Genomic DNA, 144,179 nt, shown 5'->3' on the forward strand with positions numbered 1-144,179 from the left:
AAAAAGAAAAGGAGATATCAATACACCTGTGCACTTTACTTATAGTGCTACAGAAATTTTCTGGAGTAGTTAAGGCCCAGCTGCCTTAACTGGAGATACTCACTTTACACTGTGGTTAGCTAACATTGTATGAAACCCTTTTTAATATAAACTCATATTCTAACTGTAGACATTTTACTGTTTAATGCTTACAAGCTAAATTATTTCCTGAGATGGATCTGGTCTACTTATAGGCACATGTGCCAGAGGAAAGGCAGGCCCCAGTGCTGCAGGAGCGTCCAACTCAAGTGAATGGACAGACTATTAAAACACTTCAATTTCTGATTTTTGTTCCTCACTGTATTTTTTTTCTCCCCAATATGTCCTACTTACCTTTCCTGGCAGCTGCCTGTTCAACATCCAGCACATGCACAGTATGGTCCTTGCCAGATGCTGATTGGTGGCCAGGGTTTGTCAGGACTCATCTCCAAGCCATTTGCTCCTAATCAGATAGAATAATCTCATACTGTCTGTGAACTGCTCCCAGACAAAAAAGAAATAAATTCAGAGCAACCCTCCAGGGCTTTGCACTGTGCTGATGTATCCTTTCTGAAGCCTTAGGCTGCATCTCTTACTGTGACATAAAGCTGGGACCATTGTGTGCCGCAGATTGCCAGGCACCTCAAGGTGAAAGGACAAAGGAAGGAAGATGCTGAAATGCAGCTGGAGCATGTGTTGCTTGATGTGGCTTTCTGCTAGCTGCAACTGTGACCCCTCGTGCCAGACAGTGGGTCAGTACAATTCTGTACAAATACAAAAGAAAGAACTTTGTTGCTTTCTTGAAACGGCTGTTGTGTAAGAAAAAGCACGATAAGAGATCCTCGTGCCAGTAATAGCATATTTGATTCAGGGAAATTATATTTCACAATCTAACACCTATCCCAGTGGAGAGATCTGTCAGCACCTCCACCAGAAATTCATACTAGAAATGACACTCAGGTTCTACTAAGTGAAAAGCAGATGCAGCCTTCCTGGGAGCAGGTTTGGACAGACAGGCAGGAATCAAGAGCATGGCTCAGCAGCAGTGGGAACCCAAAAACCAGATGCAGTGCTGTTGCAGTGGTTTAACAAGGAACACTAAACTCTCCTTGCTGTCCAGCTTGTGTTTTCCTGGTGTGCAGGAGCCATGTTTGAGTTTCCCTGGGCTGCACTGCCCTTCCCAACAACCCCAGTTACTCTGCAGGCTGGGTGGCATGGCAGGCATTCTACACCTTCACCTGGGTGCACACCCTGGGCTGTGGTGTCTTATCACAGAATCACAGAATATTCTAATTTGGAAGGGAACCCAAAAGGATCATCAAAGTCCAGCTCCTGGCCCTGCATAGGACACCTCTAAGAATCACACCATGTGCCATGTGGGTGCTTTGTGTACATGATCATCAGTTTCCTACATTTCCATGACTTCAGATGCTTATTTTGAAAAATGTAAAATTACTTCAGGTGTACTGGAAAAGAGGGTCTCAAAAATTATTTTTTTTCCTGGCAGCTGTTCATGAGCTCTTACCTCCCTCCCACACACACTCAGTTCAGGTGTGTCTGCTCTCCAGCACATTAACTACAGCTGCTTCAAAACCACCTGGACGTGGAATAATCCCACATCAGAAAACAGCAGCTCTTCTACTTTTGTTTAATTGGTGTATTTATTCCTTCATCCATCTGGGAGAGCTTGGTAATCTGTCTGCCCAAATCTGATTCCTATTTAGCAGAGCACAGTCAGCCACAAGCACAGTTACACGAAATAGTGTATGCCTTTTGAAGGGAAGCCAACTGGCAAAAATACAAACCAATTATTTTGAACTTCTGCTCATTATCTAACACAGAATGAAAGGGTTGGGTAGTTTTTCACACTCTAGTTTTCTGTTTAGTCCTCACTTTTGAAAGAAGCTCATGGAACAGTTGTAAAGAACTAAAAGGGAGAAATTTCAGGAAAAGACTCCTCTTACTGTCAAACAGTTTTTGTTAAGCACATCACTGAGTGAAGAAACAGGCTTTTCTTCTTAAGCAGGGGTGAAGTATGTGACTAGGTTGTGACCAAATCCTGCTTTACTAAACTGTGAAAATTAAACAATCCAATGATCTCTCCTTTCCTACAAATACTTGATTGTATGTAATTAGATCAGAAAACCCCCAGTATAATCATGTTCATCTGCCTTATGTAATCAAACTAGGATGATGCCAATTCAGTTTAGAATTTTTCTTTTAATTCAGTGCTCATTTGTCATTCAAATGTGCTGTTCAGTCCAGCACAAAAAACCATTTCTGTTCAAGGGAGTGGCACAGAGGGGTGTGTGGGGTGTGCACAGGCTAATAGGACTCATGTGAAACACTGAGGTTTCTTTCACTCTGAAACTGAAATGTATTCAGGGACAATCTAGATCCAGAGAAGCTGAGAGCAAACACAGCATGCAATCTAAATCCAGTCTGTTTGGAATGCTATGCCTGGAGAGAACTACAGCTGATGATCAGGTCAGGCCTGAAGTACTATTCAGGTCAGGCTGCAGGTTAGAGGAAGAAAAGACAAAAAATTAAATGGCTGTTAGTTGAACTGTTTGTTTCTAACAACAAAACCCAGAAGGGATTTTATTACACAACCAGCTTCTAACTGAGACCCATTCTATGTACCTGATCATTTATCTCCCAGAATTGTCCCAGTCTTGCTGACCCAGCTGCCCACATCTCCTGTGCATGCTCCATTCTTGCTTTCTAGCTGCCTGTTATACAAATAATATATGCTTTGCTTTGGGTTACAGCATCTATAACAACCTTCCTTCCAGACCTTCTTCTGGTCCGCTCCACAATTTAATGTTTGGTTGATGCAGTCTTACTGACTGGTGTATGATTTTACTTGACACAGGATGAACCATCCATTCCTGACAAAACCTCAGCCCTTTTCCTTTCCTAATACAATTGATTTACTGATGAATTACAAAGTCACCTTTCTGCTGGCTCTCTATGTTTGAGAGCACAACTTCTTCAGTAGCATTTTTAGCATACACTTGTAGCACATGCAGGTAAAAAACAGTGCAAGTAGCTAGGCAGGTAAAGAACAGTGCAAGTAGCTAGACAAGTAGTTTGGAACACTTACTAGAGGCATTAGTATCATAGCCTGGCCTGAAACCCTCAATGCTAATTTGAGTAGTTTCCCTCCACTAGTTCATTGCCATCACAAACAGGGCTAAGTTATCAACCTTGGACGTATATTCTGAAGCCTGCTTTGAAAGTAGATTTGCTGTGAAGAGTTTCCTTGAGATTAAATATCCCCCTCATTCTTGCTAAGTCATCCTTCTGAGAAACCACATTGTTTACCCAGTCTTTTTTTTTTTTTTTTTGCCCATATGCCCTCTCTTGGTTCGGGTGGATCCTGATCACAAGTCACCTCAGCACCCAGGAGCTGGCATGCAATAACTTGTTGCCAAGTGAGAGAAGTGGTTTAGTTGCCTGCCTGTGAGTTAGTACCTGTTTAAACACAAATATGAAACAACAGCATGAAAGCAAGGAGCACATCATGACACCGAAACAGAAACAGTTGTCTCTCTAGAGCAAGAGAATAAATAGTAACCTCAGCACAGCACTCAGAACTGGTGTAGAACTGGGCATTCCTGGGAGGAGTTTTGTGACCCACAGAGATGCAGCACAGTTCCACTGCAACAGCAATAATGGTTTACCTGCTTGTTCTGAGCTGGATTCCAAGGCCCTGGAACATGACAGTCACAGAAATCAAGGGAAAATGTCATGTTTTCCCCCTGGGTCAAAGAAAAAGCTCTAACACATGTTTTACATTCTCACATCTGCAGTAAGAAACACTAAGGAAGGGGAACTTTGGCATCTTGCAGTTCAGGTGCCAGACACTGTTTGGGATGACCAGCACTCTCTTGAGCTTTTTTTTCATGTTCACCTCTGATTTTCTGTTTTACTTCCAACAGAGTTTTCTTCCCAGTACTTGTGTATTCCTGTATCCTTCTCTCCTCCATGTAATTTCTGCTTCTCAGATTTTGTTAATATTTCCACAGTATATTTTATATATATAATATACACTCTAGAGATATAAAAAGTAGTTTCATACAAACAAAGAGCTCACAAACTATTCTGCAATAGTTTGTTGCTCTTATTGTGTCCTGATTTTTGGTAGTTATATGTGAAAATGTTTGTAGAATTGGATCAATAAAGAAGCATATAGCAAGAGGGTTTGCTCCTTCTTAAAAGTATATCCATATATTTCACACTCTATTTTTCTTCTTTCATTGTAGAATTTTAATTTTTCATAACTTCCACCTGAAAGCCAGCTGGTGGCACTTTCCATTCTGTGGCATACATTAGCCTGAGAAGGACTGTGATGGGGCCATCTGCACTAAAGACATTTGAATAAGTAGCAGATAGTTCTTGGCCAAATCCATGACTTGGGTTTTTTACCAGAATTTTTTAAAAATAAATATGAAATAGCAAAGTTAAGGGAAAGCCCCCACCCCAGCTGCCTTTCCAATTGAAATCTAAGTATCAGGGGGCAGTACAGATCAGGATAAACATCTAGAGTCTTTATCAGGAAGGCAATATTCGAAGAAAGGAAGTATTGAGCCAAATGGTACATGAATTTTTGAAGGTTGTGTGTGCCACTAAACTCTTTTTCCTGCTACCTGCCCTGATTCCATTAGCGGGTCTGACAGCCACCACCGCAGTTCGGAGCCTTGGGACTCAGAGCCCCCGCCCCGCCGGCCTCGGCAGGAGCTTTGTTAGGGGAGTTTCCCTGGTGGCTGCGCCACCTGCTGCAGAAAAGTTTTTTTTTCCATCTACAGCACCCAAAAAAGGCTCTTGGAATTAATGCATAGAAGTCGCACAAACCCATTGATGCCACTGGAAAAGCAGGACACAAACTAAGCTCCGACTGCACGTGATGAGGCCATGCAAAATACTATTCTGTGCTTTGTTTGGTTCCATTGAAGCATTAATACCTTGGTTATCTCTTGTCTCCACAAAAAGCAAGTGCATGGACTTTTTGGTATGCCTTCATTCAGCTGGTTTTGCAATATCCACCCTAACATCTTGGTTTAAATCACCTTTGTACTTTAAAAATTTCTTCTGCATTTGTTTGTATCCTGGGAGAGATATGCAGGCCCTGGGCTTTGACTTCTGACCTACCTTATTTATCTTAACCACATGTTGCTCACCTATGAGCCAAGGCCAAAGGGTAGGACACCTAGAGAGAAACATACCATGTAGTGCTACTCACAAGGAAAAATCCCAAATCCACTGTTGTGGGACTGAAAGGTATTACTGCCTCATGCCTTTGCTGCCAGAGGACAGGCTACAGTTTGCTCACATAAGCAAAACAAACCTCACACAAACACACCCTGAAATGCACTGCAGTGAGACATCTGAGAGCACAGATCTGGTTTTCATGCCAAAATACAGTTTCAAAAAGACTCTCAACTTTTCAAAATAGTTTTTCTCAATTTTCAAAATATTTCAAAAACACTTTCCCCCATATCTTTTGAAGAGAGTCTGTTGGAATACAGACTATCCTTTTTGGCAGGTAATTGCCAATCCTGATCTTTAACTCATTCAATGCAGAGGATATCACAATAGCTAATTTCCTCTTTCTTATTGGATGGTGTATATGTAGAGCTGCAGGGAGTCTTTGACTTGGGCCTGCCTTACCATCTCTCTGATCCTTAATCAGCCACATAATCTGCTCTGCTCAAGAAATAGAGCAATTGTGGGGCTTACTCAGCTGTACAGCCACAGTAAAATGGTTGTGTTTAATGGCAAGATGATGAAGACAGCATGTATCCCTTTGTAAAGGTGTTGGTGGCATGCTACTTCAGAGACATCTGTTCCCAGCCGTTTTTTCCATCCTCTTGCTGCCCCTTGTTATTTGTGCACCTATGGTATACAGTGGATAAAGTGACCTAGCACACCTGAGAAACAATGCAATTTTTTTTCTGTAGATAAGTTCCCTGAGGCAGTCCCAAGCAGCTACACAGCAGCTGGCCCAGGACATCACTGGAATGGCAGCAGACAGGTAGGCAGGGAAAAGGTGGGATCTGCTTCAGCTATTTTATCAGCATTACTAGGAGGAGGAAGATTACATTATGCTTGGCTGATTTCAGGGCACACCACTGCCAGAGGTGCTCCATTCTCCTCCTTGTCTCCTCACTTAAGGCTGCAAACTGATGGGGAGAACTGATGGAAGAAGTGTGGTGTTGGATTGCCTCAGCCTCCTTGTAGTGTCTGGTGATGCAGCTGGGCTCATCAAATACCTCACCAAAAGAATGCCCCAAGCTCATCTAATGCCCCGTTGAAACAATGGCCTTGCCAGGAGCTGTGCATTCCTAGCCAAGTATTTCTTTGAACTGGCTTTGGCTCCTTTGACCACAGATTTATCTGATTCAACAGCAGGATATCTACTTGTATTTGCTGCTAGTATGTCAGCTTGCTTTATCAAGAACACATAAGACATCATAAAGAAAGCAGCAGGGACACACAGCTGGAAACAGAGAAATGGAGATGGAAATGGGAAATAACTCCTTCTGAAGGCAGGGAGCCTCAGTGGTCTTTTCCTTATCATCTAACCATACCTTGAATGTTATCTCCTGTATCAGTCACCTGGGTTGATAAACCAGTTAGAACTGTGACCATATTCCCAGAAGTTTCCCTCAGGTGTTACTCAGGGAGAAGCAAAGAGTGCATGTTGTATCACTGGTAATTACTTTAGCTCCCAAAGCCAGCTTTTCCTGTGCTGCAAAGGAGCCGAAACGTTTGCAAGATGAGTTGTGTTGATACTACCAAAGAAGGCACTTCTGATGGTAATTTGCAGGCCGTTGTGTTTTATAACTCATTTTCTCCGTACTTCAAACTGAAATTGTACTTTCTGTGAGAGCTGATGTAAAAATACAAGACATCACCCCCTTCTGCTGTTGTTGGGCCTTTGTGACAAAAGTTACTGCCTTAGCAACGCAATTTATGTTGGAGAGATTTTTGGAAATGATACAACTTTAACATTTTTAATGTAACTTCAGTCTCTTCGCCTTTGCCCAGGGGGAGGGGAGTTGAAGTTTCACTTCAAAAGATGCCGTTCACCGGGTGGGTCTGATGAACTCAACATCTACAGACTGGGAGTGGCCACAAGATGCACAGGAGAGAAGCGAACATTAACGAGCATGACCCGCCCCGGTGCGGGAGATAGGAGACACCAGGTCAGGGAAAAGATCGCTAAGAGAACCGAAGAATGAGGACCAAATTAGCATCGAAGACAAAGGGATAAATAAGTAACAGGAAACAGAACACTAAGACTTGTGTAATTTAAGACCAATGAACGTGAATTTCTTTGGGATTAGTCTGTATAAATATGTGAAATGTGTGGTGAAAAACCATTTGTGATGGAATGATTTTCACTGCACGACCCAAGTATGTGGGATGAAATAATTTCTATTGCACATCCTGGCCGAAATGACATCCTGGCCAGAATAAAGTACTACCTTGATTCTCTAACAGCACAGAGATGTTGGAGAGTTTCTGTTTTTCCCTGCAGTCTCAGTGACAGGATCACTACCCATATCTCAGTTCTCACTCTGGCATGTTGAACTGATACCGCAAGGATTGTATCCAAGGGAGACCACGGCATGGGCACACATTCCTCTTTGCTGACACAGACAGGAAAAGGACAATCGGCTCTGGAAAAACAGAAGCCTGAAGTAGCTGGGGAGCAGTACTGGTACACACCACCGGCAACCTTCGTACACAGACTGAGTCCTTCCGCTTCATGCAGCCATAAAATTATTTCATTCAACACTAAAACGATGACTGGGCTAAAACTAAGAAAACTGTATCGTTTTATCTATGTTTTATATATGCATATCAGCTGTCCATTTTTACTAGATTGTGGTTCCAGTTTCCAATGCAAACAATCCCTCTTTAGATCCCAATGTCTCTGGCTTCTACTACAATCCAATCCTGCCAAACCCCTTTTGCAGCAAAGTAAGTTTTTCTTAATCTCAGTCATTTCTACCACCCCAAATTTAAATCTCATTAGACAATAAGGACATCACGTCATAAAATAATTTCCTCAGACATCTTTGCATACCCTGATTTACATTAATTTTTAAAAGGAAGCTCTGATGATGAGGGGATTTGCTTATTGTATTTTACACTCAATGAAAATGCTGAGAATACGTAACTTGAAGGCATTTAAATCCTGGCTTGCTTAGAGACAAGTAAACTGATCAGAAAATTAACCAGCCTTTATAAGTAATATCCCAGTGATTTGTGATTTGTGTAACACTCAGTGAATTACTATAAGCTATCCAAGAAGCACAAACAGATGATGTAGCACAGACTGGTTCAGCTAAATAAAGCACACTGAAAAACAGGATCAACATCCAATTTACATTCCAAAGATCCTCCCTTTATACGGGGGACAAGGGGAATAGAGAACTGCCAGTCCACAGGAGGCTGCAGAGCCTGGAAGCAAACTACTGAGGCTCGGAGCAGAGCCTGTCTCCCAGACTTCAAGGCCACTTAAAGGCTCATAAATATGTTGAGTGCTTAAGAACCTCTTTGAGGGCTCCCGTCTGAGAAGCTGGTAGCTGTACATGCAAAAGAGTATTTTCTCACCATTCCGTTTGTGTGTGACACTTCCTCCTTCAAAACCTGTCTTGTGAGGCCGGACGTTCCATCCGGACTGTGGAACGGGGCGCCTCCAGCCCCGCTTCCCTCGATCCTGTTTCCAGCCGTGTGGGGTCACCCTTCCCCCTTCTCCCTGCACGGAAACTCGCCTGCCCGCACAGGAAGGCTCTCAGAATAGCCAGTCGTGGCCATTCTGCCTAGCAGAGGGCCATATAATCCTCCCAATTCAGACAGAACAAGGGGCAGAAGCAAAAGCCCAAGCTGGGTCCAGGGGAGACACGTGCCCTTAAGCAGGAACACGATGTTCCACTGATGCTGCCATCTCATATAATGTGCGCTAGGAGCGTGTCTTGAACTACATCTGCTAATTTCTCTAAGTTTCTGAATTTACATTCCTGTCTTCAGCATCCAAAATGAGGTTTGAATGACATCCAAGTACTGGATGGTATGGTTCTGTAAACTTGCATCTGTTTCTGTAAAACTAACTTGGTGCAGGTGCTCAGCAACCCCAGCTCAGTGCCAACCTCCCACGTGTCCATTCACACTGCTGTCAGGGGTATAGAATGAAGGTTTACATGTCTATCCCAATAGAGAAAAAGTTATTAATGAACTGGAAAATGCTTTGTGGAAAAGTTTTGTTTAGGCTTTGAGAAAAAAAATCTACTGCATCTCTGGGGAACGATACTAGCTGAAAAACATTGGTACATTGTTAATCCTGATCAGAAGGACCACCTTAACAGTCAGAAAAGCAAGACGGTGTTTTCAGAAATGTATCATAATTTCCTGGAGGGCGTATGATCACCACTGTCAGTTTCTGCTCTCAACTGGATTAACAAATAGGAAATGAATTTCTGACAAACCACCACAAGAGATGCACTTAACAAGTAAACCACTTTGGATGCCAGACCTTAATATTGCTTTGGACTCTCTGGAGAGAAGCATGTATTTCACAACAGTTGATGCTGCATAATAGGAGCTGGAGAGGCTTTTTCCATTCAGCTTAAAGACAGAAGCTTGATTAAGAAGATCTTAATCCAAGTTTTAATACACAACTTGGTGTATTGCAAAACAAAACCCATTCAGTCACTCTAGTTAGAAAATAAAGTGCACAGTTTCTTTTCCCCAGAGAGTAAGGAGGATTAAAAACATTGTGAGCAGAGTAAGGAAACAGAACAAGGACTCAGTTTCTTGGTTGAGTAGGATACCAAATTTAGCTGGAGACAAAAAAATTGTCAAACTTGACAACTATGCAGCTTCCTTTCTGGAAGTGCTGAGCGAATGCCATTCTCTATCAAGTTCTCTTGAAAGGGAAGAAGTTCACACTGACAACTCTGGCCCTGTTATTGAGCTGCCTAATTGTGGAGTTAAGCATCTAAACTTAGACCTTATATTTAAAAACCTGCCTGGATGTGTATTTGCTGTTTACTCAGTTGTTTCTTAATCCATTGTCTCACTTTTTTTTTCCTTTAATCACAACCACCTCTATTCTATGATCTCAATATCTATGATTTTTCCATGTTCTTCAGAACACAGCTCCTTTAAATGAGTTTGCTTCTCAGTCTTTGCTTAGCAAGAAAATAAAATACAACATTTTTTTTGTGCCAAGGTAATTAAAAATTACATTCTTATGCTCTGCTTCAACCAGAGATCTCCTCCCTGCACTTCCTGGATGAGACACAGCCATCTATGGTTCTAAAAATAATCCTGCTCTTTTCTGCAGACACACTGCTTAGCCTGCATGTGCATCCTGCATGTGCGCGTTACCCACACAACCGTGCTGGACTTCTTGGAACTCCTTGAATATAACCACATACCTTCAGATGAATGGCTTGTATTCATGTTCCAGTGAAGCCAGAGATCAGAAAACATCTTTGCAATGCCAATCCTCCAAGCAGCCTTTGGATTGTTCCCCCTACTTGCTTCTAAATATGTAATTTACTTTAATTACATTTTGTTTAATCTGCCCATGTCTGTTCCTGCCTATCCATTATAAAGGCAGCACATTGTGCCCGTTTGATACTGAACAAGTGCAGCTGGGAAGGCATGTGCAACTCCTGAGCTGACTAATTACCTCTTAATTCAGGTTAACCTGACTGCTCCTGTATTTTAGGCAAATAAGCTTTTCTGGATTGGAAGGCAGACAAGGGCCCCGATGTAAAAAATCAGCAATAGTGGGGGAGATCAATGTATTTATGTGAGCAATGATACAGTTTCTGTCTCAATTCCAGAATTCCATAAACTGTATCATAACTATATAGAAAGGACAGACTGGAGCAGTAAAGGGAGTTTACTTATGCACCTACTAAAGGGAAATTACAAAGATTAAAACTGGAAAATATTAGAAACTGCGTGGCAACTAAAACAATGAGAAGGGATCAATTTCTTCCTTCTTTAGTCCTTGCACTGTAGATTGTAACTATAACCCCTCGGGCTGGATTCCCTGCTGCTGACTGGACACTGCAGCTACACAAGGCAATGGAGTATGTTCCACTCCCCAGGGCCGCAGAATCACGGAGCAGAATCGTTAGGTCCATTAGACCTTTCAGGTCGTTTTCCACGCAGAAGGAAGACAGGAGAACGATCCACGTCAGCTGGATGTAAGCAGAAACAGCAGCTTCAGTGAGACAAGCCCTACAGGGAGAGGTGATATGTTTTCATTGGACCAGCTGATACAGCTGAAAAAAAGCAGAGCAGCTTTCAGGAACACAAACCCTCCTTCAGCAAGCCCAGCATCATTGGAGCAGGGGAGAAACAACAATATGTCCCTTCTCTCAAGGAAGGTTAATCACTGCTGTGGAACAAGCTTGGCAAAGATCTTATACTGTCTGAATCTACCTTTTTTGTTTTTATGGCACTGATATTTTAAATTTTACATTATTAAAAACTAATTTATACTAAATTTATCAACTACTACAACACAGTAAGAATGCAAGAAATTAACCTCTTGCATTCTCTGCAATACCTGCTTGGAGATGAACCCGCACCTCTCCCTGCTGCTTAGCACAGGCCTGTTTGGTGAGATGTCTCTATGTCTTACAGCAGAATTTCTCATCACCCAAGATTATATCAGCTCCTGCTGATAGTTTTTTCCTTTGTATTCTTAACCCTCTGCAGCTGACATCCCCATCATCTTTGCAACAACTGAGCCGTCAATCAGAAGGCTGACACTGTGATCAGAGGGAGAGCACCTGCAGAAGAAACTGAATTTGTATGAAGCAGAAAAAGCCATTCTTAATGCTTCTTTTTGGCTGCTTGATTATAACAGCAGAAAAACAAAGAACTGCATCTTCAAAATTAGAAGAGTGAAATTCTTTTGCAAAACATATTTCCATTATATATACACAACAGCCTTTAATTTATTAAAATAATTTTCCTTTTTGTTTTCTCATTAAACAGGGAATTTGAGTTTTGAAAGCCTAAAATAAAATTTGAAGAGGGAAAAAACTCACAACACAAACACCTGCAAGTCTTTAATCCAAATTCTGATTCTTTCATAATCTAGGTAAGACATAACTATTTAACTGGATGCAAAACTGACATCTTGTAAGAAAAATCTTAGTATGAAAGGTGATAGGAGGAAGTAAGTCCTGCTCCCCAAATTACCTTAACCTGCAAGCCTTTTGTCAAAAGCACAAACATAAAAAGGAGACATTAAAAAGCTCTCACCAATCAGTGAGTCCTCTTCCTTTCCCAAGTACACTGGCGAATTTCAGGCCAGATGTTCTTAGTCCCTGCCCAACACCTGAACAGTGTGGCAGTGTCCAGTACTGCTCAAGGGCAGGCCTCTCCTCAGCAGCCCAGCTGTACCAAGGTGTACAGCCAGCTATCAAATCCAGCATTTTGGACACATTTTGCAAATCTGACAAACTAGATATGGGTTAGACATTAGCTCAACTCCAAAATGTTAAAAACCACTCTTTTGAAACTCATTATATAAGAAAACATTATAAAAATGAGATTTTACCTTAATATTTATTGTAATATATTTTTAAAGTTTAATAAAATACTGTCTTTTTTTAGGTTAACCTATACAAAGTTTTAATGTTGCTTTAGTCCCAGGCCATTGCTAGGTATTCATTTCATGAAATGAGACAGAGAGAGGATACAGTCCTGCTGAATTGCAGTTCTGTCCTGAGCGCTGTGGACTTCCTGCAAGACAAACCTCCTTTTCATACATGTAACAGCAGCAAACCACACTCCTTCAACCTCAAGCCTGAGAGAGTAGCCATTCACCCATCTAGAGGAAAACTCCTCTGGCACTCTGCCCCAGAGCCTGAGAGAACTTAGCCAGTTGTACAAAATCCCATGCAAAAGCTGTCAAACAAGAGCCAAGTTACCAAAGTTAAAGGCAACACAAAGCTTTACACTGAGTATCTCTTAAATGAAGACATACTTCCTACTGCTTTGGGGAAAATGGGGAAACCTTGTGGATGTTGGCCTAAAGTGTTTTTGGAGACAAGTCTAGATAACTTGCCACCAGTCACCCACATTTTAACCAGAATCATTGCTCTCATTTTTAAATGCCATCTTGGTATCTTCAGTTGCATTTGAACTACATCAATGGTAGCTTTATAAAGTAAAGAACGCTAGTATAGCAGCAAAGCATGGCATTGCAGAAAAGGACCAAAGCCTACCCTGTTACCACAGTTTAATCATATAAAGTATGACTACAAAGTAAAATGAAAAGCAGAAAGCAAACACTAGGGCATGTATGGTACAGCCTCAATTGCAACAACTCACACAGGGAGATGACTACACATTGCTGAAGATGATAAGTCTCTGATTTCTTTTAGAAAAGCCAAAACTGATTGAAACACACATAGTTAGCAGGAAAACACATTCAAGGGATGTAGTGAAAATCAGAGTAAACAAGTAAGTATCAGTAATTTTTGTAAGACTCCAGTTTTACCTCAGGACTTTGTTTGCCTCATTTGTGCCATGAGTCTAAAAAGTTCAAACTCCTTGCTGTATTCATGTGGCCAGAAATCCATGTAGTACTATTCTGTCTTATACACATCTAGACCCCCAAAGTTACGTAATTCCAACAGAAGATGAAAAAAGACAAGAACTCTCTCTTCTGCAATAAGCAGGAATCAGACAAATGATTAAAAATTTATTCCCACCCTACACATGGTATCCAAAGAAACAATACATACAAAGATCTATTTATCCCACAATTACACAAGCATCCTGGATTTAATATTTTGAAACAAATGACAAAGTTCAAGATACTTTATTTATTAGATACAAGAAGTAAATCTCAAAAGAGAGTTCTTGAATGCATGAAAAAAATATCACATCACTTAAGTGACTCATACACACACACACACCTTTCAGCACCAGATTATATTTATAATGTACTTTTTAAATGATGATCTTAACTTTCTCTTGCAGATCTGCTCCTCTCCTTACGGAGTCTTTTGTATTTCCAGGCATGGTTGTTTAGTTCAGTCTACTACTTTATATACATATATTTACATCCATCTCATCTCAAATATTTTTGTCATACAGGCATGTTATTCAGTTGTTTCCTAGCTGTTTCTCTGCAGTCCATCTGCATCTCAAAAGAACTTGTGCACAGCACAAATTAATGGAAATGGCTTTCTCAGTGTACATACTGAAGGATATGCATCCAGAGCTTGACCATCTGAACACATCTTTCAGTAGCCCAGGCTGTATTTTTAAACTAATTATACAGATCTACAAAACTGTACTTAAAAAATTATTCTTGGACCAGTACAATGTCCAAGAAACAGTTGATAAAGATGTAAAATTTTTCAGGTATTTGTAGCTCAGAAATGATATAGAGTATTACCGTATAAACTTAGGTTACACAGAGGAATAACTTTTTCTTAAATCAAGAACTCTGTTACAGAATAAATAAACAAGCTTGAGAAAGGTTGCATTGTTTCCAACGCAAAGACTTCTTGCCTCTATTGTAAAAAACTTAGAGGAACTAAATATTATTTCTGTCAGTGGCTGCACAATTTAAATACTTGGTTTTGTCCACACAATTGCCCTCTTTAAATCTGACAGAGGTAGATGAAGACTAAACAAACCCCAACACGTAAGGATTAAGATACTGCAATTAAATTCTAACCCTGCAAATCTAGTGAGCATATGTTCTCACCGGATTTACAGAAAGCAGTTATTTTTTCTTTCCTTTTTTTAACTAGAACAGCACTGAACTTCTTCCATCCACGTTGTCAAAACAAGCGCTTGATACTGTCATGAAAAAAATTTCAAAGCATTTTTTAATTAGAGCAGCAGGTCCCACCTTGCACTCTTCAGTCATTCGGATACATTTCCCAGGACTGTCTGTTGAGGAAATGCTGCCTCACACCCAGCATTGTCCAGCCAGCCCCTGGGCCTCTCCCCAGATGATGACAAACCTGCAGATCCCACCCAAGGTAACTCTGGGGGAAAGGCGTGGGAGCAAGGGAGGTGGTGCTGAAGGCAAGACAGAGAACTGGGCAACCTTCACACCCATTAAAGACTTTTCCAAAGCCTTCTCAAAAATATTTTTTAGCATGGGTGTCTGTGTGCAAGGGCTGCAAAACATTTGGTTACTACCACAAAACCAGAGATTTTATTGGGCTCACAGGTAGTATTTACAAGATCTTGTGTAAAGTCTTGGTTTTGGCACAGAGAAAATGATAAAGCAATAACAACATTTTCAAAACGTCAATTACTTCATGAATGTCCTGACAAATTAGAAGAAAAAATTAAGATGAACTGTTTAGATCCAATTTCCTACTTTCCCACACCTTGGCCTGTGGCTTCAAGTTTTCTGTTTTTCTCTTCACCTGTAATTTTATCTACTTTCTTCAACTAAAAATCTACCCCTGTGTTGAAGCAATACATAAGAAAGCAAATACAAGAAATAGGAATGAGTCTGGCAGCCTTTTTTTTAAAATGATTGGACAAAGTATGTCTCCCTCTTCATTGTTCATTGGACAAAAATGAGGAAGCATCACGACACACCAGAACATCTGCATAAAAGCGTCTCCAAATTTCTTCACAATGGCAATACTGGCTTGATCACAGAGAAAGGATTCTTTTTCTTTCTCTCTGTACTATAACTGTAGCCATCATGATCTCATTTGGTATGCAAAAAATATAATTACTTCAATACAATTTCCACAGCAATTTGAAGTGTGCCTTTTTCTCTTTCAAGTTAATGTTTTAATTTAATGCAAATGATAGGACAGACTGAGATGGCAAAACCCCAGAATTTTACATCCTTCAGTTTGTTTGGTTTAGTTACAGAATAAGAATCCTGGCACTTAAACTAAAACCATAGATCTAAGTGGATGAGGCAATTTTGTGCATTCTAAAATCAATGCATATTTAAATACTTGTTTTCCTTCACAACAGTCTTCAGAAACTCTTGCTCTATGGACGCTGGGCTAATTTACTCTTATTGCTTTCCTGCTCACTAAGCTTGAAGTGGGTGTAGGCTAAAATGCCAAACAGTGTGCACAGAATCCCAAGGCCTTGGTTAACAGACAATGGATCCTTAAATAAGAGGCACCCTCCCAGGAGGGTGATGCAGAACTTGAAATGTCCAAACATGTTATACCTAGACATCTGTTAAGGATAATAGTCAATAGCAGTATTATTTTTTGTAAAAAGAAACCCTTGGAATTTTCATTAGTTCCACTCAAAGCATGCAATGGTACACACTGTGTTGACTCAACTCAATACAGTTTTCTCATACAGATCTCTGTGGCTGTATTTACCCCCACCTAAAGGCTTTCACCCCTTTTCACTGCAGTCTGATGGACATGCCAACACTTCCCCAAGGCAGCCAAAGCGTGAGTTAATATTCCTTGCAGGTATGAAGGTCAGCGAATGAACCATTACCTATACAAATCCCAAACCAGGAAGGTTATCAAGCAATTTTCCCACATTAATCAGCCCAAATGAATTCCAACATAATTAATCTGGAAACGGGAGAAACCACCAGTGTTACAAAGGATACGTGACAGGTGATGTATTTCCAATGATCCAGTAAATGGACAAGTTTACCATAAAGGCTATTATTCCAGACAGCAGTACCATTATCTGTGGATTAATGGACACAGTCAGTAATCTGACCTGCTTTTGGCAGTTTGTAGATACGTTCCAGGTTATTTATTCAGTTTCATTTACTTTCAAATGCAAAATATCAGGCAAGAAAAACATATGGAGAACAAAAATAGAAACAGTTTCAAACCAGTACAGACACTGGTGAGGTGTATAAGCAGCTCAGTAACATGTATATTTATGACATCCATAAATATACACTGACAGAGCCACAGGCCTTTTCTCCTTTACTCTTGGTGAACATTAAAGAGTGATTTGGAAAATCTGGATACTCATTCACATAGAGGTTGTATACTTTAACTTTGAGATAAAGTCTAATTTATGGTCACAACAAAAACTATTTTAGTAAAATATCTGATTTTATTACTGTGAATACTTGCTATTCATAAAATACAATGCTACAAGAGATGACCCATCACTGAGGGGCACAATCAGCAGTAGTAAGAATATGTCACTGGCTCTTTTTTGGACAGAAGGATATTGAGAGAAACTATAGTCTCCTTGGTGAAAATAAACTACTAATTCTAGAGAACAATCAATGTTGGCATCCTTCCACAGAAGAGAAGTTGAGAGTGTCCTTCTCTGAGTGGACAGTGAGAGCTAGACATAGAGCACTTCATACACTAGGGGAAGCTTCTGGATTTTGATAGATTTTCCTGTTGTTCAGATGCCCTCTAAATAGAAACAAGAATAAGGAGATAAATCAATTGACAGACTCGCTCCTCTCAGAGGAAGCAGGGCAGACTCAGCAAGGGGCTTTTTGTCCTGCACATGTCCCTCTCATCTCACCATGGACAACAGCTGGACAAAAATCTTTCTGCTCCACAAAGAAACAGATCTTACTATCAAATTTAACTATATCAGTGATAATTATTTAAATAAAGTCAACAAAAGCCTTACCACAGCAGAAAGTGTCCAGGGCCCAAATATTCCCCCCTCTCCAAAGACTGGCTCGAAGAAGGGTATGATGAACAACAACATGGCTGAGGACATCGGTGCCTGATAGTACAGCAGCTGCATAGAGTTTACCTGCAACTCGTGCTGCTTAGCACCTACCCACTAAAACCAAAAGAGAAAGCTGTTAAATATGAGAAAAAAAACCCATAAACTGAAAAACCTGAGCAAAAGCAAACTGGCCACTAACGCAGAGGGAGTCTCACGTGGACAATACTACTTAAACAGGCTGTTGAGCCTCACCTTTGCCTCAGTGGAGGCCCCATGTGTTTGTCTCTTTCAAGTGAAAAGGCCATGAGAAAACTGTATGCAGGGGCAGTGAAAAGAATGCCTCAACTTTCCTTTTCACATAGCCTGGGGGTAAATTACCATACTTGACAAAAAACAAGTAGATTGAAGAGCTGGGAAGAAAATAGCAGCTCCCCTTTATTTTATAAATTCCAGATCCTGCCTGTGTTGGACCTGAGTATCCTTTCCTAAGCAGGCACTGGATTCTGCTCCTTTCTTCCTCATTTTCCTGTACATACAAGCTAACAAAACCAGTACACATTTGTCTTTTGTCAGTTTATCCAGATTTAACAGATTTCATTTCAATATTGATTATACTTGACTCGAAGTTCAATTTTTAAGGTTGCATGCTTACAGAAATATTACTTATCTATGGCCATGAAGACAGATGTTACAGCCAAAAAGACACATCTTTCTCTTATGCTGAAAACTGACATTTAATACTTAAATCACATAAACTGGAAACATGGATTCTGGCATATAAACTTGCTCACAGTTTTTAATCTAGATAATTTTACCCAAGTACCATTATTTCTCCAGTACACAAATCATCACTTAATGTCATTATGCAGCACCTCTTTCCTCCTCCTGCCCCAAAACAGGTCAAGAGACCATTATTTATCATCTTACACACACACGAAGAGTCAAAGAGCCTCACTTTTTTTTTTTTTTTTTGAGGCACACTATGCCTCCTAAAAGAAATTCACGTTTAAATCTATCACATTGACACGACAAGAGTTTCTAATCTAGGAGGCTCTTACAGTCATGGTTAATAGCAAATCGGGTGAGCTATTAGCACAATGTTACAGCAGAAAGGGCTGAGGCAGTCCTTGGACATATCAATTTTTAAAATCATGATTATCCAGGACGGTTGTATTGTGCGTTTATGTACTAATCCATCCTCTACAAAAACACTTTAGAATGTATATAGTTGAAACTGAAGAAGGATACTGATAAAATGCAAATAGCTCACGGACAAACCATGGGATTGAAGGACTGGAAAACATCCTTTCTAGGGAAAAAGCTCAAACGCAAGGCACTTGCTTCAGCAAGGAGAACATCTGTTCCCTCTAGAAAAAAAGGAGTTTTACCGCTAAAGCAATCTTCGCCCCTTGAAAATAACGCTCACGTTAAAGATGACGCCCCAATTTTTAGCAGCAAGGACGATCAGGAGTTTGTCTCCTAATTTATCAGGAGTTATGGTGCACTATCATAATTTGGTGGGGGTTATAAAAAAGAAATAACGGAGCAGGGAAGGTTTCCTGCGGGGCTGGGTGCTACTTAAAGGCTACCGAAGCGAGGGGCAGCATCCCAAGGGAGCCAGCCCCCGCAGGCTCCCGCGGCCGCCGTTACCCACCACTTGGTACAGCGAGGTCACCAGCACGCCCAGGGTGGCGAACGCCATCCCCAGAACATTGAACTTCACGTCGTAGTAGGAGTTGAGGAAAACACCCAGCGTGATGGGGACCTGTGGAGGGGACACGGCGGTTTTAGGCGGGGTCGTCGCCCTCAGCGCTGCCCCTCCCCACTCCCCTGGGCCCCGCCGCCTCCTCACCAGGGTCAGCTTGATCCGCAGAGGGAAAGTCTTGCCGTAAGCCACGCTCTGGATGACCACGATGACCGGCGTGGTCATGGCCTTGGCCAGCTGGTAGGTACCGATGGTGTTGCTCTGCAGGGAGAGGTTGGTGAAGACGACGAAGCCGCAGAAGCTGAGGGCCAGCGGCAGCACCTGCGCGGGCTGGAGGCTCTTGGGGGAGAAGGCGCCGAGCGCCTGGCACAGGTAGAGGCCGAGCCAGGTGATGGCGAAGTGCACCAGGGTGAGGCTGAGGTTGGGGAAGCCCAGCCGCACGTACAGCCATTTGTTCAGGAAGACGATGCAGATGGAGGCGGCCAGATTGACCAGCAGCCCCGCCGCCAGCCGGCCCTGCGCCGGCAGCCAGCCCATGGCTGAGGCAGCCCGGCGGCCGCCCGCGCACCGGCCGGGCCCGCCGCCGCCTGCCCGCCCGCTCCGCTCCGCCCGCCCGCCGGGACACGTGGGCTCGCGCCTTCCGGTGGCCCCGCCCGCTGCGAACGGCTCCGCCCGCCCGGCCCGGGCGGCAGGGGCGGCCCTGCGTGTGTGTGTGCGTGTGAGTGTGGGTGCGCCCCCTCAGCCTGCCCAACAGACACGCTCCCGGCTCCAAGCCGCGAGCACCGCTCCACAACGGGACCGGGCACTTCCACAACACGGCACTGAACGCACGGATGTACAGCACGAAGTACGTTCCTTGCCAGGGGTCAAGAGACACCGACTCGCGTGAAGGAGCCAAAGTCCTTGCCTAACTGCACTACGTGTCCGCTGCACTCTGTCTTGTTAAGGGAAAGGCAGCTGAAAGTGTGTGCACAGATAAACGGGGGCAGAACAAGCTTTCAAAATAAACTATGAAATCTCAAATGGGGGGGTTTCAACCTAATATCATCTTTCCTCTGGTTCAGGATTTCATCAGCATTTTAGCAACTCCTTCATGTACAGCAGAACAGGACAAGGCTGCCTTCTCTTCTGAAGGGCTGGAAGTAACCCCTCACTTTTGCTTTTTGGTTTTCCTTTCCTCCAGTGTGTCCCTTTTCCTTCTCCCCTACTTTCTCCATACACCTTCTGGCAGTCTCACTTTCCTTCCCCCTCTATTCATGCAGTCTTACGGGCAGCCTTTGTGGCATGTAGCAAATAAATTAAGGAGGTTCATACAATCACCAAATTTATATAATGCCATTTTAGATTAGAATGAACAAACATTTTCTCTTTTTCAAGCATTTTTATTAGGAAAAAAAATATGAAAAAGGTTGTGTAACAAATAACATTCTGAAGTTGGTCATACTTTTTCAAGTTTAAATTGAAATCTGAAAGTTGGGGTTTTTCACCCCACGCGAAGACAACACTTTGTCCAAGTAATGATTCTGTTGGGGTCTTTTGTTTGTTTTTGTTAATAACCAGAATGTCCATGCTCAGAAGTTTTTGAAAGTATCTGCATGAAAACTTATGACTGAATTTCATATCCCAAAGGATCAAGATCCTGGTCCAGAAGTATCAGAGAAGATTCCCTCAGCTTCTGTAGAAGCTTTCGGAGTTCTTCTTTTGAAAACACCTGAGAATAAATAATTAAAAAAACAGACATCATAAAGTTATATTTATTTGCAATGAATAGCACTGATAAAAAAAGTGGTGGTTAATTAAGTTGCTATTTTTCTATTTGATTATTCATTTCTATTTAAGATCATGTGATCATCAGGCATTTCAGAAGGACATTAAATAAGGCATGGGAGGTTAGACACAGCATCCAAAACCTGAACAAAGGCTCAAGATAGCTCTGTCTCATTCTGGGGGTGTTTTTAGGCATTTGGAGGCAAAGATGGTCATGACTAAACCAAATGCTCTAAAGCAAAACCTGCATATATAGTGTTTGAAATGTAATGGAAATAAAGAAATCAATTACAATACTAGAGGTAAATTTAGAATCACAGAATCATTTAGACTGGTAAAGACCTTTAAGATCATGAAGTTAAAATTCAATAGCCCCCATCCAAAAACTAGTAATTGCACTACTCAGAACTGGTTGTAAGAACACTGGTCATTACCCCCAATATTTCAAAGTTAACTCAGATTCCTACAGTCATAACACAAGGAAACCTTTTACTACTGCAGTGAATGGGAAGCGATCAAGAAACTTATGATGCTAAGGAACATATGGTGTCTTCCTCCCTACATAGAAGCTTTTTCCACAGGCAGCCCACAGAGCTTTCAGTGTAGGCCAGGCTGCTGCAGCCCTGCCCAGCTCACCGTGTAGAGCTTGTGGCGCTCGGAGGCGACCATGTCGGCGAGGCGCAGGCACTCCTGGTGCTGCCCCGTGCTGTGCAGCACCGTGTGCAGCAGGAAGCACATCATGGGCAGGCACAGCTTCCGCAGCAGGCTCATCTGGTGCGCGCGCTCCGGGTCCTCCTCGGCGTCCTTACCAGGGCAAAGTGACATGTCAGCGGTAGGAAAATGGACCTTTCACAGGCAGCTCAGCATCACCACGCAGTTGGTACTGTCAGAGGCAGACAATGGCCTCAGCAGCCTGGAGGGGACTGTCAAGTGTGATCTGCATGGTTACTCAGGGAGCAAGCTCTAAATGCTCACAGCAAGGCCAGAGCCAATTGAACAGGAGCACATGAAACTAAACGTCACAAAGGTACAACTACATGTGATCTGTGCTTTGTGGTCTGCGTCATGACATAAAAATTCATTTTACCTCTCTGACGTCAACCATCCATCCTCCATCGACAAACAGCAACACATTGTACATTTTCTCCTTAACATCAGCTGTAAGAGCATCCAAGAGGCCTTTCCAAATGCCATAATCCATCTGGCAAAGAAACAAAAAATAAACTACTGCAGAACAGGATAATTTCCAAGGCTATTTTAAAACAGACTGCAACAGGCAGTGCAGCTCCAATTCAAATTAGAATCTTCAGTCAGTGGCTAAAACTTAAAGCCTGCTGCTCGCAACTATTTCCATCCTTTCTTAATGCCCTGTCCACAGTTAGACAGGTTGTTCAGAAACAAAGTCACGAGAGGAAGATAATTTTAAACAACCTATTCTGCCATGCTTATAAAACAAATGTTTATGTTAACTGAATAGGGTATATTTTTACTGACCAGACCTGCAAAAAAAACTTTAATCAAAACAGAACTGCAGCATCTTTTAGAAAACAGAAGGTGATAATACTTAATAGAGTTAATAGCAAAATCAAGCTCTCACATTCATTAATAACACTGACAATCAACACACGATAATATTTACTATTACAATATTTTATGTAAAGCTGAGTTATTAAAAAACCAGAATTTATTGTGCAGTTGCCTTATAATTCTGTTGTCTCATACTCTCTCAACATAAAAATAGTTTATAATAGAGTCCTTAAATAATATGAAATGGCAGTCTTCTACTTGCTTTCATTGAACTAGACTGCCTCTAAAGCAAGAACATAAAAGTTTACAGTAAATAAGGTGGACTTCCACCTACCTCATACTTCTTTTCTTTATGTTCATGGGCCACTTTTTCAGTGAAACTTGCTTGTGGTAACAAAGACGGCTTCTGTGGAGCTGAGTTCATGTGTTTAAACCATTCATTAAAGGTTTCATGGGCTTCCTGGATTGCAGTGGAAACAGTGTTTGGGTATTTTTGACTCATCTAATAACCAGAATGTCATTGCATGCACAGGTTTAATGAATCAGAGAATCAGAAGTTAAATCAAATGGACAAAGCTAAAGTTTCACCACCAAGGCAAAGCCACCAGTACTTCTAAACAATAACTTGGAATATTGCATATTTGAAACTCACCAAATATGCACGAATACATAAGTGTTCCCGGATAGCATTGTCATCTTCAGCTGGAAGCGGAGTATCCATTCCCTGTTCCTCCCACTGGTTATATATTTCTGCTATGGAGTCTTGGGGAATCTTCACAAACACATCTTTTGCAGCTTCATGTTTCTTGGATGCTATGAGAATGTGAACTGGGTATCAGAGCTTTGCAATTTCCATACCTTATCTTCTTAAGCTGGCAAACCCATGCTTTTTAATAGACTAGATCCAGTTATATCAAATGTACTGCCAAGAGCCAATGAGAACAAAACCAACATTTAAAAATAAGTCTACAATATTTGTGAAGCTTAGTACCCAAGAACTTCCTCATGATTGCATTGCTTTGTTTAAGTGCTTCTGCCCTCTGTGCAGGATCGAATACGAGCCAGTCAATTACATCTATTTTCAGCTGATCTGCCTGTAAAAAACAACACAGAGATTCATCACTATTTCAAGCACACAGCTGACGCAACACACATTACATCTGGTCAGGGAAATACACAAGTTTGGAAAGCATTGCAACACAATAACAAGGATCACTTTATTCAAAAGGCTAGAAAACCTCTGCCATCTGGAATAATTTTAAAAAATTAATTTCTAAGTATTCTCAAGATATTCAGAGCATCATCTCTCAACATTTTTTATGGATTATGATGCGTTTTTCTCAATTTTTAATATAAATACACTGTGCCAATATGGCACATTTATGGAGCTCTTGCTATAATCTTCAGGGGCGCCATCAGCCTGCAACCACAGTTTTCCAACTCCTGTTAGATAAACTACCTTTTTGTCTTAGGGAGCTTAAACTTTGTACTGAACAGCAAAAACATTACCACAGTTTTGCAAACGATCAGTTCCTTTCTAAGCAGTACTTTGAATAGAGCCTATTAACATTACCTTGCTGTCCCTAAAGCATTGAGTTGGATCCAACCAATGCTGAAGAGCAGTGACAAGGAAACTGTCAGCAAAAGCAGTGTTTGCTGTAGCTAGAAATGCCACTTCGGCATTTTAAAAGGTACATCTGAGATTCAAAGTACTAATCTTCATAAACTGCAGAGGCCACAACAACACCCTACTCCCAGCTACAGCATAGGGTGCTGCAGTCGTTTCAAGGGTCTTATCTTCACCTAATGTTTGTATACAGGTAAGCACACACCCAAAGAGCAAGGAAAAGCAGAAACAGAGTTATATATTTGTGCACTGCCCTCACTTGGTCACATGGAAAGTGCATTTCCCTCACAGGCTATTTCAAGGCAATTTTCACCATTGTTGAAAGAAAAAGATGGCTCATAGATGGTCAGAGCCTCCACAGCTGATTGCAAACTGCACTATGTGCTCTGTAAAGCACTCACCTCTGTTGTGCCCGTGTCCAGCACGTGGTCGTGGTGGCTGAACTCCCCGGCATCCTTCTTGCGGATGTTTTCAACAACGGTTTTGGTTATGGTTGCAACGTCCAGACCTGAGTTAAAAGTGAACTGTGTAAGAACTATCATGAATTCAAACTTAACACAAATTGAATTTCAGATTCCAGTTGTTCATCTTATTCCTTACTACTGGTAATTCTTATCAGTCTGTTCAAACACATACTGTCAGAATAAATTACGAGCTTTTGCGCTATCTCATTTATTGCAGATATTTTACAAGAATGAGATTTGATATAACACAGAATACCAAATATAAGACAACCTATAAGTTCTTCAATCTGTGCTGAAGACAGCATATAGATATATCTGCTAAGATCACTGATTCCTACAATTCTGACAGCAAGACTATGTTTGACAAGAATGTACCAGGAAAAGCTCAGAATAGTTCTTTTACAGATGCTTAAGCAGGATGTGTTATTTTTGAAACCTTAGCTGAGTTTAAAAGAAAATGATTGAAAAATGACTGAAGAGAAGTTAAGACATCAAATCTGCAGGAAATCTGCTTCTTTGTACATTCTGAGTTAGCACAGAGGCATTATCAAGCAATGGACAGTGTGCTGCTTCATTGTAATCCCCTTCTAGTTTCATGTAGAGGCCCTGAAGGAAGTTTACAATTAATGCAAGAAAGTTACCATGGCTAAGAACAAGCACTATAAATTGGACAAAAATTTAAGATACTCATAACCTTCCTAAAGCCACAAAAAAAGTGTGTATTTTTATAATTAGTTCTCTGAAATAATATTAACATGTCAAGTTTCAGAGCATATATTTGAGATAGACAGCTGACTTTTACTTCCTGGTGTATTTGGACATAACCCTGAAGCAGTGATATTTAGTTTAATTCCAGGTTAATGAAAACACATCTATACACCTACTTGAAAAAGTGATCAGAAATTAATTTTATTTATCTGAAAAAAAATAATAGGGGACGGAAAGAGTGTCATATTCATAGCTAGGTTTTAGAGCAAAAACTACTGAAAGACAAAATAACCCAGGATATAAAATGATAATTGGACCATCAGAGTCTCTCACCTGCTTGTTTTGCTAACTCCAGGCAGTGGTGGCGTTGATCGCTCTCAGTAACATCTTCAAGGAATAATGCATACTGAGCCACAGCGAGCTCTGGGGGCAGGTGGCTGACATAAAAGGCTATTAAATCTGTGTGCTTCTCAGACACCAACCTCTGCACAGTATGAACCAAACACACAGAATGAGAAGCACATATGTAAGAAGCAAATATACAGAAGACATCCACTGATATATAAATATATTTACAGATATGCATACTATATTCCTTGGTGTAAACACCAAAGTGCTTACACTTAGGCAAAAACATGTACTGGGTACACCCAAAAATGTGTAATCAGTTTCTGATTAATTTATTCTGACACAGGAAGATTCCACTCAACTTCTAAACAAGGATCAATACAATTGTCTCATTTAAGAACTGCAGACAGAGAATTTGTGTATTAGGCAAACTTCCATGTATCTCCTGAGAAAAGAGCATTAGCTGCATCATAGCTCTTATCATCCTGTAACCTTAAGTCTGCTTTTCTTCCTCCTTTACATCTAAATCACATCAGAGAAAACAAACAATATTTCTGAAAGCTTACCTGAATGTACGTCTTCAGGACTTCAACAGAAACTTCCTCCTTATTGCAAACAAATACAAATTCAATTTTAAATCAGATAATGTGGAAAATAAAATAAAAGATACTTGACAGGCTATCACTATTAGAACAGCCACAAGGTTATTTGCCTATTCCTGCTTCAGTAATCTACACAAACAGGCTCAACTGGAAGAACTGTTTCTCTTGGAGCATGATTAAAAAAGCATGTCTTCTGATTCAAAGATTTAGTGTTCCAAGGATTTTCTTTTTCGGCAACTGGATAATACAGCCTTTGATCTAAGTGGAATGTTAGTTTTTACAGGATTTAAAAAACTTTCTATTTTACCGTGTATTTTAAATTAATAATCAAAATGTCAGGTACACAGATTACTACCACAGTGTAATACATGCTCTGTTTTATTATGGAAAATGATAATGTAACAGGGTATAAATATCACCTGACTCATCTGGAATAGCCTATACTAAACAACCACTATAGGCTGAGCACCTGAAACTGCTTTAGCCAAGACTCAAGTGTTTGTTGCTGTCATGAATTATAATTTTAATTTTATATGTGTAAATTGAAGACCTTCATCTAAGAATTTATCTATATGAGCTGTATACAATCAATATATAATAAACATCATAAAAGCTTGCATTTCTGCCTCCTCCTCATGAAGTCTACTGAGGGTTGATTGAGTAATCATACAATAAATTCATCTACTCTAAAACTGTAAAGGCAGAATCAATTGTTACAAATTCCCACAATGGAATTAATGTTAGAAATTACATGTTTTTTGTCCCCTCTGTCAAACACATGCTAATGGCTAGTTCTACTGCACTTCAGCTTAAACACCTACTCCATAAAATTTTGAGTCTGGCTAAAAAATTAATATGCATACATGTACATACATACACACACACATTCCCACATTCCTCTTATTTAGCTAAATGTTAACTGACCTCAAAACAGATTTCCATAAGGGATTCAAGCAATGATTGCAAGTATGAATAAACAGTAACTCAGAGCTGTATTTAAATCATCTAATGAAAACACATATTTGTGTTTTCCCAGAAGAGGTTACATTCAGAAACTTACTTGACACATAACAGCTTCTAAATTTTAAAATAGAAAAGGAGAGCCCCAAATTACTTGTGACATTGTCCAAAATGAGTAACTACAGCTATGTGACCCCTCTGTGTATTTAGCATAAATAGGCCAAATAGGTAGTAGGCTATGCTTTCTTTATACTTGGAGATAATAAGAAAGTTGCAGCTGGTACTAATTACCTCAAGCAGAAGCATTTATGAGCTTACAGCAGCAATAGGTACTGTTCCAGCAACTGTCTATAAGAACAGGTTATATTTAAGACATCTTGGCTGCTGTGAATAAGCCTAACATGAAGTTTGACCAAGGACCTTCTCAACAAAGGGTTTCTGAGTAAAATCCACCATCCTTAAAACCCAGTTTATAAGCTCAGCTGGAAGGGAGGAGGATGCTCTTTTCTCCTTTAGGCTCCAAGATCAACAAATATACTATTGAAGCATGCAGCTCCTCCTCAGCCTGGCAGTAATTTACCATCATTCTATGTTGTCCTTGTACTTGCACAAAAGAATTTCTACTTCCAAGACTGGCCACTGCTTGTGACAACAAATCAAGTACAAGTGAACTGACCTTGGTCTGCATACCCAAAGTGCGGAAAAACAGAATAAGATGTGTCATGAAACGAAGGAGGTGTCCTGGGAGCACACTTCTGTCCTTGGAAAGCCACCTGCTGACTTCCTCCATCAAACCTATAACCACCAAGGAAATGTCTGCATTAGCCATATCATGGAGAAAAGGAAAAAAACACCCAAGAAATATTTCCAAATTATGCATTTATTCAACAAATGTAATTTAGTCTCAGAAGTCCAACAAAACAGAACAGCAACAATTGTGAAAAGATGCAGCTGTTTGGCTTAAAAATGTACCGCATGTATCCCATCATTTCTCAGAAGAAGTTATAGCTACAGTCTGGCACGTATCCTGACACATCCACACGATTTCATTACTTCTTTGAAAACTACCTTGTAGGTCAAACTGCTCCTACAGTTCTTGATTAGAGTACAGCTTTAAGGCAGAGCTTGCCTACTGTGTGCTTCTAAAAATCCATTCATATAGAAGTTTCTGGAAAGGTTCCTCAAAATAATGTAGTCAGTTAACAATAAAAAAAAAAAAATCACTTAAGAGAAATGCTTACCATCCACATCTCCAAGTATAATGAATTTCTGAATCACATGATAGTGTTCTTGATTCTCCTCTATAACCCTCTGGAGACAAAAAAAGAAAATTCAAACTTTGAATAAATCTTCTAGTATAATGTATGAAGAAAACAAACTTATAAATAAAGCAAAGGTTCCTCAGGGGAAAAAAGCTATCTTATTTCAAAGGGTATCCTTCATAAAGAGCAAGAGAAAAGGCAATTGCTGTCTCTGCATCAAATTACAAGAACACTGACAAACTAAAAGAAAGAACTGGAATATAGATCTGTGCAGTTAATACTTTCATGGAAAACTGCCAACTCCAAGGGCTTTTTGCTCTGAAGAGGAGAACAAACAATGATGTTACAGATCAGATTCACAAAAATCACAGAAGAAGCAACAATGTGTATAAATCCTTAAAGAAAAGGCCTGTGAAAGTTACTTCAGGAAGAAATTCCACCCTCTCCCCAGAGGAATCAACACATTAATGCATGAAATGCAATCCAAATCTAAATTTGCTTTATGGTGAGGATTGCACTATGTTGCAAAGGCAAATACAGCTGGGTGTATCTGTAGCTGACTGCATGTCTTTGTCTTAGCAATATGATAAATGCTATGTGCCCATTCCATCATATAAATGTAACTGTAATTTCAATTTAATCACTGCAAAATAACCTTTAAGTTTTGTATCCCCATGTTACACGAACTGAGTATTTTGGGTGCTAAAAATAACAAAGAATCACAGTCTAAGCAAATATGCTTTTAAATTTTGAAAGGCCTGTTCTGAAATATGCACACAAATCTCCTATGAAGAAAATAGAATGAAATCGATTTGGAACATTTTACTGAAGTGTTGATTTGTCTGTCTGCTTTGTATGTCTGACAACATTTGACAGCCACCTATTTCTTTAGCACACCCAGCTAGTTTGGCAGATACAGGGCAGGGCAACATAAAACCTGCATCACTTTCACTCTTAAGAGGGTGTAGCATGAAGAAAAATCTATTTGAATTTGGAAATCACACTATTTTGGGGATAGAAAACATTAAACAAATTAGTCATTGTGCATATTTGAGCATTTCACTAAAGAGTGAAGTAAAAAGTAGAACCCAGTGAATAACTAAAAATGGTAAGCAGTGAGGAGAAACATGGCAATTATTACATACCCTTTTGTCTGTTGCCTGAAGTTCTTCAAAAACTTTTTCTGAAGTCCAGCTTCAAAGCAAGGGAGAAAAGACAAAAAATGTTACCTTGAATAATTCCACAGAGATTCCATACAGGATACTTTGTTGAGTGTAGCAGCAGCATCATTTCACTTGAAACTTACTTTGTTTCTAAGTAATCTCTAGGGAGCTCTTCCATCTCCTCTGCAGTTACTACTGAGGTTCGTATTTCCTGCTCGACTAGAGTGTCCACCATGACCCTGAAGTATGCCCAAACAGTATCTTCCCAGGTATCACAAACTGGAAGAAGCTACATACGAAAAAAAGAGTAAAACTTATCAAGAGATGGAGAAACACCAGAACCCAAACAGAGCAACTATAATTTAGGATCAGATTTTCAGGCATCATAGCAGTGTAGTAACCACCTTAAACAGCAGCCTTTCCTTGACTGAGAAGTCTGTAATATATTTAATTAAGACATGTCAGTACTACAAAGAGCATGTCTACTAAAGCAATGTTTGTTATTGTTCTGTTTACTAGATCTTTAAAAGTACAGAAACCAGTAACTGCAATATTTCTGATGATATCACTGTCATATGAGAATAGAAATGCACAGCTACCAAACACTTTATTTAGGATGCTTGACATACCTGTTTGAGGTTTCCACTCAGGGCTGCATAGATTGCTCTTTCATATCTATTAAACTGCTCCTAAGAGAAACAGTAAAAACACCCAAACTTTAAATTACAAAGCAATTAAGTTTTCTAGTCACTTTACATTTTATTAGAGATTAATCCATTGCAAAATGTTCCATCTAACAGATTTCAAGTAAAGTTGGAAAATCCAAAATAAGAATAGCAAGCGACACTCCCTTCACTAGCATCCTCTTGTAACTTAACTGAAAAATTTACATTGACCTGGAAAGAAAGCAACATTTTCTTTCCCATTCAATTAAGTCAAGATGAAAGTCAGTGTCAGTGGTTTTACTTTCAACCAGAAAAAAGGCAGACGCTTCCTGAAAAAGTGATGTTGATTATGTAGACTTCTCATAATGCATAAATATGGTATTTCAGAAATCCTCTTAGAAGCATTAATTGTGAATCCTCTGAGCAGCAAACACAGAGCAGCTGTGTTTACTTAAAATCCCATTTCAGAGTTCAGAAAAGTTCAAATTTATGTATTAATAGAAAACATAGCAGCATTGTCTTACCTCTTCAGCCATGCGCCAACAACTAATTTTCCAAATGCACCTGTATGGATTGCCTTCAACAGGCTCCAGCTCTTTTCCTACATGCAAAGAGTAATTAAAACAAAAAGAAAAAAAGACAGGGAAAGGAAAAAGAGAGAAAATGTTATTAAAAAAGGAAAATCCAGTAACGTCTAAAAAACGATAAAGTCTATTTTCGTTTCATAGCTCAACTTCAATCCCTTTAGAACTCTTCCTAAAGCATTTTGATGCTTTTGACTGGACTGCAAGATGGCTTTTCTGGCTAGTTGGGTGAATTGCATCTATAAGTTACAGTAATTTAAAAACTTGGCTGCTATCTAGCTTTTTAAAAAAAATGGTTTTGGCTGTAACATAGCTACAGTGTCTACATATGAAAAACAGCAAAGTTAAGGGGAAAAAAATTATATCTTAATCAAAGCTTCTTAAAAATGTCACTGCTTCAGTGCTGCTATTTTGCATGTATCACCATGGGCATTTATACTCGTGTAACAACAGCTTAGGTAGGCAGACTTAAAAAAAAGCTAGGACAGTGGTGTGGCATGCAGATAAAAGCTACAGGCTATCAGGATTTGAAAAGAAAGAAATGATTAAGCCTTCCACACCCAGCTATAAACAACATTTAGACTCATTCTTGAATTCCTTGCTAAATCCTGCAATGTACTGAACACAAGAGAAGCAAGGTACTGTGTTATAAATGGGGAACCATGCGCAAGGAACCAAGGAGAAAGGTACTTTACAATTTACAAATATTTTCAAAGCATCTCTTTCTCCTGCATTTACATTTGCTGAACTCTAGTCCTACTACACCTTTCTGAAGCTGGGTATATCATCCAATTTGAGTCTGTATGCAACAAAATGTGTGCTAGGTGGCATAAGCCAGACGTTAAAAAAATACAAGACTCAATTTATTGTATGGAGGTGGAGAAGATCTGTACAGACCTCTGAGACATCTACTTCCTAACAATTATGTCTGACTTTAAGAAAGGAAGTGGCTTTAACATGTGTAGATGGATACAATGAATTCACTTTCAACTAAAATAATTTCATGTTAGTTTTCACATGTTCAACAGATATGGTAAAAAATTCCAGACATCAAGAAAGGCTCATCTGGTGAAAATAAAGAGCTATTTCTCTTTGCCACAAATAGATACTATGAGATCTTAGTATTTTTATATCTGTCTCAAATGCACTTTGGAGCGGATACCTCCATTTATGTTAGGATCATGATACAATTTCCAGCCTTCCAAAGTTGCAGCTCTCCAGGCCTGACCACATCGTTTGCATAAGCGCTGTGCCTGAAAAATAACACATTTTCTCAGCAACACACTTCAAGGTAAGAAAACCTCCAGCTGCTTCTTTAAAAATGAGAATATTATTAAAACAGTTAATTTTATAAAGATACTTCTACGTGAAAAATAAGCACAGAGGATCTTAAAACAACTGAAAGATTTCAAAGCAAATGTCATCCTTTTTTCACCTTCAGTCAGTATTTACAGCAATGTAAGAAATGTGCTGCAGCCTTGTCTTTGTTAGCTAAACAGCTGTTATGCATCATTCTGGTAAGTCTCAGAGCACAGTCCTTTTGCTTATATGCTTAATTGTTGTCTTCATGTTGTCTACTTTCCCAGTTCACTCAGCCTTTCCAATCCCAACTGGAGCTGCAAATCTGTACTCACAATGCCCTGCAGCAGTATGCTCATGTTCCATACCATCAGAAAATGAATATATGTGCACCATATTGAACAGAATATGAGCAAACACCCATAGTTCTCACTTAAGGTCTTTGGCACGAGAATCTCAAATCCCCTTTCCTTCCCATTACTCAAATGTCATTATGTATACACACCTGATAATCCATTGATGATTAGGGACACAATTAGGAAGCCCTTTAAAGCATTCTGTCTGTTTGTCTTGGCAGTATTTAGTATCAAAACACAACAGTGAAAAAACATCATCAAACAACCCAAACACCCAAAACTACATTTTTTCCATAACACCTATGCTACACCCAAAATTATTTAACGAGAAGCAAGTTTGATTACAATGCTAATTTGGCAGTCAGTATTGACAACAAATTGAAAACTGAATCACTACAAGACAAATTTAAACAGACATTTTAGTACACAGCTTATTTGCTTTTACTTCATTAAAGCTTACACTACCTCATCTGTCATTCCTGCTCTGATGAGAGTGAAGAGATACTTCAACAACCTTGCATCATCTTCTTGGTCCAAATCATCAAGTGGCAGTTTCTGTCGAATAGGAGCATCTGGATCCTGCAAGGAAAAAAGGCATCACTCAACCTACACAACAGATGTCATCACATCTACACAATACCCATATGTCTCTTCCATTAACATCCTGCCCTGTTTTATAATTTGGAGTCACTTTTTCACGTTGGCACAATAATCTGTACAACTCATGTAATATTGAGCATGATACTTCTGTTTTTCCTCTAATTTCTCTTATTCCTCTTCTGTCACTGTCCCTATCAAGAGTCAATGGAAATAATTTACTCCACTGCCTTGTTTTTTGCCCCAAATTTCTTATCTTCCACCTCTTTGCACCTTCAAACATCCTTTGTTCTTCTATCTGCCTACCAGACTGTTTCTCCTCCTTCACCTTCTATCTGAGGATTTTCACAACAGTTGCACTTGCTTCTATGTAATCCAAAGAGATTTTCCAAAGCCAATCAATACCTCAGATCACTCCCCAATTGAATTAACCTTCTATGGCTGCTTTACTGTCATTGAGGCAGCTTATCACCTTGCTCTAATGGACAGCCCTTTCTTTCCTAGACTTCTCTCCTACTAGCTTTTATTACAGAGCTCTCCAAGTACTGCACTAGGACTTGGTTTTATTGTACTTGTTACTGCATAAAGACAACACTCCCTTATCTGCAAGGGCTCCCCAAAGAGTTTTATAAGCTTTTCTGCTTAGGAACACAGGTTTGTTGTAGTCATAACAAAGTCATTACTTTGCCAAACAGATCACAAGTACTTGTGTGGGTGGTGGGGTTACGGAAGTGACTGCTGAAAGAAAACACAAGTCCACAGTGATCCATAAAAGAATTTTTGAGGTGCCCTGCCTCACAATTTCTACAGCCATTTTTAGATACTACAACTACTTTTAGAAAGCACAACTATCTAAGAATTGGTGGCAATCTGTGAAGATAGCATATTTCTCTAGCCCATTTTGAAGCCAAGCCTTATTTTCATATAATACTTACCAACTCTGTCACCAGAGGACGAGAACTTCCCATGTATGTACTTGACTGTCGCTGCTTCAGGGCGTGTAGTGTGTTATCCCTGAAAGCAGCGAAATGTTTTACAGAAAAATTACTTTTTTAGCAAGCATCTTTGAGTAACACAAATATAAAAAGACATATTTTGTTACATAGAGTATGTTTAGAGAACAGACACTTGGTTTAGCTGATATATCCATGGACTCTGCTAGTGTTGTGAAAACATAACATTTCACAAGTACAATATTAGAATTTATGCACATATATTTGATTTCTTTCAAAAGCATCCATTATTTCAATCATTCATAAATTCCACTAGTAACTGACTTCTGCAGAAGCAGATTTTCCCATTGTCATTACTATAAAGTCAGTCTAGGGCAGAAATTTAACTGAGGATAAAAACATAATTCCAAAAGCCTGTATTCACCAGCTATTAAAAGCAGGTTAACTCTAGGCATCTAGCATGGAAGGTAATCTTTGGTCCATTCTGCCATAAAACCCATCAGTGATAATACAGGTGACAATAATGGCTTCTGGTGAAGGGTACATGACACCAAGTGATTAAGAACTTGGGCAAAAACTAAAGCCAAACAAAGATTAAATTACAATGGTTTGATGGTTTTTCCTTTCATTTTTGCCACCCAAAAGGCATTAACTGACTTGTGAGATTTACTTCAGTGGATGGGTAAGAAGTCTCAATGTAAGAATTAAAAGAAACATGTAAGAATTAAAAGAAAAGAAGTGAATGAAATGAACAACCTAAAAGACCACTTCTTTTCAAGAGTGATTCTGTGACTGTGAATTTATGCTTGATGGGAAATGTATATAATCAAAGAAAGTCTGAACTCACCAATATACTGTTTTTGCATAAAATTCAATATTATCGGAGAAGTCCCCAATTTCATCCTTAGCAATGCTCTCTAGCCAATCCACCACCAGCTGGAATAAAATTAAATTGCATTTTTAAAACAAACATGTAACAAATGTATTATTTTCTACTTTCCTTTCGTCTCTGGATCCACTTGTTTTCTAAGCAGCAACCAAAAGGCTGACAGATCCAGAAGACTATTCCACTTGCATTCTAAGTATCCAAAATGAAGGTGGTTGGCACTTTTATGACTGTTTCTCAGTGGATACTGCAGTTTAATACAGTGCTACTTAACAGCTTATCAATCACCATCAACAGTAACAGATGCTGCAAATGGGAACAGCTCCCAGCCTTTCATCCTCTGCAGAACAGCCAGAAAAATCCTTCTCATTTCAGCAACTAAGGAGCACCATTTTTATGCATACAATTCACACACACTTGAGTGAATGTTAAAAAAAATATCAGAAACAATCCCCAAAAGTGCACAGAGCATTAGTATTATCAACATTTAATCTATTTTCATTCCCATATTAAAAACTTTCCATCATACCTGACTTTGTCGAACAAGAGAATCTTTCTGAAACAAGTTGTCTACAGTAGTTTTTTCACTAGCAGTTAAAGCCTATGTAAGAAAAAGCTGATTATTACTTCATGGAAAATAAAATTTCCACAGAAGCAGAAATACCAACTCGAACACATACTAATTCAGAAATCTGCTACAAGTTCAGTATGCTGTATTTCCCCTCCCCTCCCAATGTATAAATGCCTTATACATTATTTTATTTGATCATTTACAGCCAGTTCCACTGAAACCATAAAAATGTGACTTAGAATATAATTCACAAATTATATTCTAAGACCACAAGTAGAAAGATTCCACACAGTAGATAGATTGATGACTGCCAGCATATTATCTTAAATCCCATTTGCTACCTCAAATTAAAAGAAAAAATAACTTTTAAATGTCATACACACATTTAACATCAAAAAGTGTGAAAAACAAAAAAATACCAACCCCAGACCCCTGATCCTTCTATTTGATCTCCTGCATTAATTTAGCTTTCATTAGACTTTCAATAAAAAGAGAACAGAAGATGTGCCTTCCTAAAAAACAGAGGTAGGAGGAAACTGGGTATTTTTGGCACAACAGTGATTAACACTGACAACTTAGCAGTGGGAATTGTAGAGGAAGCTATTTTGTGACTGAGAAGAAAGATCTGCAATCATAAATTTTACAAAGGCAGAGTCACTTTACTTATTGTTTTGTTTTCCTAAGCATATTCTGGCAGCAAAGGCTGGAAGCACTGTATTGACATAGACAAGATGACTACAGCTCTAACAGGAATGCTAAAAAATTTGGATTTCTCTTCAGGTAAATTGGAATCAGGACTGCAAAGGCTAGACAGCTAGAGACCACATTCTTCTTTTAAGCAAAGCAAAACTATCTCTGATCTATGGGAATGTCACAGCTACTGATGCAGCTTTTAAAAATAAACAAATAGTTATTTCTAGTAAGTTTAGGGTTGCCTTGTGTAGAGCCAGGAGCAAGACTCAATGATCCTTGTGCATCCCTTCCAACTCAGGATATTTAAGGAAACAAAACAAAGAATAGTTTGCAATAATTTTTACACTAGCAATCTCTCTTTAGAATGAAACATTTAGATGTACTTTTCACAATAGATGGAATAATTTAGTAATTGTCTTGATAAAAATCAGTCTCAGTTTTCACTTTTGAATTTTAAGTGACTGCCACTTTGAGATTTTAAAAGTAAAATACAAGCATGGAGCCTATATTTTGCTTATTTAGCTTCTTATATCATTTAAAAAAAATGCCAAAAGAGTCCATGCTTACAGTGATATCAAATGCAGTTTCATCTTCCAGTGCAGACTGTATTCTGTCTCTAGAAATAAAAATGCAAACCACTAAAGATTAAAACAAAAGCTGAGAAAATTTAGCAAAATGTCTACGCATAAGTGCTTAAAAAACTTTACAAAAATGTTCTTAAAAATGCTAAAAGTTGCAAAGGTAATAAGAACACTCCTATTTATAACTTTAATTTCTGTAAACAGATAACGAATAGACATATATATCAGAGCCTACTTCAATAAACAGCTCTTAAACTTAATAACAACTTAATAAACAGCTAATTAAGCTTAATTGCTTGACTCCATATTTATAAACTCCTAAAAAATTTGTCCAAGACAGTTATCTCAGTACAAAAATGCAGTAGTGTGCTTTTCTAAGGAATTACCTATAAAGTGAGGACAGCAGTCTCCATGTTACCATCTCCTGCTTGAGAAGCCACAAGACACTGGCAGTTTTGGAAAACTTCTGCTGTCCAGGAGTTGCCCGATAAACTATTTTCCCTAATATATTCACCTGAGAGAAATAAATTTATACGGAGTTAATATTGCCAGAGTTAATTTTTTTGAATTTTTCTATTTTTTTCCCAAGCCATTACAGCAATCTTTTTACTATCCTGAATGTTTTCCAACAAATGGGTTTGATTACCCATTCAAACGATGATTTTATTTATAAAATAATATGATTATTTAATTTATTTACATATGAGAGAAATAAGTACATTTTAATCCATCTTATTAATAAAAACATTTATATATCTGCTAATGTTTATTGCCACTTGACACTTTCAGTGGAACAGCAACCAGATGACAATTTTAGTATTCAGCAAGCCACACCATGGGTACTCCCATGCCAAAGCAGTGTTTGAGGAAAGTGAGATGCTACTCCATGCTAGTGTTCAGCAACTCATAAGCTGGAGTATGTATGTTAAGCACTGTGACTTCCCAGCAACACTGCCTGGGGAAGGGAATGTAAAATAAAGTAAATAAAAACTAAGTAGTTACTTACCTGACTGTTACAAATATTTTCATACTCATCCACAAGATCAAAAATGGTAGTTGATGTATGCTTCAGAAAGGAATGCAGAAAGTCAGAGTACATGCTCATAGTAGCTAGGACAAATATAAGAAGAAAGAGCCATATTAGTGAGTCACAACTTGGTAAAAAAGCCCCCACTGAACTACAAAAACATCCTTCTGATGACATCTCAGTTTTGCAAATTTAAATGAGTACAATGATGATAGAACTATCTCATGAAGTCAGAAGCATTTTTCAGCTAAGACAGTAAGATCTACAGAAGCTATGGGCTTTCTCAGTTATAAAACTTTAGTTGTAAATATGCCATCTGCAAGAATTTCAACAGTAAACTCATTTGTGTATCTCCACAAAACTAATCTAGTTTGCTTCCCACATCACTAGAGCATCACCTTTATTCCATCAGAACAGGCTGCATAGAAAGCACAAACTCACAAAACTCCAATAAACTGGAACAGAGTAATTTTCTGAACTTTTAAAAATAGACTGTTTTTGACTAAGAAATACCAGCAAAATAATACCGATTTTTTTTAAAAGGATACATATATTTATACCCACAAATCAGAACTGGGATCAATTAATAATAAAACTCCAGATTGTCTCACCAGCTTCGCCAGGATCATCCTCACGTAATAAGACAGCACTCATAGTGACATCTTCTGTCAGATTGGACATGTCTGCACTTACAAACATCCCTCTCTGCTGAGGCGAGAGTGCCATTGTCCAGTTACTTTCATCCAACTGAAAGCACAAGAACATACTGAAAATAAATTTTTGCCTTCTATATGAATGGTATGTAAACAGAGAATCATAAAAAACTAATATTGAAATAACTGCCTTTAGATAACGTACAACTATGCCATAAAAGTTACCAGTGTGTCTGGTTTAGGGCAAATTTAGTCACCCCAGGACACAGTGAGAGCTCTGTATACACACTGATCAACACAGAAGCTGAAAACTTATGAAGAAACAAATGGCCTGTATCAAACCACAGAAACTAAAAAGGAGAATGAATTAAAATGTAGACAGAGAAAAACACCTTAACTTCTTTAGAGTTAATTTAAAAATAAATGGAGATAATTCAGAGGTCCCTACTGATAACTTTTCCAATCAGTATTTTTCCAAAGACATTGAAGTAGAAGATAGTCAATGTCCTCTAAGAAGTCACCAGAAGGGCTTGTTCTTTGAAGTCTAAACTTCAACACTCTAGTGAAGCCTAATACTGGAGAATGCTAAAATAAGAAAAATCCCAAAGTTTTAACTTGCTAACATAAAACAATTATCTTTGAAGAATTTGTAAACAAGCACAGTCAGGATTTTTGTAGTCACAAACCGATGTTGTGAGGACTAGCTTAACACACATGGTGTATTTGGAAAGTCCTTGAAAACCTCTATTACTCCTCACTGCATCATCTCAAAGAAGAACACAGTAATAATTAACACCAGCAGTAAACAGCAACAGCAGTACTAGCAAGATTGTACCACTCACAGTTTGTCTTTGGAGCAAACAACACAGAAACTCTGAACTTGGGAGTTTCCTATGTTTCACAGAAACAAAAGAGAAAAAGATGCTCTAACCATCTTACCATTGACAGACTGCCAAAAAGTGCAGAATTTGGTAGAATAAGAGGAGATTTCCCTCCTGTTCCCAGCATGGCAGACATATCTGATGGCTTCATGGAGCTGCGATGCAATGCAGTACCTGAAAGAGAAAGAGGCTTTTCTGAAAAGTATTTAAAGCTACTCCGCTCTACCCAGAAATTCCAAAAGAAATTTTTAACAGGGACTGAAGTACTTATGCAGTGCAGACAGAAGCCTGAAAACAGATTATATATATGCACCAAACAGACAACATCCCTTCAGCTACTAGAGTTCATTATAAACACATAGGAGCATAAAGAGCAGCACATCACCACTCATTCTTTCTTGGAAATTGGTCTCAAAACCCTTAAAGCAAAAGGCAGCCCAAAGATATGTCAACTAGAAAAGATTGCTCAGGATCTTGTCCAGCTTTATTCATCTCCAAGGACAGAGACTCCATAAACTGTCTGGGCAACCAGTTCTAGCATTCAACTACCATTACAGTAAAAAATAATGTGTGTTTTTTAATGTTCAAACAGAATTCCTTGTATATGCTGTTGTGCCTATTGCCTCTTGACTTTTCAGGGCACCAAGAAAAACTTGGCTCTTTTTTTACTCCCTCCCATCAAATATTTATATATATATTTACAAGATCCCCCAACCTCTCTCTCAGGATAAACAATCCCAGTTCTTTTCAGTCTCTCCTCATATGTCAGATACTTAACCTACTAACCAACTTTGTGGGCCTTCACTGGATCACAGCACATCCACGTCATTCTTATGGATTGTTATTAATTATTATGTACAACCACATAAAACCTTTAACTAAATAGTAAGCAAACAAGCAAGCAGTCTTACCTGGCTGGTGAAGTAATGAATTAGGAGTTCGGGAAAGAAACTGGCTTTTGGGTGTCATGTTCCCAATGGTGTCATCCAGGGATGTAAGAACTGATTAATAAACTAGTTAAGAAACACTCTCCTAAACACACTTTTGGATTTCTTCTAAATGAATGTGACTACTTGGAAAGGAAAAAAATTTTGTCGTAACTCAAACGTTATGAAAATTACACATCTTGTCTTTCAAAATAAAACAGTTTCATAAAATGCTTCATCACAACCTTAAAAGCTGGAGGGTTAAAAGGGACACCACAAAGTGAAGTTCAGAAATATGAACACAACAGGTCTGGGACTCCTCACAGTGGCTCAGGTCAAAGAGAATCTGCCCCATGAGGGGCTGCTTCACCCTACATCAACCATAACAAGAAAATCTGAGCCTGAATACATTTTTTAAAATGTTCCCTCTCTCGGTTCCAGGTGCTCCATTGCTCTACTTTTCTTCTTCCCATCAGTAACCAGGTTAGGTGCTCTAGGAATGATTTACTGAGAGGCAGTTGTATAAAAAAGTTTCAGTAGCTTGTGCTATTAGCATTCAGAAACATCCCGATTCATAGCCACAATATAATGAGGGCAAATATCTCACTAGCTTTATTTTAGATGCAAAATCCCTAAGAACAAGCAAATGTACTGGATTCCTTTGCTATCACAACCACGAAAATACCACTATCTTAGCTGTTAAACTACATGATAGGGGAGTTCCTTATTGTAAAAAAGCAGGGGGGGAAATTTCTATGGAATTTAAATCTATGTGTGCACACTACTCTTGCTATGCCAGTGGATGGAAAGTTAAGATACACTAGATCATCATAATACTCTGGTACTACAATACCTGCAAATAAGCTTACAACCATAAAATTAAGATATAATGAAGGAAACCTATTTTTCTTTTCCAAAAGCTCAGAAATGGAGGCACAGAGCTCTCAGACAGTTCTGGGTGGAAACCCACTTGAGTTCATAGACACATGAAAATCTAAGCAGTATTAAAAATATACACACCTGGTGAACACAACAGTAAAAGATAAAAATTCTTTACAGAAAAAGGATACTAGAAACTCTTTTCTGAGAGCCTTGCTTTCGTCCAGGTCTGACCATCTCAGGATCATGGGGGGATGACATGTCTTCAAACCCATTTCTACAAAACAGCAGCACAGACCAAAAAAAAGCAAGTGAATTCAAGCAGGACATCCAAGGTCTTACTGTCATGCCAAAGTAGCTCCACAAGCAGGAAACTTAAAGCGTTAAGTCATCTCCAATCTTAGTTGTTATGTCCAGCTTCCTCTGCAGAAATCCAGCACTGCTTATTAGCTCAGGGAAACGAGCTTGTATGAAAACCCAGATTTTGTTCCTCTTACACCATAATTAACATTTTACTGTTAAAAAGAAAAAAGGCTAGAAAAAGGTGCAACAGTGGGAAATTCCAATTTCGAACTGAAAAATTAGTTTGAAAGAATGGCATGATATCACTACACGATTTTTTCGCCCGGACAACGCGATCAGCACAGAGCAGCAAAGCTCTGTGTTTGCGGAAGGGAAAGCACCCACTCGCTCCCAGTTACTGGGAGCAGAGCAGCCGCTCCCGGTGGGCTGTGGGGGCGGCGCGGCCTGGCAAAGGCCCGGCGCCGCGACTCCTCAGCAGCTCTCGGCTCCCGGTGAATCCAAAGACAAACCCAAGAAGCAACAGCCAGAGACTTGAAGTTCCCGGCTGACAAAACCCCTCGGTACGCTCAGAAGCCGCTGCAGGCCCGCTGGGTTCCGCAGCCCGCACTGTGCGCACCCGCTCCCGCCGCCGGGGCGCGTCTGACGGCCCAGGCCGGGGCTCTGGCCGCCGCCCCTCACCTGTCCATGGCAGCGGCCCCGGCGCGGCTCGGCCCGGGCTCAGCCTTCCCGCCGCCGCCAGCGCCGGCCCGCGGCCCGGAAGGACACGGGCGCCTTCCGCCCGCGCCGCCCATGCGCCCCGCCCGCCCGGGCCCGGCGGCGCTGCTGGGGCCCGGCAGGCCCGCGGGGAGCGAGCGGGAGCGGCGCGGGCGGCCGCAGGGTGCTCTCCGCTGTCAACCCGCGTGGAGGGTCAGAGCTTAAAAAAGCCCCGTAGTGTAAAAGTGTCAGGTGCTGTTGGGTTATCTCGCCGCACAGAAAAGGGCTCATGAGGCGCGCCAAGGGGTTCATACACTGGGCTGGAGCAGCCGCCGTCCCGGCCTTGGCAATGACGGGTTTTTCACCAGGCTGCAATCGCGCGTCTCTTTCTTTCCGCTTTCTGCCAGTGTAACTCAGTCTACAGGCACCAACATAAAGGGTAAAGCAAGCACCACACAGCATCACTCAACTTTTCAAGGCTGGACAAACTTAATAGAATTATGAAATAACCTCTCCCTTTCCTTCCCTAAATTTACTTCTTACCTAATACTTTTTACCTAGAAAAAAACATTGTTACTACTTTATAAGCACAAACGACTGTGCAACTGACCGTGGATCGTTTTGTTGCACTCTGGGACAAGGGAAAGTGTCCAAATCGAATCTTTTCACGTAGACAGGCAGGTTCTGAAAAACACTTGCAACTACTTGGGTATTTTTAGGGCTACAGCTACAGTGGGATACTTCAAATCAGACAGATGGATACACCTGACAACAGCTGCAAAAGGCAGCAGAAGTGCAGCCCTGAAGTCCTCCAGCTTGCTTGCGATACTGATAAAATACCATGATGCCCAAGCATAGGGGTTCACTGAAGCTGCCAGAGAGTCTAACTTCAGACGGCTTCACAAGAAGAAAGCTGATGAAGACTGGGTGTGCAGAAACACAAGCAAGCAGACCTATGGAGAGTAGATTGTCACTCAGGAAATGTACTGTTGGATTAAAAACACCCCAAAAAACCAACGACCAAAAAACAGAAAAAGGTTGCTCTTCTATCTTGAAGACTATCAAGAAAGCACAAGCAAAGGCAACAACCTTCATGATGACAGAAAACTAAAAGAGTGTTTAAGGAATTATTACATCCTACTACTATATATTTCATAGAATTTACCTCTCAACATATCCTTCTGAAACAGTGTAGCGTTATCGTCTCCAGGGCAATGGGAAATTCAGAGTAATGCACAAATCTGTCTGGTTCAATCATTTGCTAACAGCTCACACCCTCAGGCTAGCCCTGCCTCAGGGCACAGGGTAAACAAGTGAGAAATGTAATGATGACAGAGCAGATGCTTCCTTTGTGTGCCGTCTCAAGTTTATTCAAAGCACTGACAAATGAGAACAAAGCAAAGGAAATAAGTCTGAAATTAAGAGGGCAGGATGCATACCTTAAGAAAAAAAATCCCCAACCCGACAAACCTGTAAAAGTATATGAACGACTGGGGCCTTTGAGAGAACTTGTCTTAGCCTCTGCTAACTGCAGACTGGGGAAACACCTTAGAGACTCCAGGGGAACTCGATAAAAACCTAGAGGTGTGTTTCAGTACTTTTTGACTGGGATCCCATTTTATATTTAGCCACCAAGATGGAAATAGGGGGTAAAAATGAAGAAAAAAATAACTGAAAATCTCATTAAAGCATCTTATGCTTCCAAGAAGAAGAAGAGAATGCATTTTTTTATTCAGTGATATAAAGGACTGTAAATTCAAATTTATAATTAAAATTCTTAAATCTGTCCTAAAGTTTCACATATTTGGATCAGATACACTAATCTTAACTCCAGCTGTTATCATAAATCAAGGGAGGTAGCAATGCTCCTTACTTAGAGGCAGGACAACCAAAGATGACCCAGCAGCCAGCACAACTAACACTAAAACCTGGCATATTTATTGCCAATGCCTAAGGTTCCTCTGCTTCCTTGTACCTTCTGCAAAGTTAACAGAGCCTACAGGATGTAGTACACTAGGCTAATTTTGATCTAGTATAGCCTGAACTTTAAACAATTAAATTAACTCAAAACTCCAATTACCCTTTACAAAACGTTTTAAGACAGTTCATAAATTAATTTTCTTAATGCCCTGCTAAGCTGCATACATGTCATCTGCATTTACAAAATTGTTAATTCAGAATTGCCAAAAGCAAGAGCTCAACAAAGTTCAAGTGCAATGTGTGACAGCAGCACAACTGCGCTCAGTACAAAGAAAACTGGAAACTATACCTTGCCTTTACATTACAGAAGCAAAAAAGGACATGTTTTAGCCCATCTTTTCTTAGCTGAAACACATTTCTGGAAGTATGTAAATTTTAATTTTTTTATTTAAGTGCATAGAAACTTTTAAAAAACCAATCTCAAGAATTTAAGTAACGTGTTCATGTGATTGCTTAGTATTTAAATACATGTTGACCTTCAAAATGTTTGCCCAGGTTCTTACCAAAACAAATTGATTCTCATGCTCTATTGAGGCAACTCAGCTAAAACCATTTTTTAATTAAACAGGAAAAAGAAAGAGACAAATTTGTAGCTCATTTTATTTGTGTCTGAAAATCATGACAGTACTGCCAATGGTCTTTGTTGCTTTTGGGTGCATTACAAGCAGTAAACCCAGTTGATAAGAGCTGGAATTTCACATGTAGAGATTTTTTGTACTTAGTATGGGAGTGAAGCTATGGAGCCCTCCCTGCTAGATTTGGAAGGTTAAAATGTCACATGGTATGAAAAGGTAAAGTATACTGACAAAAGAAGGAACTGTAACGTCCACTAGGATTTCACTCAGTATTCAGGACTGCAGAAATGGCCCACACCTCCAAGTTCACAGTAAACAAAAGACATTACATGAATTAATTAGAAATGACAATGATTCTCAAATGAAGTTCACCTCAGTCCCAACTTCAAAGAAAAAAAATCCTGGTGGTAGTAAACTTTCTTAAAACAATGAAGTTGTAGCGCTCGTTGTTTGGCAGAACTAGGATCTCTTAAGACTGAAGTGAGTACAGTGGAAGTGCAAAGACATTCTTTTATCCATTCACAAATCTCTCCCTAAAGAACAACTCTTTGAAAACAGGAAGTCACTCTCTGCTTGATAACTCAAACTTCTGAAAATAAATGGTTTTGGAGGTTATTTAAAACAAACAAACAAACAACCCCCCAAACCCCCAAAGACAGAAGCCACAGCAAAATCCACATTTATATGTTGTTTGAAGCCCAGATATTGAAATATTGTGAACAAAATCAAGACTACAAAACAACTTTGCTTGTCTTTTAGTTCAAGACTCAGAAAGTAAAGTTTTCCACAAATATAAGCATCATTCCAGAGTTTACTTTATAAAATGGAAAATATAGATGAAGTTTTAGAAATCTTCAAGTTGTGCATAAGCTTTTGAAAGAAAAGCATAACATGCTTGAGATTCAGAAATATAAACCTAATTTAATAACTCTGGTACTCTAGTGCTATCTTAGAGAACAACTTACAACTGCATTTTGTTATATACCTAATCAACTTTTTATTTGTCTTTATTCTCCTCCCCACACGTAGGCAAAATAAAAGAAATATAGCCTAATGCTGTTGGGACAGCAGTATAAAACTGAACAAAAAGCTTTTTGTCTACACTTGGCCACATCATCAGATTACAATTTAAAAAGTGCTACATAGGTGTACATAGACTATTTTTGACCATTCACATGTAGTATAAAACTTTCTACTGCTGATATATCTAAACTGAAGTCTAGAACTAGTGCAGTATTGTGGACAAACTTCTTTCCAACTAAGCTCTTTTCAAAACTGGCAAAAATGAGAAAACTTGGGGAAAAAATTAATTATGTTTGATTCATCCAGTTTGTTGACACCATTTTAAAAGAAGAAAATTTCTCATCTTTACTGTTGACCTGTAAGAAAATGGTAATTTTACTTAAAACATTTAATCCCAATTTCAAACTCCTGCCACCTTTAATTTCTAGCATGACAGAATCAGTACGTCTTATGAAAGAACTGTAATATCTAATTCCACAATACTTTTTCAGAATTTAAGTCTCTTATGCAGGAGAGCAGAAGTAGCTTGAGCTTACACTTAATTCATTTGGACATCTGAAAACATCTTGCAATGTCTCAAATCGTCTTCTAAATTTCTTCTAAATTAGGCAACTAACATTCATTTCATTTCAGAATAATTTGAGAATGAAAAGGGCACTAGGATAAGGTAAGATATAAGAGAAATTTATATTGCAAGGAAAGAGTCCTAATATGAAGAGTGCAATTCCATTAAATAATACTTTTGTATTTCAGGACATAAATACTACTTTTTCCATAGAAGGCTCAGACTTTAAATACTGACATATATCAATTTCAGACTAGAGAGGAAATAAAGCAGTGTGCACTGTAAGCATAAGGTAACTTTACAAGCAGTTACACGTGTATTAACAGCAAATTTGCAAAAATGCTTGCATTAGTTCTCAAAATGTGTGTTATGCATGTTTTCATCCAAAGCTTTAGGAGAAGTGTTCAGTTTCTGTACAAGTAGTTCAAATGTGAATTTCTTAAGCATTGGTACTGGAATTGTCATGAAGATACATAAAAGTTTGCTCAAAAATGGCAGCAGACAGGATTGTTTTCTACAATTGGTAACTGCTTGCATACTTCCCATTCCCATGGGGAACTGGGTCCTCACTTCCTCAGTGGGAACAGCATTTCATACCACAATTATTTAGACATGAAGAGAATTCTAATGTGTTTTTCTTTACACTTCATAATTTCATTAGCAACATTTTGTCAAGCATCTTGCCTTTAACAACTGCGACACTGCTCCCTTGAAGCTTGCCTAAATTTTCAAGAATACTGGGGTTTAGGTGTTACCTGGGTTACAATGTGCTGGCTTTACACATCTGAAATTAGTTCTAAATACAGGGGATGGGGGCACATATTTCCCTTCTTTAGCACAACATTTAGATATTAAATCCTAGAGATTCTGAAAATTTGACTTCCTTAAGGGTTTGATCCAACTGAATACCTCTAATGCTGAAGAACAAAACCACCAAGAATGCTTCAGTACAGAGCTTTTCAGGACAAAGCCTGATCTTCCCTGTCAACAGTATTCTTTGGCTGGACACCAAGACCAGACCAAGGCCCCTTCTATGATGTTCTCAAAAGAATTTTCTCTTACTCCCACCCAATGCTATCTGTACAGCTGCCTGGAAAAGAAACACATTAAAAGGACCAATAAAAGGACAGCCAGGACATAAAAGTGTTACAAGCCTGAATAAGCAGAGGTTGGAAATGAAGGGAAGAAAAATTCTGATTAGCTCACCAAAGAAGGTAAGCACCTAGTGAAAAAAGAACTAGGGCATCTAGTGCTCCAGTCTCCTTACTCTGGGGACCAAGCAGGATGGGGATTATCACATCTTAAGATTTCTAAAGATTAATGAAAAAGAATTTCCCTGCACAGTAGAAGTATATTGCCTACATTAAACAACAGTGATGACTGATGAAACTAGCAGCAGGAAGGATCAGCTGGGCTTCTTAATTCACTTTGGGCAACATGAACTATCTCAAAGCTTACCAGTATTAGCTAACCCAATCTGATTGAATTTGCAGGAATGAATTAGAACAAGCTCTCTGATAATTCTGTGCCAGAGAAACAGGAGGTACCAAGGATTTGGGTGTGACATTAATACATTAATTTCCAGCTGCACGGCCAAGATCAGGAAATCATCTACAGTCCATGCATTTCACTCCTCAGTCCAACACTATTAACAGGGATTTCAAGTTGGCAAAATTCTACAGTCCATACTGCAAGAACACTCTTCTGCAGATTTCTTTAAAACCAAACAAATAAGGTTTTGTTCATGCAGGTATCATGCAGAAAAATCATTCTGTCTCCCAAGATGATTTTTTTTTTTGCTGGACTAAGAAAATTTAAACAATTAATTCTCCCTGGAAAGGAGGAAAATAACAGGCAACATATTTTCAAGTATCCAAAACAGCCACTGATGGTGTAACCTTTGAAGACAGGTATTTTTTTGTTAGACATTTCCTTTTGTTAGAGCTTGGCATATTTCAAGTCCAGAAATAAATGGAATTTCATTCAGTCAGAAATTAATTTACAGTAACACATGGGATACTATTAGAAGAAATATCTATGGCATGTATTTGTCAGAAAACAAAGACATAGGGGCTCCTCTTCATCCTAAGACGTATGAATCTGCACTGTGCAAGAGATTTAAAAATCAATATTTACTAGCACTACTAAAACACAAAACATTCAAGTAGTATAACTGTAATGCAAGCCCTTGCATGGCAATCCAAATTTATTGAACTACTGATGCTAAGTCATACAAAATTGCACCACTTTAATTAAGGCTTTTAGTTTACATTTGGCCACCTCCAAGCAGTTGTAACATTAGGTTGGTCAATTTAAATACTGTGGCTCCCTGTTGGATATACACACAATCTTTACACCCAAACGTTAATGCATACAAAGCAACAAGGCATTGTTAAATAAATCAGCAAAAGTTAATTACTGCAACTTAGGCCCTGTGACCAATTACACATGATTAAAATTACTTCCCACATTCACATCCACAGTACTCTTCCACCATTTAACATCTCAACCAAAACGTTACACATGTAAAACAATCACTAACAGGCAAAAGTACTAAACCTGTATATTTGGTATTGCAAATACACTTATGCATGAGCAAGCAAGGGAATTCACAGTGAGAATCTACAGCTGCAGAAGCCCAAAAATGATTTACAAAAAATTGTTAAATCATTAAAAAATTGTTTTAAAATATACACTTCTTGTTGTAGACCCCCACTGTACACACAACTATAAACATTGTTCCCTATGTAAACAAGGAAAAGGAAACATACAATAAAAGGTTGAAAAGTCTGGACATTTCCTTCCCAACAGATATTAAAGGCCATGTCTTTAGTCAGACGTTATACTGAAAGGACTCTTAAAGACTAGGTCACTGTCTCCACAGGTTTTTCCTAAAATTAAAAAACTATATAGCCGTTGTGTTAATCAAAGCGCTTTTGTACAATACGATGATGATGATGATCCTGTATTTCTTTAAAAAAGTTACAATAAGCTACAAATACCGATGAAGCAAAGTTATCTGGAGTAGTCTATATAGGAGCTCTTTGGACTTTCTTTTATTATGCTAAAATAGTGGTGCTTTTAGGATTTACATTATTGTACTCTCCAATAGAAAGTGGGGATTGTTGAAGTATACAGTACACAGTTTTCATACATGTACAACATTGGTGGATGAACAATGTCTCTTATCAGTAATACTGGATGTAGGCTCTGGTTTTACCAGTTGCATACACAGAATATTTAGAAGTAAAAATCTCTCATGACACTGGAAAGTGATAGAATGTGCAAACTGATGTAGCTTTCATCCATTTCTTAAAGGGTACCACCACAGGAAAGTCCATTTAAGATGTTGGTAGGTTTAATAAAGTTGGAATGCTGGCACTGTTGAATTGGGCAACAGTTCTTCAGACCTGTAACAACAAAACAAGGCATTAGCATTAGCAACAACTATTTGTCCTTGTTCTTTAGTTAAAACAGCTACAGCAGGAACTAGCAACGTTCTTGACAAACAGAAACCAACTTTAACACTTCTCTAATCATACACTTCCTACTGTACACATACAAATAACACACTATCTCAGTTGCTATCCTAACTGGATTAGGATACATAGAGGAATCCAAGCTGCACTGTGGAAGTAATATTTGCTTGATGGGACAAGTTTTGCTTACAGCATGACAGTTCCCATGGCTTTGAAAACAAACACTATTGAAAGATCAAAGCTCTTGAACCAAAAGTCCTGTTAAAGAAATGGAGCAACCATTTCTGCCACTCTCAGCTAATGCTTTTGGAACCATCTTAGTTTTACTTTTAACTGATCAAAGTTGTTCAAACTGAGGAGGTTTTAATATACCAAGAAAGAGTTACATATGGCACTACCTGATTATGAATAAAAAGCCTACGATTTCTGACAGTGAGCTGTCCTACTAGGATCCTTCAGTACATCCAATAGGTCACCTGGATGACAAAATAATGGATCACAGCACTGAAGTAACTGCACCACTCTACGCTCAGTAACACTGAAAGAAAGGGAGGTAATAGCCAACTTTGATGATGTCAGGTAAATCAAGACAGGCCTCTGCTCATACTAAGGCTTGGAGACAGAAAGAGGAAAATAATCTGCCCAGAAACCCCCCAAAAATTTTGCAGAAAAAAAATCCATGCCTCCTGACTAACTTGTGGAAAAGCTTGCTTAAAGAGCAGGCTGGAGCTCGCTTTATCCTTCAGCACCACTCTTTGTGCACATATTAAATCATGTAGAAATTTAGCCAACTGCAAACAAGTAAGAAATTGGTCTAGTAACCAATAGCTTCAGGTAAAATATTTGGAGTGTTACAATGATCGCTTAACCTTTCTGATCCAAATATACTAATTACCATTTGGCCTCCAAAATATCCACAGTCTCAAGAAAGGAAGCTAAATTCCTATGACATCACACAAGCATATGCAGGAGTTCAAAGCAGAAAGAGACACCAGCATGCAAACTACAATATTGTAGTTTGTGCATTCCAGATAACTGAGCTCTTGCAGTAGATTTCATCAGGCTTAAAAGAGAAAACCATGTTTCCAAAAGCTTTGAAATATCAGAGGAAACACTGTTAATTTGAGCTCTACCAAAACCTTAAAGCTTGAGAAAAAGCCCCCCCAGACTAGTGTGAACAGTGTGTCTTGCACATATTTGTAGTTCTGACTTTGAAATGTCAAAAGGAAGACCATTAAACATTTCTATGATAATGTAAATCAATAATTTTCAATCCTGTTCTGCATCAGCTACCAGGGCTGTTTAAGGTTTTTTAGTTGTTGCTTTGCTTGTTTTGAATAGCCATAATGCACAGAAAAATTTAAAATGTTTACCTGGCTCAGAGCTACAGTACAGCTATGCATTAAAGTAGCTGACATGATGACTTTTTGCGTGCTTTTCCAGGCACTGGAGTTTTTCTGTTAATTTGTCGCACAAGGTCATAAAAGATCTGAAAAGACAGAAATCAGATGATTATGGATATTAGGAAGCTTCTCTTAAAACTTCAAGCCTTGCATTTTCACACATAATGCACTCACATACTCAAGGACCCCTGAAAATATTTAGTCACCACAAAGCTATAAATTGTATACTTAGTTACTAACTGGTTGGTTTTTTTTTTCTTGCTTAAGATAATTGTCTGCCAAAGGTTCTACAGTTTCAATGAAGCAAACTGAAAAGGCATCTATAACCCACAGCTATTTAATCTCTGGGTCAAACTCATCTGAACTCACATGAAAAATGCCACAGTGATCAACTACTGTATAGTATTACTTTGCAGTTTAGCAGTAAGGTCAAGAAACAGGTCACAGCTTTCTTCTAACTCAAATCACTCTTAGGATATTCTTTTAAAGAAAATTCTAGTAAGTTTTAACTACACATTTTTCATGGTAACTCACATACACTACATATTCAGTAATAGTCTCTTGTATTTGAAGGAGATCATGCTTTTCCAGAAACTTAAAAAATACTGAAGTCTAAAGAACTAATTCCACCTGTCTAGACCTACAGCATGACGGAAGCATAAAATTTCCTAGAAAAGTAACTCATTTATGGGACTGTCACACTTTAAGTCTCCCAGAATTCTAGTAAGAACACGATTTTTTTGAAAGGCTAATTTAAAACAAATCAACATACAACGTTTCAACAGCATCTGTTTCATTCATAATTGGCATTGCTCTAATTACTTCTACATCTCATAAACTAAGGAAGCCCTCATGCTAAAGCCATCCTGGCACTTTCTTAAGCACTGGCTGCAAAGCAGCAAATGTTCTAACAAGGATTTGCTGGAAGTTCTAGTTTATTGAGTGTATGAATTTTATACAGCTATGGTGATTAATTCAAATTTTTTAAAAAGTCAGTGGCTTCCAGAAATTCCCACCTAATTAAACACACATTACTTATTTTAAAAATCAGCTGTGTTAAAACCACCATACTGTTTTGACTACTTGCAAGTCTGGTACAGAGGCCCTTTCAACTTCACTGATGCTGCCAACAATGTTTTCCAGATGACCTAATGAACTGTAGGATTTATCATAAAATTCAAGCTGTTCCAGAAATGTAAATACTAACACAGATTCGTTTTCTAAATTTTTTGTATCCCTTTCCTCATGCTGGCACCCCCCACTGGATAAAAAGGCATGCATTATGGCAAATCCCCAAAACTCATGCATTTGATTAATTGTCTAGCTCCTGTTAAATAAACAAGTAGATACATAGTAGAAAGGCTTTTGCATCCCTTTTACTTTAGAGTGAAGCTAATTTTAACAAAACATTCAATAGTTTTTCTATTTACCATCTCAAATACTATTAACACCAAGTAACTTAAATCAAGTAGTTTTAGTGACTTAACTCTCTTAAAAGTCTTTAAAAAAAGAAGTCTAGCAGTACAATCTCAATTGATAAGAGACTGTAGCAACTAAGGAATAGAACATGAGGGAAATATTTATCCTAAATTATTACAAAAATAATTTGAAAATTACACTAATTACACTAAAATCAATATAATTTGAAAAAATTCCATGTCAAAGCTAAATATATCCCTTAACATAAACATCTCGTAACAGTAAGGTACAGTTTTGTCCATTTGTAGTGAATATTATTTCATTATTTTTTTAGTTTTTTCCTTGACAAACAGTAAGCAGTTATCAGGACAGTGTCCCATTCTTCTACCCCGACACCTCTCCCCACCCCAGGTAAAATGCCTTACCTCGTTAACATTTATCTTTGATTTTGCAGAAGACTCTAAGAATGCACAGTTATTCCATTGCCTTGCTAGGTTCTGACCTTGCTCCTTTCCCACAACTCTTTCATCTTCCAAGTCACACTTATTGCCAACCAGAATCATAGGCACCTAAAAAGCAGTTCAAAGCCAGTAAAGAAACAACTACAATTTTATAGCAGCACAGTGTAAATGCACACCTAAAAGCCATCTGATTCCTTAGAGGATCCTGATTTTCAGAATAATCAAGCTCTGGTATAATGACTCTTACCAATGCCAAAATCCTGGAAACAGTGTCCTGTCCTGGGTAGCATGATGAAGGATGCTAAAGCCCTTTCACCATTCCCCTACTCTCAGCATATCACACAGTTCTTATGAGCAAGCTACAGCACACAGAGAAAAGGAACATGGTACCTTACCAGGATTCCCAATTACAGAAAATGCTGAATTGACCTTTGTAGCAAGAAAACATCATCATCTATTTTTCCCCCCTTTGTTTCTTTTACTAATTTAGGAACATAGCTAAAGTCCTCACAGATTCAAGTGTTGAAAGAAAAAGTTTACAATATTTTGACCATTTAATTTCCCCCCACTGAGAAAGCAAGTCATGCCTAAGCTTGGGCATAAGAAAAACTTTTTCTGTGAATTCTGATGGAAACTGAAGTTGCAACTTGAAGCTTACTGTCTTTCTCCTGATACTATGGAATGCCTTTCAGGACTGAGCAGTACCTTCTAAAAAAATACAATTCTAAGGAAATACCTCCAAAAATGCTATTAACCAGTGTAAATATAACACACGAAGTAAAAATATCATGATATTTACCTTGATTTTATTGTACAAAACTAATTTCATGGTAAAGAAGGCTGTAACTTGGTAGGTTGTGGATGGGAAACTTAAATATTAACCTTCTGAGATACATTTGTGGTAATGGGTAATAAATTGCTTCAAGAAGAAATCTGCTGAACATAGGCAAGACCTGCAAGTGTTTACGGTCAAGGAAGTGCAAAGTGGTTTGTATTAAAAAAGTCTTAATGCACTTCCCTGAAACTGAAATGGTTAATATATTCTGTGTCTGCTGACAGCAGAAGCCTATGCAGTAAGGAATGTTTCAAAGTTATCAAAGTTTGCATAAACACAGTTTAAATGATATGATCATGCTTATAAACTGTTTATTGCTTATTTTTTTCCTCAAGAAGGTAGTTTTTCTGCCTGAAGGCTGAAAGCTAAAAGGTGTTTCTGTTAAAAACACACTCTTACTCCTGTTTTCACATTTGAAATACTTCTTTTTCTTTATTAGGGGACCAAGCATTAACTTCCTCCAACTGCTGTAAGGTTCTTTTAATAATTGATAAAATATAATGTTTTAACCTCACTTTATATCTTTAATAATGCTAAGAGATGCATAATAGAAATTGTGTGGGAATAGCTTGACCGAACTTAATTGCGAGCAGACAGACAAAATATAAAAGCTACATAACATGCAAGTTTTAAGGTTACAACTTAAAATTTTACGCTTTTAAAATATCATAAACAGGAGGGATATTGAGCAGAAAACTTCACTCATAGTAATTAAGGCAACAATAGTTGTTTTAGAAATGTTTGCTGCAGTCTAATGAATAAAGTTATACCCAGCTTCAATTAAGTTATTTTAAATAAAGACTAAACAATTGTCCATATAACACGTGACAAGTTACATTTCTCCAGTCGCATTCCTGTACTATGCATCTACTGGTTCATACATCTTAAAACTTGGAGACCACCTGACCACAGTGTGTACACTGCAACACACTAAGGAAAACTTTAAATATGAAAAATTTTTAGAGATCTTACATCATCAGTGTCTTTGACTCGAAGAATCTGTTCTCTTAGATCCTGTAAATCATTAAATGTAGATTGAGCTGTGATGGAATATACTAATGCAAAACCTTGTCCGTTTTTCATGTATAGATCTCTCATCGCTGTAAACTGTTCCTGTAATTACAAAAAAGACAGAGATGTTGCATTCAATTTGCATTTTACTTGCAAAAACTGCTATAAACTTTAGGTCTAGTTTATAAAAACTACAGTAATTTCACTGGAGAGAAGTACAGTAGAAGGTACACTGTAATCTGTAGATTACAGAAGCTAAACTGCTCCTGAACCTCTCCTAACACACCAACATTTTCTCCATATCCTGATAGTTCCTTAAAATGGATCATAAAGTGAATGCATCCCTTTTCACGTCCAATTTTGTAGTCTAGGAAATTTCCCATTAAATTCTACATTAATTTTCAAGGAGATGGACTAGAGGATGGAGACACTCAATAGACTTGTCACATTTCCATGACTTCAGGGCCACCTATGATATTGCATATAAAGACTTGCTGGTGCACTCTTACCAGCACAACTGTAGAATGGCACGTGCCTCTTTCGCATTGGTGACTGGCTATGTGGTGCCTGATCAATCACTCCCTGTCCCTTGCTGTATGCCAGATGAAAAGTGCCATTTATTGCTAGAAAACATCCACTCCTTCTTACTGTATATTTACAGAGTATTAATCTAATAGAGAATTTAAATAAGTTATTATTGTACCAGATTACTGCCACACTTCTGAGAACACACGTTAAACTCCAAGAATCTTGAGCTTAAACTCACTGGAATCAATAAAGGAAATTACTGGTTTCAGTAATATTGGAACTAGTCAGAGCAAAACCTGACCAGTATGCAAAGGGTCAGCATAACCCCTGTGCTTTGAGCTCCTATAAGCTGACAGAAGCAATACTATTTTTATCCCAATGTCACAGTACATCTCACACACAAAAGAAAAAGGACATCAGAAGAAAGCACGTATTCTCTACAGCAACAGAAATCAAATCGAAGTGGCCAGTGGGTCCTAATTTTTTTCTGGGCAACAAACTTAAAACAAGAGCAAAATCTCTTTTAAAATGCTCTATTTCTTTCCCCTGTTACAGAATATGAGCTCATGGGAAGCTTGCAAATAATTTTGTGCTGCGAGACTCAAGTTTACTTTAGAACACACTGTATTATCAGTATTTAGGAAAGTTGTTCTTTACATACCGTTCCTGCAGTATCTAAGATTTCAAGCATACACTGTTGTGCATCTACTTCAACTTGCTGTCAAGAGAGAAAGATATGGTTATAATTTCTCCCCTTGCAACTCTCCCCTCCAAAGACATCAGAAATTGTGTGATTTTTTTATAAGTAAATTCATAATGCATAAAGCAACATAATGGCTTAAGAAGATTGTTTGGATATACACTTTGAAAACAGCAGGAAGAAGCCTTTCAAAGAGCCCTAGTGACATTTTCAAATGCAGTGTCAGCAGCCAACTACCACTTTGCAAAGTGATTAGGGATTTTTGATTATTTAAAAGGAGGCTGCTAAATTTGTAATGATGGTTATCAGCAACTAGCACATCTAATTTCCACTTGTTTCAGGGATCATCACAGATTGAAAGAAAAGTACAAGTGAAAGCCAGAAAACTAGACTGGCATACTAAGGCTCATTTAATAGTAATTTACATCTACAAGAGAGTAAGTAGTACACAGCAAACAATTAAACAGTCACCACTAAAAGTGGTGTCCCCAAAACAAGCCTTTAGGAACACTAATTAGAAAAGTGACCCAGTTTGGAAAAGTTTGCAAAGAATGGAAGGTTTAAGAAGACAGAAGAATTTCTGTATTCATGCCAGAGTTCCTCTATCTACTGGACATAATCTCAAAGAAATGGCCCTGAGGGCAGCAAAGGACATGGAAGTGCCCCCAAGCTGTTTCAAGCAGACTAACCACATTTTAATTTTTTTTTTCTTTCAAGCTATTGGTAAACTTCTCTTGTTTCCATTTGCATGTAAAGTTCCTAATTAACAGATTACATCTTCTCCTTTTATGCTCTAGTCACTAGTTTAATCTGCAGCTGTTCTTCTATAACTAGATTTGAGCTGGGGATGGGGAAGAGGAGTATTTCCCCTTTTCTCACACCTCTCCCCTGTCCACTATGGATTGTGATTCCTTAAAAAAATCACTATTTTAACAGGTATTGCTGCTGAAATTATTCAGCTAATTAAGTAACATTTATTAACTTTATGAAGAAATATTTGGGAAGTAAACCAAGGCATAAAGTTTCAAGACTTCAAGCTCAATTATTTAGATGAACAAGTCACATCTCTCAACTTTAAATATTACAAAATTACATTTAACATAAGTGACATAGAATTTCAACTGCCAAAATAATACATTTTGAAGGCAAGAGGCAAGTCAGAATTGTAATCAACAGTGAGAAGGTGAAAATGACTACATAAAATGTTGTCCAGGCTTTAACAAGACTTCAACAATCTGGCTGATTTGAAAAGAAGAATACTCAGAGTTATTACTAGTTATTTCAGGAACAAACCTGAAAGGAATAGTATAAATCTTTAATAGCAGCAAAACCAAAAAGAAATGTAGTTAGCAAATGGCAAAATTTGTTAAGATGTCATTACTTTTTTAGGCTCCATGGAAACAGTCTTTGGAAAAATTCACCCAGCAAACATCATGATTCTACTATGACCTAAAGAATGTAAATATATAACAAAGGAAACACTTTACTTTAGATCAGCCTGTGAATGTTTTTTGGAGTAATTTACTGGGCCTGACCCATCAAAGTCCTGCACTAAACACTAAGACATGGTCAAAAATTCTGTTTCTCTAATACAGAAGAAGTGTCAACATAGAATTTGGAACTAGTCAGAGCAACATTATTATTATTATTATTGTGTCTTTAACAACAGTTCTAGCTTTGGCTGGAAGCCCCCATACTTCAGATGGACTTGGGTTTTTCCAACATACAGTTTATATAAGGTCAAAGAAAAGAGGTTTGAAATTATTATTTTGTTCTCACTAATTCCTGTTCTGTTCAGAAAAGATTCTGGTGACTGTAGGCTGCAACAGTTGTTAATGCACCACCTTTGTTCCAATACAAATGTTGCTCAGTGCTGAAGGAGGAGGTCTTGCAGTTTGCCCATTCTCAGCTAGGGCTTGTCCATCTTGCCTCCCTTGTATAGACACCAATATTTTTGTGGCCACATGAGGAGCAACATCAGAGTATTAATGTACATGAAAAGTAATTCAGCTAAAAAAGACAGCTAGATTAAGAAACTGACACAGCCAAAAATTTATCTCTTGCACTAAATGGTTAATGGTAGCAGTCTGGATATAAATTATCTTAGTCTGGAATCTTAATCGTGGTCTCAGGTAAAACTGAAGAGCGAGCAATATGGAGATTCAAGATGATGCAAGCAGTATCAGACCTTTCAGCCTGTCATGCTGAAGACAGGAAGAGGGAAACTAACAGGCCACTTGCTGTAAATGCTTGTTCATTTATGACAGGCTTGTGTTAACTTATTAATAAAACAACAACCCATCTAATGGAAGCATATCTAGCTATCATTTAAATTCTTATGTGTACAGTATGATAGATGCCAGTGTTCTAAGGGTGTGAAGTTGTTTTTAGCTATTTTTCTAGTAGCAAAGCAGCGTAGTACCTCCAAGACCAAATCTACCTGGAAATACTAACACACAAACAAACTAATAATAAAGATTATAAAATTGAAAAGTGGTAATTTTTAATTTTTTTTTGCAATCCCTGTTCCCAACTCTCACAATGAACTAACCATTTTTTACTGACTAGCCAGAAAGATACTATGCTTAAACGTTAAAATGTTAGTCTTGAATTATTTCTTTTAAGCAAACTGTAGGAGAACATTTATATTTCAAACTTGTTATCTGGTTTAATATGGCATACCCATTTTCAAGCAGTGAGTCAAATATTTGACAATATGTATTACAGCTCTAACACTAGAGACATCTTTTGTACATACCTTTCTGTAGGAGTCTTCTATCGTAGGATCGTATTTTTCAACAAATATTCCTTGAACAAACTGTACAGTCTGCAACAAAAAAGTTCTTGTAAGATTCTCTTACATAGTGACATTTTGTGAACACTGTACACAAATCACTGTTCTAGGTATATACTCTGTTATCCATAACATTTTTAAAGCAAATCAAACAATTGTCATAACTACAATTGTAAGAAACAACAGAAAGCTAGATCTGTATGCCTATTTAACTGTTAGATGAAGCAATGCTACACTTGCCTTTATCCACCACCACATGGAGGGTAAGAATTAAAGCATGCATCAATTTAAGGTTTGCCTAACTCTTGAAATTAGTATTAGTTTCTAGCTGACCAGGATACAATACATTTGCACAGCTTTTACATTTTTATTTAGAACTACTTCATCTTCTGCTACTTATTTGCCAGCACAGGAATTAGTCAAAAAACAACTGCCAGCTTTTACTAGTCTTAACTACACTCAGTAGGCTGTTCCTGTGTACCTAGCACGAAGGATGTTTTTAGCACAAGTCAAAGGGAACTTAAGACTCAATGGCCAAGTCAGAGCAGGCACATTCAAATCCAGAAATGCTGCAGTGAGATAAAGAATTCAAAGGTGAACAAAAATGTTATTTCACAATCTAACATGATTTAAGCTTTTCTTTATGAACTGCTGCACAAGAGAATACTTCTTACTCAGGGGAGTGGGTAAGCTCTGGAGCTTACTTTATGGTAAGATGCACAATTAAACAGAAAGATGCAAAGTTCTCAGGTGGGCTGAGAGCATCGTATTTTGTGAACTTTTTCAATTCTAGGCTAGGTCAGACTAAAGCCTTCTGTAATCATTAAACTGTAAATAGAAGAGCTCATGCATTTTAATAATCTACCTGCCACAGGTATATACCTACTCTCACAGAACGGATACAGCAAACACATTAAGCTTCCCACCAACACACAAATCTGTATTTCTATCTGCATAAAAACATTAGAGCTAAAAACACTATGCAAACAGCATCCTGAAGACCTTTCTAGAGACAGGACTTAGAGGGGCAAGCTAGCTCATATCCTTTGAGAGATTCACAAAGGAGCTTGATTTCCCACAGACTGATAGCCAGTTTATCTGTCGAAACCAGACACCCCCATAATGCTGCAGCTCTGCACCTCAGTGCACGAGATGATCAAGCACCATCAACCAAAGCCATACAACAACAGCAGCCTGGGAGAATGCACCAATGGATGCAGATGCACCCAGTAAAGGATCTACCTACTGGCCATGATGCCTCACTGGGCATTACTAACACTTATATTTATTTGTGCACACTTACATAAAGAAATACACATTAGTAGAGAGTGAATTAGAGAAAAAAAATACAATAAGCCTAAAAAAAACCTTACTTGAACTGCCTCATACTTACCAGAGCAGACTTTCCAACACCTCCAGAACCAAGAACCACTAGCTTGTATTCACGCATGATGCAAGAGATAAATCACCCTCAATACCTAAAACACACAAAACATCAGTGATTAAAACTTGACCTATATGCAGGAGGTACAATAATGACACCACAATCCAGTTCACTAAGCAGGGTTTGATAAAAGTTCCTTAGTTAACTTCTTTAATACAGCAGGTTGTTTTCTAACTGTCAGCTCTTAATGCAGCCACAGTAAAATACTGCAAACCATCAGATAAAGTATTTTCTCTACCTCATTACTGGTTCTCCCATAAATATCAAATAAACCCTACTATACTAAAGCTAACAGTTACTATTCATAAGAAATAATTATCCAAGAGGAGATAGCATGAATTTTAAGCATGAATTTTATCATTCTGAAACACTTAAGCACTAAACAAAGAAGCACAGAGACTTTTACAAGAAAATTAAAACCTCTCCTTTCCAGCAAACAAACACTTCTTAAGAAGACCAGCAGGATCCCAGAAATCACTTTCCAAAAAAATCCCTTCCCTAGTCTGAAAACTGTTAAATGTTCCACTAGATCTATTATGACTTATTTAATGAGTAAGTGGAAGCAATTAAAATAGTATTTTGAGACTACATCTCTTCTACAAGCTAGATCTGCTTCACTAGCTGGTGTGGCTACCAACAGCAAACTATGGGATCTGTTTGCTCATCTTTATTGGAAACTGAGCCATCAAACCAAAACAAGGTCAGATTTTGGGACATGTCTTTGGGTCATACCGCTCAAAATCCCTCACCACCTCTTGCAGTTGGGCTGGCAATGAGCCAGCAGGACTGTTACTGCTTTCCTGAGCAAGATCTCAGCTCCTTTCCTGCAGGGACTTATGAGATTGAGTTACCCGTTTTCTCCCCTCTCCACCCCTAAAGAAAGATGAAACCCTCCCCAACTAATGAATAATCTACAGGCCAGGGAAAAGGGAAAGTGCAAGGATCCAACTGAGGTGCTCGTAAAAGGTAAGCAATGGGAAAGTAAGGTAAGAAACACCCATCTCATCAGCAGTAATTTGACAGCATCTCTGAAATTTCTGAAACACCGTCTGTTAGGTGTTGAGCACAAAATGCTAAGATGATTTACACAGAAATGAAACCACCATGGTAGAATCCTGCCTTTACCATCACAGATTAAATCTACTGATTGTCAGAATACAGAGAAATCAAGAGTCAAGGTCCTATATCTTCATGCAAATGCATAATCTTTCAATTATCTAAACTGTCCCTCACAAAAGTAACAGGAGAAGACAGCCTTAAGGAAATTATTGACCTGATGTCCAGCAAAAGAGTTGTCTCCACAGGCTTCCATTACCAATACATTTTGAGACTCTTTGGTGATTTTCGCACCTAATAGGACATCTTTTCACTCCCGACTTAAAAAAACTCTTTCCCTCCCTACAGAATTTTTTGCAAACACAGATCATGAGAACCACTCACACCACAAGTTTTATCTATTTTGCACCACTGTAAATGCTGTTAGATCCAAAAATCCATAAATTGTCCAGTCTTTCCATAAACAGGATTGTTTCCAGCTGTCCTGAAAGGCACCTCTCAAACTCATTACAAGCTAAGCCTATAACTACATTATTGTCATTTATTTAAAACAAACACTCAGTTATTCTTTTATTTTTATAAGGGTATCACTAGAATGACAAAAACATAGTGGAAATCCCAGTAATCTGGGTGAACTGCAGAAATTTCATTGTCTTTAAAAGAAAAGTTTAAGCTGAATTTTTCAGTCCTCAGACTGAAGTTAGCAACTAAATATGGAGATATCAATAATGAAGGCTGACAGTAGCTTAAATGTAACAGAACTTCAGCAGCAGGTACCACATATCTGTTTTAAGTTATTTCTGACTTTTTCTTACTCAATTATCTATACTTCCAAATCCTGAAATAAACTAACTTGGTTTTAGTGAGAGACTGCCAATTTCATTTTTGGCTCTGAAACAGCAATTCAGGAATTTAATGCAAGCTGAAGCTTCTTTCAGCATCCAGATTGAAAGTTCAACCCTAAATATCCAATCATTGTACAACATTCTGAAGCTGATTTTCCTGCTTTAAGTGGTGGCACACAAAGCATATATAGACAGTATTACAGTGTGGTTAGGCAATCTTCTTAATCAATGAATGCCTAAGTAAAAAGCTTCTTAAGATCTTTGAGGACAAAGCCACACTGCAGTAGAAGTTCAACATTTCTCTGACCTTCCCTCCAAACTCAGGTAATGGACATACAAATACTAACTTCTTTCCCCATGACAATTTTTTGTCATTTGTACAGTTACTCTTTAACTCACCAAGAGCACAGTAATGTTTAATATACGCACACACCCATATAGCATAGAGGTAGCTTGGCATCCCTGCACTGATATCATCTGCCATTACACCTTGGAACGGACACAAATGAATGTATTCTCTAAAACAGTTTAAGAAAGCTAACCTGCACATCCCTAACACGGCAGGCAGCAGAGCACCTGCTCCCTGCTTACAGCCTGCTGCCACTTACATCTACCACCCACTGCCTTTGAGCAACAGTACTGATGTTACTCCACCTTTCTTACTGCTTTCTAACAGAAAAGAAAACTTCAACTCCTATCTAAAAGAGCTTTCCTGAGAAAATTTTCCTGCTTGCAGGTCTTTGCCTCCTCATCCAAGAAACCAGTGGATCATGCAGGACACAGCAGTCTGCCACACTACTTGTTGTTGTTAAAGCCTAGCACACACCTTTTCATGGACCAGTATGCCTGATGGCTGCAAGCATGCCCCAGACTCAGCTCTGGCTCTGACCCTTCCCGAACTTGACTTTCCAGCGATTCCCAGCTAACCTGACCTGGCTCTGCTCTTGATCAAACCTATTTTTCCATATCAGATCTGGCAGAAACTGCTGGCATCCTAAATCTCAATCACGCTCTTACTTTATTTTTCAGTTGATACAATGCTTGACTCTGGAACTAATAATGTATCCAGATTCATCTGGATGCCAGCAAGATTTCCTTCTGACTCATTAATGACAAATGAGTGAGGGAAAAAGCAGAAGACAAAGTCTAAAAGAGGAGCTTTAAGCCATAAAACACCATGTCTGGCTGGCATTTGTAGAGTAAGTTAGGGTCAAGTACAACAACAGTATCTGTCTGTAGTCCCCAGACCACTTTGGGATACAAAATGATTATACTTGAACAGGCATAACAGAAATAAAGATACTAGAATAAGTGAACAACAGACAGGCAGGATGTCCCCAGATTTATTGAACACTTGAGATGTATCTACACAACCATCCAACAGTTAAATCGAAGTAAGTTTAAACTTATTCCTAGCAAATATAATGAGTAACTTGTCTGAATCCCCCTCTCCATTTAATGGAGTTCATTTTAAGGGAGAAATTTTGCTTTAAAGGCTGTCTACCTATAAGGTGACTGATCTGCAAGAAGGGAGAGCAATGCCAACTTTCCTTTGCTTTTTCATTTTTCCATTCCCCTGTCTTTAGACAGGAAAATACTGTCAACTATAGCCCCTATGCAGACGCTAAAGTGCAAGAAGATAGGAAGCATGCAAAAATTAAAACCTCTTTTTTCATTTAGTTTGAGCAGGTACTGCCTTTTAACAGCTGAGTTGAGTATTTATATGCACAGATATATCTGACATAACTGAACTGTGGAGATGCTTAACGTAAGATTTAGCTAGAAAAAATGAGGGAAGCTACTCTTTAAAAAACAGCACTATCACAAAATTGATTCTAATGCTGTCTTAAGTATACAATCTCTCAAAAGTACTGAGCTCAATTCTAGACTGCCTCCGTTAACTGCCAGTGAAACCTCAGGAACTGCCTTCCGTACTTCCCGAGATGTAACTCCATAAAATCACTGTGCCTCTCTCACTAGTCTGTTCATATTACCTTTTGTACTTAGTGCATTAGTGCAGAATGTACTAATGAAAGTATTAAGGTAACTGATTAATTCTACTTCTTCGTGGCATACTTAAAGTACTTGATAAACTACTAGAGCACATTTGATATGCACATGGACACTTTTCCCAATAAAGATTCTCTCTGAAGGATGAGCAGCATATCTTTGAATAAACCTATTAGAACAGAAGAAAGAAAGGTTAACCAGGACAAGACACTGAAAATGCAGCATTTCAAAAGTTTCATATCTGACAAGGACTGTAAACATAGAACTTGCTTTCTGCTTCTGTCCTTCTCAGATAAACCAGGAAAAAAGTGCCTCCTGGACATTTTCTTCAATAGTTTCTTGAAGCATGTCTCCAGAAAAATGCAAACCAAAGATGATGCTAAGGAAGTTGACGAATAAATAATCTTACTATAGAGGTGAATGGAAAAAAACCTGCAAACTTACTGCTTGTAAAGCTTTTCTAAAAAGCAACCACTCAATGAAGAATTCAAGGAAATTCATACACCATTGGTAATTGGGCTTGATGTGATAATTGTGAAAGTGGGGTGGGTTTTTTATTTAGCGGTCTTTCAATTCCTTCAGTTTCAAATTTTGGGTTCTGACTGAACTTTGTTATTTAAGGGATGGTAAAGCTAATAATCCTATTTTTTCAAGTGATAGTAAGCCTTATGAAGCTGTAAGTAGACCTCAGCCCCAGGCTGAAGACATGAACTAAGTACAGTCACTTACTTGGAGATATCCCCAAGACTTGCTTATATGAACTAGTTGTTCAGGTGTGGAATTAAATAAACTGGCTCTCCCAGAAGCCTTATCATTTTCAGAAAGGATCATGATAATTCAGTGCTTCACGGACACCATGATTCTTGTTCAGACCCTGACATTTTGGTTGCACTTTATTCACTAAAATTTTCCTAATTCTTTTGCCTCAGAGTATTTACCTCTGTGGAAAAGAGACTTTGTTAGAACCACCTTGAGAACAGCACTCCCAAATTAATCCCAAATATTTGCATGAGAAAAAAAAAAAAAAAAAAGAGTCATACACTAGATTGACAGATGAAACAAATTAACTCACTGTTTTTTTGGCGGGAAAAAAATCCAATATTTTTCTCAGAAAGGGGATACTAGCTGTGTGACAAAACAAGATAACAATGCTCAGATGTTTGAAAAAATAGCACTAGTTCAGTCACAGGACCAGCCAAACTCAGAGGATTATGTCTTTTCAGAGATGTTTCTCATTTCTGATACTGGAATAGACTCAGATGTCCAAACCATCCCAGGATCCACTATGTTTTCAATCTCCTGTCTCAGAACCTTCTTTTCAGGTAAACAACTAATTAAGAAATGATGTGTGCTGTTCTTAGTATTCCCCAAACACTTGCATCTGAGATGTCCTAAATTCTTATCTCTTATCCCAGAGGGTTCCCCCCCTCTGGAAGAATTTCAGGGCATAAGCAGAACTTTGACAACATAGCCCCAAGTGGAAGCCTGTTCATTTTCACCAACTTTTAGAGGCTTTAGAAATTAAAGCAATTCAGATAGCCCTTACTCAACAGGGTAAGTGTACCTCTAATAAAAGAAATTAAACTACTCCAGAGCTGACTTTGACACATTTATAAAAATTCATAAAACCCATTATTCAGAAATCAGTTCTGAAAAGATGATCGGGATCTAATAAAGACTTTCATACTCAAGATTCCTGTAAGTACAGCTACCAACTGTTCAGTAAACAAAGCTAGAAGCAATTTTTATTTCTAGTTTTTACTTGTTTTTGATAGTTTCTGGTCTTGACAATGTATTTCATCAGTTGAACAGCTAGTATCTTTTGGGCACTAATACTGTAATTTTTCTTGGACAAAAATAGCTCTTCAATTATGTTCAAATATTTTAACTGATGTCAGACAACCTTCAGAGGATTTTCAAAAATCTGGCTGGGTGGTTAAGCTTATTCAGTGACATGAAATCATACTGACCACCTGAGAAACAGCCAGAGACCTGAGAACAAGCTACTGTAGCACAAACATGGCGCTAAGGTTTAACCTGCTCCTTGAACAGCCCACAGGGACACTGACACACAGAAAGCTTAACCAAGTTTTCCTTCCACTGAAGGGAGCTACCTTGATTAATACTGCACACAGGGACCATTTCTGCAAAAGCAGCTGACAGCATCTGACCTTGTGAGACTAGCTCCACTGTCTATAATTAGTATAGCTGAATAAAACCAGATTTTTTTTTCTTAAGTCAAAGTTAACTCCCAGCTAGATCTTAAATTTGAACATAAATTTATTGGATGTTGTAAAGGTAAAAGCAGCCTGCTTAAAGTCCCTGATATCTCATGATGAAAGTTTCCTGATGTGAGAGACTAGCAACCATGTGCAACTTGCAGTAGATTCACACAAAATATAAAAAGCATTTTCAAAGCAAGTGATGTAATGAACGTTCTCATGCTACTAAGGATATGCTATGCTTCAACACTTACTGAGTTAAAGTTTCAACTTTGTGCAAAAATTCTAACCTGCCAATTCAAATGTGGAGAACTTTATAAAGTCTATGCTGTAGAATCTATTAAGTTTCAAATGCAATTTGTAGCATTTATCAAGCATATTCTTTGTTTTTGTGGCTGTTTGCCACGATCTTGCATTTTCTCCCTATTCCTGTCAAACAGTCGCCATCCCCCAGGAAACCTGTTTGTGAATGTCCCACCAGTCAGACTTACAGTTAAAATTATAACCTTGTAATTCCTGAACAAACTGAATTGCAAGTAATTTTTATGCTTGCAAAGAAAATCCAGGCAGGCAATAAACAGAAACAACATAGAGATTTTAAAAAATACTACAGGTATATTAAATTCAGAGAATGCATAATTACTACGTTACAATATCTGGCTGTGCATAAGCTAGATATTCAACCATAAAGCCAGTCCTGAGAACTGAGCCAGCAATTTGATGCTGTGAATTTGGCTCTGCAGTCATTACAGAGAAGGGTCAGTATTTAGCTCTACAATTTTTCCAAGTTAATGGATTGCCACATCATAGTACACACAACATTACCTGATATGCATGCTCCTGATTAAAAGCAGATGTAACTATTTGTTTGTCCCCATAATTGTTACACTAAATTTTATCTTTCAAGCTTCAAAACAAGGTAATAGCCAGCAGGACTACAAGTAAGGCATGGAAGTTTTCAGAGTTAAGCTATTTCTTTTCTAAGTGCAGTTTGAAAGTTACTTTAAGCTTGCCAGCTGGCTTAAGGTACTCTTCTTTGGAAAAAGGCATCTTAATTTCTCTTTCAGAAGCAAGACCTAGTCTCAAATTCCATCCAGTATCTGCTTAATATCTGGCAATCCTAGCTCTACTTTGATTGTGACACTGGCTGCTGAACTAGTAAAGCCTGGCATCGGGTTTCCTTCTACAGCTGTAAGCCAATGCTGGGTTTAACTGCAATTCCAGGATCACCTTTTGCCTCTCCTCTATTTTTCTTCCTAACATACAATTACATATGCACCCCTGGCAACACCAGAGCTTGCAGGCCAACATATCATTACTTGTACTATCTTCACTATAAGAAGTGTGGGTTTTATTCAGGTTTGTTTAGATTATGAGCACATCATCAAGGCACAGATATAAAGATTTCCTTCATCATTATATGAAGTTTTGTTACTGGCCATTTAAATCCAGCTAGTGTAGGCCCTTTATGTACAAAGTATCCTTCTGCAGTACAATTTACAGTAATTCTATTACTAATCAGGTTGGTAGCCAGAGAGAAGTTTTACAAATTCCCATATGTCATTTTAATTAAGATTAGAAGTTTTATCTGTTGGAAAGACACTGATTCTATGCAAATTGAGACTACTCACTACTAGCATTCATTAACAGGAATAAAATTATCTCTTTCATGGTAACTGAACCATACCAGTTCAAGTTCCAAGTAATTGTAACTCATGTCTGTTTTAACTCTCAATACTTCCTAATACTTCCCTAAGAGAAACATGGTATTTGAACATGAGCAACAAGCCTCACTGAAAGTCACCCAGATGACACCTATTTTTACCAATGGTTCTTTTGTTACAGCTTCAGACATCTTCCTGAGGGTAACCCGAAAAAGGCATACACTGACACCCAGCAACAACCACTATTTTCTGCCACATGGTTTTGCTACTTGTGCAATGACAGAGGTTCAACCTTAACTCCTCCTTTTCACAATTAGCTTCATTAGCTGAATCCACTGATGAACATGAGTTTCTAAAAGGTCTGACATGCTTAATGGAAGGGGGTGAAACCCGAGCAAAAAAAAAAAAAAAATCCTGTTCTCTTTCTGGCAGCAAGGCGGTATCACTTTGAACCTAGGGATGGTTGCCCTGCAGATAATGTCCAACCCACAAGCAAACCTTAACCAGAAGGTGACAACTGCAGACATTGATCTTCTCACCTCTGCCCATATGGAGATGCACAGACAACTTGGTTGTTCTTTAGGCAACTGTTAAGTTGCTACAAGCTCCAGAAGAGGGTACTGAAGAAAAACCCCAAACACAAAAAACACTCAACCAATTAAAACTAAACCCCACAGAAAAAATCCCACCCACTAAAACAATTCCCCATCCCCTTGTCCCCTGCCAAAAAAACCCCAACCAACAAAACAGATCCAACCCAAAAAACAAACCAACAGCCTACATAAAAACAACTCTAGCTAATGTCTGCATGCAAAGCTGTGAACTGCTATAGCTCTACACCTGCTCTGTGAGCAGCTGATGCACCTTAGCACCCCTAGAACTCTCATTTAATGGGCCACAAATTTTCAAGAGGTGAAAGATCTGAGTTAGGAGCATAACACCAAAGGTAAGCAATTCACACTTGCAAGCCTGAGCTCATGTCCTCTCCCATGAGGACACCTACACAAAAAACTGAATAATTTTAACCAAATGAATTTGAATTACACTCATCCCCACACCACTTTCAATTACATGAACTAGATCTTTAGTACCAAGTTACCAAATTAATGAGGATTAAACTTGTTTAATCAAGTCTCCACAAGATTGTATTTGAATCTTCTTAAGATCACTCTCGTTCATATTTAGACCATAATTCTTGGTTCCTCTGCATCTTAAAAGCTTGCCATTTTCTGGAGAAACCTGTCATACCTCAAAACTCACTTTGCTAGAAGCCAAACTTTATTTGGTTTGCATGGCAATGTTTTGTTAGCTAGGTGGCTTCTGGTGAGAAGCTGCCAGAAGCTTCACCCATCTCCAGTGCCAGGTGAGCTCCAGGACAGACCCACTGCAGGCCAAAGCTGAGTCCATTAGTAACAGCAGCACCTATGGAACAACATATTTAAGAAGAGGGCTGGAGGGGTCAACTGCGAGGGGAACAACAGCAGCAGAGAAAGGAGTGAGAATATGCAAGAGCAACAACTCTGCAGACACCAAACTGAAGCGAAGAAGGAGGGGGAGGAGGTGCTGCAGGTGCCTGTGCAGAGATTCCCCTGCAGCCATGGTGAGACAGGCTGTCCCACTGCAGCCCATAGAAGACCCCAGGCCAGAGCAGCTAAATGCCTGAAGGAGACTGCAACACTATGGGAATAATATGCTGGAATAGTTTGTTCCTGAAGGACTGCACCCCCAGAAGGGACTGCCACTGGAGAAGTTTGTGAAGGACTATCTCCCATGGGAGACCCCACACTGGAGCAGGGGAAGAGTGTGTGGAGTCCTACTGAGGAAGGAGCAGCAGAGACAACACATACACGGTACTGACTGTAGCCCCCATTCCCTACCCCACTGTGCCTCTAAGGGAGAGGTGGTGGAAAATTTAGGAGCTAAGTTCAGCCAGGGAAGAAGGTGTTACTAAGATTTGGGTTTATTTCTCATTATCTTATCCTATATGATTTGCAATAAATTAAACTGATTTCCCCAAGCTAAGTCTATTTTATCCCCATGACAAAAACTGGCAAGAGGTCTTCCCTGTCCTTATCTTGACTCACAAGCCTTGTGCTGTATTTTTTCTATCTGCAGCGAGTTGACCCTGGCTGGATGCCAAGCACCCACCAAAGACTCTTTACCATAAGCTTCTGCCCTGGACAAGGGAGAGAAAATATAATGAAAGGTTCATGAATTGAGGTAAGGACCAGAAGAGATCACTCAACAAATCCAATGAGAAGCAAAAAAGGCTGGAATTAGAGATATTAACTGAATTTATTACTAACAAAATCAGAGCAGGATAATGTGGTTTTAAGAAGACCGTAAAACACCTTCCCCTCACCCCTCCCTCCTTCCTAAATTTTACCTTCTTGCCCAGAAGCACAGGGAGAAGGGAATGGGTCAGTTCATCACAGGTTCTTTCTCCCATTGCTCAGGGAGAGGAGTCCTTCCCCAGCTCCAACACAGGGTCCCTCCCACAGGAAATAGTTCACCACAAATTACTCCAATGTGAGTCCATCTCACTAACAACAGTTCTCTGCAAATGGCTGCAAAGAGTCCATTCCATGGGCAACAGAACCCCTCAAACTGCTGCAGCATGGATCACTCTTCCACAGGGTGCAGTCCTTCAAAGACACGCTGCTCCAGCATTCGTCCCCCATAGGATCACAAGCTCTACCAGGGCACTTCTCCAGTGTGGGGCTCTTCCCTCCATCAGTCTGCAAGTCCTGCCAGGAGCCTGCTCCAGCACAGGCCTCCCATGGGTTCACAGGCTCCTCTCAGGAATCCACCTGCAGTGGTGTGGGCGTCCTCCACAGGCTGCAGGTGGATCTCTGCATCCTCATGGTCCTCCATGGGCTGCAGGGGCACAGCTGCATCACCATGGGCTGCACCACAGGCTGCAGAGGAATCCCAGCTTTGGTGCCTGGAGCACCTCCTGCCTCTCTTTCTTTACTGACTTTGGTGTTCGTGGAGTTGCTCCTCTCACATGTGCTCACTCTGCTTTTCTCTGGCTGCAATTACAAATGTGCAGTGACTTCTTTTTTCTTTCTTCTTCCTAAATCTGTTATCACAGAGACATTACCACCATTTCTAATTGGTCAAGCTTTTACTAGTGGCATGTTCATCTTTGGAACTACCAGGGACTGGATCTGCCAGGCACAGAAGAAGCTTCTAGCAGCTTCTCACAGAAGATAGTCCTATAGCCTACATGCTACCAAACTTTGCCTATGCAAACCCCATATAGTTGAGAAGGGGAGTGATACAGCAGCTTTGGTGGGCACCTGATGTCCACCCAGGGTCAATCAACAACAAATCAAACACATTGATAAGGTAACAGAAGATGTCCAAAGGTTACTGAAACGTAAAATTGACTTTAGAGTTTTGGATGGGCAGACCTTTCTAAACAAAATCTGCACGTCTGTCTTCTAAGAGTCATCTATTATTTACGCTATGACAATCACAATCACCACAGCACTTGAATGAGCATCACCACTACATCCTTAACCCTTCACTGAGGAGTTTTACTGTTAGCAAGTTAAATACAAGCATCTCAAAGCAATCTGTATTTGGGGCAAAGCCCAAGCAGAAGAATGACTTTTCAGTCTGCCCTGACTGTCCCAGTGAAGCAGGTTTATCCTTCAGGGAACCAGTCCTTCATCCCCACGTTGCTTAAGGCGCCTGCAGTTTACCAAATGCTTGCTCTCTTTAGGTTCTTGTGATCTGTGACTTCAGCCTTCTGTAGGCAAGCCTGTGAATGATTCCTTATTTTCACTTCCACCACAGCAGATTCAGCATTCAGCTCAGAAAAGAGGCTTCAGGCTTCCTCTGTGAAACTTACAGCTTATTTTAAAAGTAGTCTCACAATAAGATTAAGTAACAGAAGAATTGCATTACCTGTAAGTACAAATATTTTCAAATTAACATATTTGTCTTTGAAAAACGTTTTTGCAAACTGGATCTTAAGATCCTGCCTCTGGCTAGAAGCAGAACGAGTTAGCAAGATTGCACATTGTTCAAAATATTGGTTACTGCAGCTTAATTATGTCCAAACTAACGTGTACTTAATGGTGCTTCTCCACCAGTTTCCTGGCAAATCAGGACCCAGATTTCCAGCAGAAAAGGAGGACTTCAGGACGTTTTTGCTCTTCAAGCATAAAACTGGACAACCTACTAGATCTTTCTGTTCCAGGCTCCACATGAAATATTCTTACTTTGTCACTCTAATTTGTACTTACATTAACACAGCACTCTTCTTCTGAGATTACTCTTAAGAGTTGATGAAAAGCAATACACAGAACAAAAGGATGCCAAACATAAGCATACACAGCAGCCTAAAGCCCTTAATTGTAAAACCTCATTTTCAACTCCTCAGTCTTCGCAGAATTTCAGCTACCACACTTGAGTTTTCTATGCAAGATCTCTGGCTGAACCTCAATTTAGCTTTGGGCAATTCCTGAAATAAAAGGTTTAAGGTGATCAAGACAAAAACCAGAGGATCATTAAAAATATAAGCAAACAAAAATTGCAGCTCAAATATAAAGAAAGGTGAAAAAGTAACAATAAAATAACGACATAGAGTAAGTACAGGTATACATAGCTGTAATTTAAAAATGCTTGCTTCCCTCTCTAGTATTCAGATTTAAAAGCAAGTAGAAAATTGTACACCAAAAGTAAGAACATTTGAAGACCAAGCATCCAGAAAAAACTAGCTACAAGTGCTTGCTTATTATAGTATTACAGCTTCTCTCTATTTGTCTCCAAACCTACCCAATGTCCACAGAGATTAAGTGCCAGGGGGTCTCCTCTTTGGTGAAATCCCATCTAATCTGCTACTGAGTCAAAAAAGATATATCAGAAAAATGCAAGAGTGATATTCTCCAGCATGACAGTCAGCTAGCTATTCTTGCCTCTTCAGTGCTCCTTGATGCCACAGGACTACTACAGTCTCTTTGATTCTACCAAGTGACAATTTGATGACAATTTGGCATCACTTTCTAGAAGCATGGCACATTCTGAAATAACTTATCTTGGTAGAGGGTTAGATTTTTGAACATAAGAGCTCACAGAAAACACAAGTCCAAGGCATCTTGAACGTGTTGCTATAAAACCACCTTGGAAATTCATCCATAGATTGGTAGCATATTTGTAAGAATTCTGAAGGAGAGTTCACATTTGCCACAAACTCATTTTTGACACTCCTCATCATAAAACCCATGAAGACAACATTGTATTTTCTGTATGCTTCTACCAATAAAAACAACAGACACTAAATAACAAATATTCCTGAATAGGAATAAAATCACCAGACTCATAGAATGTCTACTGCCCATCAAATCTCCATTTTATACAAGTCAGAAGAGTCAAAAAAAGACAGTATGATACATCCTTATCCATACTAACAACATAAATATAACTCCAGAAGTGCAAGAGTCAATATTTTGCCAAGCTGTACTAACTTATACACTCTCCCAACCAAAAGAAAATCCTTCAGCAATATTTTATCCAAAACACAATCATATGAAGCCAAGTAGGCTACATTTATGGGTCAATTAGTACATCAGAATGTTACCTTGTAGGTAGCTTCACAGTGAAAGATCACAGGAGAGTTACTGACAGCATCTTACAAATTCTAACAACCCCCCTAACTGCTTCATGTGTACAAGATTAGTGACAGATCCCTGTACGCTGTTGGGCTGTCCCCGCACACACCCGGACACAGCCAGGCACACAGAATGGCCTGAGTAGAAAGGGACCTATGAGATTGTGTAGCTCTGCCAGGCACACACAGGGATTCCACCCCCTACATCAGGCAGCTCAGGGCCCCACCCAGTCTGGCTTTGATCATTTCCACAACTCAGTAGCAACAGTACTTGTCACCTGATAAATACATCAATCTGGTCCTAAACACTCTATTGCAGAAAGTAAGATTTTTAGGTAACTTCCACGTCAATGGAGATTACTTCTGCTCCACATTCCAATTTACCCTTCTGCAACAGTTTGCAACTTTCCACTAGTCTTCTAACAAATCACTTCTAGGGGAGGTATTAGACCAAGTGTTATAGAAATTTGATTAACTTGCAAACAGGGATTGTACAGTTTCACAGCTTAACAATCACTGTTATCTGGGTTGTGATGTATTCCAATGTTCATCTCAAATAAAAAATACTGACCATACATGAAACTGCTAAAAATAAAAAAAAAATCAAAGTAGCTGGTCTGACTCTGCAATTACCAAAACCACTTTCACTTGTGTAGTGCTGAAGTGCCACTCCTAGTGACAGGTTCTCCTTCTATCTCCTGTACGTGCCCTCTGAACTCCACACAGATAACTCACAAGTGTCTGCAGCTCATCCTTGACAGAGACGTGGTGGCACTGATTTTTTTTGCTTCCTCCTGATATACGAAGCATGCTTTTAAGAAACTTTTCTTCACTGCAGACATAAAAAAAGTGAAGGCACAATTGGTTAGCTTTCAGAAACAGAGACTGTGAGTGGGAAAAAATAGGACAAGACTTCAAAAGCTAAGACAACTAATGCAGAAAAACAAAAAGAAAGAAAGTTGCAGGGACTATCTGTGTTGACAAATTATTTCAGTTTAACTGAAGACAATGTCACAGAAAGTTATAGAGTAAGCTATAGTAATAGAAATGCTGAAGTACATATTTTCTTTTAATCCAGATTACCTACTGAAATGAGGTAATAACTGCTATAATTAAAGCTTGTAACAGTCACTTCAATGTCAACAAATCTTGATGCAAAGAACACATTCTCCTGAGTTTCTATGAAAAAAAAAATTAATGACAGAGTCTTGCTTTGTTTTCAGTTATAAAAATGAACTGTTCTCCAGTTCCAGGTCCTCAATACTGCCCAAAAATTTAATCATGTAAGGTTTCTCACAGCTCTACAATGTATCTTCCAATTAGAGATACATTGGAAATTATTTCACGAATGAGTAACAGTGGCACACAATATCCATTTTGCTGAAGACCTGGTCAAGTCATTCAGATTTAGGCCAGCTTCCTGTGTTGCAACAGCTGCAGGAATGATACCAAGTGATCTAAGAAAGTACAGATTTCCTGAAGAGAATTTCAAGCTGGGGAGAAACATGAGATGTTGCTTGTCTGGCACAGGATGCAAACACCAATCCATGAGAAGGGCTAGGCTGTCCTACCCCTGCACTACGGTCTAGCCTTTCTCCCTTGGTCAGGAATGAACTAACTATGTGGACTTACTCGGCAGTCTCTTTTTGTAGCTGCATAGCCAGGACTTACTTCAAATAACATCAAGTCCTTAGATTAATAACTATAGAGTGCTGACTGGGACAGCATACAAAATAATGTCAAATGCCTCCTCTTCCTCCTGGTTCACCTCTAAAAAGTTTCTGTAATTCTATAACAACACATTTCTCTAGGGTCTGACAGTGACTTTCACTCTACTGCTTCAGTAGTAAAAATCACAATTAAAACACTGCTCTTGAAAAAGAAGCATCCTGAATAGCTAGAGGGCCCCCAAATAATTAATTTTATATTTCAAAAACTGCCTAATAGGCAGATTTCCAACCTGGTGTTTACAGCCTTCCTCCCTTTCCTTGCTCTTGGAAGGGAGAACATACAGTATGAGTACGTCAGGAGCTCACAACAGCATGCATGAGCAGGCACACATAAAAATAAAAAACTTTTTCACTTTAGCTGTTACAATGTTTCTTTACACATTCTAAAGCTTGAGAAATGAGAGTTTCCAGCAGCCATAACCTACTGCTGCTTTTGAAGGTAACCTCATTCAACTCCTTCATGAAGAAACAGTCTGTACCAGCAGACAAGGTCTTTGACTTTCTCAAAATAGCACTTGCCTACCACAAGCAAACTGCCATAACTTCACTAAAATATTACCTCTACTATGCCTGTCTCACCCAGTTGCCTCATGCATGACAGGCCTTAAGGAAAAAGCCATATATTAGATGCTCTAAGATACAACAGATCTACTACACTCAACTGTTAAACAACTTTGAAAACTCAGCTCGAAAACAGGTGTATTAACTGCATTAAAGTACAAAAGCACTTTTCCCCCCTGCTTTATGCAAGAAAAATAGAAACACAGCATCTTAACCACATCTGAGCAGGAAAACAAAGTTTGCCTTGAAATATGAAGGTGTAGTTACTGTAGCTACTCCTTTCATCTCCCTGAACAAGGAGGCTGTCTAAAATATCCCTGTACCCGACCTAGATGCAGCAGAGCACAGCAGAGGCCTGCCCCAGCTCAGCAGGGATCCAGCACACCGACACCACACAGCGCACCTGGTCTGCTCTTGGATCAGCTCTGAGCCGAAGGAGCGGCAGCACTCACAGCCACAAGCTACACACGGACTGGTGTCGCACAGCTCGTGCTGAGCGATCTGCTCTGCTAAGGGAGCAATTCTGATTAAAACTCCCAACTGGAGCCCAACCTGAGAACAGAACACTCTCAAATGTCAGCGAGGTATCTGAAAGCCATCTAAGCATTCCTTAGAAAGGCCAATTCACACAGGAGCTGCCCACCCTCTCAGCATACACCCAAGGACAAGAGTGCCTGTTTTTATCAGTAAGACATTCTTATCCTCAAGAGCACCTCTCTGTACCTAACCCCGAGCAGCTCAGAGCTCTGTGCATGACAGCATTGGCACGGTAGCAGTAAGCATCAACTACTCAAGTACTTCTGTGACTCTTGCACTTCCCACACCCCAGATGATAGGTGGACAACTGTTTATTTTAGTTCCCTGTCACATTTACTGTGAGATCACGAGCTACAGTGTAGCCTTCAGCACACTTCCTTCCTCAGCCATGGAAGCAATTTCTTTCTCCTTTTGTAGGCCCTCACCTAGATTCCCATCTGTTTGCCTCTGCTCCAGAAAGGCTCTCAATTAAAAAGACAGTCAGTTTTACTCTGCAAAAACTGGCACAGCACAAAAAGAACTGTCATGGCTCACTTCAGATTTATTTTTGATGAACTGTCCTACAGGAGAGCTTTGGAACAAAATAGCACAATTTTAATTCCACTCAGAAAACTTATCTGGTGCACATATACAGTAATAGAAACACAAGTACAGACAGTAAGAAGTCTATTGGGTTTTTTCCCCCCGTATAAAAGTTCTGGTTTTACTTCTTTTTTGGTCTTTGAACTCTGTTTTGCAGATGATTTCACACCTCGGCAGACAGGTGCTCCAAGTATGATCATCTTCATTGCAAAAAAAATACATGGCACTTACACTGTGCAGTGTATCTTCAAACTCAGTTACTTGGGTACAGAAAATAATAGGTTTTACACTACAGCTCTAAGTTAAACCTGAAGTAGCTCACAACACTACAAGAAGCATCCCTGAAACATAAATGTACCAAAGGAATAAAACATCACATCTCATTAGTCAGTTTATTTTTGCAAAGCCTTTAATGTGAATAGTACAAGTATACCCCACTATTCACTCAGTTTGTTTTTATCTAGAACGAAGTCTACAGGATAGATTTTGAGGAAGAGTTAAAAAAAAGATTCAATGAATAATAAAAATTTAAATACTCAACTCTACCAAGTTTGGTTGGTTTTTTCCCCTCCCAAAAGCTTGTGATTTTAATATAAAGGCAAGCCATCGAAAAGGTAATAACTTAAATAATGTTACAAGTTTTTCACAGAGATAAGAAACTCTTTCCAAAGGGAAATACTCTTGTTTTCGAATGGTTATTCTTAAATGTAATGTGATTGCTTCACTGCCCTTTAGTTATAATTCACGGAAAGGAAGAGTGTTTCTTGACTCCTTTTCTTATAAGAGTAATTTCATCATATACTTCACAGTGAAAGACTACTGAAAAGTCTTTGTCATACACTATCTACACATCTCATGCTGGGGTAAGATGTAGCTGTTATATGTGAAAAATTACAATTACATTAATCAAAACATCTAAATGCAAGAACACATAGACAACCTGTATGATTTTCAACCTGGGCATCTCTGACATACCCTCTGTCTTCGAACTCTACTACCTTACTATCATATCCCAAAGATATCCCAAAGCAGTACAGAGAAAGACTTTCCTTTATTTGTTTCATTTACCCTGAGCATCATAATCCATGCCTTCAAGATGGAAACAGGAGTAAAAGCATGCTATTCTTTTTTGAAAAAACCTTGGTTTCTCATCCTCTTCTGTAATCTAGGGCCAATGCAAGAACAGATTTGGTTTTATTCTCCCCTCTGCAAACTTTGTTTTCCTTCCACCACCTCTTCACTAACGCACGCAGAAGGGTACCAGGACCTCAGGCTCAGTAAACGGGTTTGGCGCAGGAAGTGTCAGTCAAATTCTTCCATTTGCTTTGACACGGGTGATGGTGGGGCGCTTAGACGAGGCGAACATCCCTGTCATTTCCTCTTCATTTTGCGATAAGCAGGAAGGGCACTCGCAGGCCCCGCGCTGGCCGCCTGTCCCGCTCGTGTTCCCCCCAGCAGGCACAGCCCGGCGGGCTGCCCGGGCCGGCCGCGCCCGGCCTGACCCCCCCGCCTCGCCCCCACGCCCGGCCGGAAAGAGCGAGCGGCTTCTCTCCCGCGGCCGGACTAGGTGGGGCTCGCCTCGGACTTCCCGCTGACAACGCCGGCGGCCGCCGGGCACCGTCCCCTTCCCCGCCCGCGCCGGGCGTCACCCGCCCCTCCCCGCGGCCGTGCGGGCCCCACGTCGCGGCCCCGACCCGCGGGGTTACAACTTTCCGCTTCCGCTCCAACTTCTGCTCCGCGGACCGGCGGCCGGGCGGCGGCGGCGAACGGCAGGGCCGGGCCCTGGGCCCGACCGCGAAGGCTGCCCCCCGGCGCCCCGCTCCCCCCACCCCCTCGGGGTCCCACCACGCCTGAGGCCGGACGAGGCGGCGGCTCCCGGTTCCACTTCCGCCATGTTCCGGGCTGGTGCCCCTTTCCTCAGAGCGCGCCGCTCCCCGCCGTCGCCGCCGCCACCCCCCTCTCGCCGCCGCCGCCGCCCCCACCCCACCCCGCCCCGCCCCGCCCCGCCACCTGTACCAGAGACGCCGCGCCGCTCCCCGCCACAGCGGCTCGGCCCGGCCCGGCCCGCGCTGCCCTCCGCAACCCACCGGACAGCGCCTCCGCTCCCCGCCGACCGCGCGCCGCCGCCTCGCCGGCCGATCCCGCTGCGCCGCGCCCGCTGCGCTCCGCTCGGCTCCGCTGCGCTCCGCTCGCCGCCTGTGCCGGGGCGCGGCTCGGGGCCGTCGCCGTGACGCCGCACGCCCAGCCTCGCTCTGGCGCGGCGGGGGCGGAGGGAGGGGCGGGCGCGGGGAGGGCTGACCTCGCGCACCGCCCCCCGCGCACGCGCACGCCCGCGGCCGCCCCGCCCCACCGCGGGCTGGGGGCTGAGGGGCCGGGGCTGAGGGGCCGGGATGGCCGGGATGGCCGGGGTCTCCTTGGGGGAACACCGCCCCTCGAGTGCGCTCCAGCTGGGAGCCGTGGCTTAGTCACAGCTCAAAGGTGCGCCGAAAGCACATCATGGTTGCTTAAAGTTAATTAAGAACGTAAAGAGACGGAAAAGTAAATGCCAGCGCACTATTTCCTGCGTTTCTAAAAAGGTGTTGAGATCCACTAGTGAAGGGTGTTTCAGAGATGCCGCATACTGCTGGTTTTATGTGGACCATTATGTCTCTGGATGTGAAAAGTCTTATCATTATTCTTGCCTGTACAAAGCAGGATTCCCAGTGCCTGCAAATAATTACCGTATTAGCTTTTCTGTTAATTTAGTCCTAAGATATGCAAATCACGTTTCTCCGCCGTCCCCCCGATGTCACCTATATTTTCCAAGTTACAAAGGGTTTAGCTGATAAAGATTAAATGAGCATTTCTGTTTCTAGGAAACACTGAGTAAGCAAAGAGTTAACGTGGTGCTTTCACACAAAACTTGCGCTCTGAGGAAGTCCACGGCACTTCCACACTTGCACAAGGGTGTATAAAACTGACAGGAAGTTGCACTGAGGCTTCTGGCAAGGAGAGTGGGTGTGGAGGAAGCAGCGGCTTTCTGTTTGTAGGACAGAGATAGAAAAGGGAGCCCTTCTGAGTTCAAGCGAATCTGTGGGAGATGCTAAAGCTCAGAGCAGGGTCAAAGGATGAGCAGGGAAATGAGCTGCCCTCGGTAGGGAAGACTTCATCGAGATACAGGGCATCCAGAAAGCAACACACTTCAAAAAATATTTTTCTTTTACAGTGTTGCTGCCAAATCCTGAATGTCATAAAATCTCTTCCAAAGTCCAGACAAATCTCTTGGTGTTATACAGCTTAAACTCGTGTGCAGTCCTTTGATAATGAATCCCTGTAAATGATGGATGATGCAAGAGAGCTCTGGTTGTGGGAAATCAAGTCCATAGAAACCAGTCCTTTCTCAGCAAAACAAACGTCCTATGCAGGACAAAAATCATTAATGAGATGAATAGGTGAAATACAGCCTTTCAAGTGAAAATAAGAAGAGCATTTCATGCAATTATTGCTACTATGTAGCATATTAGCTCACCAGACAGAAAAATACTTGTGTTCTTATTTTTTCTGTCACTAGATACTGTTATCAGCGCCAGAAATATTCAGAGGAAAAGAACAAAGATAAATATCCTCAGCCCTCACAACTTTCTTCAGTGAACTAGGTTAATCACAAATAACTTGCAGTGTTCCAGGAACAGATATGTGTCATTAATGTAATAGAACAATATGTATAGAACAATATGTTCTATAAAAATATATGTTTTATATCTGGGGCAAATCCTCCTCTTTGCAATACAATAAGAAAAGAGGAAGGTGGCCTTTGGGGGTCTTGAGTAAATCTCTGTGAGCAGATCCTGGTGTTCTGAGTTTCACATAGGGGTAACTGGAACTTAGTATTTTACAAGAAGTGTATATACACATATATAACATATGGTTTGCTTAATATAGACGTGTTTGGAGATTGATTACTGTAGCCAGAAGAAATAGGCAATTAGGATTCATTCTAAGCAAGAGACCAAGTGTTCCCTCTCCCCAACTCTCTCAGCCACATAGTTTGAATGTAAATTGGACCCTTAATTTTGGATTTTCCTATGAATCATCTAGCTAATCCTCAGCTCAATTCTTAAACCAGCTTTACTCATATCAGTGTGACTGGCAAAGAGCAATTGGTGTGCTAACAAGGCATACTCACCCAGTACTTCCCAGGGCTTGTTCTGCTCAGCTTGCTCAGAATTTCTACCTCAGGCAGCTGAACAAGTGCTGAGGTTTCCCTGTGATAGAGCAACTCCCCAGAGATCCAGGGGTTTGGGTGAAATGAGGAGGATGTGGCTGCAGTGATGTTGTGTTTAATAGGAACAGCACAGACACATCAGCTTGTTTCAGTGGGCCTGCCCGTGCCCAGCGCTGATCTGGAATTTTAAAAGAAGAAGGTCAAATACTCAGCTGCCTGTTTACTGAACAAAAAGCAGTAGAGACCTGCTTATGCACATGAATCTTAACATCAAATAGACCTTTCTAAAGCACTGTAACACTTGTCCTTTGTGCTATAACCTCTGTCTCCCAATTTGCCAGTTGCCTGAATGTATTTCAAAACCCTTTTATTTCAATGACCAGTGCTTAGCTGGAGGTAGTTCAGTCTGCTCATCACTAACACAGTGCACCATCTGATAATGTCATGGCTCTTGAGAGGAGCAAGAGAATGTAGAAGATCCCCTCATGAAGATCTTCCTCATGCAAGATGAGGAGGAAAATACTGACAAATCTTGTTAAAAAGTTCAGTGGAACTAGTGAGGGAGTAAGGTGGGGGTCGATGGATTATTTGGGGAAAACAAAGTAATATATTTTAAATGATTCTTTAATAAAAGCTTGGCAGGGCAGCCTTTGGTCACCTCCATGCAATTTTCCTAACTTTGCCTGCATTGTTTTCACTGGGACTGCATGGGTGTTGGAGTGAAGAATGTGGCACTGTGTGTATTGCAGTTTCATTACTGCTGAAACACAGCCATCTCTGGGACAGAATGCAGAGCTGGCTTGTGCCAGCAAACTCTAAAGTTAAAAGGGTATGTGGTGCCAGGGAATACAGTGCTGGCTGCATGCCAGCTAGCTGTGAGCTTTTCTAGAAATTTGTCATGAAGGAAAAAGAAACACCATTTGGTAAATCCTAATAGGATGCTTTGCTTTCAGAGGGAAAGTAAATTTCTCATCTTTTAAGGGGAATGGACTAAAAGGGATCAATTCTTAGCTCTACACCTCAACCAGCAAAGAATAGTTACTAGATTCGAATGTGCTTTGGATCATGGGAGCAATAAAGAGAAAGCTTCTTCAACAGTAAAGAAAAATAACATATTTTTGTGACATAGATATGTGAGTTTTTTTTTTTTTTCATTCTGTATCCTTCAACATGATTTTCATTTGTTATTTCGCCTTACTCAGAAGATTTAGTCACACAGAGTGGGAATACCTGTCTGTCTGGATAGAACCTTGAGATGTTTCAGGGATGTGTCTTCCCCTCCAGACTCAATGCAATTTCTCTGTGTCTTTGTATCTGTTGATACAGCTTCAGCCTGAGGTTTTTCACCTGGTAATTATGGGTTCTACTTGTTCATCATCTTCCCTTCAGACATAGCTTCCATTATGCAGTTCTGCTTCTGAATGTCTCTTCATTGCATCTTCTTGATGTATTGCTGTTTGCTAATTCAAAGGTGTTTAAACATTAGTTTAATCACAAGCTTGACTGAAACTTAATATGGAGATCTTTTTCTCAACTTTTTTTTCACTTTCCATGTGTTTACCTCATTGCTGAGGAAAATTCTGTCACTTTGCTCCTCTTTCTCCCCCAAACCATCTTGAGTTAATGCTTTTTCTTATCTCTAAGTGATGCTCCATGACTCTTCAATTTATCTGCCAAAATCTCTTACTGAACTGGCCCTTTTCCTTATCCTTGGCCAAAATCCTATTATTTGTTCATACAATATAGTCCTCCCTTTATCTTGTGATTTGTCTCCTTCCTTACCCAGTGATAACTGCTTTGAGGTGCAAAAGTTGCCATTGTTTTTTTAATCTGAGGAAGAACAGGCAATGGGCTCTACTGCAATTTAAACTGTAAATGTCAGCACTTATTTACAGGGATCTAATTTTTTAATCTATTTTCTTCTGTCTTTGGGAGACTACTTTTATATCACTGCAGTTACTTCAGATAAAGCAAGGAATAGCTGTTTCACAACATAGCTGTTGTGAAAGCATGGTACTCTGAATTGCAGAGGAATTCAAGAAAATGTCCTGAGCTCTGGAATTTAAACTCTTAAAAATTAGGATTCATTTCGTAAAAGGAAAAGCCTACTTTATTTTATCCTCTGTGGAAAATTCTTTTTAAAATTGCTTTGGACAACCAGCTCATCAGATAAGGAACAAGATTGTCAAAGCAACATATGTGCTTTAAAAGTGTAAATTAAGAATAATGTATCTACTTGAAACTAGAGAATGAATGTAATTACCTGGAGGAGAATCTGACCAGGATATGGGTGGCTGTTTTTCTCAAGAAAAGCTGAAAGTCACACACAAATTTTCACACACAAAGTTTCAAAGCTTCAGAAGTTTCACTTCCCTGCTTTTCCAGGAGAACACTTCCAGCAGTGCATGATGCAGAAAGGAGGTTGCTACTTTCTGAATCACCAGCTGCTGTGATACCTGGATAGTTCTTCAAAGCCTTCCATAAAAGGGCTGGGTGCAATGGCATTGTGATGACTGATCACAATGTGTCATTATAAAGTTGTAAACCAACAGTTTCCTCATTTATAATTCAGCACTATTCCCAACAATGTCCTTCTTCACACCATTACCAGGTATTTTAGAATAACGCATTGAGCAAAATAGAACAGCCTGATCAAAGATAGCACTGGGTCCACGGTGGTAGTGCTATCAAGTATGGGGAAAGTGGGAACTTTTCATTCTGCTTTATGGGAACATGAAAGTACAGAATTTTTACTTGCTAAAAACGTGTTTATAATTATAACTGAATGTCAGTAAGAACATTTTAACTATTGTATCCTTCTTTTGTTCTTTGATTTTTTTTTCATTGGTACTTGTTTCTAGCATACTCATTTATATCCAGATTCTGACTGCTGGAGACAGAAGAAAGGTTCCTGTTGATTTTAATGAGCTTTAAACCAGGACCTAAATTCAGCCCTTGAGGGATGTGCAACATTTAAAATATATATTCACTTCTGGTTCATGTCAATATTAAGATGGGAACAAATATATTTAACAGTGACAGGCCTAAAAATACTCAGTGTTTTTGTCCTGCTTTCCCTAGCAGCCGAATTATATCCCAATGAATGCAGGAATTGACACTGACATAGATATGGAAGTGACTTTTCATTGCTTTGTTTTTTGTTTCTGTCCGCTTCAGAATCAAGCCTTAATTAACACAATGGGCCAAAAGCATTCATGGGAAAATAATTATTTACAATAGTAGTTCATTACTTTTGGTACTCAGTTTGGTTAGAAAAATGAAATGTACAGCACAGAAAGGAGAATTTTTTTCATAACTTTGCTAGATCATTTTCTTCTTAGCTTTCTTTGTACATGTGGCCTTGTTCTTCCATATCTTTCCTCTGGCCATGAAAACTGTTACTGAAACATGTTACAATCATGACAGAGGTCTTAGTGAGTGTAGTTAAAGTCTACACCAAGGAATAAGCATATTCCTTGCCTCTTAAAACTAGCCAAAAAGCAGATTATCTTTTTCCTGTTATTATTTTTTGTTTTTTCCAGAATGAATGAATTGCAGGTTTTTTAGCTGGTTTACTTCTTCTTTTAAAATTTTTGGTTTACTTCTTTCTTTAAAAGTTCATAAATTGCAAACCTCGGAAATAGTCATTTTATTAAAGTTTTTACCACTAATCCAATGGTATATATTATAGTTAGAAGAAAATATTTTTGTGAAATCCTCTAAATAACCAGTGTAAAACCAGGAAAATATTGATTTTGAGTAAGTGTATATATTCAAACCATCTCCAGATAAGACAATACATCTGGCACAGGCTGCTATATCTGTTCACAGTCTGATCTGGAAAAGTTCAGATATTTTTTCGGGTGGTATGGGTGCAGTGATAATCGATGGCATCAGATCTGTGCAGTGATGCCCCACTCTGCCTCCTCTAGCTCACTCTCATCACACTCTGCAGCTTGTTTGCCTCCCTTTAGCCCGACTTTCAGGGTGGTTTATCAGCTAGTAGGCCTATCACCTATTTGCCCCTTTCTGCTGTCACCTTTAGAAGGACTCAGAGGTCAAATTGCTTCTTGTTCCTTAACTGTCCTGGAAGTCTGAATAGAAGATCTGTGCTATAGATTTATTTTATGAATACTTTCTTTTTACTTCTGCTGTACTAAGCAGTTCTGTTAAGCTTCAAATTGAAGATTTCACAATATCATATTCACATGAGTTATCTTTGTTGTTATATTCACTTTTTATCAATAAAAACATGTATTTGAAATTAAAATGCCGTCCTCTCCCTTTCCTAGAAATCCAGAAGTCCCCAGACTTTTAATTGCCTCTGCACTACACAGAATCTTCTGTTACAACCTCAAGCAGCATAAAATTTGAACTCCAGACAGGATTTTAACATTCAGAGAAGGCTGGTGTAGAGGAGGCCTGTGAATCACTACCAAAGAAAGGGACAGAATGGGAGCTGTTGCCCTGGTGTTGCATTTCCTTCTGTGCAAATGATACTCCTGTTGCCCTGGTGCTGTGTTTCACATGCTAAGGTGATACTCCACGGGCTATGCTAGTCGTGCAGCCTGTTTGTGGCATTTCCAAATTCAATTCAAATTAAAGAAGACACAGGGCCATGATTGTATTTAATGTGACATTAAATAAAAATTCTAACTTGTTTTAATGGTGTTGACACCTGAATTGTTAGTTTTCCTCCCTGCTTTTTCTAATTTTTGTTGTTTTGTACATTTTTCCTTTTCCATTCTTCCCTTAAAAATCATCAAATTATATGAGTTTCAGACCCCAATGAGGCCACAATGAATTCAAGTAATGGGTTTTATGCTGTCTTTCTCTAATTCCTATAATTGTGTCTATCCTTTATTCTACATAATCCCATTATTTTATAAAATGGCAAGTTTTCCTTTCCCCCTTCTTCTCTTTATCTTTTATCTTGTCTGCCTTTTTGCTTTAAGATGGTATTTTAAAGACTTCAAGTTAGTTCTAGGGTGGAGTTGTGTGATATAATCAACTTCAAAATTATATTTAAATTTCCTTTCATCCACTACAATACTGAAATTTATGCTGAGAGATCAGCATTTGCTCTTACTGCATGTTTTAATGCTCCTTCAGTGTTATAAAGAGAGGACTGTAGCTTTTTTTGCCTGAAATCTCTCTTAGATTAGTACCTTGTTATTAACAATTCTGGTACATAACAGTAGATTCAGGGAAAGGGCAGTGCCTTGTAGATAACCAGTTCTTTCGAATAGCTTTTTATCAATTTAGTGATTTTTTTTCTGTCTCTGGCATTCAGTAATGGAGGAAAAGTCCTCAGGGGTCATCCTTCCTTTTAAAGAAGAAATTCTGAGGTGCTTCAGGCTTTCCCAAGTCAGCCCATTTCCTACTCTCCCCATATCTGCCCTGTTCTAGGCATAACACTGTATTTTAGTTCTCAGAAATATTCTGTGCATGGCTGAGGCTGTTCGCGATGGCACATGGACCCCAGAAAGTGAACACAACTGCCCACAGTATTTAATGTACAGAGAACACTGAGTGTCAACAACTCACAGGGCCAGTAATTCTCAGAATTTTGCCTGCACAGGATTTTTGCTCATCCAGCCCAAGTGTGATTAGATGGCTTTCTCAGATGCCAGTGTAGGGAGGGCAGTCAGTCAGATGCCACATACACCATACCCGTGATGAAAAGCTGAGCCTGTCCAAGTTGCACTCTGGGGATATATTTTTTAATGCTCTATAATAAGCTACCTGTGCACACCAGAGTCATGAACCATTCTGTCATATAGATTCCTGTCAGCTTGTTACAGCTTGTTCCAGGTTTGCTAGTATATGTCCAAGGCAACTTGGTTCATAATTAGGAATCCTAAACACAGCTAATAAATCTCAGCCCCATTTTCTTTCAGAGTGTATCAGTGGCAAAAAGCTTGCCAGCTGAACCTATATAGAAACTACAATTTCCCTAAAAGACAATTAAAAACATATTTTATACTCAGTGTCCTGTAGTTTGGTGCCAGTATCACATAAAACAGGTTCCATGTAGTTGCATGGAATTTGCAAGATGGACAGATGAACCTCAGTTCTGCCCTCCCATATAAGCAATAGCATAATATGTAAGTGAATTACAAAATTTTTAAATACATCTCCAAAGGGAAATTGATTTGGTTATTTGCTTACCCACACACTTCATGAACATATACATGTAGGCAAAAAAACAAATGCACAATTTTGAGACAGCATTTTCCTAACGATTTGTCTGCAGTCTAATGGGTTTTCAATGACAACATAATAATATTTGGGATAATGCACTGTACCTGTATACATGTAAACATTTAGTTAGAATTACTCTGGGAATCCTATTTTTGAATTTCCACCCTTCTTTGCAATGCAATGTTTGACCTTCATGATGTATTAACATAGAGGGGTTTTTTAAATTTAATATACCGATGAAATTGGGGCAGAGAACACAGATGACTGCCTCTGAGCCCTCAGGCTCCTGATTATCTCAGGATAACTGTGCCTTCCTGGAGTTGCTCAACTGCTGCATTAACAGTCTTTGCTGTGAAGAAAGCAGTGTTAGATAAACATCATTCAGAAGGATATCTCTAATTGTTTGAGCCTATGGAAATAATGTGCCCCAAGCATCAGCAGTAGATAGGTGTGGTTGTGAAATCATCAAGAAATATCTTTGGCTAGTATCAGCTCAGTGCTGTGTCATCCTCTTGTTTTAATTGACAGTGAGTGTATCACTTGCTCATTTTAATGTATTTACAAATCTTGATTAAGTCACAGTAGTTAAATGTCAATATATTCACAGCAGCTTTGTAGGCTAGGGAGTTACCTACCCTTTTTTGTGTTTGAATACCTCATGCAGAGATAGTAAAAGACGTTTATTTATGCCTGAGTATTGGCTAGTGCCAGCAACAGCTGCCAGCAGCTGAGGGTGGCACTGGGATGTTGCAACACTCAGCAGAGGCATCCCGGTAGGTATCAGCCCTCCCCAGCTGAGCAGCTCTTCAAAGCCACCATCCCTGTGCCTGCAGTCATCACAGCCAACAAATCCAGGGAGTCAGGAACTTGTGAGCCATTCATGGATTCGAAACTGGTCAATAACTCCACTGGAGCTGGGACCTTGTGCTTGCCCTCTCTGCATGTTGTTGACTAGGAGTGTTTTGAAGATGACCTTCTTTGCCTCTCTTCAGTGTGTTTGTTCCTTTTTACACATTCACCATCTTTTCCTCCTGCATATGTCACCCCAAGCTTCTCATAAATGTCCTGATACTCTCCTTCCTCAAGTGCAGAGGCTGTGCACGCTGTGTCACTACAGCTGCAGTTCACAGCTCATGCAAGTCCAGCACAGAAAATAGATATGTATATACCTTGTAGGAAGCTTGGTGAAATGGAAGTGTTGGGGTGCTTGGAAACTCCAACTGGAAGGTCTGTCCCACATAATGAGGTCACTATTCCAGTAAATTGCATCTATTTCTGCTATGTGAAACTAGGGAAATTTGGTTTCTTGGGACCTTTCTGTCCTTCCAGATTAATTGCATCTAAATTAAATAGAAGGTGCTGATATTATACTAGCAATATCTGATGGTCCTGTTTCATTTACTAATATACAAGTTCTGTTATATTTCCCCATGAATGACAAGTGGTCTGGTGACAGTTCCTGAATATGTTGGAATCTATCTGAATACAGTGAAAAATCAAAGTCATTCTAGAGGGGAAAAAAAAGAAAACATACCTTGATTGTTGATTAATATTTTCTTTTTTGGGGTAGTTTTATCCTAACTTGTCATCAAAAATACTTTATCATTAACAACTTTGATATTGATAGAATATCTCTACCACAAGTCCTTTTTCTTATTCCTCAAATTTTTATTAATATGTGCCTCAAACTGTGATACTCTGTGTCAAAGTACCCATCACTGACTTGTGTATATATGTATCAAATAATATATATACACTAATATTTACCCTTTATTTATACAACTGTTTATATAAATGAATATATTATTACACAATACATTATTGTAATGACATCATACATATACTAACACATATCTATACCATATGCAATTATTATATGGGGCTATGTAATAATAATAATTACAATTGTGTATAAATTGTATGTGATGAGAAGGTCATAAAAGGATTGCATCAACATCCTAGCCATTGCTAGTGGTACTTATTTACCAGGAGAAAATTAACTAAAATAGCTGAAGTGGATTATGTGTGCCTGAAAAAGTAGTTGTCCTGGAATTGGCATACCTTGCTTTAATCCAGGGAAATGTTATGAGGTACAGAAACCTCCTTGTTATTGCTCATAGCTTTCCCACAAACTGTGAGATGTATGTAGTGAATATTTGTCTGCAGACAGAAGTTACTTTTTACAAAGACAACGCAGAACCACAGAAAGGCGTTAACACTTCAGCTCTAACACTGTGGTTTGTGAACACTGATGGCTTCTGAAGCCTCTCCTCTTTCCAGGGCAGGCACTCACAAATCTGCTGTAAGAAGAGATAAATACTAGACTTCAATCCTAGCCTGCTTCTACTCCTCATTCAGTAGCACTTGGCTTTACAGACATTTTATCCTGAGGCTTTTATCGCTGAAAGGAAGTGGGGACTTGATTTCCCTTTTCCCACTGCCAGCTCCCTCCCTGGTTGCACGCAACAGATCTGCTGCTACAGTAGGCTGTAGTCATGTTTCAGCAGCAAACATGAAACAGGCCATAGCTACAGCAAACAGAGAAATAATAATAATAATAATAATAATAATAATAATAATAATAATAATAATAATAATAATAATAATAATAACCATTACCATAACCACAACCATAACCACCTCATCTGTTCTCAAGCTGACATTGATCCATGAAGTGCCGCTGGTATTTTGGTTGCAAGATGATGATACATGAACTTGTTAAAATGATACAAAGCAATCCCCTATAATTATACTGATTAAAATGGGAAGGATACAGACCATGCACTCTTGCATCATAAATATTGTCTGTGAAGTTTTAAGGTTTGAAAATCACTTGTTAAATCTATCTTTAAAAAAGTTTCTATCAGTGCAAAGTTTAGCAGTTTAATGATACCTTCATTCTACGCAACACATAGTCCTCTATTTAAACAAGTCAAGGGTCTGATCACATATTTACGACCAAACTATAACTTTCAGAGATCAGAGTGCACAAAGAATTTAAAATCACATTTTGGGAGACTCAGTTGTACAGCTCGCAGCTGCCTTGAGTATCCCTTAACAACATATATTCCTAAGGCTTCCTCCCAGCTCAGATGGAGAGAAAAAGATATTAATTAAGGGTGCTATGCCAGTTCATACCAGACTGAGATCCAACCTAATAGTTATAGCCCACAATAGAAATAAGAGTCTTGATGGAGGTCTCTAAGATACAGATGCTAATTATCCTGAACATAATTACTAGGTGCAATGGTAGAAGATGATGAGTGCTCTTTACTCACAGGAACCTGTGGGCCCAGTGTAAAATGGCGCTGGCTCCATCATACTGGCTGGTAAAGTGTGAGAATCACAGATACTCAGCAATGCTAGGGAAAAAGCCCCATATGAAGAATGCATGGACATTAACCAGTAACTCTTTGGAGCACAGCAGGAATGTTCATATTTATATTGATAGTAAAAATGAGTGCAAGAAACTGGCTGTTGGATTTTAAGTACTGAGAACTTTATCCCTTTCCTGCCATGTTAGGGTAATACAGTAGTTTTTCTGTGTTTATTCAGTCTATGTGTTCTATATTGTGCTCAGAAGGTTTTGTCTTGCAATCAGAGATGTCGATCTGCTGAGAAGATGCCTCTGGACCAGAAGATATCTTGGCACTATGGCCCATTATGGTCATCTTGACAATCATTTGCCTAAGTGTGACAGAAGCTTTCCTGAATGCCCTCAGTACATTTATAGCATTAGTGCCATGTGTTCATCCCTCACTTGTAGAAAAGTCATGCTCACTGTGAGAGCAGGCTGTTGGGAGCCTTGCACCTGCTGTCCTGATAGAGATCAGAGCAGGAGCTCTGCAGGGAGGGTCAGGGAAATGTGTGAGGTGTGTGTCCAGAGGCATTGCTGTGCAGTCCATCTGGCTGCCTTGCTTCGTGACCACGGAAATAAAAAGCACAGCAGATTTCCCAGGGTGGGACCCCAAAGCCAGGCACCAGGGTGTGAGGCAGCTCACAAGGCTAGCTTGAGCAGACCAGATCTAACAGCTGCAGTGTCACTCCCTTCTGCCTCGCCCTGTGGTTGTGCTGCTCTGCAGCTGGGGTAGTGTAAAAACTGCTTTAAAGCTGGCTGGTAGTGATCAGCAGCAGGGGAGCCATGGACTTCAGTCTCTGTCAGGTTTGCCACTGACTAGAGTTTGGCCATATCTACAGGTTAACAGTCCTTCATAATGAATGTTCATGTAAATTGGAACCTTAATTTATTAACTGCGCTGCTGAAAACTTATCTCCTTCTCTACCATGCACATTTAAAGGGTTCTGTCAAGAAATAAAAAATCCCATCTAAAATACTTTCTGTTCCCCAGGGATCATAGAGCACCTCCAAAGTCTGTTTTGCTGTCATTCTCCCAATCTGTTTTCCACTTCTGTTGAACAGAGCTTATACCTAGGAGCAGTTCTTACAGAATGCTACATGACACCCATAGGTTCTCCTGTTGTTTTGGTTATCTTGAACTTAATGCTCCAAGGACATAAACAGATTTGGCATTTAGAGCAAATGCAGTAGAAGGTGATATCAGTACAACTGCAGGAAAAATTAAAAATAAATCTGCATTGTAAGAGAAATTGTTAATTATTTAGAGAAGCTGTTAATTATTTAGAATTCATCACCTGCGTGGGACAGTAGAGCTTTGTGATTTATTAAAAGGTTAATTTTATTTTGAATTTTGCTTCCAAGTTCAACAATTATATCAACCACCCCCATAGGCCTTTCAGCCCCACACTCTGCATGCAGCTCTGCCCTGCAGGCACAGTTTCAGAGAAAGCCACAATCCTTTTATAAGCTGTATGTTATTGAAAGATAAGCCTATACCTTGGGCAGTATTCTTCCTAGTTTTGCTGTGTGGGGGAAAATGCCAATGGTCTCAACTATTCAGTATCTCCTCCATTGCAGAGGGAAGTTCGACCCGAGTCCTTGTTTCCTCCCCAGTGAGGGAGCATACCTGCTGCTTCATGCAGTAAAAAGAAACACTCCCTGTGCAAGACCTTCCTTTAATTTTTTACTAGGGTATCACGGGAAGGTCAGATGAAATCTGGCCCTACAGCATTTAATCTGACTCATTTTTTTGTACAGCTTCTTTCATGTAAACAGTGCAGTAGAACATTTAGCCAGAACAAAGGAGTATTTGAGAGGCCTGCTAAAGATGTTGGGCTCATTAGATTCACATAAGGCCAAATTCTGTTCTTCAGGACACACCTTTAATTAGGAGTTAGATCATGCATCTGGGGAATGGAAATTATCTTTTAATGCAGTCATATCAAAGAGATTCCATTTGACAGTTTTCTCATTTCTTTCCACAGTTAGAAATGCTAGCAAAAGCCCTAAAACAACTTCATTTTTGCTTTGATTTATTCCATGTCTTGAGCTTGTTGCTTAAATTTTAAATAATTCTGTATGACCATAGGAGAACCACGTTTCTGTTGGCAACTTGCAAATGGCTAATTTTCCTCTCCTGCCTTTACTCTTCCACAGAAACCAAGTCTTCAGTTTCAAACTATTTCTTGAAAGAAGAAATGTTGCAGAACAAGAAGGAAGACATTGTTCTGGGAAGGGACCCACATGCTGTCATTCATGGCCCAAGGTCAGTCTCTGAGTCCGCTGAGCCTTCCTTGCAAAGATGATGGAGAGTGGGAAGGCTTTGCTGTGTTACACAAGGCATATGAGAGGTTGGGAAGGTGGAATATATCAGCAGGACAAAAAGAGATGAGGCAGTTTTGCAGATAAAATGTCAGTAAACATGCTAACAGCACCAGGCAATGCACCATCAGACATGCTACAACAGTAATTCTCTTGCTGGGAGATGTAAAAGAATGGAATGCAGAAAGTGTCTACACTCACATGCTCGCCATGAGAAGCATCTTCCACTGAAGACATCTTCCACTGGAGACAAAATACTGAATAGGATGCATCATTAGTTTGACTTGGTGGGACATTTCTGGTGCTTTTAATTAGGACCAGATATTTGAAATAATTATTGTTTTTCAGTGAAATTTTCATAACACTTTGATTGTAATATCCATAAGGAATCTAATCAAATAACCAAAAGTCACATTTGTCCTAGTTTTTATTGCCACAGGATGTGTTAGTGTCTTGTGTTTTTTACTCTTCATTTACAGCACATCATAAAACAACTATAGAAGCCTCTATCTGTATTTCAGGGACAGGGGAGCAGTGCATCTAAATGCCATGGCTTGATGGAGAAGAAGGGAGAGTGAGAGAGCAGGAGGAAGATAATGTACCAGATGTGGACTCTTTCTTGTAAAATCCGAAATTTCTATTCCAATTTTTAAAAAAACCCTATGTTTTATTCCAGGTGGAGGGTGATCTTGTCTGACACACTGAGTTTTTTCAGACTCATATTCTGTTATCAATTTGATTTACCTCACTTAATCCCTTTGGAAACTGTATCTGACCTAATTTTTTCTGCAGTGACTCTTACGGCAAGAACAAATAATAGGGGTGACCCTGTGCATTACTGCCATATCTCTTTTTCTGTAATGTGGATCACTCCAGTTTCAATTCACATTTTTCTGTGAAGAGACAAAGATCAGTTCAAAGCAGCTGATACATTCTTGCAAATTCACATTTGGCAGCACTCTAAGTGGGTAAATATTGCCAACATGTATTGATAGCTTTTCCTGCCTCAGCCAACAGACCCGAAGTTATCTGCCAAACAGATATTTTTTTTGGTAAATGATACCTCATATTGCCTGATGTTGCATGAGCCATATCAATTTACTGTGCACCTCACCTTCTCTGAGAGGGTTGGCTCTGTAGGGGATTCTTCTTTCTCGACAACAGATTTTGTGATTTCCTCTTTAATACAAATTTAACAGAGAAACAGTCTGCTAGTAGTCAGACTTCAAAAAATATGGCCATTTGCCACATTTTAGGAAGCTGTCTGTCCTTGAATTTGCTGTGACACTGCAAAGTGGAAGCATTATAAATTACTTTTATCTCTCTTGGTCCACTGTTCCTTTTCCTATGTGCGTGTGTGCAATTGTGTGTGAGTGTCAGTGTGTGCACTTGGGTGCGCGTGTAACTGATAGGGCACCTGAAAGTCTGTTCTGCTAATGGCCTTCTGTGTTGCTCCTGCTGCAGCCAGCAGCCAAGCTGCTCTCACTGCTGGTGGTGGGTGATGGAGAATGCTCAGAATGCAACAAGTGTCTGCTGGCTCAGCTGCCTCTTTATCCACGGCAAAAGCAGGCTGGCAGTGCGGAGGAAAGTGTGCTGAGCTCCAAGGAGCAATAGTCCAGGCTGCTGGTGGTGGTGAGGGAGAGATTCTTTTGGATTCAATGACAGATAAAAAACCCAAATGTTCTCCAAAGAAGTTCCTTCTCTTTGCCAGAAACAGATCTATTTAATTAAAGAACTGGGGAGCTGGATGCTGTTCCATCACCAGATATGGAAGCTGAGATAAGAAAATAATTTTTATACAGCTGAATTGTACTTATAAGGATTATAAAATAATAATGCCTTCTACTATAATGAGGTCTAATAGGTCCAATATCAATGTCCTAGGCATTACAGAAACATGGCAGAGACATACCCTATTTTAAGAAAGACACAGGCAGTTTCAAGAAGATGTAGAAATCCATTATTGCTGCTTTTGACATGACATTAGTGGTTATTGTGAAGAACTGTAAGAATCAGCAGTCAATAATGCAATGTGAGTGCCTCCCTTTAAAAGCAACCACTGCAATGAAGTTTATTTTAGAATCCTTTGCTGGACTGGAAGGTATACAGTGACTTAAAAATGCTTTCACTCCTGGTTCTTTTTCTGCCATGATCATTAATCAACTCAAAGTCTCATTTAGCTTACTGTTACGAGGAGAATTATGCCTCTTGTATTACAACAGCTGCAGCTTGATGGGGAACTTCAGGCCCTTCCTCCTCTCAGCAAACTCTTCCTCAGTGCCTCTGTGTGGCGACTTAATAACTCCTGGCCAAGAGAGTATTACCTCGTTTAGCTGGTGGTGCTGAGAATTGCCCATCTGGGAGATCAACTGGAAAAGGCTTGAACAACACCCCTTCACCTCAACCCACACTGTTTCTGTTCCCCATTCCCAAAATATGGGCCTGAACTAGGAGCAGTGTAATTCTATAATGAGATTCCTATTGATTGAATCAGTCTCTCAAATAGAAGAAATATCATCTTCAAATTTAAAATATTCCTGGGTTTTATTTTATTTTATTTTATTTTATTTTATTTTATTTTATTTTATTTTATTTTATTTTATTTTATTTTATTTTATTTTATTTTATTTTATTTTATTTTATTTTATTTCCCTAAATGAAGGAAAATGGAGGCAGAAAGGAACAGTAGCATGAGGGACAGAAGGTCAAGGCTTCAGTAGAGTGGTCTTCCCTGCATTTTTATGCAGTGGGATATGGAGGCCTTCATGTGGGGTCCTTGTGATAGGATGGGTAGTGCAAGCTGCTGACAGACTGTTTTGAGTAGGCTTACATGCCTGCAGTTGGAGGGCTAATAGTAAGAAATTATTACCTGCTCTTGGACCTCAATCATGCAATCTTTTTCTCTGATCTTCTGTGAAGCAAGGAAATTGAAAAAGAAATGAATTTTATTAGCTGCTTTGTGAATGTGGTAAATGCTGATGTCTTATTGCAAATGAGGCATTTGCTAAATAGAAATGCTTTTAAAAGAGTATAATCCTTCACTGTCCCTCCAGGACAAACAACTGGAGAGCAGTGATTGCAGAAATCATTTAGGTCATGCAAATCAAACTCCAGCAGCAGTGTTTTATGCAGTGAGAGGGGAAAGCTAGACCATCTTATTAAGAACGCTTGTAATGGTAAACATTATTCAAATAACTTAGGAGAAATTACCAAGTGAGGGTCAAGAAGGGCTAAAAAGGGCAAGATGATCGTGGCAATGCGTTTTTAAGTGGACTAATTCCAAAGAAGTGTGTTTATCACAGTCGCACATAAATGGCTGAACAATAATCACACCAAAAAAATGAGAAAATCATGGCCCTTACAAGGTCTGAGGGTAGTTTAGAAGCTTTTTATGGACAGAGCTGATTTACATCAAGTGACATAGGGGCCTAAAATTCTCACGTAATGTTTTCATAAAAGATGACAATCAAAGCTTTCTTCTGGGCTTAAATCTAAATGTCACTTGGAGGAATATCAAGTTACCCAATATTGTACGGTGTAAGCAGAATGCAATGAAAGGTACTGCAGGTAACGCTGCTGTAGTAAGCTGCATTGTACAGGATTCATCTCTGTCATTTAGACATCCTGGAGATGAAGTTCCTTTAACGTGGTTCTGGCCTGCCAGTGCAGCTGAATGAAGACACTAATTGCTTTATTTAATGGCGCTAAATAATCTGGGATATTTTTTATGTGTGGTAGTATGTGGAGGAAACATATCATCAACCAAACACACTGTTTGGTTACAACAGGCTGTGCACAGACCCTTTGCAACGTGGAGAGCACTGAATCCTCAGTGCTATGGCACAGCTGAGCTGGGAAGTACCTCTTTGTAGGCTAATGGGTACTAACCAGATTGAACAGCAAGCTGTCTCTTGGCAAACACTGAGAAGCATGTCTATTTCTCCTCCTGCCTCCTTTCCAGCCACCCCTTATTTCACTTCTCAGAATTACTTCTATTTCCATCTTCCAGAGGTTTTGGTGCTGTGGGCCCAAGGGTGGTTCTGGTGTGGGCAGCTCCCTGAAGCCAGGAGCACCAGCCTGAGCTCACACACACACACAACTGCGGAAGCTGCCCTTCAGACCTGCCAGCTCCAAATTAGGTTTTGAGGGATGCATATTTCTGATGAGTTACCAAAGCAGGAAGCTGGCTGGCTCTGAGGCTACATCAGCTGCTTTCCAGCCTTCCTCACTGAAGACATGTGGATGTAAGGGAGAAGAAAGATTTAGGAGGACAATGGTGACTGCTAGCACGAAGGGGAAGGGACAGCCAAGGCGTTGTCTTTGGTCTGGCCATGGAGCAGTAGCAGGGAAATTGAGAGGCCAATTAGATCTCTACCCCACAGGAAGATGAGGACTACAACAGCTAATTACAAGGTGTTACTGTGACAACCCACGAGGCAGCAGCAGCAGGCTGAAAACAAAGTACGGAAATGTAAAAGCTGAAACTAGGGGAGGGAAAAAAGAGAAGACAAGAAACATGAAAGAAAGGAGAAAACAAGTACAGTAGAAGCAAGAGCAAATTAAAAGGTCAAAATACATTTTGAAAGGATGAGGGAAAAAAAAGTAGGTAGTGAGGGGGCACCAAGAGAGATGCATGATCAGAAATGAAGCATCTGATAACCTGGTTAACAAACAAGATGCCAGGATGTGGTATCTTCACAGAAAAGTCTCAGAGATGTTTTGGACTGGGTTTTTTAATCTGACTTTAACCATCTCAAAAGTTAGATGTTCAGCCTGAGGAGGTTTACTAGGCTCTGTCAAATAGTTTGCAGAGAGAAACAAGTACCAGGGGAGGTTCACTTCTGCAGTCAGTGTGGATGTGGTGGCTCCACAGATGTTTTCTTTGCTGTCAGCTATGGCTTTAATTAAATTGCAGCTCTTTTGTCTTCCTGCCTTCGCCCTCCTCTGCACTGCTGCATGACTGGTGCTGGTGAAGCTGTTGTTGAGGGACACAGTGAATTATGCTGGGAAATCAAGGGGAACTCCTATTGGTCCATGTTGTTGTTCAATCTGGTGGCCACAGAGCAGCCGCACGGAGTTTCACTGAACAGCTGGGAGAGTCTTGTGGAGCCACAAATGAGTGCCTAAAAGAAATGGTGAGATCTGGTTAAGGTGTCACTGCCAGTGGAAAAGCTGGCTGCTTGCTGACAATGGTGACTTGTCCCCTGGAAGTGTGTCAACAGGGAGAGAGCTCTACTGGCTAGTCTGGCCCGCCAGCCTCACTTCTCTGTGGCCTTACTCTGCAACTGGCACTTTAGGTCAATTACTCATTGCAAAAATTATGTATCTGGACTGCTATGTGTATGGCAGCAAAGTTAGCCTTGTGACAGAGGGGGCCAGGAGAGAGTGAGGGAGCTGCTCCTGAGGAGTGTTGGTTGCTTGTGGTGAACCACAGTGCAATTCACCTGGGAGGTGTTGCACACCACGAGATTGCTGTGTGGCTCTGATCAAAATCATCACAAGGCATTTCACATTGCAGGGGTTCACTTCTGTGAGTCTTCCACATTCCTCCCTGCTCATTTTCCTACTGGGCAGGGAAATGAGCAGGGGGAACAGTGTACTAGCACTACATTTTGGCAGTGCTAGTACAAGACCGCCAGTGTCAGCTACCTTTCATATCTAAACACTGCTCATATATACAAATTTGTCTATTTGTAACTAATTACAGAAAGGAAACTCTGATGCAGCAGCTGTCAGAGAGCAGTGAAAATTAATGGAAACTACTTCAGTAAAACAACCTTCATTTGAAACAGCTAAAATGCCCAGTTGATTTAAGTACCTGGCCATGCTGGAGTAAGTAATCTACGCTAGGCACAGACCTTCAGCAGTCACTGGACCGCTAATGAGAAACAATTCTCTTATTATAAAATCATTATCAGTCAATAAAATGAGCTCAAACCACAAAATAGGAGCAAAGTTCAGGGATCTAAGAATTCATAGTTTAGCCCCATCAGTGAAAATGTCAGGAAATTAAAAGAAGCTCTATGTAAGTCGCCACACAGTGGAACCCAACACAGAAACAATCCCTGAGTGCCATGGCAACTCTTATGGGCTCTTCTGAAACAAACTGCAGTTTCCAAGGTGAAAGAATGAGGCCTTAATCTTTGCTCCCAGTTCTCCATGTCCACCTTCATCCCATCAGCATGGTTCATGCAGCTGGTAATTATCTAGCAAAATGCAGGCAGGGAAGACAGAGGTCAATGCTTGGCTTGAGGAAAAAAGAGAAGAGCAATATGGTATCTAAATTATGGTTTAAAGACACAAAATAAGCGAAAACTGAGCTAGCGTTATGCCTACAGGTGATCACAGTTCCCTCTGAAGGGCACATACTGCCTCTAGACCTGACCTGGGCTTGTGCAGAGCTGTCTCAGGAATTCCTAAGAGCAGGATGAATAATGATAATTAGTGATGGCCAGTTGACATCTGACTCTTGCTGAAGTTTACAGTGAAAGTAACTGGATTTTTCTCAACAAAGGTTATATTAGAGGAAGAGTTTATTACATTACACCTCTCATTTGGTTGGGATCTGCTCCTCAGGACTTGGTTTGGTTTATTCAGACCTTCTTTCCCTTCAATTTTTGGAGGGAAAGAGAGGACATTTAGGCTGCGTGCTGGGACTGGTCTGGTCCCAGCTTCCCAGTTGGGCCTTGGTCTGCCTGGCTCTGCCTCCTGCACTCGTGGCTTTCTGGCCAGATCAGGTACAATCAGGGAGGCCTTTGTGCTAGACACAGACTATTTGCAGCCACAGAAGGCAGTACTGCACCAGCTGATGATGCTGTCAGCTTCAAGGTTACCTTTGTGACCTTCAGGAAAGGAGCAGGTATCAGGGCAATTCAGACGCTAAACCAGAGTCCCAAAAAGGGAATCCTTGCAAATTCGGGAGCATGTCAGCAGAAAATACTGAAAATGTTTTCAAAAAGTACAAACCCATATAAAATAGCAGTAAAAAGAGGAAATCTATGAATCATAGATAGATAGATAGATAGATAGATAGATAGATAGATAGATAGATAGATAGATAGATAGATGGATAGATAGATTTGAGATACAGCAATTGAGTTACTTAGGATAATAGTACTTAACTCTGCTGTGCCACTCTTTTATTTGTAGATTTTAAAATTCTTTATAGAAATGAGGGACATGTACTTTTGTTTTGCATATTAAGGGGATTGAATCACAAAGAAGCTTAATGACTAACTCATGGAGAAACACTGGGTCTTTGTCTGTCTGGGCCTAGACTGGACCTTTTTGTATGCCAAAAATTATCTTAATCTGTAGGGGTTTTTGGAACCTGATGCATATCAGAGACTACTGTGAGAAACTTTTGGGTCTCTGGTTTGTTGCAAAAGCTATAGTTTCAGATGTAACATATTTAGGATGCCTCACAAATGGGCTAACCTTGTAATAGATACTTATAAACTCTGTAACTAGGCAACTAAAAAAAGAAAAAACCCTCTCAGGTGGTTATCAAATTTGTCTTAGGAAACCCTTGTCCTGCTGTGCAACTTAAACCAAGAGAGGGTCTTGCAATGTAATTACATTTTATCTTAAATTAAATTGTCTCATAATTTATGCAGCTGTATTATCTGAGTTTTACTCAGAATCATCAGTCTGTATCAGAGAGGCAAAATACTAATTTTTATAGGATTTTACCTCTTTTTATTAAATAACTCTGTTATCTAAATAGTAAAGCAATCTGGTCTAAGTACACACATTTTATTTCATTGCGTCTGCCTTCTCTATTGTTAATGAACGAAAACTAAGGCAGGAAGCATAGCTCTGGGCTTTTTCTGTTCCTCTTTATGTATTCCAGTTTGTAGGTCCCAAGAGTAATTTGGATTTACTGTTTTGAATATCCATGGTAATACACAGATCACATGCAGTGACTGCAGTCCTTGTCAGGAAGGTCCTGCAGAGGAATACACTCACTTCCCCTGGCCAAGCTAACCCCCAGTTACTCCTTGCTATGCTGAGTCCTGGTGACCTTCAAGAAGTTTACATGAAGCAGATGTTGTGATGCAATGCAGGGGATGAGCTCTCACAGAAAACTTAAGAAATGCAAAGCCAGATTTCATACAGATCTTTATAAACAAGCTACAGCAAGACACATGAAGTCAAAAGGTATCCTAATTAAACCTATATATCCCAATATTAAGAAATAATAACTATTTGGCTGTTGTAATGATGACTTTGAAGGTTGTACAGAAAAGTCATATTCAAAATATAATTAAATGCTCTGAACTGAACTGAAGACAATAAAGGCCATAAATAACATAATTATCTGACCTAGTAGATTATCAATTTTGATGATACGTATATAGCATTAAAAAGGAAAAAAGATCACAATATATTGTAAGAAACCCCTTCAAGAATACTGTAAAGAAATGCAGCAGTGTTTAGATAGACTCATCTGTTTCTGCAGAGGGTTGAAATACCTCCTCAGGGAACAGCAATTCCCAGGCAGAAGTGCCAGTGCGAAATGCTCAGAGCGACTGGAGCCATGATGAAAAATCAGGCCTTTCTTTCTGGATATATCTGAAGTAATCTGTGAACAGTTCAGGAATCTGTATGTCTTTCCAGAAAGAGATTAATGATTGCCTGTTTTCCAATAATTTGTTTGTAAAACCAGGCTGTGGCTGTTATGTGTTACATCCTGAAAAGTTTGCTATTTGCAAAACATTTTACCATTTTCCACTTCAGAAGCGTCTAAATTTAGTAATGGTGCATAGCTCTGTGTCCCCAGGGGCCTGCAGTTCAAAAGTCCATCTCTGTTTTGAATGTAAGTTCAGAGCAAACAGCACAGCATGATGTGGTGGCTGAAGAACAACCTGTGTCTGTTCCTCAGTGCAAAATCTTTAACCACTCAACCCTAGGGTGCAGAACCCATGTGGGATACTTGGGGGTGCAACAACTGAAGGCATTGTCTCTTCTTCACAGACACATGGGATGTCCTGGTTCTCTCTGGACAGCAGTGGCCCTGTGCCTGCTTGCAGCTCCCACCTCTCTTGCCGAGAAGCAGTCAGCCACGGGAACAACAGCGCTATGGTCTTGTCACCCACTCTTCCCCTGTGAAATCCTGCTTGCTGGGCTGCCAGTGTATGGAGCCATTCTGTCCCCTCTCCTGCTTGTGCCCGTGCTGTTCACCGTCCCACTGCTGTCCAAGCTTTCGTGTCCTTGGAAAGAAAGAGAAAGCAGATCTTGCCCTCCTTGAACTGCGAAAGCAGAATCTATTAACCACTGTGGCAAACAGCAATACACTGGGGAGGTGGACTTTTGTAAAGGGGGAGATGCTTGGATGTACTGGTGCAAAGTCAAAAGTATGAGTCTTTGACCCTTTCCTTTATTATTATATTTCTTGACCCAGATATTTAGAGAAACCATTTTGGAATTTATAAAGGATTTTGGATTGCTTCCAGCCACTTTCTGTTCCTAGTTAGTACCATGCAGGGTCATATCATATTGAATGTCTGCCATCTTACTAATTTCTGTTTCTGTCTCCTTCCTGCTCCTTTTCCCCTTAAAGGTTAGTGTGAAGAGTCCATGGTAAAATTCTCCCTGGTCTCCCCTTCTTCCTGTCTACATTTGACCCAACATAATCCCATCTACCTACACAAAATCAGGTGACAACCCTTGGATGGGCATCTTGGATTCCCATCTCTGCCAGAGCTTTCTGTCCAAATCTCAGCACCTCATTCTGCAGCAATTCCCAGACAATGTCAGGTAAAACTGAGTGTGCCAGCAGAGTGTAGTGGCTATTGCCAGCTAGGCTGTGCAAAGCCAGCTCAGTGCTTTAGTGGTTCCCCTGGTTCAGTCTGTAATAATAGAAATACAGAATCCTAAATGCTTTAGAAAACTATTTTTCCTTTTGGTCTTCTCAGCAGCATTAGAAACACCAATAGAACAATTTCCCTAGGAAAAATTTTAAAGTTGTGAACTCTGGATTTAAACAAGGAGCATTTATATTAAGTAGGAAAGAGAAGGCCTTTGTTTGAACACAACAATCAGGCCTAAAGAAAATACAGAAGTATGCTTGGCCAAAATTTTCAGCTTCATTTTCTGTCAGTAAGCTAGTTGTAAAAGAATTTTTCTTGCTGAGCTTAAAGCTTGTGCTGTATCATTTTAGATATGCTCCATTACCTAATGGCACAAAGCATTTGTGTTTCTCAGTATACAATAGAATTCATGCTTCTGTTGCGAATTCCTTTGAACATTATGAGGAATGGCACAGGGAACTGTGTCCTTTGGAAAAAAGGAATGGTGGAAAACAGGAAATGCTGATTATCAAAATCCATGGGAGTCTGTCTAGCCATACTGCAGTATAAATTCAGTTCAATACTTATCAAAAAGCAATATATCTGCACAGCCCCACTATGCAGCCAAGTTTAGATTACTTCTTGATAACTTTTCTAATGGATTCCACTCTGCATGAAAAAACCTTGCACCTGAAACCAGATTCAAATACTTTCACTGTTAAAAAAAATGCTACTGTTTGGTTTAGTTATGGTCATTTTATGTTGTTTCTGTAAAGGCAGAGGTACATTTGTCTGATCTTCTGAAGGGAAATCATATCTGTCTCCACCTCAAGGTAAAAGATTTATTTGTTAATTCTTGAAATATTTCCTGAAATATCTTCTTCATATATTAAAGCCAAGAACCTTAAGTAAAAACATGGAGGAGAAAATGTTGATGTTGCCCCCCCCCCCCCCAAAATACTGTAGATGAGCAAAATTAGTGTGGGTTCCAGAGTGACTAGACAACTTAATGAAAGGTGAATCCATTGGTGGTTATTAAACGCAAAATCACCATATCTGGTTCAGGAGTCCTCTGAACCACAAATTGTTGTATACTTGGTAGATATTCTGAGAACAACATGATGCACTTGCTCCATTCCTAATCCTTTTTTAGGCATTTACTGCTGCTCACTGCTAGAGCCTGGGCTGTGCTGATGTTGCTTGAATTGGTGTCGCTGTTTCTATGTTTTGAAATATTTCTGTGGATTATTGCACATTTCTTCACAGGAAAGGTGGGAAGAAGAGAGGAATCAAATGATAACTCAGAAAGGAAGGTGAATAGAGGTCACAAAATTTTAAGAGAAGAAAGTTGTAAATATTGTCATACTTTTCAAGTTATGATGTGGGGAGAGGCTATAAGCCACTTTTGGATACACTGTGTGTAACCTGTTGAATCTTAAAAAAGTGAAGAGCTTGTTGCAAATTCTGATCCTCTTTCAGTCCAAACAATCTGCCTTAGAGTCAAAAGAAAACAGTGTGGTCAGTCTTGCTTGCTCTCTTCACATTCCCTAGGGCTGCTAAATGGGTTATTTAAAAAGGCACATGTTATTCTAGGCAGTCATGCTTTAGTTAATCCATTTAGGAATAGGGTACCTGTCCCCTGCCTTCCAACTTTCAAATAACTCTCTTTTCTTGATCATTTTTGTGGTATCCCTGTATGGTCATGAAAGCTCAGTCCTTGTAAACTCAGACCTGTTGTTTACGCCCTTTGTCTGCTAAACCATCATTTTTCAGTTCTCTTTCATGAGTTATGAGTTCCTCACCCTGTTGTTCCCTCAACTGGTGAAAGCAAGGACAGAAACTCTAGCCTTGTTTTCACAGAGTAGTGTGGACTAAGAGCTAAAGTTTGGGAAAAAGTTGAGTTAGTTGGCAGCCATTGACTGCTTACTGACATGCAGGATAAATCATATTCTGATTACAGAGGCAGTTTGGATCTGACCAGGCTCAGAAGTTTGGTTAGTGTTAGTAGTAGTTCTGTCAGTTAGATAGCTATACTATACCTAAAGTAAGTTTGCCACTGAAGAAGTTCAGCCAATTTTGTACGTTCTGCACACTGAACTACTTAATCCCATCAGAATGAAGCTTGCTCTGAACAGAGACAACTTGGGTGTCCCAGCACCCCATGGCCCAACGTGGCTTTGCACAAAGCCAGCTTCAGTTTAGCAAGTCTGGCACTAAGTTTGAGGTACTAAGTCCAGCTGGAGCTGAGCTAACTCCTGCAGAGCCCTGCCTACAACTGCACTGTGCTTCTCAGCCAGCTCTGAGCATCCCTGCAATGTGGAACATGGACAAAAGGCCCCAGCTGTGTGGTCCTGAAGGAATCAACATGCTCCAGAAGGGCATATTAGCACTAATGTGGCACCAGCCATCCTGGCTGACTTCACAGCAAACCATTCAAATGCCTTGGCACCAAGTTGCTCTGTACCATATTGCCTGCAATTTTCATTAGCTAGGTTATTTCAGGCCTTTGTTCCTGTTCTTCTCTCCCGCAGCTCTGGATATCGACTAGTTGGCCACAGCATGAAAGCAATGATTTTGCCATAACTGTATGGATTATCAGACCCTGTAACTTTTATGGCCATTTAACGCACTCTTTCAATTTTCGTCCACCCTTTTTGGCTAGGCAGGCTGCATTTTGGGATCCTAGCCATGGAGCACAATGAAATTACTGGTTAACTCATCCCTGTAATAAGCTGTACTTACAAGTCCTGTCTGTGGAATATGCGGAAGGGATGGGCTGGAGAGCTGGAAATAGGACTTCACTGCATACAGAGAGCCACAGCAACGAGCACAATGTTGCTGCTTAGGCATTAAGGCTGTAGCATGCACACAAAATGAAAAACAGAAGTCACCAGTTTTGATAAAGATGGTTCCCACCAAAACATCCAGTGAATTATCTGTGGGGATTTTTTCCAAAAAGGAATATCGAGGTGTTTTCAGATGAAAGATGTAATTGTAAAGCATTACCTCAAAAATAAAATCAGTGAAATGAGTAGAGAGGACTTTAAAAATTTGTCTTCCTTTATCTATCCTCAATCAGATTTGAAAAGTTTCCAGCACTGTGTTCTTCCTTTTAGATGGTACAGTACCTTGGCAGCATTTCCTGAAGGCTTTTCATGACCTCCTACCATAATTGCTTTGAAACCTACAGCAATCTCTGTAGAGTCTTCTTAAAAGAATATTACAAAAGTTGTAATGAAACTATTTTTTCATAGATTTAAAGATGGAAGGATCACATTTTCTGATGTTTATGAGAGTCAGGTATCTGCTTTTTAGATCTACCATAATTTTCCTCTTTTGTCTTTTTTTTTTTTTTTTTAATTCTTTCTTAAAAACATAATAGGTACACCAAATTGCACAAATATATCAATATTTCAAAAGCTACCAAATCTTGCACATGCAAAAAAGGAAGCTTAACAATCTTTGCTAATCTCTAATGCAAGATGCATCCATTATTTATGAAGGCAGCAGACAAAGGGGAACTGCTCTTGAATGGAATCCTAAATGCTAGACAAGAGAAGGCCACAGCACAAGATCCCTGTTGTAAAGCTACTGACCAGTCTCTCTGGAGGTTAAATCTGAAAGTTAGTCTCCAGAAAATTTTATGCTAATTGTCTGTGATCTGAATTGGTATTTGTAAAAGATGGAAAGAATGGAGGTGGAATCCTGCTATCCAATCATCATTTTGTACCAGCACCAACTGAGTTTCAGCAAGTCAGCACTTTGTCCCTCTCATCTCAGATTTTCTGCAATGCAAACATCCCTCAGTGGAGGGACACTACAGTGGAGGCCCCTACATGGCATGTAATGGGGAGAACACGTCTGGATCCAACAGCACCTATAACTTTTCTTCCCTCTGGGTGGGTATTCACTTGTAGTAGTGTATCTGGTACTAGCCTTAATGCCTATTAATGCTTGCAAATGGCACAACGAGGCCAAACTGCAATTTCCTGAAAGCTGAGCTTAATAGATCTTTAAATACTATTTGTTTCTGCCTTGACTGATGAAGATTTTCCATATTGATATTCCATATTGAGTTGGAGAGGAAGCGTTTGACAAGGGTGGGATCTTTTTCTCATCCACACAGAATCCATTTTAGGGTATCCCACTTCAGAAAAGGCAGAATTTATGGCAGATTTTCATGAGATGAGCAACAAGAATGCTCAAGAAATAATGAGGGAACAGACTCTGAGGAAAGGCAGGTTATTTTCTGTGGAGAAATGAAGAGGGAGGAGTGACGTGATGTCAGCCTTCAAATGTGGGTTTTTTTCAGACACATTTTGGCCTGCCAGGGAGAGGGCAGGAAATTGTCTGACCTCTGTGTACATGTTGGATAAGACCAGAAAAAATGTGCTAAGGGGGATAATGCCCATGCATTGCACAGTCTGGACATTAGTGCAGGTTTTTAATGGCAAGGATAATGAAGTGTTGGAGTATATGTCCTAGGAAGCAGAGGAGCATCTGTGGGAAGTGGCATAGGTATGGTCTATCCTGCTGTAGCTAACAGGATGGATTAGAGGACCTCCCAAGCTCCCTTCCTGCCTGCTGTGTGTGAGTCTATTCCTATATATAAACATTTCCAGGATATTTCAGATGGAAACATATTTAAAAAAAAATCTGGAACATAACTGAAACTACTCTTCTTAGCTCTTTTTTGTGTTGAGTTTTCTTCCATAATCCACACAACAGGTACAAAACACCTACAAAGCCCTGAAACACCTGAATGGGGGCCCAATGTGAGGACAGCAAGAAGTATGATGCCACACCACTGAAAATGGTGGGTAACCTTTCAAAACATTTTGAGAGGAGACTGGTGTCAGCCAGCTCAGCAGCTCAGTTATGGATCTGAATTAGCTCTTAGTTTCCTTCTTGCTGTATTACATTCAGTAAAATTAATAAAAAATTAAAAATACCACAAATGTAATAGAAAATGCTTTCATCTCCCTAAGATTTCGAAATGTTCAAACTTTTTAAGTACTGGGGAATAGTTCTCCTCAGGGAAACTGTTTTCACCATTTCCCCCTTGTCTCATTTACTAAAAAAACTCAGTGCTTTGAACTTAAAAGGAATCACATAGAAATGAAGGGTTTATGAACGTGACAAGGAGAACAGTGTCCGACATGTTTTTCCCCTTAGAAGTGTGTTCCGGTTTTCTCTTTGTGAATTTAGGCATGCTAAACTCTCCATTCTTTGTTTTAACCACACACTAAAAACACTGCCTTTATAGTTTACATCAACATTAAGTATAAGCCTGATCCTTGTGCTCTGAGCAGAACAATTCTGTATGTCAGAGCCCTACAAGGAGTTTAACGTCAGGGGAACAAGCTCTTAAAGGAAAAGTACAAAGCACAAAGTGCTTTTGTGAAATTTAGTGAGCTAAAGGGGAAAGGCTGGATGTACACTACATGGGATAATTCTATAAGTCATCTTTCCTCCCTTCCTCACATTCTACTCATTTCTCCTCCTTCCCTGCTATGCTTTCTCCCCATTTTGTGATCTCCCACAGTTGTGCAAGTGCTGTATTGTTGGACTGGGGTTCACCTTCAAGCGATTCTTGAAAGTGAGTTTCAAATGGCCTTCAGCATTTTGGCTTGAAATTTAAAATCTATTTTGAAAAATATGAGTATATTAGCTTTACTGCTAAACCAACCAATATTTTCAAATACACTGGACTTTCCTTCAGTTTTATTGTTGTTGTTGTTTCTAATTTGCATATCTTTGTCCTTACCTTTAGATTAGAAGACCAAAAATGGCACAAAGACTTACAATTATAAAACAACTGAAGATGTTGGTTTGCATCCTCCCTTTTCCCCACCCTTTGTTTTTTTCACCCTTAGGTTGATAGCACTACATCGACTTCGTGTCTTACTTATTATTGCGTGAAAAATTCAAATTAAGTAAATCAGACAGTTGTAAATTGCTGGCATGTGTAGTAGTAAATTAAAGAGCAGTGATCAACAGAAATAAAAGCCTGAAATGAATTGGAGTTCTGAGGATGCACTGAGAAACTGAAGAAAGACATCAAAGCCATCAGGAAAAAAAAATTAACAACTTAGCAAGGAAAACTGGCTTTTAAGAAAAGACATTGGATTCAGCAAAGTGGTGTATGGCCTAGAGAGGATAAAAATAATGAAGAAGAACAGCAGGGACTGCAATAAAAACGGTTAGAAATGAATACACCCTGGAAAGCAGTTTGTACAGTCTTTGCCAACAAAACTCATAGCAATGAAGCAATTGTAAATGTTCAGGAATTGTCTGAAAATGAGATGATTTGCTATTCAATGTTGTTATAATGTTGCTTACATGTCAGGGAACAACTGGCCTTTTAAGCCAGTCAGATGACGAGATTCATGAATCAGCTTCAGAGAGAAATCACAAGGAATCCCCCAGTATTTTTAAATAGTTGTATGGCAGCCTAGAGGGTCAGAATAAAAAGAGTGTGGGGCATTAGTAAAACTATTTCAGGGATTATCTTGTAACCCTTTCTTGAGCTTTTAGTCTCATTGTCATTATGGGTTGCACATATCAATTGTGTGTTTGAGAGACTCTCATACATCCTATATTAAAGAAAAACCAGTTTCCCAGGCCATAGATAACTTTGTTGTATACTCTTCCCGGTGGATTTGGGCTCCTCTTCAATTCTGGGAACTATTATTGCCACCCTGATGGTGAAGAAGTAGATGGGGATTGACTCCAAAATACATGGATCACCAGCAGCACCTATAACACCCTTGCACAATTTTATGAGCCTAATTCTGATCCCACTTAGCCTAGTTTTATGCCAGGGAACTTCAACAGAGTGATTCCTATTTTGCTGCCATATAAGGGAGATCGGACCCAATATGACTCAGCCCATCACTTGCCAGTCTATTCTAAGCAAGACTATAATAAGAATTTCCACAAAGGAAGCTTAGTTTGCTAATATGTAAAAGAGAAAAAAGAGTAGCAAAAGAGTGCCTTTATAGACATTTGTTCCACTTTTTTTTTGGCTTTTGAACTGGATATGTCTACACAGACTATAAATATTTGCTCAAGGCAGATATGGCATATTTATGAGCTACCTGTATTAATTTTAATATGCTTCATGTAGTGGTAAAGATGTGACAGCACAGGCTGGCACCTGGAGTACAAGTATCCCGGGCACACATAGTAGTCTTTTGTCCATGCCGCCACTTTTTGCTTCACATGCTAACTATGTTAACACTAGTCTGGATGCTGTAAAATCACCTTGCCTGAAAAGGAAAGGGGCACATGGAAGCCCTCCTGAAGATAATGTTTTGGTAGGAGGGGTGCAATTGCCACCTTCTTGGAGTCACTGAAATCCAGTTGTTTCCTAATGGACCCGTAATCAGGACAAAGAATGAGTCTGTGCTTGAGGAAAGCACTCCCAGTGCACAGCTACCCTCACATTGTGCCTCTGAGAAACATGATTTTCTTACCTCACATTTTATAGCAAAGGCAAAAGTGTTCATACTATCTTACTAATGGAAAAGCTTATTAACTCAGTTGGAAAGACAGGTTATGAACCAACTTCCATGCTGGCTGCAGCCATGGGGCTCTACCCAGCAAATGCCTTAGGCATGCAGCCTTACCCACGTGGGGCTGGTTGGCTCTGGTGACTGTTGGCATTGCATGCGTTCCACAGCAGTAGCCCTGTCACCTCTGCAAGGGCATGCTATTTGCCTTGAATGCTGCTTTTAACACAAAACCACTTTGAATGTTAGAGGATGCTCAGCTGCTCATGTAAGAGGTCATTCTTAAAGCAGTGTGTTATCCTGTAGAATATAAATCAAGTTATATGCAGGTATATTTGCTCATCTGAGAAGATTGTTGCAGCTATTGCCTTAAGATGTCACTAAGGTCACTGTTCCCTTTGCTCAAATTCCTTGTTGAAATGTACATATTTTAGAAGGCCAGTAAGAAGCCGGACTGTGCATAATAGGCAAGTAAAAGAGATTTGGAGAATGCGTGGAAGACCAGCAATCTACGTAAATCATAAGTTTGTACTTCTCTTCCTCTATTGCTTCCCTTTCTTGAGCTGCTGGACCACGAGTAAACACTGGCTTCAGTGAATAACGAATTAAAAAAATTAAAATATATGGGCAGTTTTTACTGGATCCTTTTGAGCAGCCATAGAAAAATGGCAAACACACCATGATGATTTGTTAAAACTCAGAGAAGAACAGAATGCACTTCTAGCCTCAGGCTTCCTATCTGAGCTGTGGGTCAGAAAAAGGGCAGTTTTCTAGTGTTGCCTTTAGAGGCCTTATTTTGTCTATGCTTCTGTGGCTTTTTAATATGATTTGTGGACAAGCAAAAGATTTCAGAATTATTTCCATCTCATTCAGCATTTGCTCGGCTCTTTATTTTGGTTAAGTTCTTCTTTTGGGCCTCTTACCATAGTATCCCAGAGTCAGATTCCTGGAATGAAGGTGTAAAAGTTTGTAATTTCTCCTCCTGCTGTAATTTCTCCTCCAGGACTTTAAGATTTGTTCCTAGAAAAAAATGTAGGAGTGAGAGTTTTCCCCATCTCCCTACACCCAGTGCTGTAGGATCCTCTGTGTGTGCTGGTAGCTGCTCCTCAGAGCAGCGCTGGCAATAATTGTCCTCCTGTTGTTGCGATGCCTCCAAGAGGGATGGGATGGATGGGAGGATGTGTAGAAAGTGTGAGGCATTTGTGAAGAAGCAGTGACTCTGGAGACTGCCAGTGAGTCTTTACATAAAGTCACCTCCCCAGGCTGATGGTGAAGCTCTTGGTGACCTTGAATGTGATATATGGCATGATTAGCCAAGTTCATTGTTTACCATGTGCAGAAAGGGGTAATTGATAGTTCACCAACAGACTGCCCTTGCTATTTCTGAGCTAAATAAAAATAGATTTGTGTCATATAACATCCTGCTATTTATATTTCAGGAGGCAGAACTTAATTTCTTAATTAACCTGAGTAAATAATTAAAATTGTCCCAAACACTTAAAGACAAAAAGCATTAAAAAATATTTTAGTGTATAGGAATAAGATTACATATAAAAAAAAAGCAGCTACTCATGCATTGCCATTTTTTGCTGTTGCTGCCTTGTCTCCCTTGTTAAGTGAAAGGAAAATTTCCCCTTCTTCTAAGTCTTGTTTTATGTTTATTACATCTTGTCACCTTGTGGCACATCCAGCTAGACTTGCTAGAATTGGATGTTGATATTAATAATTACTTGTCTGAACTAAATGAAAGTGCTAATGAAGTCAAGGCCCCTCTGGGGGTAAGGTCTGGGCTTCCATTGCTGTGAAGGTGTAGCTGGATTTTTATGAAGAAAGCTTACATTATCTCCCCCAAAACACTCCTCTCAAGTGATAATACACCATATAATCTCCCTTAGCAAATAGTAACAAGTGCTGCAGAGCAGCAAGAGATTTGTAAACGTCAAGGAGGAAAAATCAAATTGCCTCAAACTACCCAAAGGCTATGGAGCTTAACTCAGCATGTGGCTGAACTGAAGGCAGCGCTGTTTTAAATAATTGATAGTGTTGTAAATGTACATGATGTGGTACAGGGAGAGGTCACTGCCTAGCACGTAGTAAGCCCTTGCCCTGAAGGGTTTGTAGGCTGATAGTGTGAGAGCAGGAGAGCCCTGGTGCCTCACCAGAGGAAGGGGCACGGCCTCTGGAACCCCAGTGCCTGAAGGGGTCTGGGGGTGCCCAGTCACAGGTGAGGCCAGCAGCTAGAAGCAAGCAAAGAGGACCAGCCAGCAGCTAGAAACAAGTGAGGGGTGCCAGCACCAAGTCAGATGCAGCTTGGAGGAGGCAGCCAGACAATTCAGAGCTGTGCCATTTTAAGCAGGCTGACTAAGACACATTGGTGATTCAGCAGCGATGCTGGCATGCCAGCAGGGCTCCGGGAGCTTGTGAGAAATGAGATCGGATGCTCTGAACCCAAGGTCTGGTGTGATCGGTGCAGATGGAGAATCCTGCAGCTGAGACGGCCTCAGCCCAGACACAGGGTGGCTAAGGCAGTGGGTGGAGGGCTCTGAAGATGACACTAATTATCTGAGGTATTAGCATGTAGGGAGCATTATGCCAGAGGATGGAGAAAATGTGTTGATATTTCTCACCACAATGCCCTGGACGTGGTATGGTTTGACCTGTGTTACTCGGTCCAGGGAGAAACAGTGACACCCAGAAAGCTTTTATAAGATAACCTCAACCTTTTGGAGCTGTGCAAATTTGCCCTCCCCAGCTCTCTTCTGCTGGCTCTCTCAGTGTGGGACACCCAGTGACTGTATGGAAGCCTCAGGGGGCAGGGAGAGCGCTGCCAGCGAGACAGCTGGTTGCCATTACATTATTTACTCCTTACCCTGGAACATAAAAATAATAATGAAGTGAATGTTACTTGAAAGGGGGAGAAAACAGCAAGCAAACAAGATTTTTTTTTTTTAGATCTGACAGGTTCAGCTCTAACACATTTGCATCTTAAACATCTGTCTATGTGTAAAGAATTTTCAAGCATTTGGATGCACAGAATCAAATCCACTTCAGTGCCATACTCAACAGCTGCTATAAGCATTTTCTGATACAAATAACTCATAGTAGTTAAGTAATTTGCCAATATTTTAAGAGAGGTGCTTTTGATAAAAAACCCTTCTTCTTTTCCCCATTTAGCAGAGATTTTTTGAGGACAGCTTTTAACACCAGCTTTTAAACAGAATTCCCCATTGCTCTCCATAGAATCCCAGTTCTGAGGAGTGGTGTGGTACTACCATATGTCAGTTTCTCAAAAATGTTGTATTTAACCAAGCAACAAGAAGTCAATTTTGTGATACAGAACAAATGTAAAGACATATGGTTAGTAGACCTGCTGGGGGAATACCAAACTTTCTGCTTTACAGAACAAAAATGTCTCAGTATTTTTACTGTCTACTGCCTAGTCTGCTTCCAAGAGAGCCTGTAGAATCAAAAAGACATATGGGGCAGAATACATCTCACCAACCCAGCTTCAGTCATCTACAATACAAAGATCTATGACTGCACTATGGACCTTGGGCTATCTGTAATATCAACAGACAGACAGGTTCTTTAAAAGGGCTTGATGTATGACTGTTTTAGACATCTGGGTAGGGATAAAATTACAATTTTTTTTTTGAAGAAAAATTTTTTAGAATTGTTTTTTTCTTCTTCCATTGGGATTGGCTATGCAGAAATCTTAGGACACTAATTCAGATGAAAACATTCCCAAAGATGACACCAGTGTTCAGAAGAATCCCGCCTATGCATGAGACTGTTGGATTAGAGGATGTTGAAAATGTCCAGAAGTCCAGATGCATGGTATGATTTACACAGAATTTGGAAGATTCATTCTTGTAGGAAAAACATGCCCTGATAATTGAAAATATTTCCTGAAAATTCTGATTGCAATATTTTATTACATGTTTGTTTTATCATAATTCTTTCTCTTTAAAAAAAACCCCAACAACCAAGAAATAGGTGAAGTCTACGCAGCTTTAGTGTTTGGTAGAATTTGGTGCTCTGATGGAATATAGGCCCCTATGTGCTTCTCTAACACTGTGCTTTGCAATGTGAGGCCTCACTGTTTCAGAAACATTCATATTACTTCTTGAACTTTGCAAGATATGCTAATGAAAAGATGAAATATACGTACCATGAGCTGACTTTGGGAAAGCTTGGGAAATGTATTTGCAAAGAATGTTTTTGCCAGTATAACATTTTATGACATAAACTCAGTTGCTCAACTGGAAACTTTTGAATTCTGTTAAAACAATGTAACAATTTCTATCTTTGAGGTTCATTCTTCAGAGCACTCCCAGACATGTACATTGCTTTGCTGCCATTGTTCTTCTTGTGATGGTGATGGCAATCTAGCATTCTGGGTAAAGAGGAATGAAGAACTAGTTTGGAGCCAAAAATAACTAATGAGGAAGCAAGGAGGAGGTTGATAATAAACCCTCCCCCAGCAGAGAAGTAGTACAGGCACTACTGTGGCTTAAGCTGATAGATATCCTTTGCTTTATAAAACTGCTTAACTCTACCAGCAACCCTCAGCCTCTCTTTTAAGGCCCACCAACTTAGATGTTACTTTTTCCAAAGAGTGAGGGAACATTAGGAACTCTGTGCCTCCCTCCCCACGAGCAGCCATGTGTTCTGCATTTCTGAAATTGTGTTTCAGCAGATCAGGGATGAAGAGGTCACAATATTGATTTGGAAAACTGCATTACATTAATGGCAGCTATTCTTGTTTTGGTTTAATTATCAAAAGCAGTCATGAATACAGATCTGTTCTTGTATCTGTGGAAAACTGAAACTTCACTGAAAGCAAAATTAAAGCTCTGATTGCTTAGGCAGTTAATGGAATATCCATTTACAAATGCATTTCTTGTAGCAAGAGTAAGGAATTCTATAAATAAATGAAACTACAAAGTGTTACACTTTCAAATGGAGCATGTATCAACAAATATTAATAGCTCCGTATAAAAGCATCAAGGAGGCAAAAGCATCTGCAGCTGGGAAAACAGAGGTGATGAGCAGAAGGCACAAAGGTAAGGCTCACACCTGCTAGACTCCTTTGCACAGGACTTTCCTGCTGCCCCAGAAGGATTTTGTCATGAGCTCTGTGCTTGAGGAGCCTAGATTGTCTGTGTCCCCTAACTGCACTTTCTTGTTGGTAACTTTATATAAATGGATTATGCACTTTGGTTTTCTGCCTTCATGGGATCCCTGTGAGCATCAATAAACTCACAACTTCAAGAGTATCTGGTCTAATCATCTTACTTGGGATCAAAAGTGTGAAAGACTCTACTGTTCACAACCACAAGAATAGCCCATTTACAGTAACTTTAACATTCCCTTTTTAAATTCTAGGTGAAACTTCAGAGTTTTGAAGTTAGAAAAACAGCCCACAGTCTATCTACCCCTTGCATATACTACCATATAAACTAAACAAACATAAGGAAATGACAAAGCAGCAGCTCTTCAACATATGGGTAGAATGATTAGCTAGGGGGCTATTTTTAAATATAACCTCCTTTTATCTGTCCCTAAAGTTCCCAGTTGTTTAGAGGAACGTTTTCTGATGCTGCTGGCTTTCTTCTGAAGCTCTCTGTGCACACTTCTGGACCATCCATGTGACATTCAGAAATGTATATCCTGCCTAATTAAGTTGCTTACTGACTATTTCTGACACGCACGTTTCTTCAACATAGCAAATTCAGCAATAAAAATATAGCAAAGCAAGTAAAAATCACAGAATGAACTCTTAACCTCAAATATGAATCATTCAGATTTAATTGGGAAAAGAACACATTTAATTTTTTCCCATGGGATCAACCACAAATAAAACACAAATGTAAATATTTGTTTGAAAAATGGTGCCTCTACTGGCAGCTAAGTCAAGGCCTTTCTAAATGCAGGGCAAATTTTGATTTTAGTTTGCAACAAAATTACTGCTGAAGTCAGAAGGAATACTGCAGGTGGTAAAAACAACCTTTCACTCTATTAGACAAATGTTGTGTGTAAGGCTGCACCCCACTGGAGGGTATGAAAGAGAGCTTTAAATATAAGAGCTTCTACAAAAAATTCAGGAGATCATCATCTGTAATAAAGGCCCAGATAAAGTCTCTAAAAGCCTGATGGATAACACTTCTGGAAGTGAAATATGTTTTAGAGATGAGGGTAATGATGATTCTCTCCCGGCCTGCCAACGGAGGGACAGAGATGGTGAGAACACAACTGAAAGGACAATGCTTGAACAAGCTCTGAGTAGAGCCTGGAAAAAGATTTGTTCTCTGACTCACAGGCAGCAGCATGGTGACTTATTTGGTAAATCCCTAAGTAAATCCCTAAGTATGAACATCTGTCTTTTAAAGATGTTTGGAAGTAAAGAAAGGTCTAGGACCTTGTCCAAGGCTTCTTATCAAATCAGCAGACATCTTACTTTGGGTAATGGCTCAGTTCAAGAAGTCATAAGCAGAATCAATCAGATTATTTCTTAATGTTTCAGTGAAGATCTCCTCAGACCACATAAGCCAGCAATAATGCAATGCATGCTCAGAGCTCCTGTCATCCAGGTATCAAAATTACTTTCTTAGAAATTATATAAGCTTCATCAGCAGAGCACTATAATTTAAAAGATGGACATAGCAATGTGCATGTATGCTAAGAGAATTATGCAATTAAACAGCCATTTAAAGACAAAACCAGGACATAGCCCAGCCTTCCTGACTCTCAGTCTTCTTTCAATACCATCTGGATAATTTTCTTCTTTATTCTTTGAAATAAATAATTCAGCTGTTTGTCAATATTGTATGGCAGTTGTTTCCAAAATTTGTGGATAAAGTACTGTGCTGGATGTCCAGGAAATGTGATATAAAAGCCATAGGCCGGGGGGCACTCACCTTTTTGGAAACCTTCAGTGGCATGTGCTGGATTTGCAAAGGTACTGCAGTTTAAACACAACTGAGAGCCACGCTTGCTTTTCATCTCCCCACCAGAGCCCTCCCTTGCATTCTTCTAGGACAGCATTGACACAAGTGTCCAGGTTTTACTACTGCCTTCAGCAGTGCTTTACCCAAAGGAGTATTTTCTACTGCCAGATCTGTGGATTTTTTTTTCCTGTGTTGTCAACACTTCATAAAGGGACTGAAACATGGTGAAGGATCTTGCCACCACTTACTTTTGCCTCATGTGTTCTCTCCTCTTGCATATTTGTAGGTTATACATTAAAGCATTGTCAATAGGTCAGAAAACCATGAAGTGGCTAAGCCATTTTTAAATACTATCCTTTGAAATGTCTCCTGTAGTTGAAGCAATGTTAGTTAAATATCAGTACTTAGACACAGAATGATGAGAATGGGCTTCCTTTTTGAGCCTTTGTATGTGCACTTCCCAGAGAGTTCATACAACCCACTACAGGTGACCTAAAGGGACAGAGCTTGTGGCAGCCAGCCCCCCGACCTACCACACTGCCCTTGCCTCCTGATGGCCTTGTCACCACAATTATGGGTCAGGAAGTTTTTTAAAACAGGAGCTGTGGTACTTTAATCTACATAATGTGATTTTTAGCAGAGGACAAACACATTGTTGATGTAGGTGACATTACAAATTCTCACATTGCATGTGGTTGACCCAAATAGCACACACTCAGATTCTGACTGAAGTGTACTACACTGCATGTTTCTGGCCCATCGCTACAGTTTACAATTGCTAAAAATATCCTTGCGCTGCACAGATGGTGGAGATCATTTAGTCCAAAAGAGTCATGAAGAAACAAGTTTTAAGGATAATATGGGATTATTTTTTTACTTGTATGTTCCAATAGTCTTGTAAGGTGACTATAACAAAGAGAATTAAGAGAAAAAAGTGCTGACAATCTTTGTGTGGATGATAGTGGTGTAGTCAGGACAGCTGTCAATTTTTTTAATCTGTGTCTGAACTTTAGGAGAACATTTTTCAGGACAGCATCCTGCCAACACATCAGCCCTGCACAGCAGCTCCTCAGAGCAAACACAGACTTTTTGGTGTCAGGGAGAAGATTGCCTCTGTTTCTGCAAGAGGGTTGAAAACACGTGCTGAATGTGGTGTCCCTAGGGTGACACGGTGAGCATGTCTCTTCCTTGCTACTCTAGTTCCCTCCTACTTGCACTTTCAGTGATCTGGGCTGTGCTTTAACCTGGACATCTGGCAGACACATGGATCATCAGACTAACAGGGTCAAATCCAGGCATCTCTCTGGCCTGACTTCAGGGTTGTTTCTGGAGCTAGAAGAATGTGGAATACCATGACTCTGACACAAGTTTTCCCTTATAAAGGACAATAGAGATAATAATCAGAACAATTATGCAAAAGTCACTAAAACTTTCAGGAATTTACAAGTAGGTACTGGTAAATATTCAAGTAGGATTGCAAGAGCAAGTCCTTCTTTTTTAATCCAAACAAAGCAGAGAACAAACACCAGGAGACCATGCAAAGGTGGCTACACTGATACAAAAGAAGTACAGCTGAAGCAAGAAGTGGTTGTTGAATGTTAGAAAATCCAGTAAGGAAGTAAGTAAGGAAGGTAGGTAAGGAAGATTTGTGAAAATAAGTACCAACAAACAACAAAAGGATAAATGGGGGAATAAAATTCTCATGTTGTAGTTAAATCTTTACAAACATCTGAGAGTACACACAGTACCTTCTTATTGAATTGTAGGCAGAGAAAAAGCTGGTTTAGAAACACTGGAAGACACTGTGTTTATACTGCTTTTATGGAGTCCTCTTCCTCAGCAGTTATTTGTCCATCTGTTTCCATTTCAGTTTTACAGCTATTTTTGACTCACAGCAGGTCAAAACGAAGGGGGGTTTTTGGTTGTGAACAGACAGTGTTTGCAATGCTCTAAGGGAGTGTCTCTGTCGGTACCTTCCCTTTGTGCCTGGCTGGGGGTCAGGGAGAAGCACAGCTTATCCTCACCCCACCCACCACCTCCTTCAGGGCTGAGGAGCCCATTTTTGCCTTTGGCTGTACCAATACCCATGGCCTCCTGCTGGCTCTTTAACTCATGCCTGCAGGCTCTGGCTGTGCTGTCCCAAACACCCTGAAACATCTGCATAGCTGCCTCACAATGTCTCTTCAGTTCTCCTTTAAAACTCTCCTTTTCCCATATTATCTCCATAAGTTTGCATGAGACCTACTAGACTGACAAATAGTTGGCTTTTCATTTCCTTAAATTTGTTCTCCTGTCTTCTCTTCTGCCTATCTGCTGCGTCTTTTCCTACCTTTAAACTGTAGGGTTTTGAGAGACAGAGCTGCTTTCTCATGTGCTACTTAAAGAAGGTCTGGTACAAAGACCATCATTCCTGGTATGAGCACCTCTTGTCTCTCTGGCACACTACAGATCAGCTGTGGTAGTGGTCAACATACTAAATTTTTTTTTCTGGATTTAGATGTCTCCATAGACACATCCTTATGACCAGTACCAGAATTTTAATAAGGGCTACTGAGCTCCTGAGAGATGAACCATGGTTTGATGTACTTGTAACACCTGGATGATGCAGGAGGTTTGTCTGTCCTGCACAGAATCCTCCCCATCACTTTCATACCTAGTTTCAGGATAAATGAATCTAGTGTCAAACCCATGTCATTCATCCCTGTGGGCAGGCCATTATCTGACAAGAAGCATTCAAGCACTAGACCCTAAAGGGCATTTAGGTTCCTAAAGCCTGATTAAGTGACCAGTATACCCCAATTCCAATAGGAAGGGAGGTTTCCAAATATGAGCTGTGTTTTAAAAACTGCTACTCTCTTGTCACTCAGACATTGTAAATCAGACAGTAAATTGATGACTTGTGAAACTTTCATTTTCCTAGAGGATCACAAAATTTTCTAGTTACATTACAGCCCTTGTGCTAGAAGGGCACACTTCCCCTTGCTCTCAGGGGTGCATCAGAAGATATCTGTGCAGGAATCCAAAGCAGTGACTGCCATTGCCTCAGCAGTTCTTTTGCAATCCGGTTTTGCATTCAGAAATGCCTTTGTGCCGCAAAAATCAATTTTTACAGAAACTGTGGTGCCTTGTGGGAAGGACACAACAGTGAAGCAGTATTGTGGGTGAGGGTGGGTGGCAGATTAGAAGCAGAATATGATCAGTGGGGCATGGCATCTGGGTGTTCACTAAGCACTGTGCAGGTTTTTGTGGATGGACCATGTTGCTGTCAACACCACAGGCTCTGATCTTATGGTGCACCCTTGTTTATCAGATCCTGTGTGCTAATGCCAGATAACTGTCCTTCAATCAAACAGACACAGGTGAGCAGCTTTGCTAAAAAGAAATAGCTCTGTCTGGAGCAGTTTGCTTCTGAATTATGGCCAAGTGGTGGCAAACAGCTTCAAACATTTTTAATAAGAAAAGTTGTGAATCTCTTCCCTAGTGATCCATCTATGAACACGGACATAATGGGTCTGTGAAACGAGTCAATTAAAATCTATCAGCCATATTTATTGACCTGCCTGATGAGAACTCAGATTCTCTGGAGAGGCACAGCACACACTGCTACAACTGTCAGCAGCACCTGCAGCTCAGCCCTGCTGAGGACAAACCTAGGGCTCAGATTTCCCAGGTGAAAACAAAGATATTCTGGATTACCAGACCTCTTGCAGAGCTGATACACTTTCTTTTTATGTGCACAAATTCACTACTGAAACCTGACCCTTGAAATGTTACTATTTGTTAGAACCTGAAGGGCTTGCTGTTAGGTAAATACAGCTAAGACATATGTACCTGAGATTGCTTGACCCCTGCTACTATTTTTCTGAATTGGGTTAAACATTGTGAGCATAATCAGCTGCTTTTCCTCCAAGATAAACCTAAAAAAAAGCCACCAGCTCATGCAGAAAGGGACCTCCACCCCTACTGAAGTCACAGTGGGGCTGGAGTGAGAATGCCCAAGGGTGTGCTGATGCAAGAGGACAGTGCAGGAGATAACCTCTGTTGTGCATCTGTGTGCCTACAAGGACTTCAGCAAGAAAGATGACAGAAATCCTGGGAAGACAGGAAAGGCATGAAGATCACAGGAAAAGCCCCAGATCCTTAAGGAGAGCAGAGTAAGCGAGGTTTCCTGACTGATAAGCACTGTGGGTGCACTAACAGCCTCACTGTCCCTGCCCTGCCTCTCCAGGGATCATGGGCCCCATTTTAGCCTGTGATTTTACACTTCCATCTGAGCTGTGATGCTGGCCTACAGCTATGCCCAGTCATGGACCCTCTTGACCCTCAAGGACCTTCAGACTGGCTGGCCCTTGGACCTGCCTCTCCACCTCCGCAGAGGCGCCAGTGACCGGGGTTCCTGGGGGAGCCCAGCTGCCCCTGGCAGCCCCGCTCCCTCCTGGGGTGAAGTCCTGCCCTGCCTGTCCCCCTGGTGAGACCCTGCAGAGCAGGTGGCTGTGGGTGCCACTGTGGTGCTGTATGTGCATGCTGACAAGAATGTGAGAAGTGCATGTTTCAGAGGGAGTCCTTATTCTTTGTCTCACATTGTTCTTGCTTTGGTCTGTCCTTGCCAAAGAAACGTAGACCCCAGTTCTTCAGCCTAACATGGCCAATAACTGCTTAACAACTCCTGCGAAAGAAGTGGCACCTGTTGCTCAGTGAGGTCTTAAACAGTATGAAACACAGGCAGAGACTAATCTTTAGGCTGGCCCCTCACCATTTCCTTTCACAGTTTGGTTAAATTAGCAAACCAGCAGAAGCCTTAGCTCCTTTTGTTCACATAGTATTCTTTCAAAGTTCATGGTGTTTTGCAAACCACGGGTAAGTTTTTGCATGACATTGTAGAAAAAGGTGGGGGTTTTTCCTTTTTTTGACAAATTGGCTTCAGTTTTTCTTTTTTTCTAATTGGAAGAGATCTTTAGATTTTCATGTTCATTACAAACTCCCACAGCTCTGAGGGTTTTCACAGAGGGATTTGATGGTGCTGATACTTATTGGTGCAAACTGCATTGGTTTGTTGCTGTCTTCTTGTTACTGCTCTACGTTTAGTAAATGAACATTTTAAAAATCATGTTAGGAGTGTTTTTAAAAGCTGCTTGGAGCTGGGAAAAAAGAGTGGGTCAGCAGTAAGGGGAAGAGGTAGAAATGACAATGCTTGTGCCTTGCATTGCCAGGCAATTCTCAGATGCAAACAAGATGGTAACAGCAGTGCCCCGAATACTTGGAGCCACAGAAGTTGAGAGAAGGGGGGAGAGACAGCAGAAGGTGAAAGAGATGGTCAGAGCTGTTCAGCCAATTCATAACAGAACAGCAGAATGAGGATGTTGCCACTTCACTCTGGTGTCTAGAGCATTTCATGTCCCCTGACATGGTGGGTAGAACCTGCTGGAGTCTCAGGTACTGCTGGGCAATTCTTGAAAACTCTTTCGTGTGCACTGTGCTGCTTTTAGTTGGATTAAGGCATTTAGACAGAGATCAGTATAGTGCATTTTGTCAGAAGGCCTCTAAATAAAAGGGTTGAAATCTGTGAATACCAACTCTAGAGGAACTGGTTTCTGCAATTTCTGTCAGGGCAAATGGCCATGATTCTAAGAGAGAATTTTTTCTTATTGCCTTAGGCTGTGTTTTGAAAGGTATTTAGGTGCTGAAAGATAGATTTAAACTTCTACTAAGGCTTTGAGAAATATTGCCTGCTTCATAAAATCTTACTCAGCACTCATCTGGTTTGTTTGTTTGTTACTTAAATATCTTGGAAATCTGGCAATGTGCAGGTAATAAATGCCAAAAAATAATGGGAGTTCAGATAAAAAAATAGCAATTTTTTTTACAGTATTATTTTTACAGATTAGATGAGGTTGACTCCTATGTTTAACTGTTAATAGAAATAAGTCAGTATCTCTTATGAGGTGCATGGAACTAAAAGGTAAAAATAAAAAAATGGACACCTAAAAAAAAAGATAATGAAGATAATGGAGAAAATGCAAAAAGTCTATTTTATAAAAAGACCCTGTCATGCAGATTCAGATGATTTACTTTTGCCTTTTTTTTAACCTTTTCACTTGGGAATTATGAGACCAATGTAGAATTGTAAATTGAATGTACAGATCTTTCTACATTTGCAGAATGAGAGATCTGAAATCACTTAACCAACATTCTTCAAACTCATAAGGACAGTTACGTGTTCAAGAAAGTTAAATATATCCTGTAATAGTGAGCAAATCAAACTGATGTGTTCTAATCATGAGTATAACTCTCCAGTTTGGTTGGCTTTCTTTTTTTTCTTTCAAGGGTAAGAAATAGAATGGTTCTTGAATATGTAGATCAGTATAATTTAATTAGCTTTTACAACCAGGAATCCTCAGAGATAACCATAAAAGTCAATTAGACTGTATTAAAATGCAGCCATTTTCCTGAAGCTTCTGTGAAACACCCCTTACTTATTCAAGAAAATGATAAAAGTCTAGATATCTAAATATAATATAAAGAATAGCCACATAGAAAGACATGGCTGTAGTTGTTTTTAATATAATTGCCTTCTTTCTTCACTATGCCAGTGAAATGCATTGCAAGGCACACATCATACCTTGAGTTATAGGCTGTCCTGGCCAGCCAGTGTTGCAGTATGATCTTACAGTCTGTTTAAAATTGGATTTGAGGAAGATTTTCACAAAGAGTAGTGCCTCAGGGCAAAAGCTGATTATCTGCAGGAATCAGGAAAGGACCATGTCCCAGCTGCACTCCGCCTCCCAAGTCCAGATGTTCTACACACACAGCTGGCTGAGCACACAGGAAGATGTGCAAATACCTAACCACACAGTCAGATGATCACATCTTAACTGGTGCCTTCTTTCCTCACCCTTGTCCCTCTGTATGGTAATCAGATCTTCACCTCTGCTGAGTTCAAACGCAGTGCTGAGGTGGCACTTGGTGACCATCAGCTTGGTCTGTGTCCACCCCTCCTCCCACATGGCCACAGCTGCTCTTTGCATGGTGGCTCTGCCTTGAGATGAGGCTGCCTCCTATGAGTGTCCAGTGCACCCCAAACTTCAGGTTCCTGTTGCAGTGGAAGCTTTTGAGGGCAGAAATCACAATTGCATTTTTGTGTCTCTAATGAGCATTACAGACATGTGAGTGACTGCATTACAGAATGGTCAACATTTCATTTTGAAATTTGCACTTTTTCCTCTGAACAACATATTCCAGCCGTCTCAAAGAGCATGATTCTACTTTTAATTGTTGTGATGAAGTACATACTCTCTTAAATATTAATAAACCTATAAATACCAGGAATGGCTTCTATTATTCCAGCAGGTATGGATTACCCAAAGCAGAGGTGGGGAGGGGTCAGCAGCCTGAAGCTACAGTATCTTGCCAACCAGAGGTTTGGTCTTTGGAGAAGAAGTGGCAAAGCAGCTGGGCAGCTTCCCTATCACTGCCACACACCACACACATCTGACCCTGAATTCCAGCTCAGCCTTATTTATTTCAATTAGCTCGTGAGACATTTCAAGCCTCCATGCTTATCTCAAAAACAAATATTTGCTGTACAGTACGTCACACTACCCAGTATTATGTCCCATGCATAAAGTCCTTGCAAAACACAGCACAAAGATCTTGTTTTAAATCCACTGTGAAACTCTTCAGTCTGTCTTTGCCTGATTTTAAAGGATTAAAGTCTCAGAACTGATGTTGCGTTAGTGTGGTGTTTCTGTGGAAATGATTGCATTGAACACATAATTATGTGTTCAAGTTCTAAAGGAGAGAGACAAGTATGAAGTAAACAGAACTCTTATAAATTTGCAGCCCGCAAGAACAAGCATTGTCTCAAAATCTCAAGTTCTTTTCTTTTTTAAGGCATAAGGAAAAATATTTGAGAGTTAGCAACCATGACACTGAGCTGATGTTCCCTTGCATCGATGTAGTTAATCTGTCAGCAATTCCATCAGCAAACCTATTTTTCAGACCTGTTAACTGTGGTCTGAAAATCAATTCCAGACTTAATCATGGACAAAGGGGTGCATTCCATGTTCTGCATGCCAGTGATACACATATATCACTTGGAGAATAGATTCCAAGGTCTCTGACCATAAGAAATTTAATGCTTACAATATTTATGATGGAATAGCACCATTGTGCTAAAGAGTGGGGAAAAGTAGACGGAATAGGTTATTCAAATGCAAAATAGTTTGAGCATCTGTTTAAAATTCCTTGGCCTTCATTCTTATCATACAATCCAAGGCACCTAAAAATTGTGCTGGAATTTGCCTCTTGTCATATCTCATTGCTTAATTATTAAACATGTTTGGTATGGTACAGTTGCTCTATAATAAAGTCTGTCATTAGCTCAGCAAACAAAATTCCTTGTGCCATTGTCCTCGTAGGTAGTCAGTACCTGATAAGGGCCAGGGCTGCAGCTCCAGGCTGAAGCAGGGCCATGCTTTCACACAGCTCTCCTGTGAGAAATGGCATCACCCTGGGGCACTGCTGGCACCAACAGAGCAAACAGGCACTGCATTTTCAGCTCCTTATTGTTTTCTTCATGAAGGAACAAATCCTGCAGCCTTCTGTCCAGCTGGAGAGACCAGGGGAAGAGGGCAGGACAGTCATCCTTTGGCAACAGCAAATGCCAAAGCCTTTAGAGCAAGGGGCTGGAGATAAAACTGGCAGTGATACCAGGTCGGGACACCAACATGACTGAGGTTTCTGCACTTCTGAGTACACTCAGGGAAGCAGAGAGAAGAGCAGAGCTTAGAGAACATACTGCATGAGCAGGGACAGGACACCCTTCTTCCTCTTCCTACCCCTGCTTGCCCAAACCCAGTTTCTCAGGATGGGTCTGAAAAAAAAATGTCTGAGGCACATATGTGAAGCACTTCTGCACCTGTTTATGTTTAGGCTTTCCACTTGATTTTAACCAAGGACCCCCCAAACTAGGACTAGTGAAGCAGACAATGACAACATTTTTCCTCTCTGTACCAGTGTAGCCCTTATCAGACACAGCCTCCTTCAGTTTTACCATCACCACTAGCTTTGTGTGCCCCTACTTTTTGTTTCTAAATTTGGGTTTGCTTGCCTGTTTTCCCAGATAGGGTTTGTGAGGCACCACTTTTCCACTGATGCTTGTTGGAATGATGCCAGCTCCTGCCATGAGTGTCAGTCACAGCCCAGCACCTCTGTGTAGGTACCCAAAAACTGAGACAAGATACATCCAGAGTAATGGCTTTACTCTTTACCGGTTTTATCATCTTCTGTGCAAGTGCAAAACATCCCCTTCAGTTAGAAAGGGAGTGAAAGAGATGTGAGGCTCAAATACAGATGAGAGACACGCTCTCTGTCCAGCCCTTGGTCCCACTCACGAGGTGCAAATCCCCCCATGTGAATGTGCAGCCCTGCTCAAGGCCAGGCAGTAAGTCTAGAGCTGCACAAGGGAGTGCCACCAACACACAGTGACCTCAGGTCCCTGCAGCATCTCTGCCAAGGTGCCTTTAGCTGCAGGGATAGCAAACCCACCTGAGCTCAGCAAAGGGCTTCACTCAGGGACATGCTGAGCTTGGGCAGCATCACTGAGTTCATGATGAAATGCAGGGTTTTCCTAAACAGAAAATTGCAGGGGCTGCCTGGGAATGTCTGTAGGGTGCTTAATTTTAGTTTTGCTCATGGGTGAGCCTGGGGAACCAGGCAGGATGGCATCCTGGGAAGGAGAGAAAGGTGGGCTGGTGCTGTGGGTACTTCTGCTAATTTATCTTCATCTGCAGTTTGTGTTACACAGCAGCCAGCAAACTGGGGCAGCTGAGGCGCAGGCAGACCCTCTCACTATGAGAGCAGCTCCCTCCAGCGCAGCACTGATGCCGGCAGCTGTTGGTGACAGTGCTGGCTGAGCAGCCAGCCCAGCCTTGCAATGGGCTCCTGCCCCTGGCTCAGCTCCCCTGGGGCTTCTCCCACTCCTGCCGGGGCCGTGGGCCCTCAGGGCTGCTGCTGTCAGCTGCGATCAGCAGCGGGGCCGAGCTCCCTCCCTGCGGCCCCAGCCCAGCCCTGCAGGGCAGGCATGGCGTCCTCACCGCCTCTGGCAGAGGGCAAGGCAGAGAGAGCTGCACCGAGCTCTTATGCTAGGGCCTTATTGACAGGGATGCAATTTTTCCAAGGCAGTCACAAACCTTATGTAGGAATTCTACAGTTCTATCTCATCTCTAGTGCAAGCTGTGCACAGCAATGCCATAGCTTTACAACCATATAATCCAGCAGTCTTTTCTAAAAAGACAGACTGAGGCTATTAAAAAAAAACAAACCTTAGAAATTATTTTCTTTTGAAGCCAACTAACTGAGCACTTGCAAACCTAACTTTATAAAAAGAGCTGTATGCTTAACCATGGGCCATCTCACCCCACAAAGCTTTTAAATGAACTGGAAATGATTTGTGTTCAATGTCTTGACCCCAGGGCTCAAAGGGGATCTGGCAGCAGCCGCATACAAAAGCCCAGGTGGGAAACATTTAATTTCCCAAGATGTTACTCCCATGGTATTAATGAAGAGGAATTGCTTCAGATATTGCAAGTTGAGTTTTTTGAATCGTGCAGCTTTGCCAAAGTAGGGGTGAAATCAAACAAATAAGTAAGTAAATAAATATGTCTCTCTCCTTTATCATGCACAAGTTGGAGGGTAGTAAGGACAAATCCAAAGGTCCTATAGAAAAAAGCTGACGTGCAAGCCTAGTTGAGAAGGTCCTTTAGTTTTTATCACAGAATCTCTTGTCCAAACACTCAGGGTCTGTGTAAGGCCTGGCTGTGTTGGCTGTGTAGAGGAGCCCTCTGTTTGCAGGGGGACAAGAGGGTCTGACCTGCACAGCCTGGAGTGGGAGCACACACACTGCTGCAGCCCACAGCCTGAGACACTCCCTGCCTCCTGTGCAGACACATCACCTCTTGGGCTCACCTGTGACCTCTTCAGATATCCTGTCTTTACAGGCCCATGCCTATTGCAGAAGGAAACCATGAGATTTTCCCATTGTGAATTAAATTAATGGAAAAATAATCTAGGGAAAATTGTCTGTTCTTTGGCTGATTACCTTTAGTTATCCTACTAGCCATGTTGGGGGTTCAGCACTACTGAAAGAATGAGCAGTAATCTAATTAATATGCTTAGTGTACTAGACTAGAATCTAAAGACACATTCAGCTTGCCACAGCATGCACTTTTAAATTTTTTACTCGGCAGTAACATTAAAACAGCCAGACTTTCAGCCCTGCAAACTGTGGATAATGAATTTCTTTCATCCCAAACAATTTAGTCCCTGGTGTATTAAAACACTTAACCAGATCAGTTGTATTTGTACCAATGCATGCTTTTACACGCAGAGCAATTGAAAAAATGAGCAGTGTGCAGTAATGATTATTTTCCTGGTAAATGTCTTTTCCCCCTTAAAATTATAGGAAAAAAGTCCCATATTCTCGGTCACAAGTGAGCACTGTTTACACAACCAACATGAATAATGATAACAAGTATATTCCCTGCTGCCCTCACTCTCTTTGGATGCTATCCAGCATTGACTGAAGTCAGGGAGAGCTCTCTGTTGACTTCTCTGGAGCAAAATGGGATTTGCTGCCTGCAGTCAGCACTCCCTTCAAACGAGCATAGCTCTCAAAATGCAGTGCAGATGGAAAAGTCCCATGGAGATGGCAGAGCTCATTGTACTCAGGGTTAGTAGGTTCACTCTTTTGGTCCCAAAATGGGGTCTAAGACAGGAGGAAGGGAAAAAGAAGAATTTTAAAATAAAAGTTTGTATGCTTTTTTCCCTGCCATTCTAGTTTCTGAGGCATTTAGCTATATTTGGTTGTATTTTTAGGCTCCGTTCCAAGAGCAGATTGAAGAACCAAAAACTTTGTGAAACGAAAGTTAGGATTTCCACATGATCACTTCACTTCAAAAGCTTATGTTCAGGAAAAAATCCCCCACTCTGCCACACTTGTTAAAATACAAATGTTTTGTCCAAATACAATTTTAAGCAAGCCACATGAATCTGGTTTCAACAATAAAATTCTCTACTTTTAAAATTTGATACAACAGCACAGAAATGATGTTGTAAGGAGTCCATCTTCTCATCTTGTGTTTTGGGGTTGAGTTCCATGTTCTTTTGCAAACATGCATTAGGGTTCAGTTACAATGCACATACACAATTTCTCAAAGCAACTCCCAGAAATGCAGTTAATCATTTCAGCAAAATGGAATTTAGGGACAAGCCTTCTGCCCTTTAGAGAAATTAAAAGGAGCAGGGCTTGGCCTGTGAGGGTAGGATTCATCCTGGGTGAGGGGTGATGTGGACTTGAAAAAGGCTCAGATCGTCAGCCTTTGGCTGTAATGGCAGATTTGCCTGAGCAAATAAGAGCTCACATGAACTTTTCATTTGTGCATCCATAAGGGAAAAGATTTGGCTTTGGCTGCCAGACTCTTCAGTGCTTCGGGCTCTCTGGGGTGGTTCCTCTTGATTTCAAAGTGTGTCAGCTGGGGCTTTTCATCCAGTTGTAAAAACAATGTGTGTTGATGAGAGTCACTCCCCATGAGGTGACCCCTGGAAAACCTGCTCAGGCAATGGCAAAAATTTTATTCCATTTTGGCTGGAGAGAGATTAATTGTTTGACTCTTTCCCATCATCAGCATCCTTGTTGTGGAAATACAGCAGTCAATTTTTACTGTGGTTCTGCAGGGCTGTCCTCAGCACCGCGTATTTCCTGCTTGGCTTCCACCTTCCTTGCTTTTAAAGTTCATTATTGGCAATCTGCTGTGAAAGAGAATATCGAGCCTGTATGTGTTGGCCACCCAGGTCTATACATTCCTGTTGTCAGATCTATACACTACTGCTGTAATAAAAGCACTGGAGAGCAGAGCACGTGATAAACTACTCGTAAGGAGATCACTGAATCTTAATCTTTGCCTTACACCCTGTTTAGCACTATTTCTTCTGAAGCTGTGCAAATATCTATGCAGCTGTGTATTTTCAGCACATGCCACTGCAAAATAAATTATTCAGGATTGTTAGATTACTTATAAATGACACCAATCAATTAACACCACAGCCGGCAGTCTTTGGGGCTTTTGTCACAGGCCAGGATGGTACAGCCCTCGACTCTGTTTCCCAGTCTGAAGGATTATGGTAATGACAGCTTATTTTTATTGAATTTTTAATTGATGAGTAGTATCTCTGGACTCACTGTGCTAACATTAAATCTAGGGAGAATTAATCTCTTGAAGGAGAACATGATAAAAGCAGAGCTGTCCTTCTGCAAACAAAAAACCTCATTTACACGTGGCACTAAGCAAGTTTGCTGCTGTCAGTTGTCAGAGTCTTTCACAATCCTTTGCAATGAAGATTTGAGCCTTTTCCTTGCACAAGCCTTTGAGGAGACCACACACTGACACGTGCCTGAGCACTGCCCTGTGACAAGGTGAAACAAGCAGGGTGGTTCCAGGCCATGCGGAACAAAGCGAGCAGCAGCCTCTATTGATCCCTGGGCCGAAGATGCCACGTTTCTTTTTGCAGGCTGGAAAAGCCCCAGGTCACCTTCTTCTGCATCACTGACATTCCCAGTGTTTCTGCTGGTGTTACCAGCAAGGCCATTGGATGGCAAGGTCTACAACCCTCTGACACAGAAACAAACCCTAATGCTGGCTGCAAAGCCACAGAGCCATGAAATAAAATATTTGCTTCCCTTTCTGGAACAAATAAACCTAGGTTCCCTTCATCCTTCCAAATATCAGCTCCTGGGCAGACTGGGCTGGTGCATGCTCATGGTGTGGGTAAAGAGTGACCAGTGCAGAGAGCTGCACCTAAACACTGGCAAAGAATAACACAGACAATTGGTGTTTTCCATGTTGCTTTCAGGAGCAACAAAGCTTCATGAAGATGGATAAATACTATTATCCTGCATTAAACATGTGTGGTTTAAGGACAGAGAGTAGTCCAATACTAAGTTTTTCAATACAGGTTGAACATGTAATTGAACAGTTTGTTTTATATTAAAATCTTCCTAGACCCACAAACTAAAATCAGGCTGTTCAAAGTCCAGCTGATTTAACTTCATTAAGTCACTGAGAATAGTTAAAAAAAATATACATTGTATGCTGACATGGATTGATTCATTAAAGGTGATGGTAGAGTCTGAATTGGAAGGTGCACTGAAGACGATGATGAATTTTAATGTGGCCAGTGGCTACTGTGCAGCAGATATGAAATTGGAAATCAATGGTAGCTATTAAATACAAATGGGTGCTTTACATCTGAAGCAGTCTTCCATTCCCAATCTTTCAGTGTGCCAGGGGGATGGTGGAATGAAGGAAGGAAGCCCAGCCTTGCAAGGGTCTGCCAGTGCTGCCACCTGTACTTACTGTTCACAGCTGGGGTACATCTCACCCTCTGTGAAATGGATCCACAGTAAATGCTCCCAACTGCCCCCATGCTAGATATGGTGCCTCTTCTACTGGGTCTAAATCTCAGTCTCCCTGTCTGAGAGCTGCATGACTGCATCAGAACAGAATCTCATACATATCTCTAGATCTCAGGGTCAGAAGGAAAATCCATGAAGGATGAATGCATAATGGATGCAATGATGCCTGAGCCCACTGGCACCCCTAAGACCAGCCCAAGGCAAATTAGAGTGCAAACTCTAAAAGCCAAGAGAGCTGCACTGCTGCTGGAAGGTGTTGCTGGAGGAGTATGACATCTCAGGCCACGCTACCCTGGCCCAGGGAAATGCTGCTGGATGTCCCCAGGGGTGGCAGCATGGTGCCAGAAGTGCGTGGTAGGTAAGCCTCTGCCTGCCAGAGAAGAAAACTGCCCTGTCAGCGCAGCTCTGTGTAGCAGTGGAGATGCTGCGTGTCCTTGGGGGAGCAGAGAAAGCCTCATGAGACTCTGTGTTGCATTTTGCTTAGGACATCAATTTGCTGTAATCCAGCTGTGTTCCCATATAATGCAGAGACAAGGTGTTTTAGCCTCCTGTTGCCTTGCTTTCTACTATCCTTCTTTTCAACACACACATGGACAATTTAAATAACTTGACTCTTTTTCTTTGTTATAAAATATTAAATGGAAAGACAGACACTAAAGTGTCTTCTCCCCCTCTAGCAAAGCAAGGAAGAAATACGCATACCAATCTCATTTAAGTATTTGCTGGCTCTGTTGATACTGGAACATTGAGCTAAGTCCCTAATTAAATGAGAAAACAACAAACACAACTAGTAAACTATTGGTTTTCAAACAGTGTCTAACAAGATGAGCACAAGATGAGTATTTTAAATGTTCACCCTCTAGATGTCTCAAGCCTAACCAGCGATGTTTAACACGTCCTTTATGAAAATACTGTTTCTTTCTTCCAAGCAGGAGCAGAAGGGAGAGAAGCAGTTCCTAGGATGTGGACAATAGACTGCACCTGTACACTGGAAACCAACACAGATTCTCCTGTGTGAGCATGACAGTGGTATTGGTGTAGTGAGCTCTTCTTGGGTCAGTTAACACAACAAATGGATCCATTCCCACTGAAGGATCTGGGTGACATGTTCACCCAACACAGGAAAGCCAAGGAGGTAAGAACAGGGTAATGGGATCTTCCAGCCCAGAGCCTGGCTTTTAGCGTCAGCCAGCATGGCCTTTTGCATTAAGTCCACAGACAAGCTCCAGTCAACACAACTGGTTCACAGCTCAGACACCAGCACTAGCAAGGAGGGACAGAAAGGCACCAGCTGTACTACCTTACTTTCCTCTGTGTCAAAGCTTGTCTGATTCCTGAGAAGCATCTCCTATTATGTACTACAATTTTACTACTATAATTTTACCTAGCGTGTTGTCCTTGACCTGCGCTGGCACAGCATATCTGTCTCTCCCTGTGTATAGCTGAGGTGCATAAATTTAGCTGGTAAGGTTGAAGTATTAGTGATTTGCAGCCATTTTGGATGACATTTTTATACTATGAGAGGCAGATTTCAGTTTGATGTTCATTAGAGCTGGTGATCAAAAAACAGGGGAGGGCAGAAGAGTTGCTACAGCATCTCCAGGAACCATCTATTTTGTGAATGTCTGAGATTTTTCTTTTTGTTTTAATTGATATTTGACATTTCAGCCAAGCCTGAAACCTCCAGGATTTAATTGCAATAAAATCAATGATGCACCAGGACTAATGAGGTGTATCTGAATTATCCTGAAATAGATATAATTGCTGTGTAACTCACCCAGCAGGTCCCAGTTTCCTCAGCCACAGTCAGTATCTCATTGTTTTCCACGTGAAAAATGTCAGGAGCCAGTGGGATAGAGCATAATCAGTCAGGGTGCTCTTGCCTGTTTTGCTTTCGAATGTCATGTAGCAAACAGCATTGGAGTAGAGGAAAGGGTGCTGGAAGAAGATTTTGGTTAGCTGGCACCCTGAGGGTGCTCCACACTCCAGTGGTGGGGAAGATGACTGTGGAAGTGTGATGCCAGAGTGGAGCATGGGCTGGTGCAGAGGAATGGGACATGTTCAGCTGGGAGCTCTGTGTAGATATTAATGGTGTTCTCATTACAACTGAGTTTTGATTTTCACTGCAGTATAGAAAAATCCCTGCTACAGGCCAAGATGAAATGCTTCATAAATTATCAGCTGTCATCTGCTGAAGTCATAGCTCTGAGCCATGGGAGTTCATGGAGATGAGGGACAATAAGGTACTTGGCCAGAGGAGCTATAAAAGCTACTGCAATTAGGGAGTCTGTCCTCCTAAGGGATGCTGTGGTACATATGTCTCTGCTCAAGAACTCTTGCTGCCACATCTCTGCTTCCTTTCTTTCTCCTGAAGAGAAACATTCCGAAGATGTGGTGAACCCAGGCTGGATGTCTTCTGTTGCCTGAGGATACTTGAGACTCCACACATCCTCTACTGGAGACCAGCTTTCAACTTCTTTTACTGTACTGCCTCTTCTGCTGCAGAGGTTTCCTTACACACAGAATAACTCTGCCTTGATTAAGGGGGAACTCTGCCTTAATTCAGCTGGGAAGGCAGGGTATGCAGCCTGAAGGTGTGATTTGGTCTGGGTCTTCCCACTGCTGCAGCCACTGAGCTACAGAGGCAGCCTCCATGGCCCCTCAGAGTTGTGTTAGATTGTCAATGAAAATTACTTGTTTTTTGAAAGACAAATAATTTGATAATTTAGGCCTTTTAAAAATTTCTGGAAGCTCAGGGAGATGTAATGGGGATACACAGTCAACTGGACTTCTACTAAAAATAATACAAGACAAATTTGCCTATTGAATTCAGCGTGTCTTAATAGCCTTCCCCTGGTGGTTTTATACTGGCTCCTATCATACGTCAATGCTTCTTTCAACACATGCAAATAATACACAGGGCACAATTCATGCTCCCATAGAAAGCAACTTGCATTTAGTCACAAACAGGCAATCAAAAGCTGGGCCAAATTCTGCACCTTTTGCTCACAAAAATAAACTCTGCTGATTTCCTAATGTGGCTGTGATAAACCAGGATGCATTTTATGAAAGTACTTTATGCTGCAATATATTTCATATTAGGTCCCAGTGCCAAAGGCACTTTTAAAACCTTCCATATGTCTTGCTAAAGCATAGTGGATGGGTTTCCTACACCAACAGAGAACATAACCAATCCCTCTCCATAATCACCTAACTTAGTCATACATCATCTAACTGAAGTGTTACAATTGCAAGATTTTTTAAATAGCCTATTATTTGTCATCAAGGTGAAGATTTTAATGCAAGTACCCTGTATCCATCAGTGCAGCTTAGATAAGCAGTTTGGATAAAAATTTGAGGTGTAAATTTAAATATGTTATATGCCTCTGCATGGTGAGCTGGGCCCACTCTTTGAACTTTATTTAGTCTTTATTCCTTTGTTGCTCAAAGAAGCAGAGCAAAGTGTGTCACACAAGGCCACGTGCAATGTTCACTCCTTGCAGTGGCCGTTCACAAATGTCACTGGGCACCATCACACAACAGCCTCCACACCACAACTTACTGCCAATCTAAACCTGATCTTATACTGTGCTCATGCTTGCAAGCTGCACTTGCAAAAATGTGTGAAGGAGATAATTTTCAGCTAGACCATCTTGAATACCATTGTCCAAGGTGCAAAGGATGCCAATAACAGCATAATCTTTGTTTCTGCCTTAAGATCTAAGTGAGTAGGCTGTGATATATTTTCTTTCTTCTCACAGGACCATTTCTTTTTCCACTCTGTTTTCTGTTTCTATGATGATGCCCAGGGAATCAGGAATGAATTTGTAGGGGTAATGTGTGAGGGATATATATTTTCTGTTTGATCCTTTGCAACAGCATGGATTCTTCCAAAGTATTTTTATCTGGACAAAGCACTGTACACAGTTTACTAGCAGAAAGAGGCTTTCAGTATGAAAGTGTGAAGCAGGAATAGTGCATAATTATCTCCTTCACCTTGGTCTTAATCTACATCCTCAAGGTTTGATCTTGTGCACATGAAGATCATGTTGTTGACTTCTGTGGGATCAAGTACTAGAAACACTCAGAGGGAATAATATAAGAAAGTGCTTTATAGCCAGTCTGCATGTAAGGAATTAGAAATACCAGATGCAAGTTCAGGGAGAAGAAAGATGCAGTTGTTGCATTTTCTCCATTTAGAAACAGGCATCCAAAAATCAATATTCTTTATACATAGTCCTGAAATATGCTGCCTAAGGTGACTTGGACACTACAGTGATGTGTGTCCTCAAAATCAGATCAATACAAACATCTGCTCCAAAGGCCTACTACCTTAGTCATAACAAGTATAACTACTGACTCCTCAGGACATGGGCAGCTCCTGCAGAAAGTAAGCACACACACGGTCTCCAAACAAGTGTGTTTTTGGGGATAACACTTCAGGTACAGTTTGTCTGCTAATTTATGCATTGTATGAATTCCAGCAGACATCAGACATGATTTGGAGATGTTCTGTAAGAAGTAGAAAAAATATACTCAATGCAGCAAATTTTGATGATAAATATATGCTGTGTTGTTTCATTCAAATGTATACACTTGTTCATTTTCTCCTCAAAATCTAAATAAATTATGCAGGCATATGTAATAAATATACCAAATTAGCAAAGTATCTTTACTAGTACCTCTTGTTTTTTAATATGACCTTAAAAATTTTTCAAATTGAAAAATTATGGGAAGCAGCGAGGCAGAATTTTCAGATTGACTGTTATAAGGGCAATGGAAAATTTCTCAGGCATTCTCAAAAATATTTCCATATTCAAAGGAATTCCTTCTATCTTGAAGTGAATATTGTACCAGAACATTTGCCATTTTATGACACTCTTATCCATGTTCTTCCAATCACCAGCTTTCCTAGGAAACCCATGCTTAACATCCAAGGCTAGATTTGTATACCTGTAGGAATAATGAAGACTGAACCTGTAGGAGGACATGCACAGGTAAAACCTTTCTGGCCTCTTGTGTTTTGGGTGAGGTGAACTAATACAGATATTCTCATCTTTCTATGCCAACGAAAGAAAAGTTCACCAGGAATTCACATACTTGACACAATAGTCAGAGAGAAATAGAAGAATTTCCTCACCCCCAATCCCAATTGGGAGCACACAGACCCCAATTATTTCTATAGTACTGCATTGACAGTCCCACACCAGCAAACTCCAGGCCTCCGTAGGCAATGTCTGTTTAAGGGAGATAATTTTCTTATAAAATATGTTTTTAGGTTTTTTTTGAGGAGCACTATTTAAATGAGACATGATGCCACCTAATATTACACCTAATACACCAGCAAGATGGTATAATTTGAAAGGAGTATCTGTTACTTTAAAGTTGTTTTTCTCCCAGGAACTAAGGCAAATTGCATTTGTTTTTCTAAAATGGTACTCTTCATGAGCCTGCAAGGAATCTATTTCTGAGAGGGGCAGATTTGAGTGCAGCACTATTATTCCTAACAAATTAATCATATTGCATCACCAACACAAAACAATGAGACTAAAAAGCCAGGGCCATAATTCGCTCTCATACATACTGGTGCAACTGCACTGGCTCTGATTTTTGGGCACACCCAAGCTGGGCAGAGATGTCTCAGAGAAGCCAGTTACAGCCCGAAGGCTGCTCTGCTCTCCTGAGGAGTGAGTGTCCCACTGGACTGGCTGACAGATGGGATGGGAGCACCACAGGCTTGGCCATCTCCCTCCCCACCCTTCCTCTTCTGATGCACCAAGGGTACGTGGCAGCTTGGTGCTGGGCCAGAGCTCCCCAGAGAGAGGGCAGTCAGGTCAGGAGACTGGCTGTTTCCCACCTTCCTTTGTCCTGTGGGGCTGATGCTAAGCTTTCAAATATTGAATCAGACGGAATCACTCCCCTTTCCTGGCATGGAACAATTGCAGAAGCCCATAGTTTCTTATGCCTATTGAAAAGTAAGAAAGAAATCAGTATATTGTGGTAGAGTTTGGAGACAGATGCCTTTCTTCTCTGTTCAAATACTACAGTGGTCTGTGTCCCAACTGACCTTTGCTGTTAAAGTTAGAATACATTTAAAAAATGTTAAAGTATTAACATTTTTAAAACATATCTTTTAATTAAAATGGGCTGGAACAAATTTCCATTCTTGGTCCTGGATTGGGCACTTTGATTCACACTGTGCTCTCACTGAGGTTTCCATCAAAACATTTGACAAAGTGTGGAGCTACTTCAGATTTCCATGCAGAGAATTAAGATCAAGATCTACCCTTGACATTTGAGCCTTCCTCCAGCATAGATCAGGAGTTTTGACACTAATCCATGTTTAAGACTAGAATCTCATTTTATTTTTACTATCAAAAACCCTTCTCCTGTGCTCTTTTTAGCAACTCTGCAACTTTATGCTTGTGAATACACTGTGGAGAGAAAAAGTGAAACTAGTAACAAAAATAGCAGGAACATGATCTACCAAGCATCATCGTCTGAGCAGTTCCTTCCCCTTCCCCCTCATGCCAGCTTGTTCTCAAGTATTAAATCACGTTGTGAAGGCTGCCTTACAAAGGAGCACCTGAGGAAAGCAGCTGTAGTACACAAGGGCTGCTTACATCCCCACGTGTGTACTCCTAACCGTGACGGATGAGGGTGAGAAAGCTACGTGGGCAGGGAAGTAATTGGAAGTAATCACACAACAGACTTGCATAAGTGAAATGATGCATACAAGTAGTCTTTGGAGATTAAAGATATTTGGGTTGGGAGAGGAGCTTTAATTGGAACTGACCTTGTAAAACATGCTGCCTTATGTTCAGGCTTATAATCATGGGTGGGCCAGCTGATCTAGTTAAAAATGCCTGGTTCACATTAACCACCCAGTTTTTAGAGACAGTTTTTAGATGCTTGGTGGTATCGCAGAGAATAAATTAGTGTTTGAATACTGATCCAGCGCACTCGCAGTTAATGGAAATGAGTACAGATGTTTGGTGTAGCACCTTCAACAGCACTATCATGCAACGTTTTGACCTCAGAGAACATTTTCCTTCAGGAATATAAAATACTAATGATCCTATTGCTTCTTCAGGGACAGCAGATTTCCAGTTGCTGATCACTAGCTAGATTTTTAGCAGTAACAGACAAAAGATCTAATAAGCCCAGCGATTGTCCTAGGAAGGTTTGTTCGAAATGAGTTCCTTCCATTGTAACACAGACCCAAATGTCCTAGGACCAACACTAACAAATGTGCCATTTTGCTCAGGAAAGCTGAACAGAAAAGAAACGCTGTATCTTTGTGCACCCTGGTTTGGGGCATGTGAAGGGTGGGGCTGCAAAGGGGAAAAGCGGATTTTTATGAGGAAGTCCAGGGCTGCACTTTCCAGGGTCTGGATGCAACGAGTGCCTCTCTCTTTTGATCTCAAAAATAGCACAGACCAATTGTCTGTGAAACAGCACAAATTCCCACCCCTCTTTAGAAAGGAAGAGTGTGAATATTGGATGTTTTGCATTTGCAGAGTTTTGATGGTGCATCCCTGATATGAACTGGCAGGCTTTTTTTTTTTTTTTTTTTTTTTTTTTTTTAAATTTAGTTTTATTTATTTTGCAAATACTGAGTCCCAGTAATTCACCCTGCAGGTACTGTTTCAAGGTCTACTCCCTGTGCCCCTGTCACTGCTGTGGGACCAGGGGAGCTGTGTGTCTCACAAGGGCTGGGTACTTCCAATGGAAATAGGGCGAGACCAAGCTCTGCTCCACAGACAGGGGAATAGGCTGGTGAAACATCTCTCCTTGAGCTGAAATCCTGCTACAGGCAAAGGCCCTTGAGCAAGCTCCTGCCCTGTGCAAGCTTCAGGCTTCGGGGTTTCTAAGTATCCACAACAAATCTGTTGCTAAATGGCATATAATTGACAACTGCATGTAAATTGTACTTCTTGGGCAAGGGACTTGCAGTGTGAGAATACACAAAATGCCTTAGAAATGTTTGAGAATTGATGACTGAAGCTTGTACTAATGAAAACTCAGGTTTTAACAAAATGATGGTTTTTCTTAGAAATAGTTTGCTTTCCTCTATGTTATACAAAAAGCGTATTTCCCCCCTTTCTTACCTCACTGGCCAAAATTGAGAAGTTTGTTTTCTGCCAACAAATCAAGTTTCCTGTAAGGAACTCTTTCTCACCCTCACAGTTTCTGACTGGCTTCATGTGCATAACCTCCTGACTGTAATGTTTGGGTGTAGCATCACACTTCCAGGAAACCAAACCAAATTCACATTTGACACAAATGACTCAGGAGCTTAGAATAATATATTAAACTGTGCTGTCTGTAAAGAAATGGCAATTGTTAAACCTACTTTTAAAGGAACAGCCTCTGATCTTTTTTCTTCCTGCAGACTCAGACTTCCTTAAAATCTTTTGACATGCCTCATTTTTTTTTTTTTTTTGCAGTCTTCTGTTGCTAACCTCTGTGCAGGCTTTCAAATGGATGCTGTCCAGAAATCCTATTACAATAAATTTACTGTATTAAAAAAATCTGAGGAGGAAATAAGATATGGTCATATTATTAAGTCTGACTGTTCACCACTGCCAGCTTTTCATCCAGCCCTTTGTTTATTGTTATCTTATCCTGCACTTAATCTCATTTAAAGCATAGGTGCTTTAGTACAAGGACCTTAATTTTCTTTATTTTTTGTGCCTTCTGCATATATGATACCACATTTAAAGATGATATTCTCTCTCTTTAAAGTGCCTTCTACATCTATAACGTAGAAATAAATTGTTATAGAAGCTTAATCAAGACTTGCACACCTAACCAAAATGTATTTCTGTGGCTCTTAGTCTTCTTTGTTGTAAATAGCAAGGGTAGCTTTTCTGTATTTTAGGAGAGATCAATTACCATATTTACCTAGAAATGCTGCTTAAAGGAATGGATTAGATACTAGCAAATCTGAATAAGAAATCAGCAGAATACTAGAGTGTATATCCCTAAAGAAATTTTGAGGATCACTTGTTTTAGCTGGAATTATCTTGGGATCTGTAATACCTATTTGGAGAGCAATAATTTGGAGTTTTCCAGGTTGACAGTCTGCTCAGAGGACAGCAGGAGAGCAGCTCTCTCTCCCCAGAGCTGCAGTGCAGGGTCAGTGCTGAGCTGGGGGCAAAGCACTGCTGAGATATTTCACTTTAAACCTTGGGGCCTAAACACAAGGTGGCACTGAGCGAGCTGTGTGGCCACAGCCAAAGGCAATGGGACCACGATGTGGCAGACAGCTAACCTTATTTTTATGATGTGGTCCTAGCTGTCCACATCACTGCTGCTCCAAGTGGGGAAAAAACCCCAAAACAACCAAACAAAAAAAAAAAAAAACCAAACAAAGAAAAAAGTGCTTTAAATAGTTTAAATGCTGCAGAAATAGAGAAATGGATTTTCCTTTTGCCTGAAGGGAGGAGGCAACACTGAGGTTCTGCTCCAAACACATCGTCCTTTCCCCATTATTCAGAAGACTGTTGAGAACGAAGTCCTGTGCTGATGGCTGGCGTGGTGCTGGGGCTGATCGCTGGATGGCAGCTGCTCAGCACAGCACCAATGTTTAGCGTTTTTGAGACGTTTGCTGCTGCATCAGGTTCCTGCCACCTAGTGGCGACAGTCCCACCGTGTTGAGTCCCTTCGGCAAGGCAGACAGTGGTTTTCCCACCTTTCCATGAAAACCAACAAAAATCAGAGTATACTTTCTAAAGCACCATGTTCCAGGTTATTAATCAGTACACTGGATCCTCCGGTAAGTTTTACCTTTCATCTCCAAACCACACATCAGCCTTTAGAAGACTGCAGATGATATCCTTGACTTGTTGAAAGAAAATGCCAAAGGCATGAGTTAACATCTGTAAATTTGCCTGCCCACTCCAGCTGGCTCTGCTTGGGTCTTGAAGCCAGAGGCAATGCAGTAATAAAACACAAGAATAGAGGAGCACTGAGAGGAGAAACCAGGCAGTTTTCACTCATTGCCATTCCTTTATCTGCCCAAGTAATCATACAGTTGTCAACAGTCCATTGTTGGACTAGGCATTCTGGGCACTGCCTAGAAACCCTGGAAGGTGTATCTGAAAAAATAAGTGTTTCTAAGTAGCTTTATTTAACTGATCTTGTCTTTCACCTTGATTTATGATTATTGTCTTAACCCAGAATAGACAGACATAACAATCTGTTGTCAGCAAACCTGCAGTAAAATTTAAATTAAAATTATTTTAAATTAAAATTCATCTTTGTTAAATGACATTTTCAGCCTTGCTTAAGCAAAATACTTTTGAAGATTTGTCATCTTTTTGGTTAGACAATTTAATTCAGGGAAAAATAAAAAAAATATAGCATCTATCCACATTGCAGTGTTGGAGTTGTACCAGGAATTAATCTGGAGCAGCAGATTTATTGACCAAAACACAACAGAAATAATTGTTGACTTCAATCTTTCTGAACTGATTCAGCCACAGAACAGACTGCAGTGGAAATTTTCTAGTATTGTGCATTCATGTATGGTTTAATGGATTCAGGCCAATACTAAAAACAAAGTCAGCATTTAAGTCTTCAGAAAAACTGTAATGCTATAAAATCTGCATTCTTCTCACCCAGAGATCAAAGATTGGACTTGACCTGGTGAGGAGGTAGGAAGAAATCTGAAACCCTGAATTGCTCTACTTCTCAGGAACATGGAAAAATGTGGCATTTCTGCCACTATTTCCTGGAAACTGTTAGATTAGCTTTAAAATAATAGCAGGATCACCTATGAGTTCTTCTGATAAGAAATGTTGATAAAATCTCTTGCTAATATGGAACCTTTACTCCGGAACCTCGGTAGATGATCCTGCTGTCTGTGTGATATGTGGGCCCTGGTCTTGTTCTCGGCCATGCATCCTTCTTCCAATAAGCCTTTCTGCCATTGGGATTACCCAAAGGGCCCAGGAAGAAAAGAAAACTTCTGAGTGTAGCAGAAATGATAGTATGCCAATAAAGGCTTTTAGGGATTTAATCAGTGCTCCTTAAATAATCCAATTCAAAACACAATGAGAACTATGTCTGAGAGATGAGCCATGCATCTCAAGGAATGTAAAAAATAGATTAGAAAAGCATAATTTGTTGAAGATTAAATATTTTATAGACAGAAAAAATGTGATAAATATGGCTTCTTTAAGCTTTCTTAATATGATGCTTTCAGTGTTCAGTGAGCACCAGAGGTGGAGCAAAGGCAGATGTAAACTAAAAGGAAAATCACCTGTAAGAGCTGCTACATTAGAATTACATTTTAAAGTTGAAGTTAGGATAGATAACAGCATGTTATGACAGAAACGAATGTAACATCTTCTTTAACAGCAAATTGTTTATTTGAGGATGACTATGTCTGGGAAGGAGCAGAGGAGGAAAAAACCCAAACATTAAATGTCAAATAATTTTACTAAATTTGAAAAAGCAACAACTTCCCAGAGGCTGCCAGCATGACCCACACTTAAAGGAGAGACTGAAAAATGGAGAAAACCCCCCAAAATATCATTCTACAACCTAAGAATAATGTATCAGCTGTGATAATGCAGTAAAGATGGACTGACTTTTTGGATCCTGTTGGTAGTATTCAATTATCATGCCAAATGATTGTCAGATATCTTCCTGGTATTATTTTTACAAAGTTTAATTTCTCATAAGACCAGAGCAGACTTAAACTCTCCTGGTTTTGCTCTTGGTTTTTTTCAACAAAAGTGTAAAATATTTGGAAAATTTGATACTTTTCAATTGGAAAATTTAGATTTGTTCATCATCAGGTGATTGCATATGAAATATCTAATATCTAGATATTTTCCAGTAGAGAAAATACTCTGTGGGAAGTTAATGCCACACTGGAGGCAAATTTTCTCCAAATAAAAGGTGGGATATAGTTTTCTGCTTGCCTTAATGGCCCCAGA

General features: G+C 40.1%; 3 protein-coding genes across 3 annotated transcripts; all 3 read right to left on the bottom strand.

Moving 5' to 3' along the window:
- Window positions 1-13,751: 13,751 nt before the first annotated feature.
- Window positions 13,752-19,963, bottom strand: SLC35E3 (solute carrier family 35 member E3). The gene is made up of 5 exons (XM_063155092.1): window positions 19,544-19,963; window positions 19,346-19,456; window positions 17,647-17,805; window positions 16,643-16,725; window positions 13,752-16,240 (listed from the first exon to the last, which is right to left on the bottom strand). The coding sequence occupies exons 1-5, from the start codon at window positions 19,931-19,933 to the stop codon at window positions 16,054-16,056; spliced, it is 930 nt and encodes a 309-aa protein (XP_063011162.1). The 5' UTR covers window positions 19,934-19,963; the 3' UTR covers window positions 13,752-16,053.
- Window positions 19,964-20,757: 794 nt separating this feature from the next.
- Window positions 20,758-42,424, bottom strand: NUP107 (nucleoporin 107). The gene is made up of 28 exons (XM_063155093.1): window positions 42,357-42,424; window positions 41,567-41,652; window positions 40,482-40,571; window positions 39,629-39,744; window positions 38,648-38,783; window positions 38,016-38,119; window positions 37,396-37,523; window positions 36,996-37,044; window positions 35,694-35,765; window positions 35,126-35,214; window positions 34,261-34,339; window positions 33,194-33,307; window positions 32,236-32,326; window positions 31,014-31,090; window positions 30,454-30,513; window positions 29,968-30,113; window positions 29,807-29,855; window positions 28,641-28,710; window positions 28,076-28,194; window positions 26,404-26,442; window positions 25,823-25,973; window positions 24,719-24,825; window positions 23,682-23,784; window positions 23,343-23,503; window positions 23,025-23,150; window positions 22,251-22,364; window positions 21,800-21,967; window positions 20,758-21,107 (listed from the first exon to the last, which is right to left on the bottom strand). Exons 1-28 carry the CDS (start codon window positions 42,362-42,364, stop codon window positions 21,000-21,002), a joined length of 2,760 nt encoding a protein of 919 aa, XP_063011163.1. The 5' UTR covers window positions 42,365-42,424; the 3' UTR covers window positions 20,758-20,999.
- Window positions 42,425-44,933: 2,509 nt separating this feature from the next.
- On the bottom strand, window positions 44,934-79,576 carry RAP1B (RAP1B, member of RAS oncogene family). Its single transcript, XM_063155094.1, has 8 exons — window positions 79,503-79,576; window positions 60,538-60,622; window positions 59,109-59,177; window positions 56,312-56,368; window positions 55,084-55,224; window positions 53,241-53,384; window positions 51,367-51,482; window positions 44,934-49,924 (listed from the first exon to the last, which is right to left on the bottom strand). Exons 2-7 carry the CDS (start codon window positions 60,592-60,594, stop codon window positions 51,396-51,398), a joined length of 555 nt encoding a protein of 184 aa, XP_063011164.1. The 5' UTR covers window positions 60,595-60,622; window positions 79,503-79,576; the 3' UTR covers window positions 44,934-49,924; window positions 51,367-51,395.
- Between the last annotated feature and the right edge of the window lie 64,603 nt (window positions 79,577-144,179).

The sequence above is a fragment of the Melospiza melodia genome, chromosome 4 (assembly GCF_035770615.1).
Source record: "Melospiza melodia melodia isolate bMelMel2 chromosome 4, bMelMel2.pri, whole genome shotgun sequence".
NCBI lineage: Eukaryota > Metazoa > Chordata > Aves > Passeriformes > Passerellidae > Melospiza > Melospiza melodia.

What these genes read in the sequence shown, in the direction of transcription:
- RAP1B (XM_063155094.1), bottom strand. Translation starts at nt 60,594, where the DNA reads ATGCGTGAATACAAGCTAGTGGTTCTTGGTTCTGGAGGTGTTGGAAAG. An exon ending in TAGAAGACTCCTACAGAAAG is followed by an intron (nt 56,369 to 59,108) that starts GTATGTACAAAA and finishes CTCTCTTGACAG; the next exon opens with CAAGTTGAAGTAGATGCACA. An exon ending in TCTTAGATACTGCAGGAACG is followed by an intron (nt 55,225 to 56,311) that starts GTATGTAAAGAA and finishes TTGTAATTACAG; the next exon opens with GAACAGTTTACAGCGATGAG.
- SLC35E3 (XM_063155092.1), bottom strand. Translation starts at nt 19,933, where the DNA reads ATGGGCTGGCTGCCGGCGCAGGGCCGGCTGGCGGCGGGGCTGCTGGTC. An exon ending in TGACCTCGCTGTACCAAGTG is followed by an intron (nt 17,806 to 19,345) that starts GTGGGTAACGGC and finishes TTTTGGTTTTAG; the next exon opens with TGGGTAGGTGCTAAGCAGCA. An exon ending in CCTGGACACTTTCTGCTGTG is followed by an intron (nt 16,726 to 17,646) that starts GTAAGGCTTTTG and finishes ATTAATCCACAG; the next exon opens with ATAATGGTACTGCTGTCTGG.
- NUP107 (XM_063155093.1), bottom strand. An exon ending in TATACTTGGAGATGTGGATG is followed by an intron (nt 28,195 to 28,640) that starts GTAAGCATTTCT and finishes TGGTGGTTATAG; the next exon opens with GTTTGATGGAGGAAGTCAGC. An exon ending in TCCTGAAGACGTACATTCAG is followed by an intron (nt 25,974 to 26,403) that starts GTAAGCTTTCAG and finishes CATACTGTGCAG; the next exon opens with AGGTTGGTGTCTGAGAAGCA.